The sequence below is a fragment of the Pestalotiopsis fici genome (assembly GCF_000516985.1).
Source record: "Pestalotiopsis fici W106-1 unplaced genomic scaffold PFICI_Scf_2, whole genome shotgun sequence".
Lineage (NCBI taxonomy): Eukaryota > Fungi > Ascomycota > Sordariomycetes > Amphisphaeriales > Sporocadaceae > Pestalotiopsis > Pestalotiopsis fici.
This window is the reverse complement of record NW_006917092.1, coordinates 5153059-5289512: the sequence shown is the minus strand read 5'-3', so window position 1 is coordinate 5289512 and position 136454 is coordinate 5153059. Positions and strand designations below refer to the sequence as shown.

The 136454-nt window shown below is 50.1% G+C and overlaps 39 protein-coding genes across 39 annotated transcripts in view; 20 read left to right on the top strand and 19 right to left on the bottom strand.

Moving 5' to 3' along the window:
* Nucleotides 1-559, top strand: part of PFICI_03790 (uncharacterized protein) — a gene marked incomplete at both ends in the record, with an annotated part of 1651 nt that extends 1092 nt beyond the window's left edge. The window contains one exon of the mRNA XM_007832371.1: nt 1-559. This exon is cut by the window's left edge and continues 44 nt beyond it. Within this exon, the coding sequence (XP_007830562.1) occupies nt 1-559 (559 nt within the window).
* A 1889-nt stretch (nt 560-2448) lies between these two features.
* Nucleotides 2449-3681, top strand: PFICI_03789 (uncharacterized protein; the record flags this gene model as incomplete). The annotated part of the gene is made up of 1 exon (XM_007832370.1): nt 2449-3681. One exon carries the CDS (start codon nt 2449-2451, stop codon nt 3679-3681), a length of 1233 nt encoding a protein of 410 aa, XP_007830561.1.
* An 821-nt stretch (nt 3682-4502) lies between these two features.
* On the bottom strand, nt 4503-6503 carry PFICI_03788 (uncharacterized protein; the record flags this gene model as incomplete). The annotated part of the gene is made up of 1 exon (XM_007832369.1): nt 4503-6503. One exon carries the CDS (start codon nt 6501-6503, stop codon nt 4503-4505), a length of 2001 nt encoding a protein of 666 aa, XP_007830560.1.
* Nucleotides 6504-9932: 3429 nt separating this feature from the next.
* On the bottom strand, nt 9933-14186 carry PFICI_03787 (uncharacterized protein; the record flags this gene model as incomplete). The annotated part of the gene is made up of 1 exon (XM_007832368.1): nt 9933-14186. One exon carries the CDS (start codon nt 14184-14186, stop codon nt 9933-9935), a length of 4254 nt encoding a protein of 1417 aa, XP_007830559.1.
* A 1292-nt stretch (nt 14187-15478) lies between these two features.
* On the top strand, nt 15479-16460 carry PFICI_03786 (uncharacterized protein; the record flags this gene model as incomplete). Its single annotated transcript, XM_007832367.1, has 2 exons — nt 15479-15622; nt 15762-16460. The coding sequence occupies 2 exons, from the start codon at nt 15479-15481 to the stop codon at nt 16458-16460; spliced, it is 843 nt and encodes a 280-aa protein (XP_007830558.1).
* Nucleotides 16461-16599: 139 nt separating this feature from the next.
* Nucleotides 16600-20593, bottom strand: PFICI_03785 (Pre-mRNA-splicing factor rse-1; the record flags this gene model as incomplete). The annotated part of the gene is made up of 3 exons (XM_007832366.1): nt 16600-17911; nt 18100-20179; nt 20350-20593. The coding sequence occupies 3 exons, from the start codon at nt 20591-20593 to the stop codon at nt 16600-16602; spliced, it is 3636 nt and encodes a 1211-aa protein (XP_007830557.1).
* A 401-nt stretch (nt 20594-20994) lies between these two features.
* On the top strand, nt 20995-22575 carry PFICI_03784 (uncharacterized protein; the record flags this gene model as incomplete). The annotated part of the gene is made up of 2 exons (XM_007832365.1): nt 20995-22481; nt 22545-22575. The coding sequence occupies 2 exons, from the start codon at nt 20995-20997 to the stop codon at nt 22573-22575; spliced, it is 1518 nt and encodes a 505-aa protein (XP_007830556.1).
* A 706-nt stretch (nt 22576-23281) lies between these two features.
* On the top strand, nt 23282-26660 carry PFICI_03783 (uncharacterized protein; the record flags this gene model as incomplete). Its single annotated transcript, XM_007832364.1, has 3 exons — nt 23282-23792; nt 23914-24730; nt 25958-26660. The coding sequence occupies 3 exons, from the start codon at nt 23282-23284 to the stop codon at nt 26658-26660; spliced, it is 2031 nt and encodes a 676-aa protein (XP_007830555.1).
* A 1882-nt stretch (nt 26661-28542) lies between these two features.
* PFICI_03782 (uncharacterized protein) lies at nt 28543-30338 on the bottom strand (the record flags this gene model as incomplete). The annotated part of the gene is made up of 2 exons (XM_007832363.1): nt 28543-29737; nt 29788-30338. 2 exons carry the CDS (start codon nt 30336-30338, stop codon nt 28543-28545), a joined length of 1746 nt encoding a protein of 581 aa, XP_007830554.1.
* A 9936-nt stretch (nt 30339-40274) lies between these two features.
* Nucleotides 40275-41661, bottom strand: PFICI_03781 (Ribosome-interacting GTPase 1; the record flags this gene model as incomplete). Its single annotated transcript, XM_007832362.1, has 4 exons — nt 40275-40442; nt 40528-40636; nt 40743-41271; nt 41376-41661. The coding sequence occupies 4 exons, from the start codon at nt 41659-41661 to the stop codon at nt 40275-40277; spliced, it is 1092 nt and encodes a 363-aa protein (XP_007830553.1).
* A 5080-nt stretch (nt 41662-46741) lies between these two features.
* On the bottom strand, nt 46742-51374 carry PFICI_03780 (uncharacterized protein; the record flags this gene model as incomplete). Its single annotated transcript, XM_007832361.1, has 3 exons — nt 46742-47290; nt 47348-47571; nt 47624-51374. 3 exons carry the CDS (start codon nt 51372-51374, stop codon nt 46742-46744), a joined length of 4524 nt encoding a protein of 1507 aa, XP_007830552.1.
* A 2811-nt stretch (nt 51375-54185) lies between these two features.
* On the top strand, nt 54186-55012 carry PFICI_03779 (uncharacterized protein; the record flags this gene model as incomplete). Its single annotated transcript, XM_007832360.1, has 2 exons — nt 54186-54335; nt 54389-55012. 2 exons carry the CDS (start codon nt 54186-54188, stop codon nt 55010-55012), a joined length of 774 nt encoding a protein of 257 aa, XP_007830551.1.
* A 28-nt stretch (nt 55013-55040) lies between these two features.
* Nucleotides 55041-56056, bottom strand: PFICI_03778 (uncharacterized protein; the record flags this gene model as incomplete). The annotated part of the gene is made up of 2 exons (XM_007832359.1): nt 55041-55432; nt 55486-56056. The coding sequence occupies 2 exons, from the start codon at nt 56054-56056 to the stop codon at nt 55041-55043; spliced, it is 963 nt and encodes a 320-aa protein (XP_007830550.1).
* Nucleotides 56057-58217: 2161 nt separating this feature from the next.
* Nucleotides 58218-58679, bottom strand: PFICI_03777 (uncharacterized protein; the record flags this gene model as incomplete). Its single annotated transcript, XM_007832358.1, has 3 exons — nt 58218-58304; nt 58371-58584; nt 58648-58679. 3 exons carry the CDS (start codon nt 58677-58679, stop codon nt 58218-58220), a joined length of 333 nt encoding a protein of 110 aa, XP_007830549.1.
* Nucleotides 58680-60447: 1768 nt separating this feature from the next.
* Nucleotides 60448-61305, top strand: PFICI_03776 (uncharacterized protein; the record flags this gene model as incomplete). The annotated part of the gene is made up of 1 exon (XM_007832357.1): nt 60448-61305. The coding sequence occupies one exon, from the start codon at nt 60448-60450 to the stop codon at nt 61303-61305; it is 858 nt and encodes a 285-aa protein (XP_007830548.1).
* Nucleotides 61306-63375: 2070 nt separating this feature from the next.
* Nucleotides 63376-65553, top strand: PFICI_03775 (uncharacterized protein; the record flags this gene model as incomplete). Its single annotated transcript, XM_007832356.1, has 2 exons — nt 63376-63910; nt 63980-65553. The coding sequence occupies 2 exons, from the start codon at nt 63376-63378 to the stop codon at nt 65551-65553; spliced, it is 2109 nt and encodes a 702-aa protein (XP_007830547.1).
* A 547-nt stretch (nt 65554-66100) lies between these two features.
* PFICI_03774 (uncharacterized protein) lies at nt 66101-71197 on the bottom strand (the record flags this gene model as incomplete). Its single annotated transcript, XM_007832355.1, has 9 exons — nt 66101-66856; nt 66921-67678; nt 67733-68235; nt 68292-68596; nt 68646-68880; nt 68934-69164; nt 69222-70152; nt 70198-71033; nt 71085-71197. The coding sequence occupies 9 exons, from the start codon at nt 71195-71197 to the stop codon at nt 66101-66103; spliced, it is 4668 nt and encodes a 1555-aa protein (XP_007830546.1).
* Nucleotides 71198-71997: 800 nt separating this feature from the next.
* On the top strand, nt 71998-72774 carry PFICI_03773 (uncharacterized protein; the record flags this gene model as incomplete). Its single annotated transcript, XM_007832354.1, has 2 exons — nt 71998-72660; nt 72721-72774. The coding sequence occupies 2 exons, from the start codon at nt 71998-72000 to the stop codon at nt 72772-72774; spliced, it is 717 nt and encodes a 238-aa protein (XP_007830545.1).
* An 825-nt stretch (nt 72775-73599) lies between these two features.
* On the top strand, nt 73600-74772 carry PFICI_03772 (uncharacterized protein; the record flags this gene model as incomplete). Its single annotated transcript, XM_007832353.1, has 3 exons — nt 73600-74001; nt 74065-74433; nt 74590-74772. 3 exons carry the CDS (start codon nt 73600-73602, stop codon nt 74770-74772), a joined length of 954 nt encoding a protein of 317 aa, XP_007830544.1.
* A 543-nt stretch (nt 74773-75315) lies between these two features.
* On the top strand, nt 75316-77543 carry PFICI_03771 (uncharacterized protein; the record flags this gene model as incomplete). The annotated part of the gene is made up of 3 exons (XM_007832352.1): nt 75316-75441; nt 75621-76751; nt 77037-77543. 3 exons carry the CDS (start codon nt 75316-75318, stop codon nt 77541-77543), a joined length of 1764 nt encoding a protein of 587 aa, XP_007830543.1.
* Nucleotides 77544-78854: 1311 nt separating this feature from the next.
* On the bottom strand, nt 78855-81227 carry PFICI_03770 (uncharacterized protein; the record flags this gene model as incomplete). The annotated part of the gene is made up of 1 exon (XM_007832351.1): nt 78855-81227. The coding sequence occupies one exon, from the start codon at nt 81225-81227 to the stop codon at nt 78855-78857; it is 2373 nt and encodes a 790-aa protein (XP_007830542.1).
* Nucleotides 81228-83276: 2049 nt separating this feature from the next.
* On the top strand, nt 83277-83504 carry PFICI_03769 (uncharacterized protein; the record flags this gene model as incomplete). The annotated part of the gene is made up of 1 exon (XM_007832350.1): nt 83277-83504. The coding sequence occupies one exon, from the start codon at nt 83277-83279 to the stop codon at nt 83502-83504; it is 228 nt and encodes a 75-aa protein (XP_007830541.1).
* A 1002-nt stretch (nt 83505-84506) lies between these two features.
* On the top strand, nt 84507-85943 carry PFICI_03768 (uncharacterized protein; the record flags this gene model as incomplete). Its single annotated transcript, XM_007832349.1, has 3 exons — nt 84507-84662; nt 84740-85239; nt 85310-85943. The coding sequence occupies 3 exons, from the start codon at nt 84507-84509 to the stop codon at nt 85941-85943; spliced, it is 1290 nt and encodes a 429-aa protein (XP_007830540.1).
* A 942-nt stretch (nt 85944-86885) lies between these two features.
* On the top strand, nt 86886-88022 carry PFICI_03767 (uncharacterized protein; the record flags this gene model as incomplete). Its single annotated transcript, XM_007832348.1, has 2 exons — nt 86886-87310; nt 87377-88022. 2 exons carry the CDS (start codon nt 86886-86888, stop codon nt 88020-88022), a joined length of 1071 nt encoding a protein of 356 aa, XP_007830539.1.
* Nucleotides 88023-88645: 623 nt separating this feature from the next.
* On the bottom strand, nt 88646-90682 carry PFICI_03766 (Transcriptional repressor rco-1; the record flags this gene model as incomplete). Its single annotated transcript, XM_007832347.1, has 4 exons — nt 88646-88870; nt 88937-90308; nt 90378-90459; nt 90559-90682. The coding sequence occupies 4 exons, from the start codon at nt 90680-90682 to the stop codon at nt 88646-88648; spliced, it is 1803 nt and encodes a 600-aa protein (XP_007830538.1).
* Nucleotides 90683-97544: 6862 nt separating this feature from the next.
* Nucleotides 97545-98012, bottom strand: PFICI_03765 (uncharacterized protein; the record flags this gene model as incomplete). Its single annotated transcript, XM_007832346.1, has 1 exon — nt 97545-98012. One exon carries the CDS (start codon nt 98010-98012, stop codon nt 97545-97547), a length of 468 nt encoding a protein of 155 aa, XP_007830537.1.
* A 2130-nt stretch (nt 98013-100142) lies between these two features.
* PFICI_03764 (uncharacterized protein) lies at nt 100143-101065 on the top strand (the record flags this gene model as incomplete). The annotated part of the gene is made up of 3 exons (XM_007832345.1): nt 100143-100398; nt 100459-100581; nt 100638-101065. The coding sequence occupies 3 exons, from the start codon at nt 100143-100145 to the stop codon at nt 101063-101065; spliced, it is 807 nt and encodes a 268-aa protein (XP_007830536.1).
* An 890-nt stretch (nt 101066-101955) lies between these two features.
* On the top strand, nt 101956-103348 carry PFICI_03763 (uncharacterized protein; the record flags this gene model as incomplete). The annotated part of the gene is made up of 3 exons (XM_007832344.1): nt 101956-102898; nt 102948-103106; nt 103167-103348. 3 exons carry the CDS (start codon nt 101956-101958, stop codon nt 103346-103348), a joined length of 1284 nt encoding a protein of 427 aa, XP_007830535.1.
* A 247-nt stretch (nt 103349-103595) lies between these two features.
* PFICI_03762 (uncharacterized protein) lies at nt 103596-107683 on the bottom strand (the record flags this gene model as incomplete). The annotated part of the gene is made up of 6 exons (XM_007832343.1): nt 103596-103944; nt 104039-105376; nt 105449-106139; nt 106172-106288; nt 106348-107449; nt 107510-107683. 6 exons carry the CDS (start codon nt 107681-107683, stop codon nt 103596-103598), a joined length of 3771 nt encoding a protein of 1256 aa, XP_007830534.1.
* Nucleotides 107684-108161: 478 nt separating this feature from the next.
* Nucleotides 108162-110467, bottom strand: PFICI_03761 (uncharacterized protein; the record flags this gene model as incomplete). The annotated part of the gene is made up of 6 exons (XM_007832342.1): nt 108162-108308; nt 108368-108668; nt 108728-108846; nt 108955-109324; nt 109407-109503; nt 109573-110467. 6 exons carry the CDS (start codon nt 110465-110467, stop codon nt 108162-108164), a joined length of 1929 nt encoding a protein of 642 aa, XP_007830533.1.
* A 3103-nt stretch (nt 110468-113570) lies between these two features.
* Nucleotides 113571-114672, top strand: PFICI_03760 (C-5 sterol desaturase; the record flags this gene model as incomplete). Its single annotated transcript, XM_007832341.1, has 2 exons — nt 113571-113824; nt 113886-114672. 2 exons carry the CDS (start codon nt 113571-113573, stop codon nt 114670-114672), a joined length of 1041 nt encoding a protein of 346 aa, XP_007830532.1.
* Nucleotides 114673-115709: 1037 nt separating this feature from the next.
* PFICI_03759 (uncharacterized protein) lies at nt 115710-116096 on the bottom strand (the record flags this gene model as incomplete). The annotated part of the gene is made up of 1 exon (XM_007832340.1): nt 115710-116096. The coding sequence occupies one exon, from the start codon at nt 116094-116096 to the stop codon at nt 115710-115712; it is 387 nt and encodes a 128-aa protein (XP_007830531.1).
* A 799-nt stretch (nt 116097-116895) lies between these two features.
* On the top strand, nt 116896-117717 carry PFICI_03758 (uncharacterized protein; the record flags this gene model as incomplete). The annotated part of the gene is made up of 5 exons (XM_007832339.1): nt 116896-116941; nt 117098-117192; nt 117255-117278; nt 117339-117463; nt 117537-117717. The coding sequence occupies 5 exons, from the start codon at nt 116896-116898 to the stop codon at nt 117715-117717; spliced, it is 471 nt and encodes a 156-aa protein (XP_007830530.1).
* A 1727-nt stretch (nt 117718-119444) lies between these two features.
* On the top strand, nt 119445-120820 carry PFICI_03757 (Malate dehydrogenase; the record flags this gene model as incomplete). The annotated part of the gene is made up of 7 exons (XM_007832338.1): nt 119445-119457; nt 119538-119569; nt 119630-119740; nt 119803-119890; nt 119953-120415; nt 120473-120617; nt 120680-120820. 7 exons carry the CDS (start codon nt 119445-119447, stop codon nt 120818-120820), a joined length of 993 nt encoding a protein of 330 aa, XP_007830529.1.
* Nucleotides 120821-121472: 652 nt separating this feature from the next.
* PFICI_03756 (uncharacterized protein) lies at nt 121473-122434 on the bottom strand (the record flags this gene model as incomplete). Its single annotated transcript, XM_007832337.1, has 3 exons — nt 121473-121604; nt 121699-121906; nt 122058-122434. The coding sequence occupies 3 exons, from the start codon at nt 122432-122434 to the stop codon at nt 121473-121475; spliced, it is 717 nt and encodes a 238-aa protein (XP_007830528.1).
* A 1437-nt stretch (nt 122435-123871) lies between these two features.
* Nucleotides 123872-125621, bottom strand: PFICI_03755 (uncharacterized protein; the record flags this gene model as incomplete). Its single annotated transcript, XM_007832336.1, has 3 exons — nt 123872-124639; nt 124781-125091; nt 125255-125621. The coding sequence occupies 3 exons, from the start codon at nt 125619-125621 to the stop codon at nt 123872-123874; spliced, it is 1446 nt and encodes a 481-aa protein (XP_007830527.1).
* A 360-nt stretch (nt 125622-125981) lies between these two features.
* On the bottom strand, nt 125982-126203 carry PFICI_03754 (uncharacterized protein; the record flags this gene model as incomplete). The annotated part of the gene is made up of 1 exon (XM_007832335.1): nt 125982-126203. The coding sequence occupies one exon, from the start codon at nt 126201-126203 to the stop codon at nt 125982-125984; it is 222 nt and encodes a 73-aa protein (XP_007830526.1).
* A 960-nt stretch (nt 126204-127163) lies between these two features.
* Nucleotides 127164-127581, top strand: PFICI_03753 (uncharacterized protein; the record flags this gene model as incomplete). Its single annotated transcript, XM_007832334.1, has 2 exons — nt 127164-127374; nt 127454-127581. The coding sequence occupies 2 exons, from the start codon at nt 127164-127166 to the stop codon at nt 127579-127581; spliced, it is 339 nt and encodes a 112-aa protein (XP_007830525.1).
* A 234-nt stretch (nt 127582-127815) lies between these two features.
* PFICI_03752 (uncharacterized protein) lies at nt 127816-130748 on the bottom strand (the record flags this gene model as incomplete). The annotated part of the gene is made up of 2 exons (XM_007832333.1): nt 127816-128438; nt 128498-130748. 2 exons carry the CDS (start codon nt 130746-130748, stop codon nt 127816-127818), a joined length of 2874 nt encoding a protein of 957 aa, XP_007830524.1.
* Between the last annotated feature and the right edge of the window lie 5706 nt (nt 130749-136454).

Here is a 136454-nt window from a genome sequence, read left to right as displayed (position 1 = left end):
CTTCATCGTCGGCGGCGGATCGGCCGGAGGAAACATTGCCGCGGTCCTGGCCCATCTAGCCCGGGACGAGGGCCTCTCGCCCCCGCTGACGGGCCAGTACCTCTGCGTGCCCGCCATCACCTGCTTTCTCCCGCCCGGGGACCTGCCCGAGGCCTATCGGGCCGAGTACCTCTCGCACCCGTCCGTGACGCCGTCGGCCGACCCGATCCTCCGCCACGTCGACGTCGACGCCATGTTTCGGACTCTGCGGGCGGATCCCCAGTCGGAGCTCATGGCGCCGTTTCACTATGGCCGGCGTAGTGACGGGCGAGGCCACGCGGATTTGCCGCCGGCGTATTTTCAAGTCTGTGGACTTGATCCCCTTCGGGACGAGGCCTTGATTTACGAGAGGATCCTCAGGGAGGAGGTGGGTATCCCGACCAAGCTTGACTTGTACAAGGGGTTTGGACATTACTTTTGGACAAACTTTCCTCTACTGGAGCAGAGTCGGGTGTTTGTCGAGGATACCGTCAAGGGAGCCAAGTGGCTCTTGGAACAAGCGGCAAGCAAGCGAGGATAAGTCACTACGAGAAACCTGAAAAGAGCCAACACGTATGTTTAGAGGCCCATGGTGTAGTAAAAACTGATTATTCAGAACCTCACGAACCTTGATGTGGAACCGCATTGACTATGTCGAGGGCGTATATGATTGATCTGTATCCGTTGTCATCTCATCACACTCTGGTCAAACATTGACTTGCTGACAACCAAAAAGTCAGAAGATGCCTGTAGAAATTACAGCAAGATTGCCCAGAACGAAATGTTATATCTTAGTCACTTATTATTGATAGACGCCAGTAAATTGTTGGGGGTCATACTAAAAGAGAGACAAAGAGCAGATATGTTCGTTTACATTCAAGTAAATATCAACTACCAAGTATTCGAAACTCGCTATCCCCTCTGTAATTTCAGATCAAGTATTAGTACATGTTACAAGATATACAGCCGGCTCTGATGACCAGTCAACTTCTGAATATCGACCACACGCGGATCGATCAAGGCTCTCCAGCTTATGATTCAAGCACCAACTACATCTCTGATGATTCGCAAACAGAAATCGTCTCTCCATTAGACACAACAGAACACCATTATTCCTCTACTTTTTAGTGCCAACTCCGTTGATCATATCAGACTACAAGCAAGTATGATGCAACGAAGGGACGGCGCCAGAGGTTGCCTGCAAGAGATCTGGGGACCAGTCAAGTGACTCAAGTTTATCCCTTGCACAGCCGCCATGGTTTCGCTCAATTGCGAGTCCACAGATCCCAATCCCGTTTGCATGCTGCTGGAACCACGCCGATTGTGACAAACAGAATGCAGGGGATGATGGCCAAAACGCCAAGGCAATGCAAACGAAATGGGAGGACCAGATATGAAAGACATGAAATTTTCGTTCGTAGCTAAACCTCATCAAGCTTTGAATAGTTGCACCTCAAGGTGTAAAATGGAGGGAAGATGTTGCCTCCCCTACTCAGTGCAGTGCACATGCAACGGATGTCAACCGCCATGCAGTCTAAATCTTCGGCTGTAGCTGCTTTGGATATACTTCACCCTGCTCTGCCGTCTGCCGGAATTCATAATCGCTTCGCAACATCGTGTGCATGTCACAGCCATCGAGGAGAATATCAGGCAATGCTGCTTTTGAGCTATTGAGCTATACCTACGTCTAGCTCTAGGTTGAACTATACTACTGCGCAAATTTAATTATTCTTGCTTTCCCCTATTCTGGCCTTAATTTTACTCTGCTGTAGCGGATTGTGAAACTTTCTCCTCAGGCTAGGTATAGATTCACCTTTCACCTATTACTGACCTCGCCAATCATTGATGAGACTAGGCAAAGCGTAGTTGGCGGAAACACTATCGTGCTCTAGGCCATTCCTCGTAAAGAGCTGAACTTTGATTGAACAAAGAGCATTTTGCATTTTATACGCTGCACATCCACGGACCATCTTCGCCGTGAAGCATGTGTCTTTGCTTCAACCCTCGCTAAATATGCACAAGTCGAGATGTATTCTCAACTAAGTAACTATAAAAGCCCTCAGCCTCTATATGTTCAGGACGGCGCATTCCAAGAAACTTCAAGCTGAACACGAAGCGGCGGCTAAGCATCTTTGTAGCTTGACCTGCCTCAAGTCTTCCCCCCAAAGACTGAAACTCGAATTGAAATAGGTTTTATCGGGCTTTTCATATTAGTCAGAAATGACATTGGTTAGTCCGCATATGTTGCTTGGAAGGTAACGGACTGCCCTGCCATGGGAAGTCAATGCTATCACGAGCACCTATCGTGTCGGGATATGCCGTCTGCAAACGTATATATAAGAATGACCCAATACGCCCACTCAGTTACTCCTGCACAATCAAATTGCACCGTTGAGCATTCCAATTACCATTATCACCCATTCATTGAATATGTGTCCCATCACACCAGAACAACATTTGCAGGCTATTGCAGACAATGATAGCCTACCTGAGCAGTTCAAAAGCAATGCTACCTTACATCTTCAGCGCCGGGTTGTTCTTGCGCCCTCGAGTGAGGCTATCAGCGATGTCGTTGTCGAGCCACCAAGCACCAACAACGTAGACTTCACCTGGAGCATCTACACCATGGACAATAAGCTTGGCAGTGAGAAGACACTGCCAGGCAACCTCGTCGCCAGCTCCAAGAGCACCACAAAGTCGGTGGACGACGTTGCTTACGACAAATGCCACAAAAGCTTCGCTTGGACCTGGAAATTGTTCAAGGAGAAGTTTTCCCGCAACTCTCTCGACAACAATGGCCTAGAGCTTCGTGCATCTATCCATTATGGCAAGGATAAGGGCGACGCAGCTTGGAACGGAGACCTCAAGCAAATCCTCATCGGTGACGGCGGGCGGTACGCCACTGACGATGGACGAACGACGAGCCCACTTTCCAGCTGTGGTATCGACGTCATCGGCCACGAGCTCACTCATGGTGTCATTTCAGCGACAGTCCCTGGCCTTGACCCAGCACAGCAGGGCCAGTTCAGCAAACCTTGGGTGAATGACAGTGATGTTGATCCTGCCTTCAAAAGACGAATGGAAAACTTGATGTCCAAGGATGAAAAGACCATGGAGCAGATGGGTCCCGGGGGGATGTGGTACACTTGGAACCAAGGACGCAATATGGAGGCACAGACCTTGAACGAACACATTGCTGATTGTTTTGGTATCATGGTCAAGCACTTCTCTCAGGACCAGACCGTCAAGACTGGCAACTGGCAGATTGCTCCTGGTTGGTGGAGTGACGATACTGTGGCCAAGAATAATTATACGACCAACTGTTTGCGCTCTTTCGACTTACCCAAGTCTGCAACGGACGCTGATCAGTTTCCCAAAAAGTGGGATAAGAACACGATGTGCTTCGAATTTCAGTGGAATAGCCACTTCTTCGCAGGAATTGGGAACCATGCGTTCTTTCAAGCGGCTCACAAATTCGGTGGGAAGACGTGGGAGAATGTTGGTCAAATCTGGTATCAATCCTTAACTGACCCGATGTTCAACAACCGCGATAATCAGAACTACGCATCTTGGCGGGACATCACAATCAAACATGCTGGTAAACTGTTTGGTGCGGATGGAAGTAAGAAAATGACAGAGTCTTGGCAGATTGTTGGCCTTTAATAGCCTTGGTATTGTTTGATCGCCACTGCAACATCTGTTGATTAGTTATATATGTCGTGAACTCAATTTACAAAAGCTACTATCTATGCTGTCAAAAGTTTGATGGTGTAATGCACCTTTGCATCCATACCTAAGTCCAGTTTCGCTGCTTGAACTCGGTCCACATGTGATGCATCTAGAGAGCATTTAAAACGCATGGTACTTTTTCTTTGAAAAGTGCTGCGTTATTGGTAATTCAGGCAGTACTACTTCAACCGAAAGAGCAAGCGAGATACCTTTCGTTTTTCCGCATACATTGAGCTCATTCACATACCTCCGCGCCACCTGTGATACTCGGGAAGCAGTGAGTATTGACCCATAGAAAAGGTCTACATGGTGTGTGAATCCTCTTTATCTGCGAAGATTGACAAAGTGAGCGGGAGCATCAGAGTGCTCAGGAGTTTCGTGTCGAGTATATAGACAATGCTGATCCAAGCTGGGTGGAGTTCCGAGAGTGGTTTGCAAAGAGTACATCGATGGCGCGTGAACAAGATTCCAGTACCATGCGCTACTTGCTAGGCTTGTGGCTGACTTTACTGCGAAACTTCTTCCGAAAATTGACTAAGTTTCCTCAAGAGGCAAACCAAGCACTGTATATCAATACCCAGTACTTATATCGCAAGCCGTCTTATAATCGAAAGGACAATGACAAAAAAGAATATTAAACGGCATGACTCGACTCAATGCAGTACACGCTGATATATCAACGGCTTTTGGCTCCTTTAATAGATAGAAAATAGCGCTTTTATGCCATGTGGTGACGATCAAGCCACGACGCAGAATCAGCCAGAAGCATTCATCAGTGGAAAACTGGTACAATCAGTAACCCTGATATCTGTCTTTTCCGGCCAAAGTTCCCTCCAGATTTGTTTCAACTCTGACCCATGTGAAAAGTCGTCCCATTCGTCGCTGGTGATATCGATTTGTTCATATCTATGACTCCGCTGGATCTCGTCCACAGTAATCTCTCCAGTCTGGTCAAGACGTGGATATCTCTGACAAAGCCAGCTACGACCCACCCAAGACAAGAGGTTGTAAATTGCGCTATCACCAAATATATCAGCGTAGTCGCACCAAAGGACACTTGATCTCATGACACGCAGTGGAGATGGCGCAGAGGGATCGGCCGTGCAAATGAAGTTGAAAATGGAACGGGCCAGCGCGGCATCCACGGTGGCATTGATGAAAATGTCGCGGATAAGCTCGCGCGATGGCGGGATGGAATGCAGATTCATCCATTGCTGGTAACAACAATCCAGCAAAATGGTGAGATGCGTCAGAGACTTGAATTTCCCCAGAGCCTGATATAACGCCACCTCGCGCTCGTCACCCTTGGAGCGCGGCAGCATGAGCTCGAGTTGGCGGAGATTGGGGCAGTATCGCTGAAGCTGGTTGACCAGATGGCTCGAGTCCACCACTGCCAACGTGGAAACGCCCGCCGTCGTGCTTTGGTCCGGTACGAGCTTCAACTTTTGCAGGGACGCGCCCTGGTGCCGAGTAATGGCAGACAAGGACATTGGCCCATGAGGTCCGGTGATGCTGAGCTCCTCCAACGGCGGCAGATGCTCTAGCAAGACGGCCAAATTTGCTTCCATGTAAGGATACACATGCTGGCTGGCGTTGAGCTGCAGGGACAGTTTCCGGAGCTGCCCGAGTTGGCCGTTGGAAGCCATGAGCACCAACATGTTCAAATCATCTGTTGTGGATTCGTGCGTTGCGTGTTCGAGCGAACGCAGCTTGCGAAAGTCAGTAATACGTGCCCATGCCGCAACACCAAGGTTGACCGAGCTGCCTTGGCCGATGATGGAGATGCTCTCGAGCTGTCCTTTGGCATACGTCGTGCCATTATTGTTCATGAAGAAGCCGCGCCACTCTGGGCGGGGTGCTCTCGCGGCTCTCAACAACGCTGGTGAGTTGCCAGCTTGAATGGTGTTTGTGCGAACATGCCTCAGCCCTGGGGATACTCCTGAAGCCATGGCAAATAGCGCCTCGTGGTTGTAGTTGACATGACCAGTCGTAATATACCCTCGCGAAGTGTATAGCAAAACGCTATACAGACATGGGGATGTGATGAGCGCGTATTCGTCCAAGTCAATGTCACGTATCTCATCATGCTTCTGAAGAAGGCTGCGAAGAGCAAATGTGTGCACATGGAGTCGGCTTTGGGGATGATGCTGATGCAACGCTGCGAGGAGACATGGCGGGACTTGGTCGGCACACGAGTACACAAGGTCCCTGAGCGCTGGGAGTCTGGATATAAAGTCGGCAAAAGGCTGCCACGCTTCATTGTGTTGTTTCTTGGCTTCTTGAGTGTCCAAATGCGACTCTGCGACGTCGACCATGACAGGCTCTACGGGCGGATCAAAGAACCCATCATGATCAGAGCCTTCGCCTGCCCGCTCCTCACGGTCGTATCTCGCGGATCTCTCGACGGCGACCTTGAGCGATACAACCCAGTCTTCCTCAGTTTCCAGGCTGTCGGGTGGCATGAAGCCAATGACCTTGACCTTGCGGACATGGCGAAATTGCTGTGATGTCTCGAGCAGGCTGGTCCATCTTTCAATATCCTCACGCAGTTCTGAGCTGCCCCGCACTTTGCATTGAATCCGCTCAAATCGCTGCCTGTCAGCAACGGCACAGCAGCGTTTATTGACCAGCGAGAAAGCAAACAGACTCCGCCGTCTCGAGTCACAATCCGCCAATATCTCGCATATGAAATCCAAGACTACAGTTGGCAGAGTCTCGAGACGGCCGGGCGTTGACGGTGTCTCCAAGGTAGCCATCGAAGTGGATGATGATTGCGCTCAAGAGCGTGAAACTTTATGTGATAAAATTGAGTATGAATCTCATGTAAAATGATGCAGGATGAGAATTATTCTCGGCCAGTTAATGGCGGGTTTATAATACAAGCAGCATTGATGTTGATCATATCATGGAGTATGCACCAGTTGTGTTGGTAGAGGTAGCTGGTGAGACCCACTCTATCGTTGTATAACTTCACGTTGTATGTAATGGTATCTTCGCCTCGACCTTTTGGGGAAAACCCTGGCCAGTGTACGCAATCGAGATTGAGCATGTCTCTTGACTAGGTTCATATTTGGCACCTCCAATATTTTCGATCTCAGGTTTCGAAAAAGTGCTGGTAAGTCATTGACATGGCAATGTGGTACACAAGAGAGAAATCCTAATAAATGCAGAAATGATTTACGATCAATTTATTGCTAAATACTTAACAGACCACAAATCGTAACATCTTCGTTATGATCTTCAATCATCTTCCATACCCAACTCAATTCGTTTTTGTAAACCATTGTCCGCGAATGTATAGCAAATTCATGTTTCTAGCTCCGGTAAGCTGATTCGTCCCGATATATGATCAATATTTCACGCAATATTGTCTTTAATTTGTCGATGAGCAGCCCCAAAGTCGACTTTTTGGACATGCCCTCGAATAAATATAGTGGAATAATTGATTTAGATGAACCTGGCAACGACAAACAAAAGCACAGGAAGCAGGGGCTACATTACGCGTAATCGACTTCACTGCGATTTCAACACCCGCAGAGGGTGCCTGTCAGTGCTCTATAAACCACGAATAAATACCTTGGGAACGTGAATGTTTTCTTTGGGATCCACGCAGAGCCGCAACAAGTACTCAAGTACCCAAATAGGTACGTATCGCACACTTCACTGCAATTTTAATCCTCACCAAGGGGATAATGAACCCCTCGCATGTATGACTGTGGAGTTGAAGATTCCCAATCAAGCCCAAATACACAAGCTTGGCAGAAGTCTCTGGGATCGTTGCCGCCAACCTCCGTCCCCGCAAAGTTGCACTGCAATTTTAGTCCTCTCAAAGGGTATCCCATGAGGCGCGGAAATCAGGTCATTTTGGTAAATACTGTAAATTATACAAGATCAAGCAAGGTCTATATACCATATTTGCTTTTAATACTCAGCAGTATCAGCAAAGCATAGAATCGCATTTCTTGTCTAAACAAAGCAAATTTAATATATACATAACCTCAGCTGTATACAGATTGACATTGCTTAGCGAACAAGTTTATCTTCTCACTGTTTTAGAATATGGAATTTCTAGTACATACTCAATAACCTAATTTTCCGCTCCGTCTTCACTTATCTATGCAGATTCGTTACGTCCTCTGGCAAAAGTCTCCCTTCCCAACCATAACCTGGGCACAATCCGTCTTAGATACATGCGTGTCTATCCGGATGCACACATTGTCGCCGTCACAAAAAGTTCGCAGCCCGCTCCTTCTCTCCCTCACTCAGCCAGATGATTCCAATCAAGCTTTGGCTGCAGATTTATAGTAACGTGTACCTTGAGAATGTGAATTAAATTTTATTATCCTAAGGATCCACAGCAGAGCCGCAACAAGTACTCAAGTACCCAACATGTACGTACCGCACCCGCGCGCCCGGGCAACGATTGATCACCCGGGTTGTTTCACTGCAATTTTAACCCTCACAAAGAGGATAACAAACCCCTGGCATGTATGTCCGTCGAGTGGGTTTTCACTGCAATTTGAATTCTCACAAAGGACATGACAAACATCCCCATACTTCCCCCGCCCAGGCAACAACCTTTAGTCCAACTTCTATACCAATATCGGGTGAAGCTGAATCTTCCCTGCTTGAGCGTCTCGAGCGGCAAACGTCACATTGATTCACTGCAACTTAACACTGACAAAGGGTCACTCATTTCGGCTCTGAAATTGCACTGAAAATATGGTTGTGCAGGTACGTATATGTGCGTAGAGGGATAAGGCTTCGGATGATGTGAGGGTTGATGCGATGGTGCCAATTATGTCCGGCAATGGCCTTTACTGCAGCCTCACGATCCCTTCCCATGTTTTTCGTTTAGGTGAGTCTCCCATTAAGCTTCCACCGCAGTTTTGCGTCAAGACACCGATGTACGTAGCTTAAGTACTTAGTTACTTTTGCAGCTGGCTATTCACCAAATTTTCATACCTCACAAAAGGGCAGACGAACCCTCTCCCTTGCTCATCCAGGCAGCAACCTCTTGTCCAGCTCGCACCACCCCATCCGTGATATTCATCCAGACCTCACCTGTCGTACTCCCTGTAAGGCCATGGTAGTGGATCATGGCCATGATTAGCGGTTGACGGAGTGGAATCAGGGACCAATTCACCGGGCACTTCATTGTCCTGGCTGCAGGAGTCTAGAACGCTACATAGTGAATCGATTTTTGCCACGTTTTTGCGCTTCACTGCAATTTTTACCCTCACATAGGGCATGACAACTCCCCCATCCTCCCCCCGCCCAGGGGCCATCGTTCAATCTCTCTCCTAACGCATCGGCTTCACTGAAACTTTACCCCCACAAAGAGGATAACAAACCTCTGGCATATGTGTCCGTCGAGAGGGCACGAGGATACTTATTGTGGATCTGCTGTGGGTTCACTTTGACTTTCACTGTGATTTCAACTCCCGCAAAGTGTACCTGTCACTGCTCTATAGACCACAGATGTACATCTTGGAAAGATAGATAATTTCTTGAGGGTCCAGTTGACAGCAGAGCCGCAAGAAGTCCTCATGTAGCTTCCTTCACTGCAATTTTAATCCTCACAAAGGGTATAATCACCCCTCTTTCCGCATCTGCTAAGGATGTCATCTTGTATTGTACCCAACTTTCTTTCACTGCAATTTTAGTTCCAACAGAGCACTTGCCCTGAACCGGCAATCGCCCCGGCGCAAAAAAGCATTAAGCGCAAAAGCCAAATAGTATTTGTGGTTGAAACGCTAAGACAAGGCAACTCCCCTTCCCTTCACGGCAATTTTGACCCTCACAAAGGGTATACTGTCCGCACGCAAACAGCAAAAGTAAAAGAAGCATGGCCGATACGGTCTTATCCTTATAATCAGGTCTCAACTAAGTTATACTTGAGACTTGCGAGCTACATCTTCCTGTTCTACAAAGTGATTTATTATACATCCGAGACAATTCGAATAAACTTTGGCGCAATCGTGCCGATCATATAAAGAACGACTATTTTCTAGTGTATAAGTATAACGACCAATCCTGGACGGCACAAGCGAAGGCCAGGAGATGACGAAAATTGATTTACCAAGCCGCAAAGGACAGACATCTTCTCGACCATTCATTTCTCTGATTCAAAAACACTATCATTATAAACAGCTATCCATCTATCGGCTGGGGCGGTTATCCTTCTAAGCCAGGCTAAGACGTTCCCTATCCCTCATCAAATCATCCTTATCCTGTTTGCAGCTGCCGCAGTAATCTGTATACCAACTCATCAATGTCTCCTTTTTGCGCTCATCCTTTTCTTGAAGAATCTTTTGCTGCAGCTCACTATCCACTGCCACCACGGAGCCTCCCTTGCCCGCCGTCTTATCGTCGGAAGCCGTCGTGTTCCACAGCCTCAAGACACCCGCCACCTGTTCACACCGGTAGTTCTCGTCAATCAGCCAGTTCTCCCACTCGCCCTGGATCATTTCCCGCTCGACGCTATTGACCATGCGCATGGCGACAAGCAGATCGTGGCGGTAAGTACCGAGACGCTGTCTCGAGCGTCTCAGTCTCCTTGCCGTCGCACGGCTGGAGGCGGACGACAATGTAGCCCCCGCACCTTCGTATGGAGCATCGATATCGGTACTGTTTGCAATTGACTGGAATGTGGCGTAGCAAGAGCTGTCCTCGGCGGGCCACGAATTATCCAGCGAAGAGAAACGGGCCGCCTCATCCAAGTCCCTCAGGTAAATGGCCTTGCTCATCATGACGTTTGGTCCTACTCCCAGTCGTTGCATGAAGCCTGCTGCCTTGCGCTCGCTCCACCATGTCGAAGCACCTTGAGACGAAAACACAATGTTGACTATGAAGCTGAATGCCAGGACAGCGAGGAGAATACGCTGCGCAGTCACCACGTCCCAGAGTTTCTTCAGTCCAGCAAATGCAAACATGATAATTGAGGTGAGTGCAGATTCCGCAAAGGATCTGACAGTATCGAAAAGCATGGAAGTAAGGCTGTGGGGCCGGATGTGTGTCTTCCTTGTCTTTTCAGTGTCCGCTGGTGAAAAGAGCACTACTTGTGTCTGCTGGCCGATATTGCCATAGATTTGAATCGCTCGCTTCGTGCGACTGTGCGGTCCAATCTTGCGGACCTGGTCAGTGGCCACCTCTGCCAACTCCTCGGCGTCCATGTCGGCATCATCAAGCGCCTGACGCTCGACAATGTTCTTGGACAGGACAGCCTTTGACCATGCCACCTTGGTGAAGATGGCGAGCTTGCACTTTGATTTTGCAATGTGTGTAATGACAATCTTGGTCACCAGCTTGAAGGCTCCCGCGTGCGGAAGATGCCAGGGTGTCTTGACATGAGTGACAACGTACGTAACGTGGTCGCTGAATACTTCAACAGTCTGCTGATCCGTGATGTCTTCCTCGCGAGCTTGACCGAACATTGTGCCGTACTTGACTTTGAAGTTGAACAATCGCTGCAGACGCCCTGCGTCACCCACTGTCCAAGGGCCTTGAGCAATTTGCTTTGCTCTTCGCTCAAAATAGAGTTTGGGAAAGACAAAACTCTTGTCTCCAAACAAGACGTGGAAACAGGCCTTGGCGCTGATCTCAAAGGTGCGCTCAGCCACTTTTCTCTGCATATCTTCAGGCTCGTAGTGCACGGGATGCGCTGGCAACTGAAGCTTGGGTGCAGGTTTGCGCATGGCACCACGAGCACGAGATTTTGCGTACAAATCTGCTCTGGGACTTACAGCCCGCCCGGCCAAGGTGTTATTGTCAACAGGCGTGTTGGCCGAGACCTCTTCCCAGCTTCCGGCGCTCGGGCTTCTCCTATCATACTCTTCGTTCTCAAAGTTGATCAAGGCCTTGATGAGATCCATGACCTCCATGGGCTCTTCTGCCTGCAAGTCGTCGACTAGCAAATTCAGACGGGCGTGAAGGAGGTCCATATCCTCCAAAAACGTCTTGATGGATATCCTGCTGTACTGAACATCAGGTGCATCTTGGTTCAGATGCAGAAAGATGAAATCGCAGTCCCTTCCTGGTGCAGCCGTCACTTCTGTAATGGTGTCCAGAGGGATAGCATAGGCTACCACAAGTCCCATCTGATGTCCGTAGAAGTACATGTTATCAGGTGTAACGTAGATACGCCCATTGCCAGCCATTCCAGGCGAATCTCGGCTTCGCTCAGAAGTGCTCGTGGTCCAGGACGCTCTGAAAACCAGGACTAGTTTCTCATCCAATGGAACATTTGGGAAAACAAGCCTGAATTGTGCAGTATTCGTCTTGAGTTCTAGAGGATAGCCAGGAGGGAATTGCTCCTGCGTGGACTTTTCCTTGATGTTTGCAGGATGCAAAATCTTGGCGTCCATGCTAATGGCCTTCTTGTGAGTCGGAGTAGAGGCTTTGAGCTCGCCAAGCTCGTTGGTCATGGTCATTTTGATCGACGGCGAGTTGGGTCCAAAGGGATCATCGGGGTTGAATTCCGTCTTGACTGGCTTCGGGGCGTATTCTTGAGCCCATGCATTGCTTCCCCAGTAGTTGGCCATGATGGCAGTGGGAAGACCCGGGCCCGTATCATTGGTCAGAGTGCGGTCACTGCTATATACAACCGCAGTCTTACTAAGACTCGTGGGTGCTGGCGGACTTGCCAGAGTGGCGGGCGCGAGACTGCCTGCCTGTGGCTCTGGACCTGATAATGTGGGTGTTTGCTGTTGCTGTTGCTGCTGCGGCCTCGACGCCATTTGGCCTATAATGGGTGAGGGATACCCAGGCAAGAGACCATGACTGGCAGAAATGAGACTCGCAATACCACCAGACGGACCGGGTGATGGCATACCCGCACTGACGTCTGTGGTCGAGGAGAAGTTGGCTTTGCGATGCAAGTCAAGCTTTTGCATTATCCTGGCAGCATGATCGCGCCCACTCTCTCCTTCTTCACGGCCTAGCGCCGTTGCCGAACGCCTTGGACCGCTTGAGATGACATCAAAGCTAGCCCGAGGGATGCCGCTGTTCTCTTGGCCAGGGATTGGCAGCGTGTTGGTCTTCTCAAAGGCTGGTCCAGGTTCTTCTAGCCCGAGCTGCGCGTCCATTGTTTTGGCGGAAAATTCGGGCATCGAGGGAGGAGTAATGGCAAAGGCAGGATCAACACCACCAGGCAAGGAGGATGTATCCCGTCCAACGCTTGCCTCGAATGCCTTCTTCTTGGCCACTTCAAATACCTCTAGCCACCCCATGAGCTCTGATTGAGTTTCAGCTTGCAGCATAAGAGTTTGATTCTTGGTCTTGACCTCGAAGCAGAAACGGCGCTCTTCGCTGATGGCAGGCTTTGCGTTGCAAAGCAGGACACCAATCTCATCTCCAGTCAAGACACCTTGTGGTCCGCTCACTAGCCAGCCAAAGATGCCATCGCGGCAATAATACCACCTGCGAATCCAAGTAGTGCGCACTGGCTTGCCCGTCATAGTCCTGAGGTAGAGCCAGCCTTGCTTTTCAGAGTAGACGCCAGCCTTCTCGTCGGTGTTGACACTTAAAGGGCCCTTGGAACCCAGGAATGGTACTGTGCTGGCGCTGTATGCATCAAGTTCTCGTGATGGCTTGAAAGCTACAACCGAGCTCTCGCCAACCTCGCGCCTTGCTGCTTGGAGTTCACGCTTGAAGGTTGACTCTGTCAACTCCATTTCTTTCGACCAGCCCCTGACGCGATCCATCTGCTGGCCCCATTTGCCAAAGCTCCCTGCCGTATCCTTGGACCTCTTCATCTCGCGCCAAATGTCGGTCGAGACTCGAACCAGTAATTTGTCGAGCGTAAACCTCAATTGCGGCGCCATCTGACAAAAGTCCATGGATGCCTTAAGGTAGGCCTTTCTAGTCTCATATACGCTGAATGCTTCCTCCCTGATTGCGCTCGGCTCCTTTGCTTTGCTCAACCCCAGGTACCGGGCGAGGGTAGAATCAAAGGTTTTTTGGGTCTGGTCGAGGTTTCGTCTCGTCTCCTTGAAGGTCCGTAGATCATTCTGTAGAAAGTTTCGTATCGGCTCGGCGCTCATCGTGTCCATCTTCTTGGCGAGGCCCAAAATATGTGTCCACCATTCCCGACTACCTTCGGATATCCTCTTCAGGGCCAGGGCGGTATAGTCATGATCGAGGGAGACGACATTCTGTGGTGGGATGACCTTGGCGAGGTAATCATTGACGACGGCCTCGAGGCCCAGCATGTCGTGTGACAACCTGGCGGCGGTGCGCGAGTAGCCCTCGAGCCAGCGCTCAATGGCGTCGACCTGCTCGGCGAAGTGTAGGGCATTGCTGCGAAAGGTCGGGGAGTCTAGACCAGCTTCGTTGAGGAGGACAGAGATCAGGGGATTCCCGTGTCGCGAGGCCTGAGTAGGAATGTTGGGCGCTGAGGGCGTTGGCGGCGCCCTTTCTGCGGTGGTTGGATCTGACATGGCGAAGCTCTTTGCTACGATGGTGGGTTGTTTGGACGAAGTCGCATGTGGCTTGTTGCTCTCTAACCTAGTCAATCATTGCCTATGCCGGTCGCATATCGGTACTGAGTGGCCTGCCCCCTGATTTCGGGGTTGAGATTGATCCCCTAGAGGTATGTCGTAGAATAAAGAAGGAAGGAAACTCAGCCGGGGACAGTCGTCTATTCTGGGGGGGATGGTTTGGAGAGTTTGGGGTTTAGGCGGTAGGTAGGTGAATGACGTTCCAAGACAAAGGAAGCTACCTACTGCTACTGCACCCTATTATTGTATGGTGTCTCGGGTCAGTCGTGTAGGTAGTGTTATGTAGGGACAGGGGTCTTAAACGATTAACGATTGGGACACTGGGGCTAAGGTAAGATGGGACATCATGGGGATGGACCTCTAAACAATCTCTTAAGGGGATACGGGGTACATCCCAGCAGATCTTGTTGAAAATCAGATTTGATTTCTGCCCAAATTCAATGGGAAATAACAAAAAAAATGAACAAGGCAATGCCAATAATGATTAGCGGTCAAGATGCAAATGGAGCTGACCTACAGGCATGACCTATTACAAGAACACAAAATTCCTTCGGTGATCCTACAGAACAAATATGGGGGATCCAGTGACGGGACGAGAAAATAGGAGCGAGCACATGAAAAGATGACACTCTCAACTCCTCATGTGGCTGACGGGCGCTTAAGCACTGCAGGTCTCAATTGAACATGAACCACAGTCGAATTCCAAGATCGGATTTAACCTAAAGGGACGGTACGCTACGATTTCAATATTCTCCACATACATCATCTCTTGTTGACCCCTCAAAGCTACTTCGTACTTTATCTACGGCACATCCGGACATGAGACCCTCTGCAAACGGGCTGATTTCAAATGCGCCACGTGAAAATGTAGGTTGATAGCCTAGTCAGCCGTTGTTGATCAATGTCTGATGCACATGTGCTGCTGATGCCAGCTACATGATGCAATGTAGGTATATCATAGACACGTTGAACCTAGGTGCTCGTTTAGCGCCACCTCAGGTCCCTGGGTAGTATCAATGATAAAGCGTCATTGATAGCAAACGCCACATCGTTTCGTACTCTCGACTTGCACATATCATTCGGCAACTTTGTTTTCAACGACGACAAGTGTTGCTCACTGTACAATAACTTCCTTGATTCTATTGCTATTTCGATTCATATTATCTATATTTGATATAATCTCTAGTCCCCTGATATCCGCGCATGTGCGCCATCTGATCATCCCCATCACGATGAGGCGGGAGACTATGCAGGCATGCTGCACTTGTGCAACGCTTCTTACCCAGGTGCCCCGCTACGCCGACAACGAGAAACCATTACCAAATGACAGAGCCCTCGAGTGCTGTCCGCGTGTGATATGTGGCAACTGTATACATGTATGTCTTGTCTGTCGATAAGATTTCTATACTTGAGTATAGAAGGCAGAGGGAAGAGAAGTAAATGACGAAGACAAGTGGCAAAAGAGAGGGGGAGAGCACTATGGACAAGACAGCAACAACTAACTAGTATGCATAGAACAACTATCGCTTCCAAACATACTGCCCCTATTGCCAAATCTCGACCACGCCCTCAAGACTACCCCAGGGTCTTAAGGAGCCGCCTTCATACAACTCAGCGGCCGAGAGCTCCAAAGACAGCCGCCGCCACGGTCCGCCGCCGCCCTATTCGGCATCGGTTACGACCAATACGACGGCTGGAGGAAAGCGTCATGTCGACCCGCTCGATGAAAAGTCTGTCCCGCTGGATAATGACGAAGAGGTGGCCGAAGACGTACTGCACTTTTTGAATCACGAACACGACACCGTGACCTCGCTGTCGCTGCGCTACGGCGTCCCGGCCAACGTGCTGCGCCGGGCCAATAACATCACCTCTGACCACCTCATCCTAGGTCGAAAGACCGTCATCATCCCTGGTGAATACTACAAGGGAGGCGTCAGTCTCTCGCCGACGCCCATAGACGGGGAAGAGGAGGAGCTGAGAAAGGGCAAGATACGCCGATTTATGGTCGCCTGCAAAGTATCAGAGTACGATGTAGCCGTACTATACCTCCAGCAATCAGATTATGACCTGGAGGCTGCCACAATAGCATACATTGCAGATGAAGAATGGGAAGCCAGCCATCCAGTCGAGGGAGCTCTAGGAAAGAAGACTGCAAGAGCTGGGGGCGCTGGATTGGGGAGGAGTAGGGGTTTTCAGAGGGGCCGAGGCCGTTGATGTTTTGTATAAGTGCAAAGTGATTATGTATCATTATATCGTATTATCATTGGTATTTACTGCCGAACGCCGGCTTGCTCATCAATCCCTTGTATAAATACAACTGCCATTTCATCATGCAACATTGGACACACGGCGCTTAGAAAGCAGAGCGCGTACGTATATCTGAAATCTTTCTTTCGATCTCTCTGACAGACCGGTCCAATTCTCCCGCAATCATTTGCTTCTTGTCGTTGGGTAGTAGAGCGAATCTCTCGCACAAGTCACCATCAATGACACCCTTGACTGGCACATAATAGCCCCTGTAAATAAGATGATCGCGACCAGCCAGAGGGGGATCTTCACTCCGAAGGTGAGATTCGAGACTCTGGAAAAAGTCTACATCCTCTCTACTCACTAGCGGAATAAAAACACCGACTGTACCCTGGATACCGCTCCATAGCAAGACCTCCTGCCCACCGACGACAAGGTTGGTCTTGCTGATACTGGTGGGGACATCTTGAGTGTAGAAATGTGCCATGAGACTGACACGGTGGTTGGTGCCATGCAAATACTCCCTGGCATGTTGCAAATGTGCGCCAGACCCATCTTCATCTGCTTCGATACTAGCCTTTTCAGGACATCGAACGATCCAGACGTTGCCAAATTTATCACCACCCGCAACAGACTCATAGTCTACCATTGTTGTGCAGTTGGTCCATCGGTTGATGGAGTCATCTGCAAATGGAATGAGTTTGTTGCTCTCATACTTATAAACGACAAAAGTAACACTCTGCTGCACGTCACCAACAATGATGCGGCTGCCTTGAGTTTGGAGGGAGACTATCAGTTGCGGTGCAACCTCGGCTTGCGCTTTGCGGAGTAGCTGCCTCAAACCCAGGTCATAGGCACGGATAGTCTTTCCAATGCCGGCAAGGAGTCGGCCCTGGAATTGGATAAGTGCCATTGGTGGCTCTTCGACCTTTGTCTTGTGAATAAATTCAATCGCCTTGCCATCCTCGCTGATGCTGTAGACGTGGATGAATCCAGCACTAAATTGACGAGGACTTAGTACCATGTCCTTTCCAGTCCCGACAACGAGGAAGGTCTTGTTGTCTTGACTGGCAAATGAAACTGTAGCAACACTAACAGCGGCTTCATTCTCTCCCAGATCCAGAGTCTGAAGCACTGCCTTTTCTGTCAAAGGGTCAACAACGCTAATGCAAGATGCCCATCTCCCACGCCCGCGAGGATAGCCAAATTCTTGAGGCGGCAGGACTTGTGCGTCACCATTGACATTTGATGGATCTGCCAACAACTGTGCCCTTAATTCCGGGGGAAGAGTGTTGTTTTCAGATTCAATGGTGTAGAAGTAGGGATGCTCAGGGTGCTTGACAAGGTGTTTGGGCGTATAAGTCAGAGGGATCGACTCTTGAAGCAATGTATCACCCAATTTGTCAATGGAAAAGATCCTGATGCAGTCAGTCAGTATAAATATGACACCTGATTATGCAAGAAAGTTGGAAATGTGGAAGTGAGTCAGTAGGAACAATTGGTACAAATAATTAAAAGTGATCCTCACAGCTCTTGGCTTAGGATCCCAATTTCTCATCATCCTCGTAGGGTTGGGTGTTTGAATTTCAAAACAAAATGGACTTACTTGAGATTTTGCCCTTGGATTCCAACCATACCCTCTTCGCATTGTTCGCTGCTAAAGTTCCAGCCCCACTCCAAGTCGTCATAGTCGAGAGGCGTCATCATGAAACCTTTTGTAATCGGGTCTGAATACCCCAACCAAGTTCTTGAACTCAGAGCAAAAACGCATGTTTGCCCTTGAACGGAAACCTGGAACAGCTTAACAGCCTTTGGACCAAGAAACTTCTGACGTGTATCAGTCAACTCTCCGGTGATCTCGTCCAACACTGTTCTCAGGTATACTCCCGAGTACAAACCGATGTGAAGGTAGAGTGTACTTCCGCCGGAAGCAGAGTCTTGCATCGACATGATGGACAGGGCAGTGGGTGCTGCAGTGAGAGCTTGCACGGACTTGCTCTCCAGAGTTGACTCCGGGTCCAAGCTTAGCACACGGACAGTACAGTCGTCACAGCCCACTGCCAAGAAAGAACTCCTCAAACGGCCTTCGGGCACATCGCCCAGGCTGAGGCAGGTAACTGTACCAAACATCTCTTTCTTCTCGTCATACTCCGCCAGAGAGCCATCAGAATCCATCTCGAAATAGACAATCTCACCAGAACTGAGAGCAACAGCCACTTGCCGTGAGTTTGTGGATGCAGCAACGATTGAACGATGTTGCGGAGCAGACCACTCATTCACTCGTCCATTGCGAATGTGACGAATGCCCTTCGGATGGACCTGTATCAGGCCGTCGTCTCCCAGCTGCTGGACAGCTAATGTGGGGACATTTGACAAGAAGCCAGTGTCAGTGACTTCCTCCACCGTCTCTCCGATACTGAGCACGAGTGTGCCATTACTGAAGGACAAAATGATGTAAGCATCATACTGATCTTCTTGGCTCAACTTGGTGGTCCATACAGCTGACGGTACGCCAGGAAGCTCGGACGCGACAATTTCGTTGACCTCCAACCCGTGTTTCAGGGTCCTGAAAGTGCTACGCGCGCCATTGCCACAGATGGAATAGATCTGAGGTGCATCATCCGCTGTCAAGTTGGCAACCTTACAGTCAATGAGCGGGTTCATAGAGTTGATGCTCTCAACCAGACTCAGGTTGTCAGCGGGCCTGGGGTAGAAGTAGGCCGGTGTATATGACGTCTTTGGGTCGGTGGGGTAGTCGTCACTGGCAAACTCCAACTCCTCATCATCGTCGCCAAGCTTCTCAAACTGGTAGAAGTGATGGTTGCCAAACTCGCTAGCCACGAACAAGAAGCCGCTCTTCAAAATACAGAGACTCGTTGAGACGGGAACTGTATCGAAGTATTTGATTTTCAGCCGACGAACTTCACCAGTAGGCTTTCCCGAATCGTCTTCGGCCATGTCAATGGTAACCTTGAACAGATCGCCATCCTCACTCTGAAGGAGAAAGAAGAAGGCACCGGCGCTGCCCTTGAGCTTGTGCATAACGCCGGACACGATCGTTCTTTTCCTCTGTGGATCTTCAGTGGCACCTTTCCGTCTCGGGACTGGCACACGGAATGCCTCCTGGTTTGAGTGACGATAAGTGATGTTTTCTTCACCACAAACCAGAACTCCACTAGGGCCATCATTGCCACCTGGTACCTGGAAAAGTATAGACGCAGTGGGATCCACGGGCTCGCTCCATTTGCGTACCACATGGTTGAGACCGAGGTCCAGTTCATAGTACACCAGCTGTGTCTCAATCTCCGCAACAGCCTCACCAGTAGGATCTTGATCGGCTTCAGTGTACTCCACTTCGAGGGCAGCGAACACCGGATTGGCATAGCCGACATCCAAGGCTACCATAGATAGTACAACAGTTCCAGGTTTGTGGGCTTCCAGTGGAGAAGATATCGTCAACTCTGCCTGAGAGTTTCGGTTCAGGACGTAGACCAGTTTGTTCTTCTCCACAGCTGCAATCAGACAGGCTCTGCCCTTGGGGTCACAAGCCAGGTACTGTCCAGGTACCACTCGTCTGACGCCTGACTTTCCAAAAGTTTCAAGCTTGTCACGAACAAATCTGTTCTGTTGGGGCATGTATTCGACGATTGTGATCCTTCCGGAATCTGTCGCTAGAATAACATAGTCTATATCGAGATACGTTAGCAAGTGTCCGAGAAGGAGTTGCATCGTATTTCGGACCTTGGCAGTGTGCTTTTGAAACGTGCTCCAAGGCAGATCTCAATCCGCTTCTATCAAGCCAGCTTCAACAATCACTAAATGAAGCTTAAAAATGTACGGGGACGAGTAAACTTACCCTTGCTGCTACCAGCGAGGCGGAAGGCGGCAATTGACCTGATGATGCCAAAGACATCTTGGGAGAGGAGGGTGGTGACTCTTCCCTGGGAGGGATCAGGACGCGACAAGGTGAGACGCGACCCCGAAGCTGTCAAGATCTGCTGTTCCTTGGTGCCACTGAACTGTCCCACGATGGCCTGCGTGATGGTGGTCGGCGGCTGAATGGTCAAGGAATACAGAAACATGTTCGAGGTCGCCGCCATCTTGAAAGAATGTGCGCCAGAGTAGCGCAGCTTCTCGTTGCGTTGCACAGGCTGTGTTTTGCAATTTTGGGATTGAGCAGAATTCAAGTCATTGTGGTTGAAGAGGAAGCTTCAAAATTTCAGCAGAGCTCGCAGGCACCAAAGCCCACTTTGTACCTGGAGCTCCTCGTCAGCGACCCCCAATTGGAGGACGCGCCAGCCGGTCAAGTCCCAGTGCTAGGCGGAAAATCATTGATCCCCCACAAATTTCGGGGCGCGCCATAACTTATGTACCTAGCGGGAGCTGTACCTAGCTATGTACCTTTTTGCGGCTCGAGATTGACGGAGGTGACGGAGCTTCAGATCGTACGAGCATCTGGTTCTTTCGGAAAAAGTCAGCATCGTCGACATCAATTGCTTCGATGGAGCCAACCATGAGGTCGGCAGCTGCCTTTGTGTGCCGGAGGTGCTCTCAAGCTTCGCGACTCAGAGCACCGACATCAGCCAGAGCATTTTCCCACGTCGCATCGCAACGTCCAGTGCAAGGGACCACAGAAGCGAGCTCTGGCAAGAACACTCGAGCCTTCTCGCTGTTTGGGCAGAAGGAGAAGAAGGGACAGGAGGAAGGAATTTCTTTTGGCTCTTCCACACCTGCGGCACCGAGAGAAGGGCAGAGCCCGCCGGTCCTCCGTCCAGATGATCTATTCCATTCCTACACGAAATCTCCCATTCCGGAAATACGGCGCCGAGCTGCATTCATGAGGCAACATGCGCACTGTCCTCACCCAGACCACCGACCAACACGGATTCCAGCCACTGCCGATGATGTGGACAAGGCAGCCAACTCTGGCAATCAGTCACCGGCTCATGTAGACTTCGAGTGCCCAGACTGTGGAGTCCCCGTATACTGCAGCGAACAGCACTGGGCAGAGGACTACGAGGCACATCTGCAAGTCTGCGATACTCTGCGACAGATCAATGAGGACGATCATGATTTGAGATCTGGGCGATTCTTTCCCGAGTTCGAATACGCAGGGCCACAAATGGAGGAAGCAGTTGTAAACATGACGAACTGGGATACATTCTTGTACACGAGACAATTCGAAGCCATCAATGACGACCGCAACATGAGGCAGGTGACTAGGCTGCTGACCTACCCTCTGACTGTCGGTAGCATTCTCCACGAGCTCAGTCCTTACAACATTAGACAAGGAGGCAGACTTACAACCGAAGGTCTCAAGAGTTTCAGCGCGCTGCGATATACATTGCACCCTCCCAAGACAGGAGGTGGAGACGATATCCGTGGACTGCGACCAGAGGCACCTCCGGTCAGAATCTTTATCCTGGGAGCTCGCGCCGAATCCTCCCTTCCTCGTAATGTCTGGGTGCAGCTGGCCCATTTGTTCCCTAGAGGAAAGTTCCATCTCATTTTTGTTGGACCAGAGAGTATGGCGAACCGTGATGATGAGTTCCCGTTGCCGCCACGAACAGCTTCAAACCCATTTGGCGCAATTGTAGAGGATCGCGTTTGGCCGTCGATGAAGATCAGCACGATTGTGGACTACTACCACACTATCCACAAGACGGGCTACTACCAGCCGTACGATCCGTACTTTGACTGCTTCGTCCTTTTCCACCCTGGCTTGGGTCATCCCGCCAGTTCTCACGAATGGGCAGAAACAATCCCTTTGCTGCTTGAGACAAAAGCGCCCATTATCGCCACCGGATACACCCAGTTTGACATGGAAAGAGACATTGAATGGGTGAACAAGACATGCAAGGGCGAGTTCGACATCTTGATGGAGCCTGGAGAGAACATCTTCCGCAGTTTGCGGTGGGATCTGAACGACATGGACCCTCAGGACGTCACTTGCGGTAACTGGGGTACATGGGCCTTCCGAGGAAAGAGGTACGTGATGCAGAGAGCCAGCCCCCACTTTGGAAGCAAGCCAACTGATAATTTTTGCAATAGATACGAAGCTACTCGCAAGGAATCCGAGTAGATGATTTAGCCCACGACTGCCATCACTAATCGTTGCTGGGGCAAGAGCAACGTGCCAAGCCGACGGTTTGAAGAGCACTTCCGTTAGAACTGAACTCACTCATCTCAAAATTGGTCTCATGCGACCATGTCTATATCTAGATTCTTGTCGGCCAACCCGTGCCTTGTATGATACGAAACCATGACATAGACGTATAGATGGGGTGGTATTCACATTCAGTACAATACTGTGTATAACTTGTAGCATAGAAAAATAATTATATGCGAAGCTATAGAAAACCACACTCAATCCAAGGATACCGCTTTAGTGAGGAAGTTGGCCATATGAATTTTTGTTTATCAAGCCAAATTATTGACATTGTTATTTTAAGAAACGCACGTGCCTTTCTGCAAGCACGGCAACGGCAGCGGCAGCGATCTTACTTATCTGCAGCTTCGCAGGCATGCACGGGTTAGGTAGTTTACGCGCTAAATGCGCAACTGCATGACATGACATCAAACCAAACAAGGTCGCAGCTTGTGAGGCCCAAAAGTTCAACTACATCCCTTGACCGCATACGAAGCCCTCAACTTTTTTGTTGCGCACAACACGAGCAAGAGGAGCTCCTGGCCATTTGCACGAAGCGGTAAACGCCCTGCTTCGCGGCAGCAGGACTCTGCTACCTACAATGGTCTCCCAATAGCATCACAAATAACAAGATCCGGCCATGGCGACAGCGGCTGCGATCCCACCCCCAGGGCCCCCAAGCCCGACACTGAAAACGTCTGCGACTTGGAGCGCAGCGGCCAAACCACCTTCGGCGAACAAGCCCCCGCCGCCATCTCGATCACATACTTCGCAGACCATAGCGCGGCGCGGCGTGAGGTCGGCAGATTATCTCTCGGACAAGGCCACCGCCGCCTTCATTCGCCGTACACTTTGCGCGAAACATCTGGCAGAGAGGGGGAGGTTTTCGCCAGCACCAATCGAAGAGCTCCTTCCTCCTCTAACTAGTCGCAACGATGTGGACCTGCAGCTCTACGCCCTCATCTCCGTCATACTCAAGGAGTTCGTACAAAAGTGGTACTCCAATATCACGCCGGATGAGACTTTTGTCGCCGAGATCGTACAAATCATAGCCCATTTCACCAGGGCTCTGGAAGAGCGCTTACGGAATGTTGACTTGGAGAGTCTCTTATTTGACCAGTTACCCGAGTTGCTGGACGCACATGTGAGAGGTAAGTCTGCTATCAACGTCGGCGATGTCCAAAGGGTTCCTATTCCTATCACCAACCACCCTGACCACTCCTTCACACATCTGCAATCCCCGAGTTTGCGAAAACTGATAGATCAATGCAGCGTACCGTACTGCTTCTAATTCGGCGGCCAAGCCTCCTCTTGAGGCCAATTTCCGCGAGATTTACCACTCGCTATGGCCACTACCTGCATTGTCTCCCCTGCCGAAGCCCGGCGATGCTAGAAGCGTCCAGGCACAGGCTGATAATGAGGCTGCGTATCGTCAACTACTCGTCCAAGGAGTACTTGCTCTGCTGCTGCCTACGGAGGATCTTGAAAACGAGTGCTTGACGTCGCTAGTTGGCCAGATATTCTCCGAGCTAATTATTGGCAATCTCGTGGCCAAGAAACTATCCGAACCATGGCTTTTATTGGAAATCTTTATCATGCTGACGAGGCTAGCGAAGGGAGGTCCTCAGCCACCTGAATCCCCTGACCAGCTTGCGCCAACGACTTTTGAGGATGAACCTATTGAGGACGGAACGCTCCCAATGAAAAGTGCCTCCCGCTCATCTCCAAGCGAGTGGTTCTGGTCTTTGGTCCAACTAGGTTTCCTCGTGGTCAACATAATTCGCCTCCTTGCTAGTACATGGGTTCTGTCAAGATCGCTCCCTCCGCGAACAGAGACACTATTCGTCCAAAAACCAGTCTCAACTGACCAACAGAAAAGCGAGAAATCGTACAACCCCATTTCAAGCCATCCTTTGCAAGCGGGACCAACCCGAGTGCCCATCGCCGAGTTCAAGCTATGGCCGTGTGTCGCCAATCTGCTCGAAATGGACGCGCGCATGCCGTGGCTGGGAGGAGCTTTTTCCATGATGCAATGGAGCGCCACGAAGGGACCAGGACAGTTCGCAGGGTATAATGGTGTTCTTGACAGGTAGGCTACAATTCCCTAATTCATCTACCCGCATATAGCTCAGGTCACTGGATCTCGCATGGTCCAGTCGGGTTCTGAAGAAGCCTCTCCTCGCGAGTGTAGAGGACAGGCATTCCAATTTCCTACAACGCCAGCCCGCTTATTCATGAGACGGGCGTTTTCTTTTAGCCGTGTGCCCAATGGCACAAAGCGTTATTCCCACGGCCATCGAGCCCACCATTACAAGAGCCTAGTCCACACAAAGTTGTGCAACCCTCCGACCCAGAATCTTGCACGATCATGCCCGTGGATAGTTCCATCGCATGAGGCATCATTGGGGTGTTTCGCTATTGCCGGAGATACTACAGCACTAGGCTGGCCTTTTTCACTCTCGCAAAGCCGACCAATGGCCTGAGAGAACTGGCGATTCTTTATCTGATTGCACCTTGACCGGCGTGGGGCTAAGGCGGCCTGACCATCCGGAAGCCTCACATACGCGCCCAATCTGGTACTACCAACAAGGATTCCGCCCCATCTTACCAGACTCTTGACACACACTGTTTGATTTGATTCCGAACCCCGGTGCGACCGTACAAAAATTTTCCCATCACGCATGTTGATCTTCCACGCGAGAGGACTCTAAGCGATGATTTGGAGATCAACACCAGATTTCCACCCAGAGGCAGTAGTCTCCATGTATTATCGCCAATGTTTGTGGACAGGGTTCCATCAGTACGTCCCCATGAGGACAATGTCAAAGCATCTGGTGGCTTTCTCGGAAGAATCATGCACTGTATACACACCAGGGACTCATCAAGTGACCGTCTTTGACTACAGTAGTCTGCAGTACGGAGGCTGTTCTTGCTGGTACACCCAAGAGACCTTGCCATCCAGTTCGGGCACCTTGCTGTCGAACAGGGGACTATACCATTGCGTGCCACCTTCTATAACGCCCGTATCGCAACCTCAGATTGTCATTGCTATAACGCGCAACTCGTCATCGCCATGGCTAGAATGTCAAGTCTTGACATTGTTTCGTCATCTCCCCCATCACAGTGTGACGCGTGCCCTATAGACCTACGGCCCTTGCGCGTTTATGTCGTCACTTCATGCTGAAACGTTCAAATACGCCATGCATCGAAATCTGACCGTTTTCTCCCCGGCACAACATATTTTATATCCACGGTCGTTGTGCTCATTGAAACTTGCACATGACTTAATTCAAACTAATATTCGATATCTCTGTAGGCTCTTTTCACACTGCATCCAGACTAGTGTTCTTGATTCAGATCGGCTACCTCCACTATTGCGATCCATTCGCGCAGCTCTCTTTCCAAATAATGCTCCAGGCGTCTCTACGCTCTTTCCGCCTTCCTCTGAGGAAGAGTTGGTGGCTCTGCGGCGGAGATGCGCTAGTGCAATCTGGGGGGTTATACCGAAGAGTATGGGCAGAGTATACTTTGGCTCGGTTTCTCTCTGGACTGGCAGTCAGAGATGGAGCCCTACTTACTCACAGGATACGAAGAGTCTAGCCCATGACCCTGAAGTACGTCCAAGCCAACGCGGTAAATCCGCTTCCGGAAACCATGGCGCTGTCGACGACGGCTCCATAGCGGATGAGCACAAGGATGCCCAAGCGAGCGGCGTTGGACGGGGTTCTGAAAGCCACAAGAAGCCCGGCAACCAAACTCCAATAACACCTCTGCAGAGGCGGGGCTCGGAGAATAAGCATAGAGAAACCAACGACGACCTATCATTGTCACAAGCCTTGCCTGACCCTGAAGAAGAGAGAATTTTATCCGAGATCGAATCTGGTATTCTCGACGTTTTCTCGGATGCATATTGCAACAAGCATCTCATTTATGGGATGCTAGAATTAATCTTGGTGCGATTGATGCCTGAATTAACTGAGAAGGGCATCATTGAATTATGGGAGGAACGGCTAAGCTAGAGATGCTACAGATGAAATGCTCACAAATTCAACGTGGCGCTTGACCCTGCCGTTGTAGCATTCGGAATTTGCAAGGTAATTCTGACAGATCGAGAGGGGTGAGGGGTCTAGAACTCTCTCCACTTTCCCATGAATACCTACCTGAAAGTATTTTCTTTAGAAGTTGATACCCTTGACAAGAAAAGGTGAATTATCTTCTTGCCCGCTATACTATGTTTGACTCAAAAGCCAAGTATGGGTGTGTGCCTTACTCCATGAACTAAAAGCGGCCCCCGTTGGTTGGGCAGTCGTCGGTTAAGAATCATGTTTTACGTACGAAGTACGTATTTTGTTTTTATTTTTATTTTTCCCTAGTGTACCTGGCTGGCGCAGGGCTGAACTATTCTTTGGCAACAAAGAATCTAGACCGTCTAGAGGATTCGGGAAGTAAAATCTTTGACAGATGATCTATCACTTTTCTTGGTTTTCTGTTTTGGGTTTTACATTTTGGTGCCTTGCGACAAAGGGTGCGCGAATAGGGAATACGGATTATGCGAAATACGATCATGACTTCATTGATGCCCGCTCAAAGGTGTCTTGTTTGCTGTTGGGAAACACTTTTTTCTTTTCTTTCCAACCAACCGGGGAACGTTCGGATCACCCCCAAGCTGCATTTCGGTTAATGATAATGGTTGCTATCTGGCCTCTTTCGTATGGCCCAAATCTCATCCGATTCTTCCCAAGCAAGAGAGGGAGAGAAGGAGGGGGGTTCCCCAAATAGATGAGACTTTTTGATGCGAGCGTGTAGTTCGTCGCCTATTGGTTTCTAGCCGTGAGTGATCCCCATCTTGACACATGAAGTACGTCAACCCTCTTCTGTGCTATATCGGTAGAAACGAGTATGTTTTGGGAAAAAAGAAGAAAAAGAAAAACCAAGGCTCCTTTGTAGGTTAGGAAAATTTGAGGTGTACCACGATTTCCTGGTTCATCCTCAATTCTCCCCCGCATGATCATTGTCGGGGGAGTGAAAAATCAGTGTACACGTGCCTGGCAGCAAAATAAGAACATAGATTATACAACATCAAGAGGCAGTACCTCTGTTAATTCTCTTGTTAGACTTTTCATTCGTTTACGAGCCTGTGAATGCTGAGCTGAAAACATCAGAAACATCCGATTTGAGAGCTGGGCACGAAGCCGGGCCTCTCACGCATCAGTTCACAAGCGTTTTTCCCTCTTGGACATGCCATCTCCAATATAACCCCCAAATCATCTCAAGACAAGCCAAAAGAGATCCACAATGATTGACAAACATATCGACTCAAAACCCACATGCCTACCAAGGGAAGTTCAAAAAATCAACAAAACAAACATTGGTGTCCCAGTAGTGCCGTGAAGCAGCCATCATCTTCTGAAATGCCTGTTGTTCCCCAGAGAGACTATCTTACCTGTCCAGTATCCTGAAATTCAAAAAGAGAAAAGAAAAAGAGGCAAGCAGATAGATAGCCAGGTTACAAATCGAGTGATCGATGTAATTTGTATATACTGATATTAGAAATTGAGAGAGAAATGATTTGAAAATGTCCAAACAGACGCGTGAGCGTGGACAGGTCTTGGAAAGTCAAAGACGATGATATAGAAAGAAAACGACGGCGATGGCTGTTTCAGACCGTCGACTTTTTCCGGCTGTTCCAATTCCGCGTGGGCGGTTGTTTTTATTGTCGTCGTGGGACGAATTTCGGTTCTGTAATCGGTCGGTTTTGCATGGCATGTTTGGCTCTGAATACAGGTCTTTGATGATATGTGCAATTTGTGCGTAGGTAGAGGCTCTTTTCCAAGGGACGAGCCGAGTCCGGCTTGGAATCCAGTCAATGATGACTGACTAATGTCGCTTTTCGGCATGACCTTAGCCGGTCATCATTGCTTCATCCTTCACCATGTGTGCCGCATTATTCGACATCTCTGCGTCGCCCTCGGGTATCCTGGTTAGTCCCCCCATCATTCCGGCTGGCAACAAGGGCTTGAAGGTTTGGTGTTGTTGCTGGTGTATTCTTAACTTCTCCGTCAACCGCATGATTGTCGCAAACTCATCGCTGTTCGTTAACCCGTGCCCTTGCATGAAGTTGAGGAGAGTATCTGCGGCTCGTCGCGCATCTTCTTGTGTGGGAGAACTTGGTGATGACACCGCCGCGCTTGGTAGAATAGGAGTATGTATTGATCTCCCACCTAGGCTACTACTACTCCGGCTGTGGTGTAGTATAGGAGAAATAGTTGAGTCAACTCCAAATGGTTGCGTGGGAATCTCGTGGGCTGGCGAATCCAGAGCAGATGAAGGAGCAGTCGCGGAGGCGCTGTACTTTGGGGTAGGAGGCTCGGACGACTGCTGTTGGACAAATTCGATGTCTAAAGTCGGAAAGGTCTGGCTTCTCGGTCGGTGAAAGGCATCAGCCTCCAATGGCAAACGCTGTGGGTCGAATAGTCCACTGTTTGGATCCGGAGAGAACGTGAACTGGGAGTTCGGACTGAAAGCCCCGGCGGAGAACGAACCGGAGGCAGGATCAGCAATGGCACTATCAAGAGTTGCAGCGTTTTGTGAATGCTTATACTGAGTGCTCTCGAATCCAGAGAACCCCGTGGCTGGCTCCAATCCCTCGTTGCTCGGCGTGGCTGACACAACTGGTGGTGTTCCTGACTCGATGGGTGACACTGGTGAAATACCTCCTGGTGTCTGCGAGGCTGAAATGATCGGTGACTCTGTAGAGAGTTTGGCATCGTCCGGTATCGCAGTTTCTGATGCCCTGCGAATCTGCTTCCCGCGTCCCAGGCCGTTCTTTTGCTTGAATTTCTCGAGCCAATTCTTGTTGATCATCTTGGCTGGATCATCGGAACTACCTGTTACTGCAAAGAATGCCTTGGCCTGCTTCTCGAGCTCCTCGTCGCTGACCAGAATCCCCTTTCTCAGTTGATTCCTTGCCCAGTTCAAGAGCGTTCGCTCTAGCTCACCAGCATTTTTCCCCTTGTTTGGCTTTTTCACTGGAGAGCCGGCTCGGTCATCCTGGTTGAGATATTGGTCCTTCTTCCGTAGGACCTTTGATACTGTACTGTAGCAAAGACATTAGCAATCGACCTGACAGATGAACAAGCCACCCACCTTCTCTCTACACCAAATTTGAGTCCGATCTCCGTTTGCTTGACATTGGGGTGGTCCTCGGCATACTGGCACATTCGTCGGCGATCTTCATTGGTCAGAGTTTTCCGCGGAGTTGACGTGGTGAGAGACGGCAGCTTGGGCTGCTGTTTGAGGGGAGGCGTTGCTCGTGGTGGAATCCGTATCGGTGCATTCCCGTAACTCTGACTCGGGTTTGTGCGCAGACTTGGCCAACTCACTTGCGACGTGGTGTTTTGGGGATGAATCAACAACTGATGAGGCAATTGGTTGGTGTAGTGTCCCCCCTGGTGGTGTTGTTGTTGATGGTGCGATGGTTGTAGTTGGTGCGGAATGGGCGGCGGTGCCATATGACTAGAGTTGATCGACTCGGACGGCAGTCCATGATAGTTTGACGGCATGTAGTATTCCCCTCCGGAAGGCGAGATAGAGATCTGACTATACGGATTCATACTGTTCCAATGGTCATTGGAATATGAGCTGTCCATAGCAAGATGGCTATCCTGGTCCATACCGGACGAGCTGGAGCTGATCATGTTGTGCATGTCGCCTCCACAGCGCAACCTCTTATGATGAAAGAGGTTCAGACGGTATCAGTCCGCGCGCTGGCTGCATGGAGGAGAGATCGCGACGTAGTCTCTGAGATCTGCCGTAGGCCCAGTGTATCTATGTATGTATGCACTCGCGTCCATTCACACCTTGTGAGAAATTGGGGCTCGTAGTCGGTGGAGATCTGCCGGATCTGAATTTTGTGGTATGGCCTCTACGGACGGGAAACCACATGCATACCCAACCAGCCAATTGGGGCTCCCAGGGGGCAATGAGGTGGACTGTGTGTGTAGGTCAGATCCCTCGCATAACGGTTGGAAGCTGCAGCGGCGCTGGAGGATTGGTTGGGCAAGGCTCCTAAAGGAGGATGGCGGAGAAGCGCAGAGGGTCGCCTCCAGTAGATAGTCGAGTATATATGTACTCAGGCACGGGAAAAACAGCCGAGAACGAGGTTGAAACCCGGTACCAACAGACACTTATAGTCAGTCAGTGGGTGTTGTAGCGAAAGACCTCCAACTATAAGATGCCTGCTCTGGCTGTTGGGATGGTGTGAGCGACTGAATCGGGACTGGTCTGTATTGGCGCTTGTATGCACCTGGCCTCGGAGTGGAAGGATGGGCAGTGAGGTATGGTACAGCTCGTTGCTCTCTTTTTCCTCTTTCTGTCCTGGCGCTGGCACAAGAGGTAACGACCGACAGACAGACAGACCGAGGGGAGGACCAGACGGTGTAGTAGCAGCAAACAAGCTGCAGGGAAGTGAAGAAGGAAAAAGCAGTCTTCACCAACGAGAGAGTCGATCTGCTGCAAGAGGTTGACGCCGCAATGCAGTCTGACGGTCGGGTCTTGTTCAGACAGTAGAGTAGTACTCGACGCACGACAGAAGCAGGCCCAAATGCAGAAGTGAAAGAGGGCTGTAGATTGATACATATGTGAGCTCCTATGCGTTTGTATGCACCGACCAGGTTCTTGGTCGAGTGGATTCTGGGCCCAGGCCCAGAATATGGGTGAGATGGAGGGGGGGCGTGTGTGTGTGAACGGGGACCAAGAGCAGGTGAGGTAGTGAGTAGCAGTAGTAGGGCATGGTATGACAGGACCAGAAACAACCTTGCGAGGGCCTATAGAAGAGGAGAACGGATGAAATAAGGTACAACCAAGAGACGGAGCTCAATGTGTGTGTGTGTGTGGACAACGGGCGGAGCGTTCCCTGGGGCTGGCTGGGCAGACCAGACGAGGGGTCACTCGAGACGGGGGTATCGAAGGGGAAGAAAAACGAGTTCTCGTTGTTATGGAATACTACCACCATGAACTAGCTCTTTTGAGCAAGAGCATAGTGTGCGCGTGGATGCGGCAGAGACAGGGAAGAAAAAGATGTGTGCGTGCTTCCAATGGGGGGGGAAAATTGATGAGAGAGAAGAACGCACAGTAGGAGTATCAGAGAAGAGTGTGTAGAGCGAAGTAACGCACCCATACATAGACACCCCGGAAAGTAGTGAAAATAATAATGCTGCTACTGCTACTGCTGCTACTACTTATTCCGTCTGCCGCAAAGTATAAGCGACCATACCTATTTAAAATCCGACTGGGATTGCGCTACAAAAGATGCGATACCATGTAAACGATTGGGCATCTAGAGGCCTTGGGACCCGGTGACAAGAGCAACAAAAAGCGAGGCCGTTGAACGGCTTGATAGCATGATATGAGGATTTCGCATCTAGGGTATGCAATCTGACTGAAGGATAGGGAGGGTAGTAGGGAAAAGAGGTACATACGTACTTGATCAGGTCTCGAGCACAAGAACTATTTCCGTCATGACTAATGCGTTGCAGAAAGGTCTAGCAACACACCTCGTGACACAGTGCTGACAACGATACTGACTTACAAGCGTTGTGTGCGGCACAGATATGCTGCTCCTCTCTACTGTGTACCTAGCCAGATTCGTCCTCTTGAAGCCGTCGTTGAAGATCGTCACGATGGCTGAATGGGCAGACGCTCTAGCGGAGCCGATCATGTCCCTTGTTGGACTTCAGCAATGTGATGAGAGCGACTAACAAGCGGCGGATGAAGGCAGCTCCCGAGGTCTAGTTATTAGTTGACTGCTGCTAAATACTAATGGCAACTAACCTAGTGCGGTTCAGAGCAGGGCCCGGAAAACCAAAGAAGGCAAGTTCAAGAGCCGGTAGCGGTAAGGTTCCAAAATGTTCTTATTATACCTTGGCAGACCATAATGGTAATAATAATGAAAGAAAGCGTGACTGAAAGCTTTATTTTAGAGCATGTGAGGTTTCGCTGCTAAGTAGGTATGTAGGTGAGTCCATAGCTCTCTCTCTGCATACCCGATAGATGGGACTGACTGGATTGGAGGGAGCTCGGGAGTGCCCACAATGACCTACATTACCCACCTGCGTTATACCCGACTGCCTGCATACCTGACAGTCTTCAATGTCTTATTACATAGCTACTTGACCTGTCCATGAACTCGACAACGCAAGGCACCATCCTACGACAAGGGAGCCACGGAAAATATGCCAGTAACCCAGCAGTAATTGTGTGTATTGGGGCCCGAGGTTAGGTTGGCGTGGACCAAGGATGTAGGCATGAAAAAAAAATAGAAAAAAAATAGTCAGTAGTAAGTATGTCCAATGCAGGTTTATGCAGGTTGACAAGGTACATAAGGAGGTAGTTACATGGTAAATAAGTAAGGCAGGCAGGCAGGGAGGGAAGTAGTTGAGGCTAGGTAAGGTAGGTACGTACGAGGGATGCCGACGACTTCCTCGAGACCCCAACTTGAGGGAAAGGAAAGGAGCAACCCCGACAATTGACAAAAAAGCAACAATGATTGAAACGACTCCCAAGGCCCAAGGCCAAGCCCCATTAAATTCAATTTCGCAACGAATACAGTGGCCGGGGGTCTGACAAATTAAGAAGACTTTACATACCTAAACTACCTACAACTTAACCGTAATGTCGCATCCTCAAGTCCGCTGGTTCATGTCTCGCCCGTCCCTCCATTATTGATACGACATGAGCATTAATTGTCCGATGATGGACAAGCAATGATAGTCGCAGGCAGGCACTGTAGGTACGGAATACATTGGGTGCGGAATACCATATCGAGTGCCTTCCTGACCTTGCCTTTTGGTCAGACCCGCTCACTAACTGTTTACCTTTACCCCACCGGCGCACAAGCGAGCGAAACGCAGTGCAGTTTGCTGATGCCTCACGATGAATGGTCGCCCACCGACTGCTGACGAGCCTGTAAATTCATCAGCTGGACTCGACTCGATAGATTCGGCGGATCGACCGCCGGTAGATCAGCCGTCCAAGCGTCCACAATGCTATCGCATCGTCCCCCAATGTTGGGTGCGCTCTCCCTCAACCACTCCCCCCTCATCGTCTGGCACTGTGGTATTATTCGATGCCAGTATTAGACACAGACGTGCGGAACCAACCAACGCCCATTGCTGTTGATACAGTTGATCTCAATGCTGATGAGGTATTTCTATAGACCCCAAATGAGCTTGGTTTGGGCAATACTACTTACTGATCCTGACTGCCAACCTGCCCGGCCTGCCGCCTGGCCTTCTATGACATCTCCACTGGCCAAGAGGTGGGCCAGTAGTCTGACAAGGGCAATCCTGGGCCTTGTCCCTGTCGACTTATCCCGTGGAGATTTTCATAGGGCCGCCAGATTCACTACTCGGCCCCATTTTCGTCCCTCGCGACCGTCAATATCAAGGCCCTGCATTTCTATTCGATCATCTTTGACAAGCCAAATGCCCGAAGGCTCCAACTCATCAGAAATGGCTCAGCATCAGACCCAGTTGGTCATCAGATCGTCTTCATGAGCGGGTGATACTGACATCGCTACAAATCTTCACCATGCCGCACCCGCTACTCCCTCCTACCAAGCCGTGTTGGTCATCGACCAAGCTTGTGGAAGCATCAATAACATCGTCTGGTTTTAGCGCCCAGTAATCCACTACCTGTCTACTTACGACCATAGGTCTCAGGCTCAAACCACATATCCTCGTCCAAGACCACTCAAATTCCGGGACGGTTGTGGTGAATGGCCGTTGGTACAGTCTAGAGCGAACTAACACTCGGGAATCATCCTTCTAATCCTCAGCCATTCAATCTTATCCCACGTGCCTTGATAACGGCAGCCAGCTACTCTACATTCAAACAGTGGCGCCTCACGTAAACCCACGGCGGCCGACCAGGTTGCCAGGATACGAGGAAAGCGAGTCAGGCTTTGCAAGTCTTCACCCATTCTGCCTCGATCTGCAATTGAACAATCTCCACAATAGTCGCCAATTCTACACTACCTGGGTAATGAAATTTCCCTAGGCTAAGATGGCTCCAACAGCACGGCTTGCAAGTATTTCAGCTCGGGCTATGTGTTTTTTGCAAGTCAATACTTATGAGCCGTCAATTGCCTATACCTCTTCAAGTAAAGGAATGCAGTGAGCTCCGCACTGCCGGAACTCGTTCCTGGTGGCGAGTTTACGGCACTCGTGATAGTCAATCCCACGCAACAGGGTCCTCGGGGCGGCGGCGCTCGTGCCTTTCGTTGAGCAAGGCTTTGCTCCGAAAATAACAATGCTGCTCTCACAACGGCTAAAGATGCTGAATTGTATTACTTACATTACTGCCAATATCTTTGACAGCATCCCAAAGTTTCCTTGACGATGTTACCATTCGATGACATATATTATATCCCCACAGGCAACATACTAAGTATGGTGGGCCACTCGCCTGCAGACTTTCAAAGATATCAGTCACCATAATTCTGTCTGCAACTCTGCAAACAACCAATTATTCGACTAGGAGGTAGAAGCAAGCTTGATACAGATGCTGGTTGACACCGTTCAACATGATGCTTTTTGCCCCTCAACCTTCTTGTCATATCCTCATGCATCTATGTATTGATGATCTGCTTGGCAATAGTATTGATCAAGCACCAGATCTTCGCCCATCCACGCGTGGCAGAAAACTCTTCGAATCAATACAACTACCAACCAAAGTTACAACTCTTTGGATCCCTGCTGCTTTACATGCCTCACACCAACATGACGAACTTGCATTCGACATTTTCTGCTTAATGCCAAGGGAAGGGCTGGTCCATGGCCAACCTGTTGGCTGAACCACCAACACAGAGGACCCAAGGTCTCATGGTTGTATTTTCGTTTTACTTATTTCTTCAACAGCGCCACCGAACCAACGGCGTGACGTTCAGAGAATTGTGCCAACTACGTCTTCGTAGTAGTAACGCTTAGGTAGGCTATCTCGTCAAGCCCACGTCAGATCCAACCAACAACACACGGAGAGAGTATCAATGGGCAGGCCATTTGGCCGGACGGACTGCAGGCTCAATTCAAGAACTTGATCACTGATCATTGGAGCACAAGGTAGCAGAGGCCCATATGGACCGCCGGACTGCAATCCTGTTGGTCGGCTTTCAACGATCCCTGATAGTTCACGTCAGGTCATTCGACAGCCCGAGCGAGGCTTACCCATGCCCCAGAGTTATCGAGACAGTTTGAGTTTAGCATGCAGTAACACCAACAATTCTCAACCAAGGGCCACCCAAAGGCAACGAGGCTTGCGCATTGCAGGCTCTCCCTCCCGCATTATGCGAGCCCTTTTCTTTTTGAGCTTGTGAGAACATACAGTACCTATCATGCAGAGTCTTTGCCCATCTCTAGGAACGGCTCGGAGCTCTTGAATAAAGCTATAGTCTGCCACAATATGCGGATTCGTGCGCTTTGCAGATGCATGTTTCCGATATTTGGTACTCGAGCCGGGATATATCATACCATCCCAACTTCCGCAGATAGTAAGCCGTGCCCTTACCGAAGTCCCAATCCTGTTGGGCATCACCAGGTTCAGAGTCGCATCCTTAGCGGCCTTTGATACTGGCCTCGCAAGGCCATACCAGGGGCGCACAGAATGAACGGAAAACCAGTAAAATTTGCAATGACTTCTGCCAATTCGATCAGCCGAAGCGGGGGTTGTTAAGGAGAAGGAGGAAGAAGAAGAAAATTTGGTTTACATCGAACATGTAGCTCGATATTTTTCCCCTTCTCTCCCTGGTCCTAGACCTCGTCCTGACGGGCCATATCATGGCCAAAGCTTCGAGGGAATACCCGTTCCCCATCTCGTCCTCAGCAAATCCCTTCGGCGACCGACTCCGGATCAGGGGGGTGGTTATGGTCAAGGGTAGAACAGACTAGCTAAGGTCTGAATTCTAAGCCTTTCGTACACTGCTGTGTACAGAGTAGTACACACACACACACACGCACACAGTAGCGACTCGCGCGGAACAGGCAAACATGTACCAGGGTCCTTACCAACGGCAAATTGATCCTGTACTGTGTAGAGATGGCAGCTCAGAGGTCATGCTACATACAGTACATACATGCCATTGCCATGTTATGTCTGTGCCCCATCTGCAGACAAACCCCGGGTTTCTTTCGGCGGTGGACACAAAATTCTTTATTCATTTCCATGCCAGACACAATCAATTACCAATGCAAGGGCTGGACCTGCAAGCACGCACGGCTAGAAGGGGACGCTTGGCGATTCCTTCTGCATCGGACGGACAGCGATCCTCTGTCATGTCGCCGCTGTCCGGGGTGACAGCAGGTCATACGTGGTAGCCATTCGGTCCTCGAACAAGAGACACAGTATGCGTAGCGCAGCGCAGCGCACCCATCCATCCATCCATTGATCGAAGTGTTGACGTCCGTGGGCCACCCGCACCCTGCCAATGCTCGCACGCTATGGATGTACGCACGCTAAGCTACCCGTGGCATATCGCACTATCGTCAATCTTCCCGCGCTCTAAGCAGGGTTCATCCTAGCTGAACTTTTCTTATGGGTACTTGCGACGATTGTTAGGTAGGAGTCGATACGAATCAGCGCAATGGCATGGGCGCCGATCTTTGCACGAGGCACATGCATACACAAGTTATTACTACTGCGGTGCTGGTTCAGTGCCAGTCGAACAGACGACAGACGGTAACGGACCAAGAAGAAGCGCAAGACAAAATAAGAAGAGAAAAAGCAACGACTAGCAGACGTCAGCCGTGTGGTCGCCGTGCTGTTTCTATCCATCCTAACACGCAAGATCGCGAGGCACAGTTGAGAGCCGAGAGGTGAGAAGAGCTCACATGCATACTGTGGGCCGTCATCGGCGTATCGGCGGCAAGCGACGTCCTCTGAAAGGTCGGACATGCACCCCGATTTTTTTCTTCTTCTCTCCCCTCCCCTTTGGTTACAAGTAGCATTGCTTAATTTGCAAACATACAAAGCAATCTACAGAGTACCCATGGCCAAATTTACAGACACATTTGCCGAACATGTCGACATCTCGAGGAAGCAGAGAAACCAAACCTGCGAACGAGAAAAAGAAGTGCACCATAATGCACGCTCCAAAGTGAAGACGGAAACGAGCTTGACTCACAACTATGGCATACTCGCCGGGAATGCGATGGGTCTGATTACAGAGTACAGTCAATACCCCGATCATGGAAAAGATGGGCACGACCAACACTATTTGGTTTGGGCAATAAGCGCCATAACATTCAACAAACATGCTGCCGGAAACCAAAAGCATAACCAAACAACCATACGGATTATAGAGGTTGGTGCCTTACCTGTGGACTCGCATTACACTGACCCAATGACAAGACATGCGCAGGAAAGGTAACGAATGGGGGGAAGTACTAACTACCTTGGTGAAAGTGTATATGTAAGTGCGCTCTCCCTCTTTCTCAACGGCATTACCTGTCAAAAAAAAGTGGGCGAGTCTAGATTGCATTTATTTATTTTCCGATGCTTTTGATACTTGATTCATCAATGCTTTTTATTATTATACCTGGCCTTGTTTGGTCTTGTCTTGCAGTCTCGCACCTGACTGTTGAGCCGATTCGCAATGACGCTGCTTTTCATTTGACCAAGCAATATAGGTAGGTACTTTATCAGTAAGTAGTAGCTCTCTATGTATGATGTATGCGTGCGTGCGTGCTCCCCAGGATTCTCCTCCATCCCACGCCCGAGTGTCGGATTCGACGGCCGCATGACGAGAGGCCCCCCCTCTCGGTTATGCAAATGCACATGATTGCAGTAGGGTTGCGTGGATGATATGCGCATTTTACCCAAGAGGGTGTTGGGGGGGTTGTTTGAAATTGGGGTTGGTTTCCTTTTTTATTCCCTCCTTCTTTCTCTTCTCGGCTTTCTTTCTACTCACAAGACTTATTGGAAATCTAAATATCTAATACTTGGTATGTTGTAATGTGTTGCTCAATCTTTGTCGTCTTGTCCATGCAAAGACTGTACGTCGTATGTTTTCCCTGGCTTGCTTATTCTTCCTCTTTTCCCCCACACCACACCCGCAGCAGCGCAACCCTCACAAGTGCGGGTGCTCATTTAGTTCGATTCCTTTTTGTCATTCGATATCACTTTCTTCATGGTATCCTACCATGGTGTAGTCGCAATTGATCATTCATAGAGCTAAAGAAAAAAAAATGACTCCAACCGGGAGAAACGGCAAGAAAAAAAAAAGTTGGAAACATGGAAAGAAAATGGTCCTGTTTCAGTTCATCACCGGGGTTAAGCAGGCAAGGCTTGTGAAAGAGAGGGGGGAAAGAGGTGCAAAAAGAAACAAGTATTCATCCAAAAAAAAAAATCAAGTCCATGATGCATTAAGCGGGTAATGTATCGTATCTATGTATGTATATGCAGGGTGAGTGTAGATGTAAATGCAAGTCCTTTTCGATTTCGTACTTTTTGTCCTGAATGTTCGAGAAATGATACTTCTTGCAGAGGAATTATCAATTGACCAAAGAAGAAAATTGATTTAAAAAAAAAAAAAAAAAAAACTCATGAATCATGCAACAGTCATTATAATATAGGTGCAGGGAATAAAAAGGTCCCTTGGCTCTAATTGTGGACAATTAAGTTTACGATTCCTTTGGGTCTTGTTTGGGAATTTTTGACTTTGGTTCAAGGATATAGGGTCTGCATTGATTATGGGGTGGGTATATAGTAAGAAGGGAGAAAGAGGGAAAAGAGAAAAGCAAGATCGAACGAGGGGTTCTCAAGCAGCACGTTACAGGTTACGGTAGATGTTCACGAATCTCGGAGTTGGTATCTTTTGTACATCTTTTTTCATGCATACCCAATTGATTTCTCGGTTTCCCTATTGCCATTTGCGCCTTGACCCTTTTCTTTCCCATCCATCCCAGATGGGGCGTTGCCGGTACGGTAGACCAGGAAAAGCAAAAAAAAAAAAGAAAAATGCACTATTCTCGCTTTTAGTCCCAACGTCTCTCGAGTCCATCCGCGCGCTATTCCCCTCCCACTCTCAAAAACTCCGAGTCGGCTGCGGCATTGGTGTTCAAACTCGAACCGTCATCGTTGTCGCTGGGGGGGGGGGGCTTGGAGGTGGGTTCCGTCCCATGCGGAAAGCAACAGAAACCGGTACTATCCATCCCCCTGATAATGCAGTCCCCCGACAGCCTTGTCCATATGAAGGAAGGCAAATGAAAAAAAAAAATTGCCATCTTCATCCGCACCATGGACCTTCTTGTCTCTCCCGCCGCGAGGATCATTCATTTCTTTTTCTCTTCTTTTCTCCCGACATTTTTGACTGCTCTTGGTTTTCCCTGGCACTTTCTCTTACTACTCTCGGATGTGGCCTGCAACCTCGAAGACATATTCGTACCACCTAAACAGGGACAAAGCAAAGGCTCGCCTGATGGTTCCCATGGCTTTTTCCGCAGGAAAGAAAAAAAAAAGTTGCACAAGTATTGCATTCCCTGCAATACTTTGAATTTATAGGACGATCATTTCTTGACAATTGTGACTATCGAACAGTAAAATATTAGTTTGAATGTGACCAAACATGAGTAGCCGAGTTTTCAAGTATCGAACCGGGGCATTGGGGGGATAACACAAAGGTACGCACCAATATCTTCATCAGCCAACTCGTGGTTCAGACCAACTCGTTGCGGCTGGTGCTTTACAGACTTGCCATAAACAATGGCCGTCTTGAATTGTTCGACAATGGTTCGGTGGATTGCGTTACACTGTGGGAAAAGGCGCAAAGCGGTCAGTAAAGTTGAACGGGTACCATGATTGCTTCTTCAGGTATTCGAGCACAGGCCCACTCACAAAATCTTCGACGGTACACCTGTTGGAACGTAGCACGACAGGTGCCGAATAGTCCGGCATCTTTCCCTTAGGCTTGGTGTACACGCGAACCAATTTGAGCTTATCCCACCTGTGACAAGCAAACAGGTTAGCAAAAACACGTGTATCACAAGATCTCCCAGAGAGCCGTTACTCGTGGGTAAATGGCCCAACCGTGGAACTAGTTGGCAACGTACATGGCTTCCATCAACTCATCAATGTTCCAGCCGTGCTCGGAGCTGATGGGAACAGCGTTGGGGATTCTGTAAAGCAGGTCGAGTTCCTCAATGCTGATTGCGTCAATCTTGTTGAGGACATAGATGACGGGAATGTAGCTGCGACTCCGGGCTTCCAATACATCAATCAGATCATCGACGGTGGCGTCGCACCGAATGGCGATATCGGCAGAGTTGATACGGTACTCGTTCATGACGGCTCTGATCTCGTCATTGTCAATGTGTGTGAGGGGCACGGTGCTGGAAATGTTGAGACCGCCCTTGTCCTTCTTCTTGAAGGTTATGTTTGGGGGCCCCTTATTGATCCGAATACCAAAACCTTCCAACTCGGTCTCAATTACTCGCTTGTCCGACAGTGGCTTGTTGACATCGAGGACGATGAAGATGAGATGGCATGTCTTGGCTACAGCAATGACTTGCCGACCTCGACCTCGACCATCCTTGGCACCCTCAATGATACCCGGAAGATCAATCATCTGCAGCGGGGCACCTATACTAGCTGTTAGGCATGGCTCTCTATTGGCAGTAACCTACAGGCTGCAGCCGGAGAGGGCTGACAGGCTCATGTTGGGTTCAAAGCAGTTTCAACCATACCATTGTATGTGACTTGACCAGGCACCGACGTCAGGGTTGTGAATTCATAGGCGGCGGCCTCGGAATGTTGGCCAGTCAACCTGCTCATGAGGGTACTCTTTCCCACTGATGGGAAACCAATGAAACCAATACTAGCAACACCCGTTCTGGCAACGTCGAAACCAGCGCCGCCGCCACCACCACCACCCGAAGGCCCAGTGAGCAGTTCTCGCTTCAACTTTGCGAGCTTGGCTTTGAGTTGACCCAAATGAAAGGACGTAGCCTTGTTCTTTTGAGTTTTGGCCATCTGTTCGAGGTTTAGTACTGCATCCCGAACCACGTCACCAGCTCGGTCCCCGTCCTAGAGCCAAAGCCAAGGCCGCGGGATCAAAGGAAACTCACTTCGGCCTCAATATCCTTGATCTATTGTAACGTGTTAGCATTCGACAGCCCAGCTCCGAGCAGACATTTGGCAGGGGTGTTGTGTCTGTCTGTCTGCCTCATTCGGGCACCTACCTTGTCCACTGTCGTCGCCATCTTGACGGTGTTGCTGCTACAGCAGGCAGTGATGAAAGTCTTGTTCGTATATGTTGATGACTTGCTGTATCCTTTCTTTTGGATTAAAAGTCAACCCAAACGCCGACTCTGATTGCTACGATATGGTGAAAGGGCGGGTTAGTTGTCGCGCGACTGCCCATTGGCGGGGCAAAATGTTCAAAAATTCCTGAGGAATGATGTCAAGCCCCGCGGTTTGGCAGGTGCCAGCCGAGGTTTTGCCGGTCGGCCGCCCCGACTCACCTTATGTTAGCATTGAGTCGCCAGACTGTCGAGGTTCAACTCTGAATAAAATCGTCTCTCTGGTTATTTTTACGATCATATTGTTCTATATCATGCTTATCCAATTCTAGACTTCTGTTGTATTTACCACCATCCTTTCAAGCTAGCTTCTTTGACTCGTAGTAATTTCAACCGTCAGCCGTCCAGAGACGCCACCGCTGGCGACAAGAAAAGCACCACGACCTGGCTCTCAGAAAATCCAAGGGCAGGCGTCATGATAAGCTGGACAAGGAAGAAATTATTTGCAATAGATGAGATCTGGTCAATGGCGAGGAATATCCCTTCACTGGAGTTCCCCCGACTACGAACACTCTCGCTTGAATTATCGTGTCAATGAGATGCTTCAGCAGCATGCCAAGAGGCATACATGGCCAATAAACAACACGCGCGAACTGCAACGACCATGTCGACCCATCGTATCTGAGAGAATTGCGATCAATAGCCGTGTCTACCGCTTGGCGCTGTATCTCTACGAAATCTCACTCCACTCATATCATGATCAGTCAATACCTGCATGATGGCATCCGCTAGCCATGCTCCTTTCAGCCTTCGACATGGTTTGTATCCACCTGTCGGTTTTCATCTTGCGTATTCGTACATATGTACTGAACAAACAAAAAGGGGACGGCGGCCTGACCAGACGCTAACGCGCCGGCTCTGCACATGTCGATCCGCGGAGGATGCTGATGAGGTTCCGGAGCAAGCGCTAAGCAACTGCCGTATGCAATCGGGCCTCCTGTTTTCCACCTACTGCTCAACCGGGGGGAAAGCATATCAGGTCAAACAAAGCAAACAATCGACCTTTCACGATGTTCCATTCGCAGCCAAGAGGAAGATACGTCAATGTACACACACAAGAGCATCTCCCTTGCAACTGTGTCTTTTTCTTCTTGCACGACGTTTATGTAAAAAGTACGAAAACTTGTCATATTTTCAAAGGTGAAGAAAATGGGCAGTACGGCAAGACAAGACGAAAGGAAAAAGTAAGTTTATGCTTTCGCTTTTTGAATCCCATTCACCGCAGCTGAAGCCACGTCGGGTAATTCTTTCCAATGAAGGCCCCCACGTTTTCTTCCCCTCTTGCATTACGGCTAGATTTTACACATTAGTACTTGTCGGAGACTTTTCCCTTTATTGCTTTCTTTCTTTCTCTTCCTTCGGGGAATAAAAAAAAAACAAAACCAAAACCAAAACTCCAGAGGGGAAAGCAAAGATCCTTTGCATGGCTCAAAACAAGACATCACCGGGGAAAGGGAAACCCCCAGAAAGATCTCTGCCGCCCAGAAAAAAAAGACCGGCCGCGACCGTAAAATAAAAGATATATGCGTGTGGAGAGACTCCCCCATCTACTATAATATTCGCGGCCCGCAAGGATTCCGCGTCCGAGCCGGGCCCCAGTCCAAGACTCCCCCTGTTGTGAGACTTGATCGCGTGGCAGGCCAGGTCGGAAGCAACAGGGAAAGCGGCCTTGCGTGGGCACTGTGGAGGAGCAGATGGGCGGGCACACGGCAAAAGAATTGGGTTAACAGGGCATTATGAGATATGATAGCGCTTACCTGAGACAGATGCCAGTAAACTTTAGCTTGTTTTTTCTCCCCCTCCCGCCGACGAAGCAGAAGACGGAAACGCGGGGCGATGCGACCCTCTGCCGCTGGGTTGCCCCCTCCCTTCACACGCCGGGACATCCCATCGTAGACAACGGGCGGGCGGGACGGCAGAAGCGGCGGCGGCGGCTGGTGTCCCGGACTAAGCTCAGACAGCCACGCGGTCTCCCTTCTGAGACACGGCTTGGAGGGCTGGCCTGCTTGTTTCCCTTAAGCAACTCGAGGGAATGGACACCCGAAAGATGTGCTGACGACTTTCAAGTTTCGTGCTCATGCTTTCGTGTTGTTGCTCCTGTTGGGTTACCGAAGCCAATAGAAACACACATGTTTATATACCAACAAGGACGATGAACACCAAGATCCTGCTATCCTCTAGGGATCGATGGAGGAAGTGGCTATTGGAGGATACCTTCATCCCATGTGGCCGAGCTACTGCACGGTTCAGACTGTATTCAGCCTTGCAAATCATGGTTCTAAACCTTCTCCAAATTGTTGCTAACCCCCAAGGCTTACTAAGAATGTATACATGTATATAAATATAAAGCTTACGCTAACGGGCCGTCCTCGATCTAGAACGTTCCTATGGAATCAGATATATGAAGTTGACTTGCAAAGAGGACACCGACACTCTATACTGAGCCGGCAGAGCTCTGATGACGTATATCATTAGTCTCTCGAATGTCGGATTAAAGAATGTGGACATCTCATACTCATACTGAGACCAATTACAAATACAAAGACAATCAAAATGACCAAAGACACACGGGAAAGGTATTTTTCGAAATAGTATGTACCCCACGGTCCCTGGGGTTTGAGCATCACTTACTCGAAACAAGTCCAACAGCATTTACTTTAAACACTCCCCCTTCAGTGGTGGCGTGCGTCTCTCGAAAGCAGTTACCGAGAAGCAGCATCCATGCCTACCTAGACGAAGATCACCACGTGGTCTCTGGAACTCTGGGGCCTTCTGAGATTGATGATTCAGAGACACGGATTGGCATCAAACGCGGTCCTCTTCTTGTCCCTGGTCTCAAAATCGCTTACCATCGGCCACGGCGAAATCACCACGTCCCAAGGTCCACCGACGTGTTCAAGGTGTTTGCACCGTGAGAATCCGGTATTGCCAATCCCTCTCCTCATCTCTTCCATGAGAACCTTTCCTTCTCTTTCTGCCGTCTCTGTCGGGCGATTTAATAATCGAGGTGGGTCAAAACGGCAAAGCTGGCCTCCAGACACGGCCGCATACTGCGCCCCTCCCCTCCCGGATTTATATCAGAAACGTGGCTACCAAGCTCTCCACGTGGGAAATATGGCATGACTGGGAGAATGAGAAGAACCAGAGGGGGTTGCGGTTGTTTCCAAAACAACGTTCTTGTCGATCATTTCTTTCTGGGCGGGAAGATTTGGGGTCTAGGCTTTCCCTTTTGTGAAATGACGTCTGTTGCCTGTCCTGGAATGGAAGATCCCGAGGTTCGAGTGAAAACTCTGCTTGCATATTTCCAGAGATGAGTAGACATTTTCGAGAGAATGAGATGAGATTGCCTTGTTATGAGTCTTGCCACATGATAATGGTCATGATAGACTTGGTCCAGTGATTAATTGGCCGAGAGCTGTGGCCAAAACCATTCCCTCCTTGTTTTATATGTGGCAAATTCAACGGTCTATTCACTTGACAAACTCTCATGCTGTGTAGTAATTAGCTGCCCCTTGCCATGGAATTAGTTTTATGAGCCATGAGCATGGAAGGTTTTTGATAGATTCTACAGTGACTATGCAGATATTTCTGTATCCTCTCACACCATCTTTTGTTTATGCATGTAGGAGAGAGGTGGGGCATGGCATCATAAGCAGAAAGGCAAGAGTAAGGGAATTGAACTGAACATAATATCGCGAATATTGCACCAGTCAAGGGAATACAATATATTATAGAGTGTAGACCTGAGCGTGACGAGGAATCATGATTCACCTCCATCAATACATTGAGACCAACACTCGACACCTATGGACGTGGACATGGACTTCATGTACTCAACTTCAGGTAGCACCTCTTTATTTCATTTCGTCGAATGACATGGTCAGACCTTTATTTGGCCGTCGCGAGTAAGACTTGGGTTTACCGTGAGACTGTCGAGTACGAGTATTGGAAGGAAAAGAAACTTGATAATAATGCTGTTTGAAATACGCGCCATATTCGTGGCGGTTTGGCTTCTGTCTATTGTTATATCATTTCGGAGAGCATCCAATTGACTGGTTGAAACTACGACCATGTGACATCTACTATCAGATATAATATCCCATATGCTCAAGGGACTGACTGCCTGAACTAGGCCCAAGTATCGTGATGTAAGAATTGCACAGCTTTCCACAATGTCAATTCATCCTACGCAATCATTTAGCGTAACAGCAAGCAAGCATGGTTCCATCTTCAACTGGTGTCTAGTAGGCAAACACCTAGTGATTCATTGAATTCACAGAGAAAAGTCATATGAGAAACAAGTTGATCCACAATGTCAATTGATGGTATTCAGTGGTATCTTTGACCCGTTGCCTCTCGACATGCCCCAATCCTCTTGAACTGTGACAGAGTAGCTACAACACGCGACACCAAACACCAGGTCCAGCGCGCGCCAAAACCGCGCTGGATATGCGTCTAAACCGATTCCAAATAATCACATCGTCTTCAGCGAAGGTTCTCCATAGAGCATCACTCCCGTCTCCTGTGAGAGGGTATATCCGTGCGCGCTAAGAGACGTATATGCGGTAATGAATACTATGTACTGTCATGTCGTGGCCCATATCATAAGAATTAAAAGAAAAGCCGTTTTCATGTGGTATCCGCGTGCTTGGTGGTGACCGAAAATGGAGCTTGAAGCGTATCATACAAGGAGCAGCAGCAAAGTGCGTGCTGGTGGGTGACTGGGGGATGGGATATTCAAAACAGCAGGCCTAATGAGCTATGCCATTAGTTCCATTTACAAGAGGTGCTTCTGGCGATCCTCTTTCATAGTTGCCATTGACTCGGGTTGTCGGAGATGCAGCTGATGGAGACATGTTGTCTCCATTGGGGCCGTCTGCAGTATCGTTGGATGTCATGCTTCTCGGCGTCAAGTGTGCTGCATTCATGGCCATGAGCTTCTGGTGCTCTGAGAGCAAATGTCCCAGCCCCTGCTCCAAGCATAATTGTGGGTAGTCTGGCTCTTCAGGACCAACCGCGATCAGTCCACCTCTGCGAGGCACTCGCTGATCGGGAAATGGTGAGGTGCTTGGGTTGTAATGCCCCGGCCGATCTTCGCCGTCCAGTCGTCCATTGATGTAATACTTCTGGCGGGGCGCAAATCCCTCCCTGGTGTTTGCGTCTGGATCAGACTTCCACTTGGCGGGTGCAGTCCAGAAGTTGAGCTGGTTCTCGTGCTCTGGAAGTTCACGGTAGCAAATAGAGAGCTTGACGTTGCGCAGATGGGGAATGCTGGGCAAGATAAAGAGCAGGTCGGACTCCTATTGTCATGTCAGAAATTGCAGGTCACTTGCGTATCGTTTGGAAAAATTACACACCTTGACGAAGAACATGTCCATGTCAAAGAAAAGCTTTGACGCATCACGCCGCAGCTTCTCAAGACGTTGGTAGCCCACTTTGCTCGGATCGCCGCCGTAATAGCCTGGCAGTTGTTCACCCAGATGATACAGCTTGCTCTCGGTGAGGGCATATCGATCCTGTTCCAGCCGCCAGATGACACGCTTCGCAATATTGGACACGGGAATTCGTTCCCAGCCGGTATCTACAAAATTATGTTAGCCACACATTTCTGACAGGATTTGAGAACAACCCACATCGTTGGAGACTCAGATCCTTCTCTCCAAGGAGAAGTGCGACCTGGGTGTTCAGCAGCCATTGTTCCCGACCTTGAGCACCAGTGGCGAGAGGGTTGATAGTGTCGTAGCGCACACCCTGCATAATTGTAAAGAGCTGGGCATATTCCCGTTGCTTCGGGTCGGCGCATCCGTCCAGCCACCGGAGGAGGGGTGGCAGCTTGGAAAGACGAAGCTTCTCTTGCTCCCGCTCCTGCTCCTGCCGTTGACGCAAAAGTTCAGCGTCGCGTGCTGCCCTTTTGCGCTCACGCTCGCGCCGTTCTTCCTCTTCACGAAGTCGGCGTGCCTCCTCAGCAGCTTCCTTCTCGAGACGAACCCGCTCCTCCTCTTGGCGGCGCCGCTGGTCCTCCTTCTCTTTTTGCAGGCGCTCCTCTTCTTCCCGAGCCTTCTTTGCCTCCTCTTCACGCTTCTGCCGCTCTGCTTCGAGCTTGGCCTGTGCCTCCTCTTTTCGTTTCCTTTCTGCCTCTTCAAGGCGACGTTTCTCCTCCTCTTCAGCTCGTTTCTTTTCAGCCTCCTCCTGGAGACGTTTCTCATCGGCCTCGCGTTTCTGTTTCTCCTCGGCCTCCCGTTGCTTGATGGCTTCAGCCTTCTTGCGTGCCTCTTCTTCAGCGGCTTCCAGTTCTGCTTGGCGCTTCCTCGACTCTGCCCGTTCCTTGTCCAAGGCCGCCTCACGGTCTTCTGCAGAGGGAACTTCTGGGGCATCTCGCATTTCCACATCCTCGGAAGCAGTTGTGCTCTCGGGCTTTTCCGACGAAGCTTTCTCCGACTCTTTTCGTTCCCGGTTGAGCTTCTTTGCCTTGAGCACGTCTTTGCGGTCACCATCTGCAAGCTTCTGGCGCTTGATGGGCTCTCCAGACGAATCGCGTTTCCGGGGCCGGTCGTCAGCTGGAGGATTCTTCAGACCACGATTCTCTTTACCATCGGCATCCAGTTTTCTTCGCTTAACTGGTGCCTCGTTCTCATCCTTGTCATCGGCGCCGTGGCGTGGTGGCGTCATACTGGCGCGAAGCCTCTTCGCAGAGGGATCATTGGGAGAAAGCCTGTCTCTTGAGTCATCACGCTTCAATGCCTTGGTCCTGTCGTGGTACTTTTCTGAGATACGCTCGGCTCGAGGCTTCTCAGTTGAGTCGTCTATTTTAGAATCATGCCTTTCGGTCGCGTCCTTTGCCGAATGGTTGGAAACCATGCTGGAGCGGCGTTGCTTGTCTCTTTGGCCCTTCAGGTCTTTGCCAGAGATCAATTTCCGCCTGGGCTTGGCAGTCTCTCCCTCTGACGAACCCGCCATGTCCGATTCGCTTCGCTTGGGTTTTACAGGATGCGTTTTGGCTGACAGTGCCGGCGACGCCTCGCGATCAGAGATGGCTATGGTGGGTACTTTGTCTTCTTTCTTTGGGCGACCGCGCTTGGGAGAAACCTGTTCATCGTTTTGGCTGAAAGATTGCGAACGCTTCTTTTCCTTGGGACTGCTGGCAGTCTTTCCAGAATTGACCTTTTTCTTGGCATCGCCCTCCCGTGGCGGACTCGAAGGTCGCCGCTTGTGCTGAGGGCGAGGTTTTTCGGCATTATTCTCGGCACGAGAGACACGCTTGGCTTCTTGACCTGCAAGGTCTCTTTCACGCCTTGAGGGAGATACTTTGTTCTTTGAATGTCCTTTGTGAGTCTTTTTGTACTCGTCATAAGCATTTTTGAGCATATGCTCCTCTTCCTTCCACATGGGCCCTTCGCGGCGTCTTGCGATTTCGTAGTACGTCTCGCCTCTGAATCGACGTGTCGGATCAAAGCCATTTTGCTCCAACAATAGCTGGACGACCTTGATATTCTCCTGGCCAATAGCAGCCAGCATCGGCGTACTGTGCTCTCCAGGTAAGGATGCCACAGGAGACGGATCAGGATTGGCACCACCTAGGGCAAGCAGCAACTCCATGACAAAGTTATGGCCTCCACGGGCAGCTGCCACCAAAGCCTCGGCATCGTCGCAGCTTTCCTTGACTTGTAAAATGCGCGTAACAGTCTCGTGATCGCCGCGAGCTGCAGCTTGACGCAGGGTTTTCTCGTCCAAACTCATGTAAAGCAAGTGATTACTGGTTTTCGTGGACCGCACGGTACCTCCTCGTCTCGAGGATGCAGCCAAAACTGCCCCGAGTGAAGGTTCCGGCGATCGTCGAGGGCTATTGGCTCCATGAGATGAAGTGTCCTGATTGTCCTGTGGTGCATGATCCTCCGAAGTCCGGCGTAATTCGCCCACCTTCTGTTTGGCCTCAATCAGAGCTTGTCGTATCTCCTCTGCATTGTCCAGGTCATCAGGAACTTTTTCGAGGGGTTCTTGGCCTTCTGCATTAGCTTTGCGAGGGTTGACTCCTGCGGCCAGTAAAAGCTTAACCACTCCCAAATGACCATTCTCAACAGCATCGAGGAGTGGGGTATCTTTCACATCATTTCTGCACTCCAGATTGCACCCAGCACCTATGAGCAACTCCACAACATCCTCATGACCATTGAGAGAAGCAACCTGGAGCGGAGTGTTTCCGGCGTGGTCTGCAAAGTTCAAGTCCTCTGGTCGTTCAGCAAGTCGCGTTTTTGCAACATCGTATTCACCTTTTGCACACGCTTTTGCGAAGAGAGTCTGACCGTGTGCATCCAGGTGCTTCTTGTGGGGTGCGAGTTTGGCAGGCGACATGGTCGAATCACCTGTACCAGGCGTCACAATGCTCTTGAGCCGCGAGCTACGAGGGTGAGGGCTACCACTGGCGGAAGAATCGTCCGAATGGTAATCGGTCGACTGCAGAGGGGCAGGTATTCGTCGCTTCTTGGAACCAAGTCCTGATGCATACGACTTATCTGGCAACTGTGTCGAGAGACTTCTGCGGTGTGCCCGAACATGGGGGGAGATGGACCGGGGGCGTGAAGCTGAGTGCCTCTCAAGGTGCGGCTTACTTGACATAGACTTGGAATCCTTGGATCTACTTTCTAGACCAGTTTCCGAAACCCGTGGCCGGCGGATCTTGCGCGCATCGGCATCGTCATCAGATTCCGTCTTGTGGGCTTTACGTTTATGGGACAGATGACGCTCAATGGGGGTGCCCTTCTCCTTGGACAGCTTCGGGGATCTTGGTTTTGGAGTCTCCGAGTCGGAGCCAGAATCATGGTTGCCATGGTTGCGACGTCGGTGTGATGAGCTCTGTTCTCGTTGCAGATGGATAGGAGGAGAGGTGGGTGCCGAGCTCAGTCCAGCAGATCCATCTCTGACACGCTGTTTTTCTAGCGGACGCTTCTTCTGCCGCACTGAAGACGCAGCGTCATCACCGGCAGCGGATCGTTCGCCATGGTTGGAGAGATCTTTGGCTTCCCTAGACAACTTCTTTGGGGCCGGGAGGACATGGTCATCAATCTCACCGTCACTCTTGTCTTCATGCTTGATGACCTTGCGTGGCTTGGAGGGCGAGATGCCATCCTTCCCTGGCAGAACAATGGTCTCGGCATCCGAATCACGTTCGTGGGCAGCGTCCTCGTCCGTTGCATTAGAAGAGGTATTTGGCGGAGGCTTGAGATCTTTTGTTACTGTTGTGGTGGTCGTCGTTGTCGTCGAGGAGGCGGCTGTCTTGTTGGCTACGGGTGACCTGTTCCTTGGGTGAGTCGACTCATTGTCGGATCCCCTCCGTGGAGAAGCAGGCTGCTTCGCGCTCGTGGACTCGACAGCATTCTGCGCATCCATATCATTCAATATCGGCAATAGTGCACCATGATGGCCACTCCCAGGGTGACTATTGACGGAACTCGAGACAGGGCGGCGCCAGCAACAGCAAGGGGCGGCAGTACTGTGCGAGTAGTGGTGGAAGTGGGAGTGGTGGTGTTGGTGGTGGTGGTGAATGTTGTTGCTCTCCAGGGCGAATCGAGGGTGAGGAGAGATCGTTGGCTCTGGTCGAATACGAGTCTCAGAAACGGGATTCGCGTGGGTCCTCCAAAGGTCAAACGCACCAAGAGCTGGACCAGGGAGCGAGTCTTGGGTAGTGCGCGTGTGCGTTGCGTGCAGCGGAAAGACGGGCTGGGTTGGATTGGAGAACGGGGCGAGGACAATTTTGGAGTTGTTTCTCGTCTTTCTGAGTCGAGGGCCGGGCAAAGGAGTCGAACAGTCGCCGCAAAATGATAGATCAAGATAAAAAAGGAAAAAAGAGTTTTACGAAAATAGTACAACAGAGAGAGGACTTGCTTGGGCTTAGATTCTGGAATCTATCGGCGCGGCGAAGGGGGCCAAAGATGTGGATTGGTTCAATCAAGTCGGTACCAACTGCAAGTAGGTAGGTAGGTAAGGTAGGCAGAGGTACGTGTGTAATGTACTTCCTGTACGAGTTACAGGTGGTAATGGTACAGAGTTAAGGCAGTAGGCAAGGTAATTTGACCACGGTAGAGAGGTAATGCCAACCGACCAGTAGTGAGGTAGTACGTAGCAGTGGATGGTGGTAGGCAGTTTCGGTCAGTCTAATTCATTTTACACCCAAGGCTATGTTCTCTCTCCTTCTTTCCTTCCTTCAAATGGGCAACGAACGCATGGACGGCAGTAGAGCGAAAAAGGACGGACGGCAAGATCACGAGAAGAGAGCAGAAGCAGCTTGAGCGCAAAGCAAAGACCCGCGCCAAACCAGATCAAGACGAATCATAGGAAGATGAAGGCAGACTCAAGCTTGCAGCAGAGCGAACCAACCATGCTACCTAGCCGCTAGTCTGGCTCAGGCAAGGACCGACTGACCGACCAAGTGTTTTTTTTTTCTTTCCATGTTCTTCCCCCGGTGGCCCGCCCTGTATGTAGAGGTCCCAGTGCTAGGGTGGTCTCGGAGGCAAAAAAAACACATTTAAAAAAAAATTGGTCGCCTTTTCTCGTCTCATTGCGCGAGGAGACAGACAAGGAAGAAGTGAGCGAGCCGACCGACTTGCGAGGTGTCCTGTCCTTTCTGTCTGCTTCCCCCCAAGCCCCCCATCTGCCTGCTTGGCCGACCCTCATTTTTGCAGTCTATTGTCTTGCCTTAACCGTTCAGCCGTTCTCACTCCTTTGGTGCCGCAGCGAGCAAGTCTCCATCCCATCCCATTGAAACCTGCAAGTCTTGGGGGGACTCGGGCGACCGCTAGCACAGCTGGCTCGAATCCACTTTGATTGGCAGTAGGCGGCCCAGTGGGTGGCACTTCGCATCGCTACGGCGGTCTGCAAAGACCAAATACGCAGAAAAGTGAACAGGCAGACAGACGAGGGCAGGAAAAACGGGGCAGGGCTCTGCGTTCTTTCGCTGCCGCTTATGCTGCACTTCGCTGGGGCCGGACAGGGGTCAAAAGGGCAAAGAAGGGCCAGCCCGGCGCTGAGTGGGCAGATTGAGGACCAGTGGAGGCCCAAATCGATTCAAGACCCAGTCAAAGTCCAGTCTCTTGCATCCCCTCCTCATTTCGTTTCATCAGTCCACTAGCAGCAGCCCATGCCAGGTTCAGGTTCGGGTTGGATTCATCACTTCTCTTTCTTGTTCGGCTCTCTCTCTCTCTCTCTCTCTCTCTTTCGGTCGATATGATGAAATGAGTCTTCCTTCTTCCCATTATTGTTGTTTTTATCATTGTTGATCACCTTGTTTGCCCAGTCACGCCGCCGTTCCCCAACCCCTGCGCATTGATCTCTTCGCATTTACTAGTATCTACACAAGTATTCGTACCTTGAACCAAACGAGCCACGCAACCACGTCCAAAGATCCAAGAAATACAGTGCGACTTTCCCCCCTGCTTGCTCGTCTTCCCTCCACACGTATCGCGGGATTGCCTCCCCCCCTCCTTTACGCCAACTCACCACACTGTCCAACTGCCGGGTCATGCCTTGATAAGGCTCGCTCAGGTCCACCTGCGCCGGCTGGACGGCCTCTCTTGTCTGCTTGTCTTCAATGACCCCCTCCCCAACGCCCAACTACTTCTCATATCTAGTCGAGTCTTTTTAGGAGGCACGAAAAGGGTGGAGGGACGGACACCTTACGACGACGACATCATCACCAAACCTTGTTGTCGATTTTTAGACTCGCTATCTCAATGCTAATATAGCCCCAAGGCTGTGAAGGAGAAGGAAGAGACTTGAGTGAACCAGCCCAAGTCCCGGGCCTCCGAAGAGAAGCAAATATCCCCGCGCAAAGTCTGAAGTCTGAGCCGGAGCCTGAGCCTGCCTGAGCCTGTGTCTTTTCTCGAGCGCTTTTGTTCACCGACCTATTCGCCGGAACTCGAACAGTATTGGGCGAACACTAGCTGCTGCCTCTGCAGCTGTTGCACATTCCGTGATCTGATTTCCTTTCATTGACCCCATCCTACTCGTCCGCTACCTCTACATACATTTTCGCACGCTACAGGCTGCCAATGCTGTTATCCCTGGGACTCGAATCTGCCTGCACAATCCAGGCATCATCCAGCAAAGAAAACAGCAAAAACTTAATAACCTGGCTCGTCATACATCAAATATTCCATTAGCGCCGCTCACTTGCATTCAGCCTTTTGCATTTCGCATCAAAAGATGGGTGACAACACTGGCTCAGCCTCCGCCGTCCCACCTGTTGTCCTACCAACTTCGTTGAGCGACGCCCGCATCGACTCTCTTCCATCTAGCGCCTACTACATTCCCGATTTCATATCCGAGGACGAAGAGCGAATCATTCTAGATAAAGTACGATGGTTTCGGTAGGCTGCCATTGCTCGTGCTCTAACCGTGGACAATAGATTGCATCCGCCCCCAAGCCTCGCTGGACGCAGCTCACCCACCGTCGCCTTCAAACCTGGCCCTCAGACCTAGTCAACAACAAGCTCGTTGAGGCTCCGCTCCCAGCATGGCTCAACGAACCCGTCATCTCGCGCCTCAAGGCCATTCCTCGAACGCAAGAATCCGACGCGCCTGACTTGTTCTCAGATAGCCCACATCAGCAGCCCAACCACGTTCTCATCAATGAATACCCCCCAGGTGTTGGCATTATGCCTCACAAGGACGGAAATGCATACCATCCCGTAGTCGCCACTGTGAGCCTGGGAGCGAGCCTATGTCTCAATATTCACAAGAGTAAGGAAGATGGTGCACTTGACCCTGTTCCTGCATGGAGAATCCTTCAAGAACCACGGAGCCTTCTCATAACCACCGAAGAACTGTATACCGATTACCTGCACGGCATTTCTGATATCACAGCGGATGTCGATCTGTCAGCAGAAACCGTAGCGAACTGGAGCCTTCTAAGGTCCACTGACTATGTGGATGGTCGTAATAGCCGAGCCACGCGCACCAGCCTGACCTATCGAGATGTCTTGAAGGTCGCAAAGCTTGGAAACAAATTCGCAATGTTTCAAAAGAAGTAGTAGGCGTGATTTGGAGAGGATCTTGTGCTCAGAATATGAGCGGGATCATGCTCCACTTGTCCTTGATCTCCTCGCTGCCAAACTTTTCGGAATACCATTGCCTGGTGCCACTGGCGGTAGTACCAAGGTTGACTGCGACAAAGATTACGCCGCATAATAGTGTCCTGTTGCACCAGTCGCCTTCCGGTGCAGCAACAATGGCAAGCGAGAGATACAATAGGCATTCACATGTATAATGTGGGCAAATCAGATACCGAAAGAGTCCTTGCTGAGGAAGAGTGTACTTCTTCAAGCCCGCGAGGTGCTCATGACACCGGTATTGCACGAACCACGCAATGAGGAAGAGCGCTACGCCCCCGACTTGGCGGACAGAGGGCCGGTGCAAGCTGAGTGATGACGGGTCCGACTGCAGAATAGCATCTAGGAGATCATATGAATATAGACCAGAGGCAATAGAAGAGTTGGGAACTCACGGGAACCTTCGATCCAGATTGCGATACCAATGCCCAGGTAATATGCACATCCGAGCAACCAGTGGATGCACCACATCTTGGAGGAGGACGAGGTCCGAAGCACGTAGAAGCATTCATACAGTCGGCGGGTGCCTTGCATGGCCATAAGCAGCCAGGCCAGTTGAACTTGTTCCATACTCATTGTAGGCCCGGGGCTCCGTGCTGCTTGATATCTGCAGATCGTCGTCAAGATGACGCCTCCACAGAGATATTGGGCGGCCCAAAATACTGAACTCGAGACGGACAGGACGTAAAAGTGGATGAACCATGAGTGCGGAACCTGCCCCAATGAGGTGACCCAGCCCATGAATTCGAGAAAGCGATTCTGGGGCTTCTTGGCCCTTTCTTGGCTTCCCTCTACTGGTGAGGCATTGCTGCGAGCACCATATTGCGTGAGAAGAGTACGCGCCGATTGCGGTGCAGCTGCAATGGCGAGCACGCTGCTCGCGGCCAAGATGAAGCAGGTCTGGCATAACAAGGCCGGCTCGAGAAATGGCTCCAGGGATTGAGGAAAAGGTCCGAGTCTATCCATGGCCCTTGATGGACGATCCGGTGGTATTTTTTTTATTTTTGTTTTCTCCTTTCTGGAGTCTTTTATCGTGAGGAGGAGTGAGTGTTGCTAGGTGGTTTGAGTTGGACGGTTCACGTCCGAGGACAAGTCAATCTTTACTCAAAGAGCGCGAACATGTCCGAGGTGCCCCTTTGATTGGCTGGAGCTAAGGAGCTGTCAGGGGTGGCTTGCCTAGATTTTATCTTGCATTGAGCGCTGCCGTCTTGATGCAGTCAATGTACTTTTCAAACTGATTGCGCACACGAAATACCAGTGACTTGAATATCTCATAAATTTGCGTGAATATTCATACTCAGTGGTTTATAGAATAGACCATGTGCCTTATTGTCAAGAGCGGGACATTGATGTGCCTCCATATCAGTATGATTTGGTAAACTTGCTCATCACGCTCATCGAGACATTTGAGGTGCAAATAACATGGCCATACTTGACATCATGCCCAAAATGAAGTGAAGCCTCTTGCTTTGAAGCCGTGGGGGAAACCAAAGCATACTCCTCCAAAGGGATAGCCCAGATGTTAATGACCTGTCTGAGACTTGGTTTGCGGCGGGGAAGCATTTGCCTTTTTGGATATCGAAAGCTTTCGTGTCGTGTCTCCAAATGAGAAAAGAAGTATCATAAATCAAGATACCAGACAGTGATTAGTCTTTCAAGATGCATCAGTACTCATGTTATTTCAAAAGGCAGAATCAAAGCTAGAAAGAAACATCGCAGTATAGTGCATGTCCCGGTACCGGCTTGCTCCTTCCTTGGAAATAGTAGACGTAAAAAGAAAAAAAAAAATTCCCACGTTGAGTGGCGTGCCTTCCTTATTAAATGCGGCCTTTCACCACCACCGCTCGGCATCGTGAAAATACTCCTCCTTGACTGATACACAATGCCACGACATTCGGGATGCGAAAAACACATCAACAAGGCCATTAAAATGCAAAAAAGAATCGACAACGACAGGATTCGAACCTGTGCGACCGAAGCCATAAGATTTCGAGTCTTACCCATTAACCACTCTGGCACGTTGCCTTAGCTGTTGTTGTTGATTAGTCACAAGTTAACATCGTATAAGTCGAGGGGGAGACCAGTAGCTGGTGCGGCAACGAGTTTTGCAGTCTTGACTCTTAGCCCAGAAATGAGGAGGATATGAGAGTTCGGCATTGTGTCGGGTTTTTATTCAAGAGCGACACTTGACCGTTACACGCCACAAGACAATTCAAAATCTGCAGCAAAATTATTCATCTTCACCCTTTTGTCTCGGAACGGATAATGCCTCGCACATCCCGAATATCTGTCAAGCCTGTCTTGTCTCTCCCTTGCGGCAATACCCGCCCTTGTGTCGCAGCCACCCAAAAAGTATCACAAGATTGCTGGCCTGTTTGTTTCTTTCGAGCCTTGTTCTCTGCTGTCAAGTATTCAGACTCTTGGCAGTTGAAATATAGCATATATATATGGGACCTCTACTGGCTTGTATAATCAAAATACCTATACCTACCTAGGTAGCCACCTATTTATTTTAAGCAATACTGATAGCATAAATTTTTATACTTGCTTTTCTCTTTTTGACTCTTCTCTCTCCTTTTTACTCTTTTCTCTCTCTTTCGTTTCTCTCTCTCTCGCTACGTTTACACTTTTTCTGTCACTTTTTGCCCTCTTTCATTCTTGTAAATTAAACTAAACTCAATCAATATATGTTTCAAGCTTTTCATCTATTAATCGTTAAGGGCTCAAAATATCGCATGATCTTTTTGCCTCTAGGTGCCGTATTGAAAATCATGCTTCATCTAATCCAGCTTGAGAAGAATGCTTCTAAAGCATTAGACAGTTTTTTTTTTTTTTGTGTGGCTTGCTGTATGGAGAGTGTGAAACCTATGCCGAGTGTACAAGGAAGAAAAGTCATATTTCTGGAAAGATTTCGTAGAATCTAGCAGAGATGACATGTATTGATTTCTGAATGGGAGACTTTGAGGACATCGAGGCGTATTCAGTCTCCCAAGCTCCACAGAATTCTGTTTCTACCTTTTGAACTATTCATTATCAAGCTTCTGCCCAGAAACTCGTGGTCGAGGAATGTGAAGAAGAGAACAGAGGAATCGGTCGAGTCCCTGGATTTGCTGTCGCTTGCAATACTTTATGGCAGCGTAGGTCCATCATACCATTTCCCTTCGTAGATTCTCTCTTTTGCCCTGCCATTTGGAAGCTGATAGTAGACACGAATCTAGCCGCAGGTATTGTTAGTAGACACGTTGAGTAGCCACCCAAAGGCGACTTGATCAATACTTACGCGGTCACCGTCGTTTACGGCCGTGACAATTGTACCAATCCTGGCCAGAGCACCTATGAAACTGGGGCCCTTCCACCCATTGCCGTCAAATTGCCACTCTCTGATGGCGCCGTTTGGATCGACAGCATATACGCGAATGTGCTGCAAGTTGTCCCAACTGACGGAAGCATACGGAACACTCCAAAACTGAGCTATCGCAGTACTTGCTTGTAGCCTTGTGGCTTCGTAAGCATGTATCCTATTTTTCCATGGTTTGAAGGCAGTGCGAGCCACTTACAATGTAACAGTAATGATGGAAGATGCCTTCATGATGAGTGGATAGAGGTATGGTGGCGTGTGTCTCACGTTCTTGATCGTGTTGTGTTGTTTGATTCGTCATGCTGTAGGGTATATTACGAGAGCCTTTATACATCTTGCAGCCGCGCCCTGAATTCACATCATGGACTCCATGCCTGCGTTTAATATTGCGTGTATGTTGATTGCCTTGACAATGAGCCAGGCCTCGGCACAGACCTGCGACCGTTCTCGTTCTGTTGACGCCTTCTCACCATGTCTCACGGCAGCCCTTCCGCTCGGCTAACTGACCCTCTCGTATGCTTCGTAATTACAGCCAATAAGCGCTTTGCTGACAGGAACATGTGGTTCTTATGTTAGAGCAAGCTTCGACTGAGTGCAAAAGAATCGATGGCCCTCGAATCCAATTGGTCTAGATGAATGTTCAACTCGTGTCAAGGACGGTCAGCTCATGTTACAGAGATATCTGTGTTTCATGAGCCAGCCCATTCGGAATGACTCAATCGACCTCTAGCATGGTAGTCCGGGAATTTGCTGCAAAATAACTCAACGAGGGCGTTGAACTTGTCGTTGGAAACGCAAATGTTGATTAAGGTATTGACTTAATTCTTTTCTGTAATTACAAAAAGGAATCAAAATGAGTGTCATAATTTGGTTTCGAACGATAGAAAGAGTTCATCCACATCATCTCATAATTTACCGCCATATCACAAATCAGACTTAGAAGCTTACCCAGCTGAGCTCGCGATTCACCGCCATGACACAAGGCACATTCGGGAAAGAAAGACAAATGGTCAGCTCGGCTCATGATTCAGCGCCACAATATAGAACATACTCGGCTCATGGATCCGTTACACGACTTACCATATCAGCTTACTATCTCAGCTTGAACCTTACCGCTATATCGTACAGTTTTGAGTATAACTGAGATGTACAATGATACGCAGTAAACGAGCCACTCCTTTTGTCTTTGAATAAAGTATAGTAGCAATAGAGTGGCGGGAGCAGGTGGGGAAATACCAATATTCTTGTGATTTTCTTAGTGCTGCCACAAATGACACAGTCGTCGCTCATCTCATTGGCTTGCTCTCAACAAGAACCACGACTTGGCCTTGGCTGCTCGAGACAGAATTTGCTGCTGGAGAGCCGTTCTTTTATGAAATCTGGTATTTATCCATGGTCTGGAATCTTGAATAACCCATTTCTAGAACCCGTAATATGCACCACAGGCCAGTATTGCACTTTGGTGCTTGTGTCTGAGGTAGAAGCATTTGTATCCAGATGTCCAATCTTCCAGAGGCAAAGTTCAGTAAACCCGAGCTGCGAATAAAGAAAGCCAGTGTCGTTGATGCTATTTTATACAGCATGCTCAACTGCAGTGTCTATTAGTAAGAGACAGGTTATTGATACAATTGCGCAGGTACTAGTAACAAAGAACGAAAGTTGTTCAAAGAGCGAGGCCCAGCTCTTTCCTTGTTATGAGGGAGAGGATATAGGCCCTTTATGAATCATACCCAGAGAACAAAAAAACGAATCATGCATCATATTTAATCCGACTTGAGAAAGACCAGATCAAAGCTGGACAGTCTCACACGTGGCGATGGCGAATCTAGAACATCTTTGTCGCTACAATGGCAAATTGAAGAGCGACTATATTCTTTCGAAATCAACAAAAGCTTGGCCCTGCCGCTCAAGTGCGTCCGAGTAAACCCCCAGTTCACCTGGATCTCATGCTGCTCAGGACCAAGATCATCTAGAGAAAAGATAGCAACATTCAATCAAAATGGCGATGGATATGAAGTACGTCACAACCGCGCCCCCTTCCCCAACGCAGGCGGGGATCGTACCAAACTGCATAAGGTGGATGAAGGCCTATGATGTGGACAAGGACGACACTTGCGCTGCCTTTGCATCCCGCGCCCAGGACAGTCGGACATACTTTTATAGCCTGAACCCCTTCCTCGGCAAGAATGGCGAGAACTGCAGCGCCCTGTTTTGGGCAAATTATTGGTACTGCATTACGGCCAAGGAACCGGCGGAGACCGTGGTCACCATCACGCCCACGCCGACACCACCACCTGCTACTGCTAAAACCACTTTACAGTCCGTCGTCCAATCATTTTCCGCCACTTCTACTCCCACTATATCCGAGCCACAGTCCATCTATGAGCCAAAAGACCACACATATGTCGGCTGTGCTTCCGAACTGCCCAACTGGCACGCCTTGGTCGGTGCCACTTTTGGATATAGCAAGATGACGGTCGACTACTGTACAGCCTATTGCGACAGACGAAAATATACTCTTTCGGGTCTGAAGAATGGACGCGAGTGCTGGTGTGACAATACCCTGGCTGCAGACTCAAAGGTTGACACTGGTATCGGGAAGTGTACAACCCCGTGCGGCGGTAATAGTAGCCAGTTTTGCGGTGGCGGCACCGGATTTCTCTCGGTATACAGGCGCAGCGATGCCAAGGTAAAGACTAGAGGAGCTCCGACGGCAGACAAGAAAGAGAGGACTGCTCCTACTGATCTGGGACCACATGCCACGAGCATTGGCGTGGATGGCCAGCCTACTGTCATCAAGACGGTTAAAATGGTCCGGCGCGGTCGATTTGCAAGGAGGAATGGCTTTCCTGGATGACCCAGCTCATGTTCATGTTTCTAAGTTCTAACTTGGGCACTGTCAGATTTTCGTCCTATACCTGTATACATTTCAGAAAAATTAATGATTAGAACCCCATTTTGCGTGCCGTATCTCGACTTCTATAACACTGCGGCAAAAAGTGCGCGAGCCGAGCCGCTCGACATAACAATGCCACGAACAAATCGAACAGTAGATTGGGTCGATGTTGATGAATCTAAAATTACTGTAATAAACTAAGAGACAACGATTTTTCTTCCTTAGTACTGGCATTAGCAGAGCCTCCTTGTCAATAAAGCACGAAGCGTTATCACTACGGTTCAAGGATACCCGATTGTCGGCACAGTGGCCTCAGATCCTGCGATTCCAGAACACATCGCAGCCATGGAAGCAATGGAGATATTATGCTATTCTTATTTACAAAATGTTTGTACCATTCTCCACGATAACAGAGATATGATCGAGCTATACGGTAATGGGGATCTAAACGAAAGAAAATAAAGAGAGAAAAAAGCGAAAAAGACAAGAAAGACAGAAAAAACATCGAGTTTAGATGCTATTCGTCTTTCGGGTTATCATTTTATTTGCAGACTATACTACTCAGGGACACTTATGACCAGATGCGGCACGGCAAGAGTCCAAGAAAGGCTCGAGGTCAGAGAAAGCTTTCTGTCAAGCCTGAGCTAAAAACAAGCGGTTGCTTGACTATATCGAACAAAACTAGCCCCGAATCCTATGGCGCCGGATAATCCGGCCAGGAACGAAATGGTCGGCAGAGACAAGGCTTGATTACTGGCTACAACAATTGAAAACTGATGAGATCATCGTAGAGATCATCATAGGTCTCGGCCTTGATCGATGCTGTCGGAAGAGAACTTCATTCATGTCATGTGCCTAGCACAGACTGCACCTCGGCTCGGGACGTGAAATAACTAAAGGGCGAAATCAAAAAAGCTGGAATGTAGGAAGCGAACCTTGATTTGACTAAATGTTACACAGGGCTTCAAGGTTGTTTAAAAGTAACAGCCAAGACAGCACAATCTATCCCAGCCTGGGAAACATGATGGAACCGAGCTGTATTATACTCTAGGGTATGTTAGCCCCTTGCAGCAGAACTCGATAGACTATACCAGTTAAATATCATACAGCGTGTAAAAAATAATCAATATGAAGATTGAATTGAACAAGAGCCGGGACTTCTTCTCCGCATTGACCGGGATAGTTCATTCAAATTGACGTCGTTGGGTACCAGGTGTTATTCGCTTAGGATTATGCGAAAATGACGTCAAATTGTCGCAAACAAGGGACCAAAAGACAAAACCCGCCAGTAAAGGCGCCAGGCCCAAGAAGGCCCCCGCGGCCCCGAAATGCCCCTCCAAACTCCACCTAAACTGTGCTATGCTAACCAAAACCGAGCCGTCCGTTCGAGTCTCGAGCTCAGGAGGATCAGCAGTAGTACGCGCCAAACCCAGGCAACGCCTAAGGTATTCGTAAGTACTAAAGGCTGAATGGGAGCCGAACCCGAATAACGCGAACGAAGAATGAAAACGAAGAATAACCCGGTCCGTGAAACAGGTCTTGAAAGAAAGGAGAGATGCCAACATTGTTATTTTCTCTGACTCTCCCTGCTGTCCAGTTCCGCCTTTCCGATCTAGACGATTCCATGATCGTTCGCTGCCGTTGCCATTACCAATAACCAGGTTTTATCACCTGCACACCTCTACATCTGCGAAACCCAATCTAACTTACTACATTACACAATACTACATCACCTCACTTACCTACCTACTACTTACCTGACCTAATAGCCCATCGTCCCGTCTTGTGATACCCTTTCTTTGTCCTCAAAATTACCAATCCAGCTGCAACGTTTTAGTGACCCTTGGTATGCTTTGTGAAACTACAGCATATCTATCGATTTCATCCTAGATTTATGCTTTGGAAGACTGCCTAGGTACTTGACCCCACTGAGCTCAAGTACACCTCACGCGACAGCACCCTGCATACAAAGGCATTAACCACGACGCACTGAACGAGGCAAAGGTGTGGCGGGGTCTAATCTGCTCAACCATGACGAACCATCACGATGTCTTCAAGGCCCTCGCGCCCATTGAATGGGAGAGCATCAATCAGGACGATCTCAAGACCTTTTTGACCGACATCTTTGTCGAGGCGCAATGTTTAATCGACTCCATTCCCGTATCTACAAGCCTTCCTTCGGCGACATTGTCGTCCAAGTCGACAGGAGGACGCCCGCGCTCTAGCACCGACCCGGCCGGCCCCAAGTTACCCGCGAGGGCGCCGATGACCTCGGAGCGGGCCGAGCACCTGCGCAAGGAATGGAAAGAGGTCCAAGTCAACCCGCGCGAGAACCCACTCGGCGTCGACGTGTATAAGCTGTCGGCCAAGGACAAGAAGGGTGCCTGGTTTGCTCGCCGCAGCTTACACGAAGGTCTACCTTTTGACCAGTGGAAGCTGGGAATGCAGGCCGAGTTTGCTGAGAGCTTAAAGGTGCAAGGAGGACCTGGCGAGGGCAAGATTCGTGGCATTGGCGCCGATAAGAAGGTTGTCGATATCACGGTAGACGGGTGTGGGAAAATGGAAGGTACGTGATTCTCATGATTTCGTGGACTTTCAATCACAATCGCTCGATGCTGACTGTGGCCCGACCTAGTTTATCAACTCTCAGCCCAATTCCCCGGACCAACAACGCCTAGAGATTTCGTAACTCTGCTTCTGAGCTCCGACTCTGCCATCGAACCCCCTGTACAGCAAGGTCTAGCCAAACCCCGTTACTACATGTTGGTGTCCAAGCCTTGCATACACCCCGAATGTGCGCCCAGAAGTGGGTATATACGCGGTCAATACGAATCGGTGGAATTTATTCGAGAAATCAAGGTCGAAAAGCCATTGAGAAAGGTGCGGTCGTCCATTGATCTGAGCCACGAGGAACAGTCGGAAGCGAGGAAAGAAGCTATAGAAAAGTCAAACAAGGAGGCCCTCGCGCGCTCAGCTCGCAATGCCGCCATGGCCAGCTCGGTTTCCGATACCGAGAACACAGAAGGACGTAAGCGAGGCAAGACTATTGCTTTTGCCGGGACCGAGGCAGAGGATGATGATGAGGAGAATGTGGAAACATTGGTGGAGTGGCTCATGGTCACGAGAAGCGACCCTGGTGGCAGTGTGCCGAGATTCATGGTTGAGAAAGGCACGCCTGCCGGTATAGCGGGCGACGCGGAGAAGTTTATGAAATGGGTTCAGACACGAAAGTCTGAAGGCTCCAAGAAGGCTGTTTTGGGAGAAGACGCCACTGAAGAAGACACACCGACATCCGAACCGCAACAAAAAGCAACGCCTGGTGTGACTTCCAACCTTGTTTCCAAAGCCTCAAATGACCCGACCGCAAAGCCAGGACTGGTGAAACCGGACGAAATTGACGAGGATGAGGAGGAGGGTCCCAGGCCGGGTGGCTTTTACGGTATGATCGCCGAGGCACTTGGGGCTGTCGCTGCTCGCCTGCCCAATCCTTTGGGGTCTGCAAAAGGCGGTGACACCGAGTCCGACCTGTCTGATGCGGACACAATAGAGGACGACACATCCTCAATACAGAGCTTCCACAGCGTCGAGTCGGATGTGGAGGCAGATAGCAAGCTTGCCAAGACCGACAGCAACGATGCCCTTTCACCAGTTGTCTCGATTGGCCGAGACGGCGAGGCTCAATCAACTCATTCCTCCGAATCAGTGACTGGAAAGTCTAATGGGCCATCACATCACGAGAAGGAGCTCAGGAAGCTTGAAGAAAAGAAGCGCAAGGCCGACGAAAAGATTACTCGAGCTAGAGAACGGGCACTTTCCAAGAAGGACAATGACGCACAGCGTGACGAGGCGGCAATCGCCAAACTTAAGGAGAAGCACGATCGCGAGATCCAGAAGCAAGAAGAGAGGTACAAGCGCGAACTCAAGAGATTAGAGGAAAAGCGCGCCAATGAACAGCGCAAGGCCGAAGAGAGACGCAAGAAACAAATCGAAAAGGAGACTCGGCAGAACCTAGCCATGGAACTCGAAAAGGTCAAGGCTGAGAGGGACGTGGCACTGAAGCAGATTGAAGTGCTCACGGAACAAATCGGCGAGCTCCAGGGACAAAACACGCTCTTGGTAGCAAAGTTAGGAAAGAAGAGTTCCCCAGAGCTGCTCGATACTCTCAGGAGAACGGATAGTTTCAAGACCGTGAAAAAGACGGACGACTAGAGGTCGGGAGCCGACTTGGTTGCACAGAGAAGTGGAAGCCTTGGTGACTTTCGCAGTCACACAGCTTCTTCCCGACACATAAGAGGAGGAAGTGGGGAAAGTCTCAGAGGTCTTTTGAAGAAGGGATTCGTCGCATTGCTTGAAGATGACAAGGATCATGGTCGCGAGAGGGGAGGAAGCGTTGCATGAGGTGTATTATAAGAGCATGCTTACTCAGTCTGAACGATGTTGCCTAGTACGAGACCATTACGGTTTTTCCTATACCCACCTTGGCTAACATTTGCTATACCTACTACCCGCATCCATGAGCCTGTGATCTTGGAAGGGTAGGAGATTATGAAATCAATGAGTTATTGATACACAAACTGTGATTGCCTGTTCCGACGTGGACTTGGTGCTACTTTCATGTAAACAAGATCGAGGAGGCTCTAGATTAAAGCCATGGGAAAATCATGCAAATCAGATGACTTTTTATTCAATTCTTTGCTTCTATATAAGGCACCCTCCTTCTCTCTTTCCGTGACTACCAGAACAAAAATAGCTGACCTTAAATACCGCACATCTGCAACAGCAGACCATGAACCCTCGTCTTCTGGCCCAGGCCCACAAACGCACGCAGCTCGTCCCGCACAGCCTCGTGACTATCGGAAAGCGCGGCGCCGGCAACGGCGATGCGCGCGCAAATGGCAAACACCTCGGGCTTGGAAGTCCAGCCCAGGACACCGTCGTCGCCCCTTTCGGCCGCGATCCGTGAGAGTGTGCCGAGACTGGCCGTGGTCCAGTCGGCCAGGGCCTGTCGGGAGCCCCCAGAGGGAGAGGAAGAGGAGGACGAAGATGAAGAATGGAAAAGGGCGTCTCGCCAGCGCATTGCCTCGCGTACTTCGTCAATGTATAGATTCTGCTCCTCGACGACGAAAAGGGAGTCGTCAAAGCGCAGGGCCTGCGCGAGCTGGATCTCGGCGGGCGTCCATTCTTGCCCTGCGCCTAGCTGCTGCTGCTGCTCCCCAACCAGGCGGCTTGCGGCGTGGTGGCGGAATTCCTCGTCGTCCCTGTACAGGTCGGCCAAGAGGGTGAGGAGTCGCTCGCCGGCCTCGATGGAGACGAGGGGTTTGCCGAGGACGGGTGCGGCGGCCGTGGCGGCGGCGTCGCGGATCTCTTCGTCGTCGTCGTTGAGGTAGTCGTAGAGCGCCAGGAGCCAGGGGAGATTGGCTGACGAGGCCAACGACAGAGTGTTATTGTCGTTGCTGCTGGTGGCTGTAAAGGAGCGGATGGCTTGGATGCCCGACATTCGCGTGTCAAAGCCCTGTGTGAACATGATTAGCATGGGATAAAGCACAGTGAAAGAACTACAAGAAATTGGTCCTTACGTTATCGACAGAACCGGCACTTCTCATCATGGTGCCCCAGGACTTGAGCCATTGCTCATTATTCTCGGCGGATGCCTCGGCAGAGCCCCGCATGATAATAAATCTGACCAGCGGTCCACTGACCCGAATAATGGCGTCTGCCAGACCCGGATTGAGAGCTCCGCTGTGCAACGCCTGCCACAGGGAAGTGAGCTCAGTGGTGGCCGGAAGCGCGGCCATGGCATCTTTATGTACCAAGCCGTCGAGCTCGGCAGCAAGGATATTCAGGGCCAGGGCCCGGGGCTTTGGTACATGTGTCTCGTATACTGCTGTAATGCAAATTTTGATGATCCGGGACGCTGCCAGGGGAACAAACAGAGACCCTATCCCAACCTCGACATACGACAGCATGGTCTCCAAGGCATCACAGGCGGCGTTCACGTCGCTCTTGAGTAGTGCCCCTATGTCAAAGTTGGCAAGTTGATCCGGGGAGCGCATGATCCGCTCCATCTCGGAAGCTGTGGAAGCCTGTGCCTCTTTTGCTTCCTCGAGGGCCGAGCGAATCTTGAAGGAGTTTGCCGAGGATTGTGATGATGCGTCGTTGAGTTCTAGCAAGACGGGATCGGTGAGCTGTGCGCCAATGTGCGAATTGCTGGCCAGTCCGTTCAGGAAGCTGATGATCTCAAAGTATACAGCGCGTACTTCGGCACAAGTCGTAAAGCTACCAGGCATGCTTGGTATACTCTGAACAAGGTCGGACAGATCCTCTGGATAGTGCTCTTATAAATGGAGTCAGTTTATGGTCACAAATAGTCATTCAAAGTCAGACTCACTCAGTAGCTGATCTTGCATGGTGTCAAGAAGTCGCTCAAGAAGAAATTTAAATGTCAATAGTGCTCCATGCAACTTGTTGGCAGATGATTGAGATTCTGCAAGCAGGGTCTTGACATGGCCAAACCAATCCGCATGAAGCAAAAAGGAACAGAGTGTACGGGCAGCAATCTCTCTGACATGCCAAATGTGGCTGCCGAGGTACCATGCTACGATACCGTACAACTCGTCCTTGAACTCTTCGGGTGGCCCTGCTCTGCGGATAATGTCCAGTGCGGGAAATACTGATTCTGCTGTTGCAATCTCCTTGGAAACACTCGTCGTGGCCTGGCCTGATTTCAAGAGACTGACAAGTAGCATCGGCAGAGACTTGTACTTGTGCCAGGCTACTCTGGTGGATCGGCCATCCCAACCTGCCTCCATCAACACTTTGCTTTCGCTTGTGCCAAAGAGACAGTCTATCAGACTTCTCAGCAGAATGAGACCGCAATTACGAATAGCCCAACTGAAGATGATGTGTTAGTCTAAATACTAGTTGAATATATGTTTCTGGCAACTCACACTTCAGACCTGAGACTATTGGCAGCCAGTTGAAGACAGTCTGTCAAGTATGGCTCAGCACGTCTGCTCAACATGGAGCTCTTGAATATGTCCTTGATGCAGTTGGTTGCGTGAACCTGGGGCAAGTTGGATCCGTCTGTCTCGGACACGTGCGCAGGCCTTTGTGCGATATCTCGCAACTCATGCATGACAGTGTCAAATGAAGGCTCGTCGGAATTGGATGCTAATATGCCGACAATGAGAGCAGGGATACCAGCCGATCTCCTCGTTGTCGATGCTTGAGTGTGAATGCAGTCAAGGGCGCCCTAAGATATTATCAGTTGGAGGCATTTCGGAATGGTTGATAAATCATACCTGATACCACACTTTCAACAGAGATTTGTCCTGTTCGGACGAAGAAGAAGAGTACTTGACAAGCTGACAACAACTTGCAAAGGTTTGTGTCACAGTGGTGAAAGCACCGCGGTGTCTCAGGTTGGATAACTGCTCAAAAGTCAAGTTTCCGATGGCTTCAAACTCCTGGCTTGAAGGCCGAATATAGCCAGACTTTTTAATCCGGATATTGCTAGAGATGACCCGTAACAGGTGGCTGTTTTCAGATGATTAACTTAATGTACATCACTTTGTGGTGTAATTTCTCACCTTGACTCATGAATCGCCCGAAAGCTGTAGCTCAGTAGGTCTTTCGTGTCGAGCTGGTCGACTTCTTCCAATTCTTCTGGCAAATGACCTTCTGGGGAGTCGTCACACAGTACAAGTCGTACTGCCTGCCATATCCTCTGACAGCTGCTAATGGCACGTGCCTGGAGGGTTTCCAATAGGATGACCTCGTCCGATGAGTAGTCGGTGCTTGACAATGATTGCCATACATATCTGCCGAATTAGTTAGTGGTAAAGCCAAGCTGATTAGTTGCAGTCGCTATATCATACCGAAGTGCAGCAAATCCACCGTGAATAGGCGCATCTAGGACAGCAGAAGCCAAGTCTGATTCAGCGGCGCTCAGTCTTAGCTCAATGTCTGCCAGAATTCGGGCGGCAATCGCCACTTTTCCGTCCTTGGACCTTGTCCATTGGCAAAGAACCTCGTACGACCTTGCGACTCCATCTGAGTGGTCAGCACGAGAGGTCTTGCTAGCGAGTTCACTGGCGCGCGTGCAAAACTCCTCCAACTCTTGCAGCATTGGCCTTGTGATTGTCGTGGAGTTTTCCGAATATCTCGTCGAGAGTAAAACTAGCAGATTCGTCGCAGTCTCTCTCACGTCATCAAAAGGATCCATGATGAGATCCAGTACAGACCTCAGCCATGCACTGTCAACTAGCTGTGACCCTAGCCATGCTTCCTTTGATCCATTCTGTTTGCCGCGAGACTCTGATTTGAGGACAAACTCCATAGCTCTCAGAGATGTGATGTGCCTTTGATATGAAGCTGTGGGAACCAGCTCATTCTTCAGGAAGTTGAAATACCAGCCAAGGAAGTCGTCGTGAAGTTGTAGGAGGTGCTTGAGCTTGTCAGGATCTTCGGCATTGGTGCCTCCAGTATTGTTCTTTTTCGCCTTCTTTGCGAGACGTTCCAATTCCTTGGCCAAGCCACTGATCGCACCTTGGACTCTGGATATCATGTTTCTAGAGTATCCCAAGACATCGTACCGGAATTTGGCATCGCCGTCCGAGTAGAATGCCGGAAGATGCTTCCGAAGCAATTCGAGGGATGCAATCGAGTAAGGTTTAGTACTCGATGGCGAAGCAATTAGAATTGATACGGCCGATGACCGAGCTTCCTGTGAACTGTGCGACAGGATGTCCTCCAGCACATCCTTTTGCAAGTGTGCAATGCCCTGTGTTTTTGACGTTTCTTCGCGATCTATAGAGTCAGTTTCGATGCCGCAAGAGACGTCGAGTAACCTACCACTGAGAGGCTCGCCCACGATTCCGACCTTTTTCCCTGCCTCTAGTGATGCCAACCAGAGCATCGAGGTGACGTCCAGGTCAGACTGATCCTTGGTCAAGGTCTGCAAAGAGAACAAAAGTTCAAGATACTTCAACATCTGGACCTTGTCCGACGTATACAGAGGCATCATGATGTATATCTGGATAGGCTCGAGGAGCTCTATATCTTTGGCCAGCCCTGCGGACAAGAACTTGTGCCATGAATCGGGTAAGAATCTAGCATCCTGCTGCTCGGACCAAGTAGTAGAGAAGATAGTAGCCAAGAGCTTTCCCGCGACGGGAGATAGATGTTTCATTATCATCCAGTCAAAAATTCTGGCTACAAAAGTATTCCAGCTCTCGCGCTGATCTTCTGAGACGCCATGGATTTTTTGATATGTCTGAATCACACCGGGAAGATAGAATATCCTCTTTTGTATGAAGTAATCTAATGCCATGAAGGCGGACTTGACCGAGGGCTTGATGGACTTTAGGGTGATGAAAGATACAATGTCATTCAAGAGCCTGGTTTTGATAACCTCACCATTTTCAGGGCGTTGGTTCCTGGTTATGGAAGATTTGAGAAAGTCTAAAACCAGTCTCATGGAACGATGCTGATCCTGCTCGTTCCACTCGACATAGTAGTTGAAGAGATCATTGGCAGTCTTTTCAGAAAAGGCATAGTCCTGGACATCAGGAGATTTCGATCTGGAACATTGCTCAATGAATCCGCAGAGCTTGACACAGGCTTGACCAGAGGACTGCCTTGGCCTCGCAGCACTCTGGAGCAGTTCCTCGAAAATGTCATTGGCATACCTTTTTCTCATAAGCAGCCGATCCATCAAGCCTGTGACAAAAGAAACCTACGAGACTTGACTGGCCGCTGGTTTCTCTTCGATCCAGGTGACAGCATTTCTTGGGTTGAAGGTGGCCTCCTGTAGGCCAGGATAGGCATCACGGGCGGCGGCAGAGACGTCCATTTTTTTTTTCTATCACTTGTTCCACTTGAGAGTGGTCAAGAAAGGCTCAGATATTGCGCAACTCAGTCGGGTTGTACCAGGAATCACTTGGTCTTGTGAATGAATCGGAGCGGTGACCTTGACGAAGAGCGTATGATCTGGAAAGCTCTAGATTTCAAGAATTGAGCAGTACCACGCACAAGCCTTGGTTCATATGGTCGACATGCCCGAGATGTAGACTGGACCGTAGCGACCAAATCCCAACCAGGTTGAAGAGAATTGCGTGGGCAGAATGATTCTGCAAATGGTCGTCAAAAGAATGGATGATATTGGTGCCAGAAAGACAGTGACCAATAATAAAAATAAAAAATATTACTGGATTTGATGGTGATCTCAAGTCTCAAAAAATTCGGATACCCAATTCGGTGCATCAAATATGCTTGGCGTTTTTTGGCCATTCTGACGGGCGCCCAGAGACTGCCAAAAAGAAAAATCTCCACTCAGAGCCACTGGTAGTGTAGCGTTACGCTAATGGCAAGAACGACGAGTCACACCCCTGCATGGGCACGGGCCATCTGAGCTAATCGTGGACCAGATTTTTTTTATCGTGTCGAACGGCGACGGGGAGCTTCCACCCATTCTTTGCAGGTCGGCAAGCCGCACGGCGACATCATACAAACACCACCCACCGGCATCACGACCAAGAGACAGACCCCTCCTCGCTGTCTGTTTGACCCTCAATCCATTGCGCGATTATCGGATCTCGTCATCCCTGTATTATATTCAACTCGGATCCTTCTTTGCATCTCCCCCAAGTCGCCATGTCTATCTGGGACACCCTCACCGGACGCAAGCCGTCGTCTTCCTCGGCGTCGCAGCAGTCGTCGACACCCAGCGATCAAGCTGCACCCACACAAACACCCACCACATCGTACTCGCCTACGCCCTTTGACCCGTCTGAAGCGCAAGGTGTAGACCAGTTTCTCAAGGGCTCTGCCTTTTCCGACCCTTCGCAATTACATCCTCTGGCCGGCCTCAACAAGGATAGCCTCGAGTACCTCACCCTCGAAGATGCCGCCCTGTCAGAACTTCCCGGCTCGCAGTCTGTCATCCCCTCGCGTGGCTTTAGCGACGATCTCTGCTACGGAACGGGCATCACATATTTGACTGCCCTCACGATAGGAGGTGCCTGGGGTCTGCAAGAGGGATTAAGGAGATCAGCAGGCCAGCCGCCCAAGTTGCGCCTCAACTCAGTACTAAACGCCGTCACCCGACGCGGTCCGTTCCTGGGCAACTCGGCCGGTGTCGTTGCCATTACATACAACTTGTTAAACTCGGGTATTGGTTACGTCAGAGGCAAGCACGATGCCTTCAACACGATCCTTGCTGGTGGATTGAGTGGTATGGTCTTCAAGAGCACACGGGGCCTGCGGCCAATGCTGGTCTCTGGAGGTGTTGTCGCGTCAATCGCAGGAGCATGGGCAGTAAGTTGATGATCTCGTCTTGCTCTACAAAAGGCCAACTCGTTAACCACATATCTCTAGGTCACCAAGCGTGTCGTTTTTGCCGACCTGGAGCAGCACGAACAAAAGCTGTAAAGAAAAAGAAAGAAAGAAAAAAATTATGACGACCTCTCCCCTAATGCGGACTGCACAATATGGGTGCCGCTATTTTCCGACTGCTTGATGTCAATGCTCACCATTATGATCATCCATCAGGCATACTGTACCATATTGGGACTTCGTTTTCGATGTTCCACTAGACGATGTAATTACCTTTTATACTTTTTTTTTTGGTCTAAAGAAAGGTGCCCTCCGTTGGGGTTGGTCGCATAGCGAATGGATCAGATCATCTCTCCTCAGACTGGACGTATGTAAAAATAGATGGCAAAGCGCATTAGAAAGCATTCTCAGGCTGTGGATGCGGAAAGGAATAGGCGTTCTAGTCAGCACTGGGGTGGCAATTGACTTTTTTTATGACCTTGAGCCGAACTTGTTACATGTAATATTTGCACTGGCCAAGCTGGAGTAAAAATAATCGAGTTCTCCAAGTTCGGCGTTTGGCGTGAGTGTCTACACATTTGCCCCTCCACCACGTCATGATTGTCCCTGCCCACACGGATTGCAATATAGGAAGGCGCCTAGTTGCTGTGAGACTGCAGACATCAATTGCCATCTCCAAGCTCCAGCTGTCAGTCATCTCTGACAATCAACCATCCGATGTTGTTGGCGCCCACCCTTCCAAGAAACGACGCGCTGTTTCGGCGGGCGCGCTCTCCAGATAATATCTGATATTGTTTGGCCACTTGACTGTTGCCTTCGTGTTGTTTGCTTTCGACATTTTCAGGCTCTTTGCCGAAAGCATTCTATCCACCAGTAATCCTGACACTGTCTGGCTTCACCAAAGCCGCATACCTCATCGTCATGGCCCTCACAGCAGAGCAACTCAAGAACCATTTGGTTTCTTACTATCTCTTGAGTTGGCGATCAACTGGTGTTCCTGCTGACTTGAACGACATCCTCAGCCAAAAGTTCGTCTGGGGACTTGACGAGCAAACTGGCGAAAGCAAGGCGCAACAGACCGACCCCGATTATGCCTATATATCCTCGGAGGACCCGACAACACTTTTGCGCATAAACTGCGATGATTCAGCACCCACTGATCCTAAACTCCGCGCCTACTACTCGGACCTGGAAGGATTCATGGTCCGTCACCCTGACATTGTCGCCGAGATGCGGGCTTCTCTGGATGAAGACATTGAGCTCCAGCGCCTCATCCTTTTGTGGGACACTAAGCCACTGGAGATGATGGATACAAAGGAAAAGGTCATTTACCATTATCACTCTCAATGCCAAGTCCTTTGCGATTAGTTGCTCACTGCTTCATAGATACAAATGCTCGCTCGTGATCAACTGTTGTCCAAAGAGGAGCTGATTCCTCCCTCGACCCTGATGAAGCTTCCAATCTATCTGATGAGAGTTGACGACAAGAACCAGGCGTCCTTCCAGTACCACCAAGCTATAACTACTGGAATCCAGGGTTCTCAGGAGCAATTCCTCAACTGGCTCAATACCATTGACCACGAGAACAACGAAACCCTTCTCGGCCAAGGCACTAATGCTTTTATTGACGAAATCTTTAACTGGGACAAGTACGACAATGATACGGAGCAAACTTGTGCCTTGAGTGGTATCGCCAACGGAGTGAGCCTCGACGATTGGTCATACAAGAGCCTAGAGGACTCCCCATTCAAGTTGGTTGGCGAGTGGCGGAGCCTGAAGACCTAGGAAGACTTCCAACGCCTACTCAACGCGTTCCGCATTACCTCCAGCATATTCCCGGTATTCATCAGGGTATGTTGTCTGTGCATGACGATAAATAGCTTCAAAAGTGATTACTGACTAGGACTACAGTCCCATATTCTTGAGCAACGAGGTGAATCCTTCGAGATCAGACAGAACAATCCTACCGAGGCAGAAATCCTGCCGTCGGAGGACAATGGGGATGTAACTGAACCTGTTCAAGGTTGGTCAATGGTCATGCTTCCCATCCCTGAGAACTACAGACCTGGTGTCAAACCTTGGTACTTGGATTGAATATTCTCCAGGTTATTTGAAGTAAGGGAAGATGACAGATTCCACCACTTTGGAAAGGATATGCGACCCTGGATCACACGAAAACTTGAAGAGTCTCTAACTCACAACATACTTGTGGTATGCCTTCATCGGCTGAGCCAGGTTGCAATATGGCCCCAGATTTTGAATGTACCTGGGGAGAAAAAGATGAAGGCTGTGTTCATGTAAAAAGGAGGAAAGGTAAAGATCAGGATCAAGTTGATTTGGATCACACGGTTGTTGGATGCCGATTCATCAGGCAGATAGATAGTGTTAATCAAAAAGACGTTCACACAAAGATTCACTCGCCAGCTGCAACTGCCACTTGCCATCAGTCATTAGTTCATTTTTGAACACTCGTGAATATGCAAGCATCCAAGATCCATTATTAGTAGCACAGAGCAGACACCTTTTTTTTTTTCTTCTCCACCATTAATTATCACGACCGGAAGTCTTTATCGGTCCCCGCATCACGAACAACCAACGACTCTACACAAACGCGACGACGACTCTGAAATGGTCAAAATGTGTTCATGCTGGCCCATCAAGGACATAATCCTCGAGGAAGATGATCCTCCCACGAGACCTCGTCAGCAAATGTTCCAGTACGTATGGGATGGACAGCGATGGGTGCCTCGCGTAGGAAGTCCGGTAGGTTTTGTCTGTCCCTTTTTTCCACACTCATCCTGAACGCCTGATCCATATCCGCATGGTGAATGCTTGTGCGCCCGTCTGATGGAACGAAATCTTTACCGTCTGATCTCTGCTGTCTCGAGAGTTTAATCATGAAAGCTCCATGTCTTCCCGCCGCCGGCGGATATATCAAATAGCCAGATATCTATATCACCGCCGACGGATATATCAAACATCCAGACGCCTATGTCGCCGCCGCCGACGCCGACGATCTCAACAGGCCTGTCCCCGTGGGTCTCGTCAGATGGCCGGCCCTTCCCAGTCACTTTGTTGGTCTTTCCCGTATCTTGAAGCAAAATTTTCCTCTACTTAAGGCTGTTTGGAAGTTTCCCAGACCTGAAACCATCATTCATTACACAACTCAACCATCACAGCTGGGGCTCCAACAGTACTACCACTCCTCCAAGCACCCAGCTGCAATTCTCAGAACCTTTTCTCTCTTCTTCTTTTCTACTTCTCTGTTGAATCCATTCGACTCAACTACGGAGCGGGTTACCACGATGCCAGCAAAGAAGGGCAAAAAGGTCACGATCGAAGACGAGGTCCCCGTCCGCCCCATCCTTCGATCTCGACGAGATTCCTCTGATGACGACGAGTTTTCCAGTGCCAACCCCGCTGCTGGTACTGCCTCCGATCCCAACTTCAAGGGTGCTGGTGTTCAACAGTTTTACACGGTTGGAGCTCATACTCGAGGTGTCGTCAACGGCCCCAATCCTGCCTTCGGACAGCAGCCCTTCATTCATTGGACTGGAGGCCAGCCTCAGCAGGCATCTCAGGTTCGTCCCGGCATTGGCCTTGCCTATCATCCAGCTACTGGTCTTGTGCCCCACCCCGGAGCTGCTACTACAAGCTTCTTCAACCAAGCTCAGTCCTCTTTCCTGGTCAGTCACACCCACGATTTCCAACCTCGCAAACAGGAGACCCAACTCCTCGCTGCAAAATCCAATCCATTCAATTCCCATCACCATTTCCAAGTTGCACAAACACTTCAGAATCATTTCCCCCATCACCGTCGCCATCAGAACATCCTGAAAATGGCCGACTACGGAAATGGAGTTCCCCCCAACACGGGCCAGAACTTCCAGCCGCCCGTGCCCGACACCACCTATGGTCCGATCCAGCATATTTTCCGTCCTCGTTCCGACCGTGGCTTCCAGCAGCAGGCAGCCGCCGGTGTTCAATTGGGTGCTACTTACCAGTCTACCCCCTGCACCTACGCCGTTCCCATGGCTCCTGGACAGGCCCCCGTTGGTGTCGCCATGCCGCAGGTTTGTTTTGTCCACAACCAGCAGCAGAATCAGCAGGCTGTTCAGCAGACGGGATTTTTCATTCCACTTCAGCCGGGCATCACTTGCTCGTGCCCCTACCATGCAAGTCTCTCGTCTGATCTTGGCTCTCTGGGACTATGATGGAACACGCGCTCTATCTTGTGATCTTGGGTGGAAGTGCCAAACGCGACTGAACAACAACCGGCGCATTATGCAATCTCAACATTCCCCATATCAATCACATCAATCTCCAAGAAGCTCAGCTAACAGTTTTATTCCTTGTAGGTTCAGAATGGTGTTGCTACTGCTCCCATGGCTATGCCTATGATGCCCAACCAGACCCAGCCCTTCGTTCTTCAAAACGGTCAGCCCATTCAGTATGTCGCCACTGGAATGCCCGGCCAGGGTTATCCCGCCGTCATGCCCACTCCTGGCATGCCTCAGCCCATGGGAAACGTCGTCGTCGGCGCCGGAGGACAGCCTCAGCCCCAGGTGCTGATGACAGGTAATTGCGGCCCCGGTGGCAACCCCAACCCCAACCCCCCTGATATCATGGGCGTCGGCCGTACCCAGGGTGAGCACAATGCTCAGTTGCTCAACGACATGCACGCCAGTAGTCTCTTGGAGCCCCAGGAGATGAAGCCAGCCGACGATGACCCTTCACGCATGTACCTCCTTCGTGAGCTAGATGGTAACTGGACTAAGCGCAACCGGTTTACCCTCGATAGACTGCCTGTCCGCTGGTACGTCACTCCCTGGGGCGGCTTCTACGCTGTCCGCCTGGAGGACTAAAGGATAACCTCACGGTGAGTACCCGGCAGCTTATTGAGATCAAAGCTTCGTCCGCTCATAATGTTCAATAGACACGTCTACACAGTAGGAAGGCAACATCTTAATATTGAGATGGTTTGCGAACCTGTAAGTTCCCTCAGCTCCTGGATACGCTCGACTGAGATTGACTAACGGATATCATAATAGAGACTGTACATCTCTGCATTGCGTTTGTTCTTGCTTTTCGTTTTCGCCGGCACAGTGTACCATAAAGACTTGTTTACATCCGAATCCCAAAGATGGACCTATAAAGTACACTCCCCTATAATAACTTTCCTCAAACCTTTGTGAGCACCAAATAATTGATCAAGTCACAGGTATCTTTTACAATCCTCTCTTGTCAAATCATCATCGAGTGGAACATCGATCCAAAGAGATAAAGGTACTGGAAGGACGGACTGGGGAGGAAACAAGCTAACGAGGCATCATGCTTCTGACGCCTGATTTACAGCTTTGATGATATGGTTTCACGCGGCTCTTGTTTTGCTTTTGTGTTCTTCAGATACCCGGATTCAGTCACCACTGTTTCCCCTTTGCCTTTACGATACCTCCAGAAGATCGAACTCATTGGTCTTGCACCTCTGAATTTTCGTCTCTTCTCTTTGTTTAATGGTTCGGCCATCAAGGTGTCGCGACTTCTTGGTCGTGGCGTAAACCTTTTCATGGTTTGGTATGCACTTGCGTTTCTTTCTGTTTCTCTTCCTGTGCACAGCACAGCTATGAGTAGGCGGCGACTCTTCAAGTCGCTTGGCTTAAATTTATACAACGCAATGCAGAGATCCCAAATCTTGACTGACTCTTTTGACGACTCGTGGCTGTAGTCTGGCTAATTCGCTGATGCCGGAAGACAGCTAAGCTCCGGATCATGTCATTCTTGAAGCCAGAATTTTACTACATCAAGTTTTACTTTAATTCAAGAAACTCAACCCTATCCCTAGTGCTCATCACACATTATGACAAATATATTGCTAAATACATCATTTGGAGGTATACTATTAATTCTCACTTATCCGCTAAGATCTTTCCTCGTGAAAGGTTTGAGCCTCGCTGTTGTCGAGTTGGTACATTGATACCATAAGATGTTTGAACATGGAGAAGTACCAGAAAACTATCCCTAAAGACTCCGACTTTGCGATTACAGGAGAGTACGCAACATTCAGGCCCGTCAACGACCGAGCCTACATTGCTCGGAATCCATGGCATTCCGACTTCTATACAAGCTTTGCAATAGATTTCCAACTACAACCTTACGCTGACCACGTGTCTAGTCGCCTACCGTATGTCCACCTGATTCTCGCCCTTCTTATTTTCCACGTGGTCGTTGATGCAGACTCCAATGATCTTGTACTTATCCACAGGATGATTCCTGTAAATGAGTAGGTTCCCGGCGCCACCAGTCCTCACGTATCCGTAGCCACCCATCATGCCATGGCTAAAGTCCTCCCGAACAAGAGCCCGGCCCTGGGGCGGAGGCAGCTTTGGCGGCACCGTCTCGTATTTCTTGGTTCTTCGGCAGCTCTTGGCGTAGGACGGGTGAAAGTCGACGCTGCCCCCAAAGGCAACCAGGTCAAAGGAACTTCCTACATCGCCGGCCTGCACAAGCCCCAAGCCGTCGTTTAGTATGATCCTATGGTCGTGATCTTGGACGCCAATGATGTTGCCAAACGAGCTCCCCTCCACCACCGTCAGGGCCTCGAAGATGAGCGAGAAGGGCGCGACAATGGTACACCCGCAATTGACGCGCACCTCGCACATGATTTTCTTTGTGCTCCCCTTGTGCAGACGAGAGTTGCAATCCAAGCTCTCATCCATGACGTAGTTTACAGAATGATTATGAGACCTGAGGGACCAGGGGTCAGGATTCTGCCACTGGGTCCCGCTCACGTTTCTGTCAATCCACCCGGGGAGCTTGGCGTAGGGGTCGCTGACGGTCCACACGGGCCGGAGGCTCTGGAGGAGGCGCCGCCGGTACTGGACGACGTGGCATCCGGGGTCCATGACCATGGCCAGCAGCGTGGCGCACTGCACCAGGGTCCGGCCCGTGTCGTCCCGGGCGACGCGCACGGCTTGCTCGTTGACGGGTATGGTCTCCTTGCCGAACCACTTTCCCGTCTTGACCGTCTTGCCGGCGTTGCAGCCCCGAAAGACGAACCGGAACTGGCCGTCGCCCTGGACGAGGGAGATCTTCATGTACTCCCGCGGGTTCCCCACTACTCCCGTGATGGCCGGGGTCTTGACCGAGCCCTTTGACTTTAGGCGCCCCAGATTGACGATGCCAGAGAAGCAGTCAGTGGTTAGAGTGTTTTCTTGATTGTCCTCGTCGCCTGTTCCTTCAGAGTTTGTTGTGATTGGAATCCAATTATACGAGGTTCGTTCCCCGCTGCTGATTGCCAGTCTGGTCCACGCGTATTCGGTCTTGATGGAAAGGTTCTTGAAAAAGTGAAAAGCCATTTGGTCGAGCGTCTTGTCCTTGAAGTCCGCTTGAATCTCCTCATAGGTGAAGAGTCCCTTGAAGATGCCCAGCAGTCCCTTGAATATGTCTTCCATGTCCCGACACCGGCGCGGCCTCAGGGAAACGGCCGAGAAGACATTACTCACGCCGTCGTGGTTGTGGCGCCACCAGCCGGGCCCGCCGTTTACAATGTCGGTTCTGGCTGCCACGATGCCTTGGGCTTGCACCGTTAGCCATTCGAGCCGCTCAATGTCGGCTTCGATCTGGGCGAGAACGGCGTCGCAAGATGCCGTCTTCCACTCCCGGGCCGTCTCTATCCAGGCGTACAGCTTGGTAGCCTTGTCCTTGGCGTCCGTGGCCAGGTCCATCCAGTTGTCGAGCTTTCCAATCGGTGCCACCTCAGTCTTGTTCAGACCCCACATGTGTATGTTCTTGCCGAGGAGCATTTCCTGAAACGTCCAAACCCGGGAAAAGTAGCGGTTGCTGAACAGAGACGTGACCCGGCTGACGCAGGTCGAGTAGCAGTTCAAGAGGCCCGGCTCAATGGCGGCGGACCGGACAATGGATCGGTCCACGGGGAAATCCCAGGTGCTGTCTGCCCAAGCACTGAGACTCGTCTTCAAATTGTCCGTCAACCTGGCCTCTGACGCCAGTGCGCTGCCGTGCATGTGGTAGAGCAAGTGATCGACAAACTTGAGGTCGTTGACAATCTCCTGAGGATTCCACGGCTTGTGCTCCATCTTGAGCAATATGTGACATGTGCGAGCGCTCTTGTAGTACTCAAACATCTTGAGCACTTCGCCAGCGCTCTCGCTACGATCCCGCTGGTTGATACACACGCAGTCTACCCACAGGTATTCTATGCTGGCGTTGCGCATGAGGCTTTTGATGTCATTCAGCTTTTCCTCTTCCACATTGAACCACCAGGTGACGCCTTCTATTCCGTGTGCATAAGGTTGCCCGCCTCTGGGGTGGTTGATGCCATGCTTTGCAGCTTCATCCTTTCTTGCTTCTTCTTCCAATCTTTGTTGTTTTTGTTCCGGAGTCTCCTTCTTGACTGGTTGCGGCTTGTCGTGGTCCTCCCATGTGTAGGAGAGAATATCAAAGCTGTTGACCTGGTTCGGGCGAGGATCGAAGACGGAAAACTTTCCGTTGGCATAGCGTAGGAGTCTAATGGGAAGTTCGAATTCCATGGTGTCTCGACGGTCGGCTCTGAAACCCGTACTTGTTTTGAATGGTACCAAGTAGGCATCCGAGATGATTGTTGGAGTTTATCTCAAAGATGTGACATACAAGACCGATAAAGCATGAACAGCACCTATTTTCAGATTGTCTTGGATCATTTATGTCCCATGGGGCCCCCTTGCCAACGTGTTCGCGGCACCAAGTCATGACCCTAGTGATAATACCCGTGGTGTTTTTTCAGCTCGTCTTGGCGTCAACGGCTTTTTGCACCCTATACTCTGTACAGGCGCCAAAAAGTGGAATAACCCTACAGCAGCGACTGGGATTGCGTAGGTTAAGCGCCCGGGACGCGTTCAGCTTTGGACGCGATATCGAGACATTGATTCTTGGCGCAGCTACTTTTGTGTCCAAGGGACACGGATAAAAAGCATGAGTGGCTCGAATGGCTCCCTCCAAGGTCCCTTGCCATTTGATATTAGCTTTCCATGGTTTAGGCCAAAATAAACTTTGGGATTCAGGTTCCTGATGCGATGTGTCAATGTCATGAAATACACACCAGGGGATTGCAGCGAGCTGAAAAAAAAAAAATAAAAAGGATTGGGATTAGACCAGGTGGTTTGTACATTTCGTGGCCATTCACTGCATGTGCCAAAAATATACACACTTGCATAACCTTTAATCACACAACATGACCACGGAGGTAAAAGAAAGAGAGAAACATGCCAGTAAAGAATTGAGTGTATTCTTGCCTTGAATTTGGTCCATGATGCAAGAGTCGACTGGATATCAGCTGCTTTTGCTGGCATACGGCTATTGTGTATAGAAACCGGGGTTTCAAGCCTCGAAGCACCTAAAAGGATGACTGGAGCTTGGGTTTCTTGGCGTTATAGCCGCCGTAAACTTTTTCCCTTTTCAAATTCTCAGTTCGGGAGGTATAGAGTCACGTAATCGAGGCAATTTCATTGTGAATGCCTATAGAGAGTGTCTATTAGAATAGTAGCCAAGTAGTCTAATACCTTATTCATTTGCTTGCAGGCCTACTTGTCCTATAGGAATGCTCAAAGCGCTATCCTAGTCTTTCAATACTACCTTTTATTTCCAGAAGTGTAATATGCAAGCCGAAAGAAATCGCCAAGAATCCAGTAGTAGTTTCAACGTATATACTGCTAATACGCCACCTGTGGCTAGGTCAAGGTGGCTATTAGTATACAGCCCTATAGGCTACAACTTCTATGGGAGTGCTTTGAATTCTCGTAAGCGTGAACGTGAGTTTTGATTCAGTGGAGCTATCTTGCTCGTGTATCCTTTACCTTGTTCAATACAATTGTATTGCCGGCGATATAAGTAAGTCATAAAGCACCCACATGATAACCAAGGGAAACGCTAAACCTTAAGGTTTTTACTTTACGAATGGACACAGTCGGTCATATCCAAGTGATTCTTCCGTCATGGTTATCGTCGACAATACGAACCACTGGAATCTGTACAGATTGCAGTTGAGCCGTGTTGAATGTCGAGTTCATTGTCATGTATAATCACAAAACCCCACCTCTGCAGACACTAGACACTGCAGCATGGGGAGATAGCTATGGTAGCCCACTAAAAAATCCCTGCCAAATGGACACTGCCAGTGGTTTAACCCCCCCAAACTCACATGTCGGACTTGTCAACCAATCTTGTACAACAACGAGGTTGGCCGCTTCCATGAATGGAAGGTCGGGCCACCTATTTGACAAAGATCTTCCAGAAACGCAGATCTATTCTGAGCGCAGAGTTGCCATCAATGTTACCAGTCGTCGTGGACACCCTCGTCATTGTCAGCACTTACTCACAGACATCCGTCTTATCTTGCTTTTGGAGCTGTTTTCCTTTACTTAGCTGCTGGAGCAAACTCCAACGACGTGCATGGCAGCTGCTGCGCGAAAACATTGACATCAACATTCTTGCTTTGCATCATGGTCATTCTCCAAAGGAGGGGAAAACATTTATCATCATGAATGCGCTCAGGCAATTTCACATGAGCCTTGTGTGTGTGTTGTAGGAGAATCCACGCAACAATGGCGGCTTTACTTGCTCTATTGCGTACCGAGTTCCCTAGCTTCCGAGAGACTTTCGGCGCCTCAGTAACGAAATCCGCGGCATTACAGACAGATACCGTTTCTGCTGCTGCACTACGTAGAGTGGGAGATGAGACTGATGACGTCCACAGCCTCAATGACTCCGAGCAACTTGTGGAGCATGCTTCCGCTGTAGACTACGCAACATCTGAGCGTTTCATGCAATGAGCGGCGACTCCCACCTCTTCAGCGTCGTTCTGCGAATCTGGAGATAATCGATCGAGGCCACCACCATAGCACCACTCAGCGTAGCATGACGATCGCCCCGCGGGGATAAGGGAGGGGCGTCGTGGGCTCTTCTTGGCTCGTCCGGCACTGGGTTTCCCCATTGGTAACCCTGGTCCGGCAGAGGACCACACCCCCTTCGTTGAATGCGGCTCCCTCATCTGGCATCTACGACGACGGCGCTGGCTGCAAAGGCACTCCGCGCCCGCAGTGCCCTCGGCGATACAGCGGTCAGGTCGAGGTCACGCCTCTGATTTTCCTTGGTCGGCAATGTTTGAACCCTTGTTTTTTCCCCAGCACTTATCTTTCTTTCTCCGCCGTCACTAGCAGTTTGCTGCCTCGATGCCAGGATTGCTGAACGTGCACTTTTCATATGTTTTGGAGAAACCCAGCATTGTTTGAATGCAAAGGAAGAGGGGAAGTAATCGTATTTCGTCCGAAAGGCGGCGAGGCAGCACTATCACTATCTCCACCGTTTGCCGCCTCGGAGTGGCATGTTCGGCTTGCGTGGAGTGGTGTGCCTCAACGGGACAATGACCTCCCCCATCTGGACTCCAGCCATGTCCAGAATGCAGACGACCTCTTCTGAGGGGCTCCATCCAAGCCCGTACGTAGACCATGCTCGACAAGACGAGAACGTGGGCGAACACTGATATCTGTGGCATCTTCCGAGACATATGCCTCGCTTGTCTCCCCCCACCCGCCTCGCTAGATCTGCAAACCGACGCACGGCCTATATACTTGACCTTGACCCGCGAACTCCCACGTGTGTATATTGGCGTCACTGTTCAATCTCGCTCGCCTCTGACATGCCCTCCAACCGGAGCGGTTTATCGGTACTGGACGTAGACGACCACTTTAAAGTATTGGTGACCGCTCTGCCATTCAATCAATCAAACTGTGCCGAACGCCGAGACTACAACAATTGGTATAACACCTTTCAACATGGACTCCCTAAGCGATGACCGTGGTCCCGAGATATTCTACGTGACGCTGTCACTATTGATCGTATCAACAATAACGGTGGCTATGAGATGCTATGTCAGAATTCGGATACTCAAGTCCTTCCGGATAGAAGACTGGATGTCATTAGCAACAATGGTATGCTTTCTCACGGTTCTTTCATATATATCTGGCGGTCGGCTTTCACAGGGCAATAGCTGACATCGCATCTATAGTTGTCTTTTGGATTCTTTTGCGGCTGCGTCTTTCTCACTGTCCAGAAGGGGGCTGGTAAACATTTACTTGCAGTCCCATTCACTGACCTGTCTGGCGCACTGCTCTCGCGGTATTTGGGCGAGATTGCCTACATCCTGACATCGGTCTTTCTCAAGTTCACTGTCGGCATCTTCCTACTGCGCATCTGCTCGCGCCAGTGGCAGAACACCGTCATTTGGGGCGTGCTGGCCATTGTTCTCATCTTCAACATTGTCTACATGTTCATCGCCGTTGCCCAGTGCCAACCGATTGACTACTTTTGGAATCGGCTTGTCGATTTCACCGAAAAGGGTACATGTGTGTCCAAGGAGCTCGCCTCGGGCTCTACCTATGCAGCCACGGCGGTCAATGCCTTTGCTGATTGGACATTGGGTCTATTGCCCATTGCCTTGGTGTGGAATGTGGAGCTGAACAGAAAAGCCAAGATTTCTGTCGCCGGAATTCTGGCATTGGGTGTTCTGTAAGTCTTTCTGAATAGAGTGGTTGTTCTCAATCCCAATTGGAAGCTCGACACTAATGAGGGAAAACAGTGCTTCGACTGCAACCTTGGTCCGCATCCCATACATATGGCAGCTCACACATACCGTGGACTTTACCTACAACTTTACCGACTTCACTATCTGGAGCACGGTAGAAAACGGTGTGGGAATCATTGCATCCTCCATCGCCACACTGCGGCCATTGTTCCGCAAGGCCAGGGACCTTACCCGCGGAACCTCGACAGCTCCCAGCAACAATCTCCCGCGTTACTCGGCCACGGTCCGACGGGACTCGGTTCGAGACACTGCATTCCATTGCCGTGGTCTGAGTGGACAGCAGCAATACGACGTGGAGAAAGCCATCCTATCGAGGCAGCCGACAAAGAAAAAGGTCGTGCTGAGTGGTGAAGTGATTGATATGGAGAGACCGAACCAGACATACGGCAGCGACAGGAGTAGGCAAGAGAGTAGCTTGAAAAAGGAGACGAGTCCGCTGAGGGCCACCTATGACTACCAGAGCAGCCACAGCGGGTGGTCGTGGAAGTCAAAAGACGGCACCCGGGACTCGAGAAACCCCGAAGGCGTCGACGAGTGGGTGGAGGACTGGGGCAACTCGGCCAGGTCATCAAGAAGCAGGCTCTGGTCCAACAGAACTGACTGGGCGGACCGAAGGACGACTTGGTGATCAACTGGATTGACATGGGCCAAAAGGACTATCCATTTCAATGGAGGCAGGTTTGATTTGCATTTTCATGACGAGGTTCGCAAGGAGTTTTAGGATGGCAATGATTGATTTTACGCGGAAACGAAATGAAAACGACCTACAGCAACTCCAAGCATCCTGAATTTGTATATAAGCTTGATGAGTTTGCACGGAATGGCAGGGTGGTAGTGAGTTGGCAACTACACTCTTTTAGATGACATGGGGCTTGGGGGGCTTTGGTGCACATTGGTATACCCTCATATGAAGCTATTCCTGTAGGAGGCTTCTCGTCATTCGCTTTAGAGGATAGAGTGGGACTGGAATGTATATAAAAGCCGACGTACGCTCTTTTATTATGAGTTGGCAGCTAGATTTATGTAGATATGGGAAATGAGATATGATGAACAAGATATTTACAGACATGGTCCTTTTTGTTCCGTGTGCGCGACCATATTAATCTCATCTCGAAGAATCGTGAGGGACATTGTGTGAGCAAAACGCTTCAGTATGCAGTTCTCTATGCGATGTAGTTAATTTTTCAATAAAGGAAAATGGGTTTGGCCGTGCAATATTGGGAAAATCTGGAAACTGTAATTTCATAAAAATGCAATCAGTTGGATTGAGTTATGGTATGCTTCAAGACTTCCGGACACTAATTGTACATTGCTCGTACTTGCTTGGGTAGACCCGCTTCTAGATCCATCGTGTCCGAAAAGGTGGCTGCCCAAATTTCTGACATGAAACTCTAGTGAGGCTCAATAGCAGCATCTTTTTGCAACCACGACTTCACTTTTATACACCCACTCACTCCCTTGATGCTAAGATCCTTCTCCCAACCTGTGAAAAGGTGGGAAGTCATTTAAAGATGTAATGGCAACCCCTCGGCCGCTCCAGAGCAGCAAAAGCAGCAGCAGCAGCAGCACCATGGCAGCAACAAAAAACACAGTCACCACTACGTTAGCAGCCGCCGCCGCAGCAGCAGCAGAGACGGAAGAAAATGTCTACCAAACCTGCCTGGGCAAACTCCAGCCCCTGGTGCCCGTGCTGGCGGGCTTCAACCACCGCAACCGGAGCCAGCACCGGCACGCGCGGTGGTGGGCGGCGTTTGGATCCCTGCGCCGCAATTTGGGCCGATTGGTGGCGGATCTGGAAAAGGCCTACGCCTTGTCAAAAAAGAGCAGCAGAAGCGGCAGCAGCAGCAGTGGCAAGAAGAAGCGCAAGCGCGAGGGCAAGGGAGATGACGGGGATGGGTCAGCAACAGCAGTCGGAGAAGGACATCGTGTCAAAAAGGGCCCCGTCGAGGTTCGGGCGGTTTGGATGAGGGATCATGAAGTTCCCGGGTGTTATGTGTGAGTATCTTCTTGCCCCTTTGCATTTCATGAAAGAGATCTCTAGAGACTTATAACCATTTGCAGCGCATTCTCTCAACTCGCAGCAGACAACCAATTCGCCGTCCTCGGCCTCGCGCTCCTGGGCATCCTGGCCACGGTCCACGACGTCTGCGTGCGCCTAGTCGGCGAGGCTCCCGCGGTGTCCAAGCCCGCCGTCTCTCCGTCGTCATTGTCAGTACCAGTGGGTCGCAATCTGACATCACCCGGAGACGCAGCAGCCGCAAAGACTGGTGAAACCAAAAAGTCCATCGGCGGCGGCGGCGGCGGCGGCGGCGGCGGGGTCATGACTCCAGCCGCCATGGATCTGGGACAAGTCGTGTCGCGCAAAGACGTGGCCGCGGCTCTAGCCTCGTCTTCGTCTTCTCTGCTTTCCAAATCCAAACCACCCAAGGCATGTGCCCAAGAGGACATTGCCTCGGCTTCTACGGCGTTCCCTCGAAGGGTACAAGACGGGGAAGCTCCACCGCCGCCGCCGCAGCAGCCCGTCAAGCGCAAGAAAAAGGACCCCAGCACATCCAAGACGGCATTATTCACGGACTCGACGCCGTCCACGATCAAGGCCGCCGAAAAACAGTCGGACGGTAAAGTTGCAAAGGGGGACAAGATCAAGAAGAAAAAGAAAAAGACCAAGGGCGACGAGTTTGACGCTCTGTTTAGCTCACTAGTCTAGGTTCAATAAATTGCTACAAATCATCCGAGCACAACACACACACAAAGTTCATCGTTCACTGGCGATATGTACGGTGTGGGTTTGAAATGCCTTGTTGGCGCAAGGCACATACAATTCACGCCAAGTGCTCGACGCTACGACACAAAATAGTAAATATTCTTGTAAACAAATTGAATTGAACAGTCATAAATTCGCTTAGCCAAGGATCTTTTGCTACCTAGCTCATCTTATCTTGTCCTAAATAGCGCCAATCCTGTGCCTAGTCGTGTACCATTTATGCCTACTCATAACTTGGAATAGTCATGAATGCATCGCATACATTAAATATACACACTGCACCCGGTTCTGTCCAAGCTCAAAATCGTGCAGAAAAGCAACAGAAACAAAAACAATAGTCACCGCTTCAATCTCATCTCGACACCGAGCCAAGGCCCCAGGGTCCGCCACGTCTTCGAGGCCGCGTACCACTTTAGTACTGCCGGCGCACTTGATTAAAAGTCCAGGCCTCTGACGGACACGCCAGACCTCCATGTTTGTTCTTGAGCCAAGACTTTTGACATGCTTTGCTCATGTCGAGGAACCCCCTTCTTACAACGCGGCACACTCGTGAGCGGTCCAGTCTACTATACGTTGCGGTACGACCAGATACGGGCGCGCATGTCGCCAGATCCGGTAGCAAAGTAACTACCAGCAGGGCTGGGGGCAACAGAGATGACGGAATTCTTATGTCCCTGCAACATGAGTTGTGTGTGGCCCGTTCGTGGATCCCAGAACTGTACGCCCCTGTCCTTTGAGCCAGACATGACCCAGTTGGCATCCGGAGTCAAGGCGACAGACAGTACAAAGTCCTGCAAGAGAAACATTAGTACAAGAAAACCACGATATCTTCTCTAGTCCGGATACAAGGAACTTACTCTGTGACCTTCGAACGTCTTGACGCATCGTCCGCCCTTGGGGGGCGGGTTGTTCATTCCTCGGGGGGATGACAGTTCCCACATCTTGATAGTCTTGTCCAAACTGCCACTGACCAAGTCACGGCCGTTGGGCGAGAATGCAACACTGTATACACTATCCTTGTGGCCATCTGGTCCCTCCAATCTCTCCACCAAGTAGCCCTGAGAAATATCCCAGACACGGACACTCTTATCAAGCGAACCGGCAGCAACATATTTCGTGTCAGGAGAAATGGCAACGGTGGTAACTCCATCCTCTATGGTGAGCGTCAGCATGGCATTGCCGGTTTCAATGTCCCAGAGTCGGACGGTTCTGTCTCCACTGCCGGACGCTATCGTGCGGCCATCACGGGCGAAATCCAGCGAGTAGATATCCTGTTCGTGACCAGAAAAGGTATTGCGAATGGTCCTTTGGGCGATATCCCAGACACGGATGAGCTTGTCCTCAGCACCCGTTGCCAGGTACTTGCCATCGGGACTGAAGCAAACGCTTCTGATGTAAAGGTCGCCAGTGATATCAACGTTTTCGTCAGTTAGGACACAGACCTTTTCACCAGTCTGAACGTCGTAAATTTGAGCGGACCTGTTGCAACCAGTCGCAACATACTTGCCGTCGTGGCTAAAGCGCACACAGCAAACAACGCTCTCGTGGGACAGAGTGTGTACGAGCTCAACGTCTAGCATGCGAGGAACCGCCTGGTTGAAAATCACGAACCAGTCGTCTCTGGTCTTCTTGGTATGAGCCGGGAGGCGGTCGGGATCCAAGTCCCCCAGAGCATTGTTGACAAGAGGGCCGGGGGCACCAGGGTGGGGAGGCATCGGGCCTCTGTGGTCAGGAGTGGGCTGGTGGTGAACCTGAGGAGATGCGCCAGGGCCCGGTGGGTAAGGCATGGGGTTGTTGATCTGGGGCGTCGCAGGGCCGGTTGGAGGTCTGCCGATACGCTTGCTGCCAGGTCCGGGGCTAGCGGTGCTCTGGGGTGGCTGTCCGGGGAAGCCGTTGGGACCAGGGCCTTGCTGGTATGGAGGCTGGAACGGAGGTTGTTGCGATGGCGGAGGCTGAGGCGGGGGAGGACCTTGAAGCCCCGGCGGCGGTTGAGGCATCTGATGCTGAGGACCGGGACCCTGCTCCTGAGGTGGGGGCTGCGGCGGCAGACCAGCTTGGCCACCCTGTCCGGTCATGATTCCTTGGAACAGGTTGTTGCCCATACCAATGGAGGGCGGCGGGACGTTGGAAGGTCCTCCATGTTGGGGAGGGCCAGGCATACCCTGCTGAGGCGCGCCTGATCTGGCGGCCTCGAGCTGACGGCGGAGCAAAATAACCTCTTCCTCATACCTGGAACACATGCTGTATTAGTCTGCTGCGCCTCTTGCAGCAAGTGGGCTTGGGACTGATCAAGCTTACTTGGCCTTGAGTGTCATGTGGGTTTGTTCCAGCTGGTACACCTTCTCACGGACGATCTGTGCCTCCTGCACTTGTTGCTGAACTGAGTATATGTTAGCCATGAAATCATGGTGGGAGGATCTGCTCGCGAGGGGGAGAGTAGAGCCGAGTTGACTTTCTGCGAGAGCGCTTCAACACTTACTCTGTTGCTCATAGCCTTCATTCAGTCTCACGTGGTTGTCAAACTCGGCGCGAATTTGATCGAGGAGTTCATTGAGACGGCTTGCATTCTGGGGCAGACCCCGATGCTGCGGATACATCGACATCTTGGTCAGGCTGTTGGACACGAATTTCCGAGCGAATTGTACGGTCAAATCACAACAATGAAGTTGCAAGACACCACGTCAAGTGTCGTCAAGAGCAGCTGAGTTTCCTGGTGACGTGGGCGATTGATGTTTGCGACGCAAGTATTGATTGCGACACGACGTTTCGCCAAGCACCAAAGCCGCGCAGAAAAATGTTGTCGCGTCTCAAGACAAGCACTCGATACACCGAGAGCAGATTCGCGTGTTCGGATGGAAATCGATCGCGTGGCGGGAGGAAAGGACTGGGTAGGAGCAGAGGGGCTGCACAGCTACGGACACACAACGCGGGTAAGGCTGTCTGTCTCGGTGATGTCAAGCCCCTTCAGACGGCAAAGAGCATGCCGAGGGGGGTTTATATGGCGGTGGAAGATGTTGCGCAGTTGAAATATCGAAAGTAGAATTGATTACCGACAGACCGACGATTCCAACAATGCCTCTGATGATGGTCGAGTTGGAATGGCGGCGGGTAGAAATATTATGAGAGTTCGCGACGATCCGGCTGCCGATGGGAAAAAGGTGGAATCGTGGGAAAAACAAGCAGTTGGGGAGCACTGGTAAGAAGAGGAGTTTTACCCTTGCTCGGCCAGCCAAGACAGCTTCAAAGTCGCTCCTGCTAGTGTGGGCTGGGGGAGCTGGCCTTTGAGTCCAAGGTACTCAGCAAGGTACATAAGGTATCTGCCTGCATACATGCGTGCCCGCCCACACAGCACCGGTCGCCGCCCAGCAGCAGCAGCAGAAGCAGCGCCCCTGTCCGCTATTGTAGTGTACGTACCATGTGTGAGGTAGCAGCTAACGTAGAGCACGGCCCCCTGTATTCCGCAGATACGTAGCTACCTGACTTCTCGTGAGTACCTCTAGTGTGAAAGGCTGGCCGCTGGCCTCAACTCGCTATGCATCCCGTGCGTGCAGGGAGCCTCAGCAGCGCTACAGAGATATCTCCCTAAAGTACCGTGTAGCCTGGAGTGGCAGGGGCCTAGAAGGGACAGACAAATCTGCTATTACCGTGACATAGGACATCTCCAGTAGGTGTCTTGCTGTTGCCCCGTGCATTGTGAGGGCGGGCCAGGCTGGGTACCTGTAGCGGAGTGGTCCATGCATCCCAGTTCGTTTACACGCGCCGGACGGATTGAGAGGCTTGTCGGCAGGGTTAGCTACCTATCGGTAGGTGCCTGGCAAGCCCGGCGAGAATCAGAGGATGCCATGCTCCAGTAAACGCTAGAGTGAAGCCCCAGTTAGAGCATGCAGTAGCTTGCGTTAGTGAGGGCCCAAAGTCTCCACCCGGTAGGAAGAAAAGAAAAGAAAAGGAAAGAGAGGGAAAAAGACGAATGGATGCTAGTATGTAGCCCCTACCTAACCGAACTAGACCAGCCCACATCCGTACCCTCCCCCTTACGCATCCGTACACTCCCCCTTCTACAAGTACACACGCACATAACCAGATTACCATATACCAGATAGCGAAGGGCTCACACCGCCCCTTGAACTCCCGGCTAACCCTAAAAACCCTAATACTAGTAACTAAATCCTAATAACTAGTCCTAATGTATCTGCGCATTTTTCCTATTTTTCTTGGTTGAGAAATCTTGGATTGATGGTGTTTTGAGGACATGTATCTTTTTGCGTGGCTTTCGCTCTAGTACAGTGTGGCGGGGCTGCGGCTGGTGCAGTGCACGGCCGTTTTTTGTATGTAAAAACCGACCAGGGAGTGTACGGATGCGTAAGGGGGAGGGTACGGATGTGGGCTGAACTAGACGGCCTGCGGATCATCAGGGTATTGTGTACTGCAGCGAAAAAGGTGAGCATCTGTGTATCAACTTATGCGCAAGCCCCCTTCTTGGGGCGGAACGCCCGCGTGGGTTAGGGTGGCAAACCTTTGTACCGTCCGATGAATATGAAAGTCCATGTACCGGAAGGCTCCAGCATTTTACGGTCTCTTGTTGAGAGAGAGTCTGGTCACCTCGACTACTACCTGCACGTACCGTACTGCCAACATACGTAGTATTATGGCAATCCACTCAAAGAAGGACTTGCTGGGATTCGAGGTTCATAGCACCTCTGGTCCATGTCTCCCGTTAGGAGTGGTCGTGCTCATATCTACCGTGCGCGCGTAAAATTGAGAACGGCAACCACTCTTGACAATAAGGTGTACATACACATACTAGTCGTGAGGAAACACGTGAGAATATCTCTAGGCACGTAAATGGGCTGCATTAAATCAAATGCTACTAGGAAAGGGGACAATCGGGCGGATCTGTTTGGTAGATTTGGAATTCGGGACCAGGCTTTCTACGGCTCATACCACCGATTCGCGTATACTCGATGCTGCTTCCATGGCTGAGGAGAAATGCACACATTACTACAATTGCAACAGTCTCCATGAGATCGTATGCAGACACCAGATAGCGAAATACTACCCTGAGATTCCCACTGAACTGCGGCGGTGAAAAGTCATGACGTTATTTCTTCTATGTTGTACACGTACGGAATTATTCGCCTGCAGAGGTCCAACTGCAGTAACGGCGGCGCGGCATACAAAGTATGTGCATTTTGTTCATTGAAGGTGCCGGCGACTATGCAGGCAGCTCACATTGGTATTGGTAGGAATCGGCCCACTCGCATATGGAAGCTCGAGTCTGCACGATCAAACGTACTGGAGTTGAGAGACTGGGGTAGGCAAGGTAATGTTGCGCGGACGTCGCAGCAGACGCCTTCATTTTCCTTCTTTTTGGACCTGCCTACATATAATTGCCACACCCACAACAGCCGGCGCCTTGGGGGTGTCTGCATAGGTGAATATAGTCTGAATCGGGCATCTCTTCGGTGCGCACTGAGCCATAGACTACATGCGTCGCGTGCGCAGTGGATGCTACGCCTGCTACGCCAAATATTATCGACACCATCAATGATAATTGATCTGGACGCAAGCGAATGCAACCCCTTTGCAATAGCCGCAGATGCTTAAATATAAACACTTACATACGTTGAGCGCAGGGTAAGGTGTCACCTGTGTGGTGGGCAATATAATGACACAATCGAGACGGCGGTTGTGTTTGGCAGGGGTCCAATAAATCACTTTTAAACACGAACCTTGGCTATTGTCCAGGTGTGGACAATGGTCATTCAGGTTCGCGGTTGCTTTTCTTCTGTGTACGTACGTCTTCCCGCGGGCGCGCAGACGTACCGTAGAGATTATGCATGTCATTAGGAGGGGCGGAGGAGACGGTACGGGAACTTGGAACCTCGAGCCGTGGAGAAATGGACGTGATCCCTTATCGATGCCCTCAACATGTCAGACGGGAACGAGTTTCGGTCAAGCCTTGTATACATATGTATGGTCTGTCTCTGAAGCAGGCTGCAGAGCTGAAGGACGCGGGATAAAACGAGCAGACCCGATCAAGCTGATGGCAAATGGATGGCAAATGGCCAGCCACCGTTGACTTTCCGAGACCCTCCTCCCACTTTTCAGAACAAAGAAACGAAGCAAGGGGATTTTGGGGGCACGAGCGGCTGGGCGACCTTGGCAGCCGGAGTTGAAGGGAAAAAAAAAATTGGACTGGTCATTTCTTTGGGTTGAGAGTCAAAGGAGTTTATCGGGGCCTCGGAGATAGCAAGCTCCTAGGACACGGCCTGGGGTCAGCTTAGATCCAATGAGCTGAAGCAACTGGTGGGCAGTGCCACGCTGATTCATTCCCTTGAGACCTTGTGGGGGTTGAACCAGTCGGCGTTTATCCTGTGTAATACTTTTACCCTCCAATGACTCGTACCACTCTGCTACGATGAGAAATGCCAGCCCTGGTTTTTTTTTGTCCCGGAATCCCTAGACAGTACAGTGCATACTCCTATTCGTCCAAGCTTCACCCTGACACGCCATGATTGACTTTACACAGAAATCACCTAACCCACACTTGCCACTTGGCCAATGTTGGCAAAAAAAGACGATAGAACAAAATACATCCTTAGAAACAAAGTGTCTCTATAGAATTTTCAAACTCAATCAATCCTGCGGATATCTTATACGAGGCTGCTCTTATCTACACGGTCATATACACCAGCCTAACCATGGCGTGATAGTTATGAACCTATACGGGTATAAATCCCGACACTCAATTGGCAAATGCCTGTGTCATGCCACGCCAATAATGAAGGGATTCTTGTACATACACGACGTCTCATCCTTTTCGGAACTTTCTATTTATTTTCAGCACAGCCATGGCTTGCGTACACAGCCACCATTTCCACACGGGAGAACGTCGTGTAACCCATCATCAGCTTTGTTTTCCGTATCCCCTATACATTCCACCGGCTTGCGGCAGTATTGCCGACCAGAAGAGAGTACTTATCACAAAGTACCTCGTGTGCAGCAAGCAAAAGATTTTTTGTATTGCGACCCCCGCAAGCAGCAAGTATACAGACCTATCGAAAAGAGAAAAAAAAAAAAGACCAACAGAGTACATGTCTGCAAGGCAGCACGTAAAGAGGGGCTTTGCATATGCATACCTTGACTTGCTTCAATACCTGCCTACCTAGACATGGAATCCCCATCAACGTGCAGCTTGAACATGCTACCGCCTAGAAGCAGGCGACAAACACGGGCCTTGTCTCGGGATCGGGAGCTCTTGTCTCCTCTCTCTTCTTCTTCTTTTGTCTACTCCCCTTCGTTCGTGGGGGGTTTCCTTGCGAATGCATCGTCCTTTCTGTACACTTTGAGGGGTAAGCTGACTGACGTCTGCTACGGCATACAGGCCCTCTTGTGTTCCAGTTATAATTTGTACTTCCCTTCAAGGGCCACAAGAATCAGTTTTGTGGCAAGCCTTATGTACTCGTACGACTTCGACTCTCTGACCCAGGCGATCACGATTTAAAAACTGAGAGCGGACCGCAGTGTTCAGCAAAGGCTCGAGATACCCGTGATGTATACACACTAAGATACCGGACTATCAAAGAATTCTGCTGCCGCAAAGGCCAAAAGTATCCGTGACGACGGAAACATGCCTGGGGAATTTGCAGGAGTTTAGAAAGCGTCTCTACAGAAGATACTGCAACCCTATTAGCGCACCTAATATATCTACATGCTGATTGCCCATTGTCCAAGTACACACCAAGATATATCATTGATTCCTCTGCAAAATATGGCAGCGAATGATGAAAAGATCATCTTGGCATTGCAGTCTCCACAACGTCTAGATCTTGAGCTTCACCTGTCGGATGACTGCTATTTGAACTGATAATAAACTGAATTGGCACCTTCCTGAGTAGTTCCATACTGCCGAGAAGAACTGGAGGAACGGGAAGTGGACAGAGAATTCTAAGAAAGAGGTGGTGTAGGTTTATTGATGATGAGAGCAAGGAAGATTTCCCTATGGTGCCCTGATAGCTCTAATTTGTACCCCTCTCTGGCTGCTAGAATCGCACCTTTCAACACGCCGATCTCTCAAAAGCCACGTGCCAAACGGGCGTCGGATTCAGGCCTTGCCTCCTCATACTGCAGGGGAAAAGATGGACTCCCATTGAGTATCTTGCAAGGAGGGTCTAGGTTGTTTTGAAGAAAAAATTCTTTGGATCTAGAGGACAAGCCAAACCATCTTGGAACGGCAAAAACTCGGAAATAATAAACAAACGGCTGAGTTGGTGACATCGATCTGTGCGACGGATCAGGTGAAAATAACGATCAAGGTTGTCCATTCATGTTATAGGCCATGATTATCTCAATTGTTATTCATTGTTATATTATTACACACACTACTGTGTCATTGCCTTGGCGGAGTACAAACACTACACAGCAGGAGAAATCCTGTTGCCGATAATGATAATGAGCAATACCTATAATGTTCAGCTTATAACGTACGTTGACCGGTCGACAGTTAATAAAGAATGAAAGTTGGCGGTGGAATACATCAAGACACGTGCCACAACGGTGAGTATTGTTGAAATATAAGCCCAGCTTCCTTCATTTCGGGCTTCATGCTCCACTATAGACTACATGCATATACCTTCCACTACTCCCGTAGATACGTACAGATACCCAACCAACTAATCAATCACTTGACTTACCCATAACCTCGTTCATCTCAGCAGGTATGGTCATTGTGAAAGTGTTGTCCGTAAAGTATTTACTTCTGTGACCATAATTTTCAGCTCCACTCCACACAACTATGACTTTTGATAAAGAGGGGTAGATTGTTGGGTTGTTGTTGAGAATGAGCTTACACTTTCGGATTAGAGTATACTGAAACTCAAATATTCGGCGCAAAGGTTTATTTGCGACTCTTGGACACGCGACCACGTGGGGTAGATCTCGTACGCTTATGCACAATGATATGATCTACCCAGAGAGTATGATCTCCTCTTGGCTAGGTTCATCTTATGGCAATCACAAACGTCATCATCTTGTCTGAACAAATACCAGTAAACTCAATACATTAATCAAAAGCGCTCTTTCTAATCCTCTCTACAAATCAAGATGAAAGGGTTATATATATGATAAGCTGTCGTAGCGTAGCTTGAACCAAGATATATCGCCTCTCGTATTATGTGCATACAATATCTGATCTCTTTCCCCCAATGGACTCTTGTTTCACAGTCATAAAAGTCTGCTGCTTGTACGCTCTGGTCAAGCGCGGCCGAACGACCGAGAGAGAGGTTTTCGACAGATATCCGGAGTTGCACCTTGGATCGATTGATAGTCACAATCTATCCGAGAAATTTGAAATTGAGGCTATTTAGTTGCCCTGCTTGCCGCGACCCCTGATGACATGTTAGTAAGCATTCTTATATCATAACCCATGACACGAGAAGGAGGAGTATAATGAGAATTCTAAATAACTTACTTGTGGTGACGAGCGGCAATCTCACGACGGGCGCCAGCCTTCTTGCCGCGGCCCTTGTGGTGAGGGGCACGAGCCTCAATCTCGGCGCCAGCCTCCTCCTCATCGTCAACCTCGTCGTCGACCTCATCCTCGACGTCGACGTCGTCCTCCACGACATCGTCGGCGGTCTCGTCTTCAGCTCGCTTGGCACCGGCCTTCTTTCCGCGACCCTTGTGGTGGGGCTCACGGGTCTCGAGCTCAGCAGCTTCGTCCCGCTTGGCTCCGGCCTTCTTGCCGCGGCCCTTGTGGTGAGGCTCGCGAGCTTCGATGGACTCAGCAGAGGCCAGAGCCGGGAGGGCGTAGGCGACGAGGGCGCCGGCAAGAGGGCGGGCCAGGTCGCGGGGACCAGTGACCTGGAATCCGCTGGCAGCCGAGGCAGCGAGGAGGCCGGTGACGGCGAGCTGGATGATTGAAGGAGCGTGCATTTTGAATAGAGTGGGGTTTATATATGAGCAAAAAAAAAATGTTTGTAAGGAATGGTACTGGCCGGCAGCTAGAATGAATGACTATACGAGAAGCGAATGGTATCAAACCGTGAGACTAATGCAGGTGAATACTGAATGAGAGAGTTTTTTTTCTTCGGTGAGAGAGAGAGAAAGTTTGAGAGGTTTATATCAAGGACTTGGCGGCAGGCCAGACGCCTACAAAACCCGAGCCTGTAAGTCCATAGTCCCTCTCTTTCTGGCATCCTACTTACCCCTTGCGTCTTTGTCATCTTCCAAGGTGATTGCTTCACAAGATGGATTTTGGTGCATTGCCGTCTTGACCAGACACGGACTAGAGAAGAGGCTCAAACTTGGTTCGAAGCCGGGGCTTGTCTCGTCTTCTCGAACGTCTCAAGGCATGTATCCATCCAAGGCAGCTACCTGAATGCGGACGTTTGCGGTATTACTAAACACCAGATGAGTTAAAAACGCCTAGGCCAGCCAAGTCGCATAAGTATATCTATACTAGCTAATTCCCTGATCGGCAACAGGCATCCTGGGCATCATTGCAGCGGCCATTTACCGGCATCGTGAGTGTGGAAACATGGGGGATGCCAGGGATGGCCCGCCATGGCAAGGGACGAGTTTTGCATGCGACAGTTTCGACTATGGCAACTATTTCACGCAAATAAAACTGTTGAATGGTACAAAAGGCAACCGGAGCAGAAGAGGCCCGAGCTGTTTATAGGACTGCCTACGCTTGTAAGTGATTCAGCTGAGATCAGAGAAAACCTCTTGTGTGAGAATACCGCGAGGTTGTATTCCTTTAGGGAAAGCCGAGCCATGGCCAAGAAAGGGCGATCGCAGAGCCTCAACATTGGCGGCGTTGATCTCTACCCGTCATGATAGGCCGTCAAGACTTGGCTTTCGACACCAAGGTCTTGGGATATCGGATAAAAATCCGAGCAATTAGGGAGATCGTTGGTGGTCGATTGGCTTTGTGATCTCTCTGGTACCGCCCAAAGATCGATTTATCCCCCGTGGCTGGGCGCAAGGGCGATATGGTCCCTGGGTTGTTGTCTCGGACCCCCTGTCTGAAACTACTGACCGCCAAGAAGAGACAGACGATCACGGTGCCGCGGGCCAGAAGCGATGCGACACTGGGATCAAAAGCACACAATCCTACATCAGAGCGCTTGCCTGCAACATGAGATGACTAAGGTCTCAAGTACGGGGAAACCTGAATTGTGACGTTGTAGTCGAGCTGAAGTCGGGTGGAGGATCCAACAAAGAAAGAAAAACGAAGCCATTGCCAATAATGCGTATGCCGTCTGTACTGTTCGGGTTTGATGTCAGGTTTTGGGTCCTGTTTCGATGCCAAGCTTCAGCATTTAGCCGGGAAAGATGGTGATAGTTGGCAGGCAAATATCTTGAACAGCCCGAGTTTCGACCATTTACTTTATTTCCGGAGACCAGATGAGTTTGTTGAATGCATCACTGCTTTTTGACCAGTTTGCACTTGTCGTCTGTCGCTGTGGAGGTTGAGATCCAGGGGACCGGGGTTGAGCGGCTGAACTGGAACCGAACATTAGGAAGAGCCCCAAGCGCCCCTCCCACCAATAACCGTTATGTTATGTTGGCAGTAGCCTCCAATTGCCCAATGACCCCCCTGGAGGCTCTTATTCTTTAGCGCTGCATCCACCCCAAGGAGGAGGGTTTGAGACGTCTCGATAGCGTTTGACGCTAGACTGTTTTCTCTCGTCGCCTCCCGTATAGTCGGTGGCTTTCCCTCGAAAACCCCGGCCGCTTTCATGACAGTTGCAGTGGCATCAGGGCGGCATCTCTACCTATTCGACAATCAGAGTGACAGACCATGCCGCCAGATCCTTTTCTTGGTATGAATTTGCAGAAACTCCTGCCGAAGAGCATCTGAGGGAGGATTTTCCAAAGATGCGGAAATCTTCGTCTCAACTTTCTCTTCTTGTGTAATCTTTCTCTCTTTTGACTTTCCACAAGCGGCACACCTTCTAATTGACATTTCAATTCTCCTTGACACCTGGTGTGTCTTTTTTTTTCTATTGTGATTGTTTACTTGTTCATTCTTCTTGTTTCATCATCTTGAACATCATCATGTCGAAAACATACCGGCTTGGTCCTATTGAAGAGGAGGAAGAGCCTCTCACAGGTGTTGGCAGCGACGTCGACGAGAAGTTGATGTGGAGGACGCAAAAGAAGACGATACTAGACAGGCTCAACGACATAAGTCCGCACTGGGCGTGGTTCGCACACGCTGTACTATTGTCCTTGTCTTTGACGTTTTTTGCTCTATCCTTTTGCGTCAAGTCAGCAAAACATCCGGGTTTAGACCGATTACCAGAGACATATTGTAGGTGTTTGCAGCAACCCGAATCCATGGATTCATGCAATACTAATACGAGAAATCTAGCACCGGCACTTGGGGCAATTAAATACGAAATACAGCACTTTGATCTACCGCCAGTCCCGGAAGGACCATTTGTTGGAAAAGGAGATGATGTAGACGCCATGTGGGAGTACATAACAGACGGCAGTGAGTCTTCCAATACATTAAAACACCCTGAATGTGTGACTTATGAAGCCAAATAGTTCCCGACACCATGATCAGCCGAGAGGAAATGATCAAGATTGGACTCGACCCCGAGGGAGCGCTCGAGATTACCGATCCCAGGACGGGCAAGCATGGCTACCGTGTAGCCATCGAGGTCTTTCACCAACTGCACTGCCTGAACCTGATGCGACAGAACAACTACAAGGCGCACTATGCGGCGCAAGGTGGTGACACCTCAGCCGAGCCTCACGACCTGTCTGGCCACATGGACCACTGCATCGACGCGTTGCGCCAGTTCGTCATGTGCCAAGCCGATGTCAATGTCTTTGCTTTCAGATACCCCTTTGGTGACAATGACCCCTGGCCGGACTACACCACCCCCCACGTGTGCCGCAACTATGAGAGTGTCAGAAATTGGGCCATCGAGCATGGAGTTCCACACACGCCTGGAGAACCTGATCACTGAGCATACCGGGATTGGCTTCAGAAATGATTCAATTAAAGGCAACAATGCCAGTGGTCATGATGCGAGAATTAGACATTAGGGCTGGATATGGACCAGTCCATATGCGTTCAACCTGAGCGCGGACTCGGCCTAGTCAGTGCAAGTGTTGCAAAAAAAAAATAACCTTGGTCAAGATCCATCTACCGAACCGGTGCCAAGTCAGAATTGCCGGACAACGCAGGCACAAGACGCTTCGGACCGAATCTTGCATTTACCTTATAAGGCACCCATCAACGGCCAAAAGTCAAATACTAATGTAAGGCTTCACGGACCATTGCATAGATTTCACAAGCTACGTACCCTAGTAGTTGGATGGCGGAGCAGGCGATTGTATTATTGCACGCATCATATAATATGAATATCATACAAGGTCAGCTTTGGACGAATCAAATAAAACCTGGGTTACTGAGACTTGGCAAGATGCAAATCGCATGATCATAAGATCTACGATAATCACGTCACTCATCGATTTAATAGACTGTCATATTTGCACGCATGATTACGAGGATCATCAAGCAGGGACTGATCTGCCTAGGATCGGAGCGGCTATGCGCTACGAAACCTTACCTATTCTTCTTAACAGTCACCTCGGTCACACCTAATGTGAAAGTTTCGCCCATATATTGGGGTCGATTAGCATTCGAGAAAATATGCACCAAAGTTCACCAGTTCACGTCACGATTCGCAAAGTCGCTTCTTTTGTGCAAGCGTAGGCATACACAGATCTGGTGACGTAGGCTGCAAAATTGAATATAGGTTCAATATATTGACGTACGTGGACAACATCTGCCAGCACAATAGACCCTTCATCACCGAACTTCTTACTTCTTAAGCTCTAGTCTTCAGTAATTATGGACCATGATATGGAAACCATAAATGCTGGGCTCAAAAACCTCCCAGCCAACCTTGAAACACAACTTGAGGTACCTTTTGGACCCTATGATGGTACTCCTGCAAGCCAATTAGGTATTCCTCGATATCTGTTCCGCGTGTTCTCGGACAAAAGCACAGGACAAAATGACAGACAATGGATGAAGTCCCTAGGTGCAACGAAAGGCAATCTGACGGATACATTCGACAGAGATGGCGACGACATTGCCATTGCGCTGAACGACCACGTACGGGGACATCACTCGCTATTACCTCCCAGTCCGTTTATCTCGTGGACGACTTCTTTGGCTGTCGCTCTACAATACGCCATATATAAGCACAAATTCATGGGAGAACCGATGAACAAGATTCAATTCTGTGTAATCGATACAACAGATTTTCCCAATGGAACTTTTCTACAAGATTTGGTGCTAATGAGGGAATTCCAAGGAAGAATCAAAGATGATACTGTGATTATAATATCTCAAGGCAGTGAACCTTGGAGCTCCGGCGGGCTCCCTAACATGCTTTTTTTGCGCGGCTTGAAGTCCAAGGATTATGCAGGAACTTATTACTTTGGCGAGTATCTTGCTCAAGGACAGCTTTGCATCGAGAACCGCTCATTTGTTGAGTCGTGCGACAAGATCATCACAAAAGATCTCTTAAATATGATCCCGGCTCTCAAAGCCAACATGACATACCAGACTTCGTTATGGGCCAAAGCTGTCCTGCAACTTCGCGAACCTTTTTATTCCCCGGGTAAGGCTCGACCTATTAGCGAGAAAGACATCACTCCCATACGGAAGATAGTGGACGTATTCGACGGAAAGTGGAAGGTTGTGATGTTCGCCAGTCTGCTTGGTCTTTATCCTCGACGGATGGAAGACCTGGAATTCGCAAATGTACCTCTGGGCTTGGTTCCCGGTATGAACCCATATACGCCCACTAGTTTACTCTGTCTGATAAATTATAGATGAGATCCTTGATAAGTGTCTCTCGCAGAAGACTGCTATCGATACCTCGGTTCATATGCCCGAGGTCACCCAGTTTGGCCAATTGATAGAGAAGGTATCTGAAGAATACTGCTTGCGATGCGTCAATAAGTTGCGCCGATATATACGGCGGGAAGCCGGTATGTTATCCTCTGGCTTTATGATACGAGACTTCATCTTATGTACGCGTGTGCTTGTAGATGTTCTGGCGCGGATTCAGGAGGACCTGGATTCATTGAAAGAGGCTCACGAGAATGCGCAACGCATCATGCTAGCTGTTGAGCGAATGGAGCGGCCGGTAAAGATTGATCAATTTTGCACGGGAGAAATATGGAGAAAAGTTGAGATGTTACAGGTTGCCTTGGAGCACTTGGAACTTTGATTCACTTCCGTGAGTGCCCGGAAGTCATGTATATTTGGTTCATCTATTCGATTTATTGTCCATCATAAATATACAAGCTCGACGATAAACTCACCTGATCTCAAATCGTGTTCAACCCCGTGACTCTTGTTCTCACTGCATGACATTCGACATATTGCTTTTTGCTACTCCCTACTTCAGACCACTATCTGACCTGTATGCAAAAGCACAAATAGCCGGCTTTTTAAATGAGTGAAGCCAGCTAAAATCACCGCAAATCTTGCAACTCCAGGAGCGCCGCATACCTCCCCTTCTTCCTAACCAAGTCCTCATGCGAGCCCGACTCGACAATTCTGCCGCGATCCAGGACGCAAATCAGGTCGGCGTTCCGGATGGTGCTGAGCCGGTGCGCCACGGCAACAGTGGTCCGGTGTCTCGACGCCAGCTCGAGCGCCTCCTGCACCGCGGCCTCGGACTCGGCGTCGAGGGCCGACGTGGCCTCGTCCAGGAGCAGGATTCGCGGGTCGCGCAGCAGGGCCCGCGCAATCTCGACCCGTTGTTTCTGACCACCGCTCAGCATGCACCCCCCGGGCCCGACGAGGGTGGAGAGACCGTCACTATGGCTTTTGTTACTAGGAGGCTTCATGGTCGATTTGACCCGTGACGCCGCAAAACAAGGGAAAGCTAGATCGAATAGTGGGTGGTACTTACGGGAGTGACTTGATAAATGTTTCAATATTAGCCTGTCGGCAAGCATTCCAAATATCTTGATCCGAAACTTCCTCTCCCGGCAACCCCATGGCGACATTCTCTCTAATGGAGGTGGAAAACATGGCCGCTTCCTGGCTGACGAGCGAGATGGATCTCCGGTGCTCGTCAATATCACACAAGGCGAGATCTCGACCCTCGATCAAGACCGTGCCGGCGTCTGGCCGGTAGAAGCGCTCAACAAGTGACAAGGCCGTGCTCTTGCCGCACCCGCTTGGGCCGACCAAGGCGACAAATTGCCCTGAACCAATCTTGAGGCTAAAGTTATCCAGGGCAAGACGCGTCTTGCGTGTCGGATAGGAGAAGCTGACATTTTGGAACTCAATGTGGGTATACTTGGCGACATGTTTGGGCGATTTTTCAGCACTCTTGTCCCTCTCCTCGTCAGTCTCTTCTCGCGAGATGGAGTTATTTCCTATTTTCAGAATACTGTCAATTTCCCAGCTGGCGTGTATGGCCTTGCTCGCATCGGGCGCAAACGAAAAGACGGACCCGGCAATCTGCGCGCCAGATATCAGCGTGGTATAGCAAACATAGATTTGAAATAATGAGTATTCTCCCTCGAGCAGCAGCGTCCCGCCGTACCAAAAGGCCAGCGCACTGGCAAGGTACACGACCGACTGGGACGCGGCGTACAGGCTCGACGCCAACAAGATGGACCGGAACGACTTTTCCGACTGCTTGGCGAGGAACCCGTCGTAGCGGCCCAGGACAAACTCCTCCAGGCCGAGACTCGCCACGGTGCTGACCGACTTGACAATCTCGGCCGCGTAGGATGCGGCGTCGATGCCGTTTTGCCGCGTGTGTGCGTCAAATATGGCCAGCATCTGTAGGCGCACCCAGCCACACGCAACGACTAGTGGTAACGTCGCGGTGCAAGCCAGAGCCAGCTTCCAGCCCAAAGCCACGGCGATGACTATACCACCGAGTATGGTGCAGATAAATGTCAAGCTACCTCCCATGACGGGGCTGCTCAGGCCGATGAGGGCGTCTATGCTGGTGGAGAGGGTGGACAAGAGGGATCCGGTTGAGTGTGCTTTTTGGTCAAAGTACTCGACGTCTTGCGACATGATTGATCGGAAACAGCCATTTCGAACACTTTGCGCCAGTCTGTCTGCGGTGTAGGCGCACGCGTGACCAACGCCGACCCAGAGGAGAAATGTGACAAAGGCCACAACTAAGTAGATACCGGCAAGGAGATTCACCTGACTACGAAGTGTTCCATAGTCCGAAGCGGTAAGTGACAAGACATCGAGAGCCTTTGCAAAGACTACTGATTGACTGTCATCTGGGTAAGATATACTGGACTCGTCTGAAAGAAGATCAAAGGATGGATGGGCTGAGAATACTCACCCAGGCAATGCTAAGCCGGCGAATATGGAGCAAACCAGTCCAAGCAACAACATCCAGCGCTCGGCCTTGTTCCATTGAATTATGAGGGCCAAGGTCTTGCCCAGGCCCCAACCATTTGGCTTAATCTCTTCAGTGATAGTAACAATCGGAATATGTTGATCCCCGCGAGATTCTGTTTTCGAGGTGGGGAGCACTTCGTCTTCCAAAATAGGGCCAACCACGGACTCTGTGGCAATCTCATCTTCAAGATCGTCATCCTGGACCCCAAGCTCGCCCTCAACCTGTTGAGCATGGACGAGACGCGCATAGTGGCCGTCGCGAGCGATGAGATTAGCATGCGTCCCTTGTTCTACAACACAACCCTCGGACATGACGACAATATTGTCTGCATGGCGGATAGTGCTCAGGCGATGGGCAATGACGATTGTGGTTCGGTCATGTGCCGCTTTGCTCAGCGCCAATTGCACCGCCGCCTCGGACCCCGTGTCCAGAGCCGAGGTGGCCTCATCCAGCAAAAGGATCTTTGGATCTCGCATCAAGGCCCGCGCGATGGCGATGCGCTGCTTTTGACCCCCAGACAGTTGTGTCGCATTTTCTCCCACCCGTGTCTGATACCCGTCCGGCAAGGCGGATATAAAGTCATGGGCATTCGCCATCTTTGCGACAGCAATGACTTGTTGATTAAGCAATTCTTCGAAGCTTGTCCGGGTGAGTTCACTCTACCATATGTGATGTTTTCGAATATCGTCGTGTCGAATAAAACTGGTTGTTGTTTTACCAGCCCCATCTGACTACGTAACCAGCGAATGTTCAATGATTGAATATCGGCACCATCAACCACTGTATCCTCCAAACGTCAGTATTTACAACATTGATATAGTATCTTGCAGAAGACTGACATATCTGCCCACCAGTTGGCTCATAGAAGCGCTGTAGCAGATTGATAATACTGCTCTTGCCACTACCTGAAGCCCCTACTATTGCCGTCGTCTTGAGGGCGGGACAGCGAAAGGACACATCCTTCATCACCCTAGCATCGGGCCTCTTGGGATATACGAGATTGACTCCGCAAAGCTCGACGCTTCCTCGAAAGTCATCCACGGTCCCACCAGAAGCGTCAAACGGGTCCTGGGGCGAGCGGCGGGCCATTTCGCCCAGGATCACACTGGCGCTGGAGACGGTGTTGGCCAACGCCTGGGCGGCCGGTGATATCCGCACAATGGCAAAGACGCCTATCACGACAACGAGAGCAATGGTGGTAATCTGTCCCACCGTCATGTTCCCTTGCACGAGAAACTGCGAACCAGCCCAGAACGTCAGCGCGTGCACCAGAGGAGGGACTGCCTGCGACCAGGCAATTACCACGGACATGATATACAGCGCCTTGCGATTATGTTTTCCCGCGTTGTCCAAGAAGGACTGGTATCTTTCGGCGAGATGGCGCTGGATCCCAAGAGCGTAGACGTGCCGCACCGAGGCAATGGCTTCCTGGGCTAGGCTAGACGCCTTTTCATTCGCGAGTTTGGCCTCCTTGTGGTACTTGACGATGCGCGCACCAGCGAGGGACCCGACGAGCGTCATGATGACAAACGCCGGGCTCAGCACCAGCGCCGTCTTCCAGTGGACAATGAGGGCAATCACAAACGAGGACGAGAAGCAGGCCATGGCGGTCACGGCAATGGACAGCTTGCTCGTGATGCCCTCCTGCACGTGCGTCATGTCGGACATGATGCGCGTCGAGACTTGCCCGGGCTCGTGGGTGTCGAAAAAGGCCATGTTTTGCCGGATGATGGACTTGAGATAGGCATTGCGCAGAGCTCGTGCTGTGCGCTCCCCGACGTAGTAGAAGCCGACCGTGGCTGTATAGATGAGGACAAAAATCGCCACCGACAGATAGACCCAGTAGAGTGAATAGGTGACGATTTGGCGTCGCGCGTCGGCATGGGAGAGAGAAGAGCCTGAATAGCTGCCAAAGATTCCCACGGTTTGGCCGTAAATGACCTAATTCACGATCAGTGCTGTCTCGGTACGTCTTGTAACCCCCTCAGAGTATTATAATACCGCTATCAGGGGATTCAATATGCCGCCGAGTATAGCACAGGTGAAGCTAATGAGAAGAATGACCTTGTCGAGCGTTGTTGAATAGCTCAAGAGGCTTCCTTTTCCCGGTCGCTGGGCCGCAAGGCCATTAATCTGTCTCTCCAAGATGATCTTTTCCTGATTGTTGAGTGCCATTGCTACAACGCTCATCACGATGTTTACACAGATAGATGCTATTCGAGCGACTTGTACTTTGAAAAAAGAAAGAGACAGTCGATATTAACCGAGGGCGCAAAGCTCAGCAGCATTGGTGCTGAATATGTGACACTAGCAAAGTGATCGGCATAACTGCTCTTAACGGGATGCATATGCACAAGACTTACCGGTTGACTCATGTTGAATCATATCATTTTGCATCTTATTGGTGCATATTATGCTTCAACAATTATTCGGAGACTCCAAAGAAGGCAAGACCGATAAAGCACGGGTTACCTAATTGAAAATTGCTGCCAAGATGTAAGGGCAAGGTATGCGCAACGGTAGGCCTTTTGGTATTGCAAAGCTATTCTTGTAGGGAACCATGAATTAGAGAAACCCTCCACCAAAATATATCTTGCACTGGCTTTCAGCAGCATTAACCAGGCTCTAGATCAATGAACCTAACCTAGACAGCCTAAGGAGATTGTTCAATGATCTGCTGGATCACTTGAGCATGATCCTCCACCGTAATTTGGCCACTGCCATCAAGCGCAGTCGCCTTGGAAGTGACCCCAATCTGGAAATCTGTAACATGTCGCGGGTCAACAAGATTCCCGGCTCCCTGTTTTGAGTTGATTCAGTTAGCTCATGTTCCCTCATGATTGAGAGGGATGCACAAACATTGACTACCCTCCAGCGAAGGTTATCAAGTAAAAACGGCCGAACGCGGTCTGGCGACAGGTCTGTGAGATGACCAGTGATCTTGTAGTCCAACAGGATCGGGTTGATTGGAACGGTGCCGCTCTCCAGCTGCGCAGCGTCGCGGTGTTGTCCGCAGTTGTCGCAGGCCTCGACGGGTGCCGCAAAGATGTGCATGTCGCCTGCGAGGGTGGGACACAGGCAATAATGCGCCGGCGCGACATCATTGCCTGGGACACCTCCAATGAAGAAATAGATTGTAAAGGTACCATTGAGAGCGAGTCTAAGCGATTGAGCAAGAAGTCAGCGGTGGAAGATCGCTAGATCCCAAAATTGACGTACCTCTGAACGACGCTGTCTATGTACCATTGACGATCGACCTTGGACTCGTCTATATTAGGGGCAGTTCCCATGGGCATATCGTGGTCCGCCTGGATGAGCGTCCTCTGCTGGGCGATCTGCTTCTTTTCAGAGGATGGTTGGATCAGTGGCTTCTGAGAAGACTTGTCTTGAACTTGAATGACTTTAGTCTTTGCGAATGGTGGAAAGACTTCCGACGTTGTCAAAACATCCGGAATCAATGTCAAAGTCTTGGAGATGGAAGCTGGAAGTGTATGATACTGGAATTGGAATACTTGTGCTGCATCAACCTTTTCGTTAAGCGGTGCCATGTCTGACGGGGGCTTCCCGGAAGCATTTGCGCCCCGCAGGGACCAGCCGTAGCGGTTCTTGAATTGCTGCTGCACATCCTTCGCCGCGCCTTGGGCATCGCTGTAAACGTAACCGAATCTCTCGGTAGTCCTGGCGGTTTGAGAAGTCCAGTACTTTGATGAGCCGTTGGTCGCAGGGGCACGGAACGGCAGAAGATCAACATTCTCATTTTGCATCCATGAGTCGGGATATATAGACTGCCACACGGCGAACAGTCTGTCGACATTACTTTTGAAAAGGCAGGAGTTAATTTTCAGATATAGAAGCAATTGTTCTTGGCTCGCAACTTCATATCGGAATGGTTACATACCAATGATGGAACCAGAAGATGGGATCAAATGCAGCGAGCAGGACTTCTGACATGTGTCCCTGGGTCCCACCAGAACAAACATGGTAGCTACCGTGGACTAGGTAGCTGGTCAACATGTACTGGAAAACAGAATATGAATCACAACAAAATGGAAACTGCTACTCACTACACTCAAGGGATCCTGAAGGTTGGATATCTTCATATCTTTTCCGAGTATCTGTGGGGGGTTTGGTCCACCCAAAAGCAGCAAACGTGTCGTAACCGGGACCAGTGATCATGTCAACAATATTCTGGACTTTAGACTCTCGCGCCATGTTGAGAGTCAGATTCAGAGCTTGTACAGCTAGGCTCTCGTTTGAGAAGACGGGATAGCGCTTGGTCCGATCACGGGCAAGGTCCTTGCGGATGTCAAAATCAGTGCCACTCATGCCGCCCCTTGGAAACTCAAAGTAGGCAAAAGGGTTGTTGATCTGGACAAGCTGATTGTCCGACTGTTGCTTGACCATGATATAACGCTCTGTGAAGACTCTGGGCACCTTGAAGTCGTAGGGCGACATGGTCGTGTTGTCCTCTTGAGTGACACCGGGAAATGACGCTTCGAGTCCACGGGGACGGTGCCAATCCCAGTAGGGGAAACGAAAGGCCTCAGCCGCCTTGACGTAGGTATCCCGGACCGAGGCAGGAAACTGCTCGGCGATGTCAAGCATCTTCAGGTAGACAGTCTGCTCAAGCATTGCAATATAAGGACGGTGCCAAGTGGGGAATTTCTCATCCCCGTGGGGACAATAACCTTGGCCATTTGAGGCCTGTCCCTTCTTATCGACCCCAGTCTCATTGTCCCAGACCTGGGTTGGAAGTCCATGGATGCCGGCAATCTGATAGTAGCCCATCCAGTCTGATGGAGGTGCTGACTTGAGTTCAACCATGGCGAGACAAAACAGATTGAAGGTGTCGGGCTGATTGACAATCATTTGGTCAATATCAATCCGAGGCAGGAAACCTCCGGCCTTTGAAAGACCTATGACAATCCCAGCCTTTTGTGCTGCTCGAATCTCTTCCATGGTTAGCAGGGACAAGATGATTTGTCTGGGTTGAAGTTATTTGAGTTGGGAGATGGAACGGTTGGGGCGCTGGTATGATGAACAAAGGTAGAGTAAAAGTAGTCTGATGGATGAAAGAGGATACTCTTAGAGATTTATACACGAATCTCTTGGTATCAGAGACTAGAGCATCAAGGCGTCCTCGTTCAGTGGTTTTGTGTTTATGTGCCACAGACTTTCCAAAAGCTCTGTCGCGGTCACTCAATGGCAAAAGAATCTTGAAAAAGGTTAAATGTTATGATACTTACCCATCTCAACCGATATTGACATTTTCTTGTTGCCACTCCCATTTCAACTTGGTATACTGGAGAGCACACTAGACCATGGAGCATACTTGACCATCTTATTTCCCACAGTGGCATGTAATATGTGTGTTCTTTCTTGTCTTGGATGTCGGGCCATTTTACATCATTGCTCAACACATGTACAAATGCCGAGCAACACAACCGGCTCTTTGTTATGCGTGGTATCACGTTTCAAATAGACGTCGGTAGTTGAACCAATTTACCGGACAAGCTGCTAAGTTGGCGATTTTACATCTCAGATCTGAGACCTCCCTTCAACTGAGATTGTTAGATTCAAGTCATTTCAGTCACGCCAGAAAACAAAAAGTTGGGGGCAAAGTATACATACTCGGGATGTAGTTGGGAAATGAATAGAGTACCCCTTCCGGCCTGTGCCACGTTACTCATAGCCATCCACGGTAGCTTCTCGGTGTCGGGTCATTCAACCACTGTGCCTTTGTACCAAGCACCATCACCCGTGAGGTATGACGTGTTTGCCGCACTGATTCGTGAGCGTTCCACCTAAGTCAGATCTTGGTCTACTCGAGCGAATCGTCTCGTTCTGCGGAACAATGGCAACGACGAAATGTTACAGAGTACGCCTAAACATACCTAAGTGCACTTGATCGGAAACTTTCACACTCTAGATTGAGGGGTCGGCGATACTATGTTCGCCAGTGCAACAAGTTAATCCATTGACTGTAGCCGTCACTAAATGAATGGAGCCACATTCCTCGAGATACAAGCCCTGGGCTTATATGGCTGAACACAGGTTGATTTTCATGGCCAAGGCTTTCCGAACCATATTTACGGGCTGGTTGCCTCCTTCAAAAGATTTGTGAAGGTTCAATTTCGTCAATATCTTCGACGACTCGGCCCTTTACATAAAACAAAACAAACTGTTCTCTTTCAACAGTCTAATGTATGAAGCCACATGTCACAGTGGTTTAGTGGTTACGCTCTGCTCCTAGGAATTTTGTATTATTAACTCTCTTTCTCTCTCTCTCTCTTTCCCTCTATCTTCTCTTTTTGATTGGGTTCGCCCTTCTCTAGTATTTTCATTCAGTTCCCTGTAACTCTTCTTTTTCTGTTTCCATGCCCGGCGGTCGCCTGGGTGTTGTTTGTTTGTAAAACCTTGCAGACTGCTTTATTAAATATGTGATTCCATGCCTGAAACTACTAAGATTTTGATTTGTTCTATCCTCGTTTCCCTCGTTTTCAGGGACAATAGGCCGCGATGAATGTTTTTTGATGTTTCTGACTATTCTCGCACAAGACGACGACGACAGACTACATATAAATACCCAATTCCGCTTCTGTAGTGCCGCCTGGTATGAATAGAGGGAACATGCCTAGCCGATTGAGCTCCACCTCATTTTCATCTATGAAATCATCCTGGATGGGTAGTGTGTGACCAACATTTCACGAGCTGTGGTCCAAGTGAGCTGTGACAGTCGTTATCCGCTGGGCTGACGTTCAGTGACTCAATTGGATAAAGGACCCTGAAGTTTCGCTTCCCCACAAATTCTGCACGAGAGAAACATTCTAGCATCCAAGGCATCGGATCCTCAAGTTTCCAGTGAGCTGATGGTCTGGGGACAACGAATCGGATAGCTCGTTGCTACCGCTGCACATCATCCCAGTCTAATGTAAGGTGGAATCTGTCGGTGAGCCAAGTGGCATGTTGGATGATTGCGACCATTTATTGGATTGTCCAATCAGCTTCAACCATGCTGCAGACTTGTGTCTCATTCAAACTCTACTGGCTCTTATACTGCTTGCTACGCTGAAAGTTATAGTTTGCGAAACGGGTTTGGCACCATCTGCATTCTTATTCGTTCTGCAGGTCTCACAATTTTCGAGACATTTTCGCCAAAGTAGCGGAATGTCAATAGGTACTGGCAAAGGCAACCCGATTGCTCATATGTTCGCAAGGATAATTTACTTTTACTGCCTAGAAGTAGTGGATATCCAAAATGTTGCTCCACGAGAGAGCTAACCCAACCAATTGGACATGGGTGTCTTCCAATTACCAAGGCGCGAGCTGGGCTGAGCTGATGTCAGTCGTTGAAACTGGGGAATGGGGACATGAACATTCGATATATCCGTGATCTTGCGCTTGAGGACGTGATGGCAATTTCCTTTGGAGAATCAACCAAAAGACCAACAAGACGTCGAGTTGCTGCTACTTTGGCTTGACCATTTGTTTGTCTTGCGCATTATTTCCATCTGTTTCAACAAGAGTCATTGTTGTATGCTACAAGACTCAACGTCGGAACACAGCCTAATATATACTCGCTGCTACCTAAGAGTTCAGTTTGATTCACCTCTACACTTTTTATACCCAGCGCCTCGGGACGTTTCTTCTGCCCGTCTGCCCGCTAATCATTGACCCCCTTCGATTCAAACAAACTTCCGTCTTTAGCGCCAGCACATGCATAGTACCTAGCACGAACGGTACGACCCTGCGCACCACCCGGCTGCTGGTTCGCGTAATAATTTACATTGCTGCGAATTTCCCGCGAATCTCGAAACTCCGACCGCCTCTGCATTCATTACTTGTCGTTCTGACGGCTGCGGCTGGCTACCACATTCTCTTTCCTTGTTGCTTCTGTTTTCCTCCTCGTTTCCTACAGTCCTTCCTTCCGCCACTTTGGTCGGCGACCGCGACTTTAATAACAGACACAGACCTTGGATTTTGCAACACGACCCACCAGAAAACTGCCTAGGAAAATATCACAGACCCCCCGGCAACCAGTTTTCCTGCTGTTTTGCCCGCCATGGATATCGTGAATGAAATCTTCGATACCTTTATGGGCGATTATGCCTATGCTAAACTCATGCCATTGAAGCCGGCTCTTTATGACTTCCCTAATCCAACCAATGCGACGGGCGAGGCTCGGGCCTTTTCGTCATGGCAGTATGAGCCTGCCACCAAGTACTTCTCACTCGAGCCGAGCCAGTATGCCTACATGAGCTCGTGGGCCAGAGACAATATTTACAGGCAGTCGCTCAACCTTTTTCTAATCACTTGGTAAATCGCCGTATCCGACTGCTTCCAAAATACCGATCCCGGGACTAACACGAGGCCCTAGGATTTTTGGACTGCTCGTTTACTTCTTGTTCGCAAGTCTGTCGTACATTTTCGTCTTTGACAAGGGCACTTTCCAGCACCCAAAGTATCTCAAGAACCAAATCCGCCTAGAAATTCGTCAGACCATGATCTCCATGCCCATCATGTCGGTTCTGACGCTGCCCTTTTTCCTCGCCGAGGTGCGCGGCCACACCAAATGCTACGACGGCCTCGACGCGGCGCCGTTTGCGGGTTACAACTGGCTGCAGTTTCCGCTCTTTCTCGTCTTTACCGATTTTTGCATCTACTGGATTCATCGCGGCCTGCATCATCCAGCCGTATACAAGACATTGCACAAGCCTCACCACAAGTGGATCATGCCCACACCGTATGCCTCGCACGCCTTTCACCCCGTCGACGGCTGGGCGCAGGCGCTGCCGTACCATATCTTCCCTCTGCTGTTCCCTCTGCAAAAGCTGGCGTATGTCGGATTATTCGTCTTTGTCAACTTCTGGACCATTCTCATCCACGACGGCGAGTACGTGGCCAACAGCCCCGTCATCAACGGCGCGGCTTGTCACACCATGCACCATCTCTATTTCAACTACAACTATGGCCAGTACACGACGGTTTGGGATCGCCTCGGCGGTAGCTACCGCAAGCCCAATGACGAGTTGTTTGCCCGCGAGACCAAGTTTAGCCAAAAGGAGTGGAGTCGACAGACCAAGGAGATGGAGAAGATGGTCCGCGAGGTTGAGGGCGAGGATGACAGGCAATACGATCCCGTTGAGAGCAAGAAGAGCCAGTGAGAGGTGTCTCAACCTTCTTTTGCCACTCTGCAGAGCTGTCGGTCCATCATCACAGAAAGAGAGAACCTCGACCGAGGACATCACTTTCTCCCGGCGAATTACATGTCCTCTTCTGAACGGTGGCACTCGTGCCTTTGATGTTAAAGGTCGTCATGTCACGCCTTTAAAGAGTCGGAAGTCGATGCCAAAATTCTCGCTTTGACTCGAAAAGAGAGGGCATGAACTGTACATACAAAGTCATGGTTTGGGGGCGACCATCGACTTATGGCTTATGCCAATGCCTAAGATGGGCAATTTTTTCTACTATTAGAATCGACCTTGTTCTACAAAGGAACTCATGAAAGGGTCTGGCCTGGTCGCCTTCTGGAAAGAAATGCGACGGGCAGTTTGCTTATAGACTTTTAATACCGAGACCAAGATAAGATTAATGATATAATACATAACTTGTCCTATAATTGAGAGCAGCCTGGGGAACCTTGTTCGATTTAGCACGATTCGGCCTGGCGAAAACAAATAAACTTGAATTGACCCCGTTGTAGGATTGATCTTGTTGTTTTACACTTTCAGTTTTCAAATGTAGTGCTGAAATTATGGTACAAAGTATATAGATCACATTGCTCCGTCACAACGGACTCTTGTGATTTTCATGTTTTCTTATTTCAAGCGGGAAAAGCACGAGAAGAATTACTATGAAAATCAAGGCCTGACGAGGCCAACCAGACGCTATCGCATCGAATCTAGGAATGTCGCTAGCATTCCCATCTGAAATCGCCCCCAAAACGCCATGACGCTGAAAACACAAAAAGAGGTAAAAAAGAGAAAGAAAAGAATACTGCCGTATGGCGGCTTGTTGAGTAAGAATTAGAATTCCATCATGGAACTCCATGGCCCTCTTGCGACGAATCAAGAACGGTAGTCAATACAGTGATCCCGTCCACTGTTGGGTATAATCGAGTTCGTATATCGCATTCAGGTAAATGGAGATCTTGGTGAATTCAAGTGTTCGCGGGATCGGCCAAGCTTTCTCCCCCCCTTCTCTACGAGAAGCTGACAAACTTGGGATCTCTGGGGCGACCATCAGGCCCAATGCCATTGGCGCTGAACCGCTGCTCCATGTAGACCTTGCGGGCCTGGTCAAACTTCATGCGGCGCTTCTTCATGATGGAAAGGATCTCGCGCTTGGCGGCGTCGTCTAGCCCTGCGCGGGCGTCGCCGTCGGCAATGTTGCCCGCCAGGTCAAACGTGTCGCTGCTCAGGCCCGCCTCGACGTCGCCCGCAAACGTCGACGGCAGCCGCGCGTACAGGTACGAGCCCGGGTGCGCCACGGACTCGGGCACCAGGTGCAGCCACGAGTTGCGCGTCACGTAGAGGACCGTGCCGGTGACGAGCACCAGCAGGACGAGTGATGGGAGGAGGTACGGCATCGTCGCGTGGTTCGTTTCTTGTCGGTAGTGTTTTATATATTCTTTCGGTTTCGTTTTCCCAAGCCGTTGGAAGGTTTTTGTTTCGGAAGAAATTTAATCAAAGCGAAGAAAAAGGAGAGACTAGATGGTGGGTGATGTATTCGGATGTCGTGGTCGGCGATGAATGGCTGTGTAATCCCACTACTAGGGGAGTATCGGGTGCTGATGGCGGAAGCCCGGAGAGGGGGCGGAAGACAGACACAAAAGGAACGTAGAGACGAGATGAAAAGGAAAAGAAAAAGGCTGGCTTGGCAGATTTGTAGATCGCACCAGACAGTCGCCGTCAGGCCATGAAAGGCCAAAATAATTCAATGGGGTTGAAGTTGGGGAGTTTTGAGACTGCGCTGGAGGAAGAAAAGATGACAGGCCTCGCGATGCGCCAACAGCTCTGATATTATCAAATTCAAAGGGTGACGACGCCGACAGCATAATCAGTGTGGGTCCATGTGCATCTTGGCGAGCTTGGATCATTTATGCGTGATTGCACCCGCGTTAAGTGGATGGGTTGGGCCAATGTGGCGTTTTGACAGCTGAAGTGGAGATGAAGGAAAGAGAAGGGGAAAGCACAGCCACATTACCTCTTCCGCCCGCTCACGCAAAAGCCCAGCGAAAAGTGGCGCTAATTCGCATCAGGAAACCTAAGCGAATCCCACAATCAGAGCGACCGACCCGAGTTGTGTGCGAGAAATCGGTTTTGGTAGACGAAATTTCGAGATCAAGAGATTCAGCAATTTCGAAGCCTCCAAACCACACATTCACAATGCCTGCCAGCAACGTTTCGTCGGACCTGATCTGGGAGATCGTCCGTAAGTCTCACCCAGGACCTTTTAATTTTATTTTCTCTCCCGGCTCGACTCGAACGAATTGAAGAAGATGGGAAATTTGGGCGAGCGAGCATGGGAGAAAGACTGCATGATTATTGGTGGGAGACATGAGGGCTGATGGAATGATATCTTGAACAGGCTCCAACAACGCCTTCCTTGTCAAGCGCAAGGAGTCCGGCGGTGTTCAGTTCTCTCGCGACCCCTTCAACCTGACCAACAAGCACTCCCGCAAGGTAAGCTTCCTTTTGGACAATTTCGAGTTTGTGGGAGTATCATTCGGCTAACACCTTTATAGCACGCTGGTTTCGTCAACGAGAAGGTACGCGACACGGACACATGAAGGATTCAACCGGACACAATTAACACGCATGACTTCTAGGCTATCAGCGTTGGCCACAACGAGAAGGGTGGTGTCCAGGTCCTGACCAAGAAGACCGGCTCTGCCCAGAAGCCCGCTTCCGGCACCCACACCACCACCTACCACGGTGGCAAGTCTGCCCGCAGGTATGTCACGAGCTTTCCCCTAGAACCGCTGCAGTATAAGGATTTGATATGCTGACTTGTCTCGTCCCTAAAGCTCCTACAAGGCTGTTGCCAACCAGGCTGCCAAGAACGGCTACCGTGCCGACCTCCGTGAGGCCGCTGTCCAGCGTGTCTCTGCCGTCCGCCGCTCCCAGCGCGAGCCCAAGCCTACCCCCGAGAGCAAGCCCCGTGGTGCCAAGGCCAAGAAGGCCGCTGCCGCCGAGGAGTCGTCGTAAATGTCTTTCCAGTTGTGTGATATAATATGATGGATGACATGGTCTAAGGGAGGCTAGGTTGGCGAAAATGGCGTATCTCTGCAGCTAGAAAAGGATCCGAAGAAGATCCACGGCAGCTTGTGAATACAATTGATTCAACCTCAAAATATTATTGCAATACGTGCGTGAAGTGAAAGCCCCGGGGCGCAACCGTGTGTGACCCGCCGCTACTTGTCCACGGAAAGCAAAGTCGTCGGATTGATACTTGGCCAATGCATACCTGCGCAAACATCTGGCATGTGACTTGTGATTGATACTTGGATTGGCGGGGCCCCGTTGATCGAGTATTCCGTACCGTTTCCGTGATGCTGTGTACTCCGGTAGGCTTCGGGTGCCTATGGCATCGTCATGGACCAGATGACGTGACCTTGAGAACTAGAAAACACTTGGCTGAAATGAGCATGCCATCTTGGCTGTCTCATTCGGCATCCGAGGAGCCTGGGTGATACAACGGAATCCCCCGGCCAGGTATAGATCTGCGGAATCAATAAGCATGGGAAATACGAAAATGTATAGGGCAGTCAAAAGACGACTATTCCTAGCATCGAGGGAGGTTGATCGAGAATGGAGCTACGCAGAGTCCGGTCTTGCCCGACCGGGAAGACAGCGACAGCTGAAAGCCTCGGAAGCTCACGATAGTCGGGCTGCTAATTCGGCAATCTATAGTAGAGCTCACGTCGTGCTCGCTTATCCCAAGCCGACCAGGCCGACAGGGCGAATAATTTGCGTCATGTGTTCAGCAGCGGAAAAGAATCAAGTATCCATAGTTGAGACGCATGTGTGACTTGTTGTCCGGTAATAAGAAGAAACAAAAGATAGACAATGCACAACTTAGAACGTTTGGATGTGCCGCCAACCACGACACCCAGACGCTTGGCGGGCCGTCAGAGGTTGGGTGATGTTCATGCCGTGGTGCCTTATGTCATCAAGTTAGATACCTACCTACTATTATCTCCGGGCTTTGTTACCCAAAGAAGCCGTCATGGAAATTTAGACCAATAGTCAGAAGGGGAAATAAGAGACGGTCGTTTTTTAACGCCTGTTCAATGTTCCTTCTAACCGTAGCACCTCCCTAACCTCAGGAACACCACAGTAAAATAAGGTCAAGGTACCCAGGTTACGACGGGATGGCGGGGTAACTGGCCCAGACCCCAGCCCACTAAGCTCAAACAGTCCCTGAGCTTGTGAGGATCCCGCCCGAGCTGCGCGCCGTTTCCAATGGCCGCTCACCACCAGAAACCGCTCTGCCCCGCCATCCCCAGCAGGGTTCTACATAATCGCGTTTCTCTCTCCCACCCCCCTCGCAAACAATCAAAGGAGCTCAAGTGAACACTATCGGCGCAAATAAAAGGGTGAGTCTCGCTCTCAACTTCCATTCCGGTCTATCCCATCACTGAATCCACGTCCCTTGATATATTCTTTTTCTGTTCTTGCTGCTCTCCAAGGTATAAGATCATCGTCTCCTTCTCATTTGGCGGGGTAATATTGCTCTGTCTGCAGCTCACACTCTCCTTCCCAACAACACCTTGTCACACACCACCTTTCCCATATAAAAGCTTCCCGACCGCTGACTTACAACCCCGCGTTTAGATCTCAGCAACTCCTCGACTTTTTTGTCACTCACTCCTCTTCTTCAATCACAACAAGACATCCAAGCAAGACCAATCCAACAAAGTAGATCCTTCACAATGGTCAAGGCAGGTGAGTAACGTAGAAACCATACCGTTTGCGGATACCCATCTCTCTCTCGCGAGCATTACTAACAAGTTGGCTACCCACAGTCGTTGCTGGAGCCTCTGGTGGCATTGGCCAGGTCTGTCAAACCTCAACAAGAACTCATCAGCCTACCTGAGCGTCGACTAACACTGTCCAGCCTCTGTCGCTCCTCCTCAAGCTCTCTCCCCTCGTCGACGAGCTCGCCCTCTACGATGTTGTCAACACTCCTGGTGTCGCCACTGATCTGTCCCACATCTCCTCGACTGCTGTGAGTAGTTTGTGTATTACTCCGAGCACCGACAACATCATACTAACAAGAGTGCTTAACAGAAAGTCACTGGCTACCTCCCCAAGGAGGATGGCGGCAAGGCTGCCTTCAAGGATGCCGACATTATTGTCATTCCCGCTGGTATTCCCCGTATGTACTATTTCTCTCATAACATACTCCATCTTCTTCACCGACTAATCATCGTCTTACAGGCAAGCCTGGCATGACCCGTGATGACTTGTTCAACATCAACGCTGGCATTGTCAAGGGCCTGATTGAGATTGCCGCCGAGGTTGCCCCCAAGGCTTACATCCTGGTCATTTCCAACCCCGTCAACTCGACCGTTCCCATCGCCGCCGAGGTCCTCAAGGCCAAGGGCGTCTTCAACCCCCAGAGACTCTTTGGTGTCACCACTCTGGATATCGTCCGTGCCGAGACCTTTGTTGCCGAGATTACTGGCAAGAAGACTGGCTCTGAGCTCACAGTTCCCGTCATTGGAGGACACTCTGGCGAGACCATTGTCCCCATCTTCAGTGCTGTCCAGCCCAACGTCACTATTCCCAGTGACAAGTATAAGGACCTCGTCAACCGCGTTCAGTTTGGTGGTGATGAGGTCGTCAAGGCCAAGGACGGTGCTGGCTCAGCTACTCTGTCCATGGCTTTCGCCGGTTTCAGGTAGGCATCAAGATTGAACATTGTTTAGTCAAATTTGCCCGACTGACCATTGTATAGATTTGCCGAGAAGGTTCTCAAGGCCATCAAGGGCGAGAAGGGTCTTGTCGAGCCCAGCTACGTCTACCTTCCCGGTGTTCCCGGTGGTAAGGAGATTGCTGAGAAGACTGGTGTCGACTTCTTCTCCGTCCCCATTGAGCTGGGCGTAAGTTACAAACAAAATATTCTCCTCTTTCTGTCTATGAATCGAAACTAATCAAACAATAGCCCAACGGTGCCGAGAAGGCTGTCAACCCTCTGACCAACCTCACCAGCGATGAGAACGCATACCTGCAGAAGGCCATTGAGGGACTCAAGGGCAACATTGAGAAGGGCATCAGCTTTGCCCACAACCCTCCCCAAAAGTAAATCCAACCCAACCCCCCTGAAGCTTGCTGTTTGGAGCACGCAAAGAATGCGTCAATGTTTGCGCCTGTTCATTTCTTCGATGGAAGGATGGGTTACACGAAGGATTTGCCCTATAAACGGCGTCGTGTGTAGACAAACTAAAAAAGCGATCTAGCGATCAATGAGACCATGTGACTGATGAAAGGTTTCTTCCCAGGCTGTAATGTGATTTTCTTATCTAGGAAGTAATGAATCCACGATGAATGGACAACCCAAACCCCCCTCGTTCCTCTTCCCACCACGATCTCGACGAGCACCTCCCTCCTTATTAAGAATCGGATGCGACATAAGCGATGAGGCTTCCATGGATGGGATTCCTGACCGAGCGAGCGAGCAAGCGGATTGGAGCATGGAATGATGGCAGGACGTGAATATTGAGAACAGCAGTACATAAGAAGACTGGATATTATTAATAGATGCGAAAAAACGCCACAAACGCCGTGCTCCTGTATATGCATCTAATATGAGAATCTCGTGAATTCTTTTGCACTAGTAAATCTTTTCTTCTGTTCATTTTCATTCTGGCCTCCCCAGATTGTTTTCCCAGCATGATTTGACATGCTATAATTACTTCATTCTCATATCATGGTAAGTAGTAAGAGGTCTAGTATCATCATGATTTGGCGGTTATGGTCTTGATCTGAAATACGGCGCCGGGCAATTCGCTCGACTCGGCCTGCACTGTGGCATTAACGCCCAATGCTGCCAGAGCTCCTCTTACTATGCCACATGGAAACCAAAGAAACTAGAGATGAAATATGCTGATTAGTAAATTCGTCCCATGGAATCAGACGGGAGTGGGAAAGACGAAACAGGAATAGAGAAAAGAAAAAACTCACAGGCTGAGCTCTTACGACAGCCTGGCCACCAGCATCGGTACTCATGCGCGAAAGAGGGCGGAACATGTTATCGGTCAAGACGTAGACACCGCGGTGGTTGGTCTTGAGATTGTCGATTTGCTTCTTGAAGACGAGAGTCCATAGATCCTTGCAGAGAAACTTGATCACATCGAGGGTATCGTTGAAGCGGGGGCGATCGCGTGAGAATCTGCGTTGTAGCAAGAAAACGGGTTAGAAAAAAATAAAAAAGAAGGGAAAAAATCGCAGAACAAAATGCAGGGCCTTCTAGACATTTCTGAGGCGGGTTTCGCGCCAAAAAGTCCTCGGCCAAAGGAGAGGGAGGAGAGGTTATGACTTACCGCTCCACCAAGCCCAGTCCAACTCGATATCCCAGAGTCTCGAGGCGATAAAATACAGCATCTCTCTCCTCCTCGTCATCGAGTTTCCTCGTCCCCGTCGCTGCCGTGCCCGTTGCCGATGCCGTCGCGACGCTGCCAGTACCGTCCTGGCTATTGCTGGTATTTTGATTGTTCGCCGTGCTGCTGCCGCCGCCGCCGCCGCCGCCGCCCGCACTTCGGTCTGCCGTTGCCGCGTCGGCAGCTTCTAGCTCATTGACGAGTCGGTACGCCATGGGCACAATCTCTATCAGCAGGAGATCGAGACATGATGAGTTGAGAAATGTGGCCGACGGGTCCGAGGCGTTGAAGGGTGGGAGGGGTTGATCAAAGTTGGACATGTTGGGCGACCTTTTGTGTGTTTTCCCCCCTCTGTGTAATAGTGTCGTCTGTCTATATTCCTCTCCGTCTTTGTATTTCCCCGGACTCTTGTAAGGGGTAGTCTATTCTCGCTCCTTGTCTTCCAAGAACACAGTCTCTCCCGAGGTCGTCGCCGTCGTCTCGGACTGTCTGTAGTTTGTTTCCTGCTTATGTCGTATATCTCGTACTGGAAAGACAGAACCGGCGCATGTGCCGTTCAAGGGAGGCCGAGATTTTGCGCCCGTCTACTTCAGGTCCCCCTTGGAGGTGTTGCGCCGAGCGAATCGAGGGGTTCTGTTTGCGCGCGCAGGCGAGATTGCGCCGTCGCTTCTGAAAAGAAGCAGAAGAGAGTCTTCAATTCTTTGCTTTAGAATTTCCTTTCCCCTTCCTTGCTGCTCCTCCGTCTGTGAGATTACGCGCTCTTCCTTGGCGCTCTACCCTTTCGGTAAAGGTTGACCTGTTCCAAAGCGCTCGAAAATGACACCCCAAAGTATGAGAATGCGCTCGGGTATGGGCCGTCTTCTTTGAGTAATGTTCACTTCCTGTGCATCTGTGACAAGGGTAGCTGCTTCCCAAGGAGAAATGGTTGTGTGGTAGTTCGTCGTGTTGTTCGGCAATCTTCAGCACGAGAAGGGTTGCGGTAAGTCGATGAACGTAGGACCAGACAGACGACAGCCTGTACGTACTGGACTAGCTCAAGCTCAACCCCTGCTGGAGCACTTGAAAGTTGTGAGGGGCCAATTGGCTTTTAGTGTGGGGGTGGCAGTAAATGTAGTGGTACGTCCATACACTATGTACCTTGCCTAGGTAATTTACGCGGGGGGACCTGGAAGACTTGATAATCATGAATACATTATTACCTTTGTGCTCAACCACCTCGGGCAAAAAGCACTGTAGTTTTTACAAATTTAACAAATAAAAGCACCATGGATCATTATCGTGACTTCGTTTGCATTATGAATGGGTCTACAGGCTGCTCGAACCTCGGGTCCCCCCTCTAGAGCAGAACCATGCCTGATGTCTATAGCAAATCGATTTCTCAGCGCTCCTTACATGCTCATCATCACATATTGCAAGCGCCCCGATTCCTGTTTCCAGAGATGTTCACGCGCAACCGACGGGTTCCGTCTCCTCACTTCAATCCACAAACGAAACTGTTGTTTGGTAATGTAGACATACCAATGGCCACATATGCAATAGCCGCACTCGTTCGCTAGTTCGCTCGTTCGTTCGCTCGCTCGCTCGATCAAGCCTATCATTATACACAAGAACGCTTCTTTCTCATGCTTAATATCTCTTCTTCAGAAGAGCCCTTGTGGTGGTATATCCGGTTTTACCAAAAGCCCTCAAATCAAAATCTTCCGCCAACGCCGTGCCCATGCATGATTTACACATTTTCCATATGGCCATCGTGATACTCAAGTGTGAAAAGGGGGATAGGCCCAGTCTGGTACCGCCGTAGACATGCCGCCTGTGTTCTGATTCTGGCGCTTCGGTTGCGGTCTAATCGGCTCGTCGTCGTCACTGCTCAGAGTCAGGTCAATAACCTCGGCCGTTCTCTTCCGAGAGCCACTAGGTGTTGATGTCGATCCATTGGCGTGTGCATTGTTTGAGGGGGTGCCGTTCATGGACTGAGAAGGTGTCTTTATGCGTTGGTTGGCCGGTGGGCTGTAGTCGTCTAGTGCCACTACATCATCATCGTCATCTACCTTAATGCTGGCGATTGTGTGTGCACCCGAGTGTCTTGCTCGCTTTGGCTCAGGCTCTGACCGACCCTCTGTTCGCCACTCTCCGTTGGGCTCAATGGTTACCTGCTCAGTGTCCTCGTGAGTTCTGTCTAGAATGTCCTTGACGTACTCATCAATGGCAAGATTCTCAAACGCTGCGGGCTTGTTGCAGATGGGACATAACCACTGAGGACCCTGTTCTTGCAGGTAGAGATATGACGTGACATCAAAACACTGGATGTGGCTGCAGGTAGTCGAACGACAAGGGTCCTTCAGTCTTCCGTACGTTAGGGGGCACTTGAGTGACAGAACTTCTGATGTTGCGACTACGTCAGGATCGTTGGCAGCCTTGGCGCGCTCCTTAAGGACCGAGGCCTTGGGGATCTTCTTGGTCTTGATCTTTGTGACCAGGTCTTCGACGGGTGAAAGCTTGCACAAGAAAAGTGCGAGGTAGAATTTCTATGCAAACAGTTAGCAGGTACAACACTCAATGGTATTTAAATCAAGAAGTCAGGTTTTATGAGCATAATCACTGCTTGGAGAAGGATCCAGGAAGATATATATGCTCACTAATGGCTCTTGATTGTGGTGTTTCTTCACCTTATTCGTCAAGGCATATGTAAACTCGATGTTGTTCACATATGAGGTCTTATCAAGACGCAAGGCATCTGTGATGTCCACGGGCCTAGTAGACCCTGCCTTGCCCTTCAGACCTCGGAGATTGGCCTTGATCTCGCCGCCATTGACCTTGAGCTCCGACTGATGCGGAAAGGCAATATCTTGCAGACCTCGGTCATCGGCAGCGCAAAAGACCATGACACGCATAGTCTTTTCGGCCACACAATTGTGTAGCGCGGGATGTTCACTCGTCTTGAGCGTGATTGTGTTAGAGTTACGATGCTGAGTCATGACTGTCAACGTATTAGCAACTAATCTTGAACGGAAAAACGCGGGTCTGTTTGCGCATTTGCCAAACTCAATAAAGTCAGTGGGATGCGCGTTAAGTTGAGGCCAAGTCGCGAACTTTGCGATGGCATTTAACCGTACCGTCTGAGAGGATGGGATCCAACGTACTTTCGAGAGTTCTCACGCTCCCGATCAACTGATCCACGCGGTAGAAAGGACTCGGCTTGAACTGGAGGGCTGGTCGACTAATTAGCCCTTGTCGGTTGTAGCCAAAAGACTCCTGGAAGGGCATCATACCAGGCCTTTGGGGCACAGAAGCAGGCGATGCGCCCCATCGCGTCTGAGAGTGAGAGTTGGCATAGCCTGAGTTAAGATTATGCTGAGAATACACTCCGAGGGCGGGGTTGGGGGCGGGGTTGTGGTTGTTGGTACTGGCATTACTGCCATTGACGTTGTACGCTTCAGATCCTCGTGCATAGCCCGTGGCTGAGGAGGAACCCTGAGGGTATTGGCCCCGGCGACTTGCGCCCGCCATGATGCTGTTGATTGTTTCCTTGATAAGTGCGTATTGTGCTGGGTCGGTCAGAGAACTTTCGTTCAGAGCTGGTTGCGCAGAGAAACGAAGAGTGTTAGCAGGTGTTTGCATTAATAAGAAAGAAAGAAAACTCCTGATTGGGGACGAGAGAAGTAATCAGATGGGATGGAGTGGGAAAGAAAAAAAAGAAGAGGAAGGCCTGAGGGATCGAGTTGGAAAGTGGTTCCCTTGGCAGCGCGTTTCAACTAATCGGTCCACCAGCGACGTGTTGAGATAAATGGAAGGAACGCGAAAACAGAAACCACCGATAAATCGTTGCCTGTTTGTTCTTGCTTCCATTCGATCCCGCAAGGCCACCAATCAACCCAAACTTCCATCTCTTCGTGTTCCAATGCCTTGCGCGCAAAGCAATAAGAGGGCGCCCTTACCGTACATGATACGCCTTTGCAGTTCGGCCTTGATACCGCTTGTCCTCAGACCAGCAATCGAGCATACGTTCTGCAGCTGCTTAACAAGCAAGAGGCTGACTTTCTGCCGGAACTGTTCGATCTCGGCACGATGCGGGTTGCTGGAGGAAGACATGGCTAGTCGTCAAAGTTTCCCCAGGAAATGCGCGGAAGATCCTTGACCTTCTTGTTGGAGATCTCGAGGCCTGCGGCTGCTACCGACTGGCAAGGCAATCAGGTTGCAATGTTGGGAACCGCATGAGGAAGGCTCGATAATCGGGAGGACTTTAGAGTTATGCGCAGGGTCAACACCTGAACGGCACGAGGAGTTTTGAAGATGGCCGTCCGTCGGCTGTGCAAGCTTAGCAGATTGTCGTCTCTAATAAGCGGATCAGCTGAGCAAATAATTGCTCGCGATCACAAAGGTAAGAGGATTCGCTTCTGGTATCCCAAGTATGCAGTGCTAAGATGGGCGATGACGGAGGTAATCCAGACAGTATCAAGATACTTGTGATACTTTCGGTAATAGTCGGCGACGGGTCGATGTGATAAAAAGGTAATGAATACAAAATAATGAAGCCAAGTCGATGATGGAAAGAAGACTAAATAAATCTTATGCTGCTCGAGCCTGATTGAAACGAAACAACGACCTTGCCGTCGTCCCTGTCCAGGTAGGTAGGAGGACCGGGCAGGCTGTCTACCATGTCGGGCGGCGGACAATATTCACCGCCTGCCAGTCTTAGTGAACACTTTAAAGGGATCCGTCGCCCTTGTCCCTCACTTGTTTAGCGCTGGGTCCCTCAATTCCATTGAAGGGGGCATGGCTGGGCATGGGTAACGGAAGTGCATGTCTGGGACTCTGGGCAAAGACAAGGGGACCTAGGATAGCTTATCCGATAACGACTTGCCTTAATTTTTTTTTTTTTTACATTTTCCACTGTATCAGAGCAGCACCCAGAATCACGGCCGCTAATGGGAGACGCCCCACCAAAAAGTTGCACGTCTTTTGTCTTTCTGCCCGTACACATCCAGGTGCGATTTCAAACTACACCCAAACCCCCCTCAAAAACAACATTATAAACAAATAGACGTCGCAATGGCCAAGAGTTCGCGTGCCAGCACTGTCAAGACCAACAACCAGCGCCTCAAGGCCAAGGTCTTTGGCCCGGTGGAACAGGCTCGCATGGAGCGTCTGTCGGCGAAACTTTTGGAAGTCGCTGCTGCGCCCAAGCCCGAGAAGCCCGAGGCCGAGAACGAGATGAAGATTGTGGACGACGAAGCAGAGGCCAAGGCTGATCAGGACGATGGTAAGAAAAATCTCGACAGTTAAACCAAGCAATGCACAAGTGATCGTACTTGGATATGTAGCTAATTCTCCTTGCGCAGCCACTATGGATGTCGACAAGCCTTCATCCAACACTCGCAACTCCAAGAACCGCATTGCCAAGCGGAAGAAGCCTTCCAAGATTGTCTTCCCCAAGTACAGCGACCGAAAGAAGACCAAGAAGAGGTAGATGGCAGAAGTTGAAAGCGGTTCATAACATATTCGAGTATTTATAGGGCATTCCCAGGAGTTTCTGGCGTCAAAAGAGAAGATCTGGTACCATTTGTATTTGTTGCGTCGTTCTGCTTGACGACTTGGCCCTCATTCCGGGCTGTCTACTTTCATACAATGAGACGTTCCTCATAATCATGACTACATATTAATGTACACTGCGCAGCTGTGTGAAGGTCTACGCTCAATTCTGCTAGGCGACAGGTGCAGCATTAGCAGGCACCGTCGCGACTGCGCCATGTGAAGCTGGAGGAGATGCGTTTGGAGCAGTCGGTGCTGCCACAGAAGGGGGGATCTCTGCCGGTTTTGTTTCTGTTGATGGCGGAGCTGCTATTGGGGTTGGTGCAGCGGTTTGATTTGTAGGCGCATTGGTGATCGGTGGCGCATGAGATGCGGGTTGAGCTCTTTGAACAGTATTATTAATAGGCGTGGCTGGCAATGCCCCGTTATTTACTGGAGTCAGTGCTGCCGATGATGGTGCTGCCGTCGTCGGTGTTGGTTCTACCGTTGGTGCTGGTGTCGAGGCAGGTTGGTCCTGAATTGCTACACCAGGCTCTTGCTTGACGACTGGTGGCGGTGGTGATGGTTTCGGCGGTGCTGGAGCATCGGGATCAAGAAACCGAGCCGGAACTCCTTGGGCGGCAAATGACGCAGTACCAACCCAAGCACCCACCAAGCGACTCCATTTGTAGTCGCCGCTTTGCAGCTTCTGGATTTCCTTGTAGGCTCTCGAATCATAATATGGCAGACCTGTCTTGGGATCCTTGTACCGCGCCGTTTTGTTTGTAACTATGCACTTTGGCGGCGGTGCTGGCTCTGTGATATGGTTAGCTAAATCTGCAAATCGTCTTTACGTATAACACCGGATCACATACTTGCGAGTTTGGCCATTTCTTTGCCAAACAGGATGTGCTGCTGTACGCCTTTCTGCTCAATGGCATCTTCGTCAAAGTTTTGCAGGATGATAGAGTTACAAGTTGCCTTCATATTTGGCGGAGGTGGTGGCCGAGGAGTTGGTGGTAGATCGGGCACACCCGCCGGTTCTTTTGCTTTCTTGGAAGCATTGTTGTGAGATGCCTTCTGACTTCCCGGGGGCTTAGTTGATGAATGTGCTGATGTTTGTCCTTTGGAACTGGGACCTCCTCCTGCCTTGGACTGTGGGCGCTGTTGCGGTTGGGGTTGCGGTTGCGCCTGTAGTGGTGCCGGGTGTGGAGGTCGTGCTACTCGGGGTGGCGTCGGCGCCGGCGCGGATACGGGCGCCGGTGGAGGTGGGCGAGCGTTCGTCTGCGGCATAGACAGCGGCGACGCCCTTTGACCCGCATTTGGTGCTGCCAGCACATTTGAAGACTGGCTAGCTGGGGGCGAATAACCGACCATGGGCATGGAGAGGCCGCTCTTTGTAACACCCGGTGGAGGCGCCAGAAAGCTGTTGGATAGTGGTTTCATCTCGGGAGGCTTCATGACTGGGCCTGGTGATTGCATTGGAGGTGCAAAAATACTCGTGGTGTAAGGCGCTGGATTGGGAGCCTGGAGATTTGGTGGCGCCAATTCAGGAGGTCTCGATGGTGGTGGTGGTGGTGGTGGTGGTGCTTGTGATGCCTGTGGCGCTTGTGGTGGTAGAGATGCTTCAGGCGGTTGAAATGCTTGGGGAGGCTGAGATGCTTGAGGAGGTTGAGAGGGTTGTGTTGTCTGTGGTGCTTGTGGTGCCTGCAAAGGTTTGCTTTCATCAGTATCAGCAATGGTAGACTCCGGGGCTTTTGGCTCAGGAGCTACTGGCTGCGATATTAGGGTTTCTGTTGGCTCAGGTTCCAAATTTGTCGATCCGGAGACTTCTGGGCCAGGTTTTGGATGATTAGAGTCATGAGGGTGAGTCTCTGTTCTCTGGGGAGCAATTGGTTCTGTTGGGGCATTCTCTTGTTTCGCTGAAGGTGGATCGACCGTCGCATTTGGAGTTTCCGCTGCTAGCGAGTCCTTGCGAGTTGAAGCTCCCGTATCTTTTATTGCGTCGTCTGATTTCTCCTTGTCGCCTTGAGCAGATGATCCTGTGGCAGGCGGTTGCTCTGTCGATGCGCTCTGATCCTTGGATTGCTCGCTCTTGTTGGAGTCCTGCTTTTTACTCTCTTCCCCTTTCCCAGACTCATCTGAGGCCTTTGTCCCAGCTGTAGAGGGACGTTTTTTGACAGGCTTCTCCTTTTCCTCAATTGTGACTGTCTTTCCAAGGTATTTGAGCTTGCCATCAACCCATTCGCCCATGCCACTCCAGAAAGTCACCACTGGACCACTGAGTTGCCTATTGTTGAGCGCTGCCAGTTTTGCCTTGCGCTCTTCTTCGCGCTGCTTTTCGGCCTCTTCCCAGCGGTTCAGACTCTTCGAGTTTCGTTGCTCGACAATGGCCGCCTCTGCCAGCCGCTCGGCTTGCGTCATGGGTGGTTTCTTCATTGCTTCCATTCTCTTGGCCTTGCGCTCCATAGCCTCCATAAGCTTCAGGCGCTTTGCCTCCCTTTCGACCATTTGCTGATGCAGCGCCTCCTTGCTCAACATGGTGGTCTCTCGCTTCGAAGCTCTTGTAGGCATGTCCGCAGGTGTTGGTAGCCAGCTCGCCCTCTCCGACTTCTTCTTTGGCCTTGGCGCGGGCGTGGCTGTGGAGGAAGAGCCCGGCGTGGCTGTTGGGTCGACTCTGACCTTCTTTCTGAATTTTACTGGAATCGCTTCCTGGGCCTTGCGCTTGCGCGCTGCCAGCTTTCGTTCGCGAGCCTGTTTCTCCAGTTCCTTTTCGCCCTCATCCTCGTCGCCTTGTGCCTGTGCATCTTCATCGTCGGACGACGAGTCCATCTGCGCATCCGAATCAGCCTCGTCGACATCCTCGAAACCGGCATCGTCTGCATCTTCGGCAAAGAGTAGTTCGAGTTCGTCGTCAGGCTCCTCCGCAGCCAGCATGGACTTCATGCGGTTTCCGGCCGTCGAACGCTTGGATCGGCTCGTCGCAAGCCATTCGACCTGTGGTGCTTCTTCCGTGTCCTCATTGTCGGAAGCGTCCGAGCTGCTGCTGCTGCTACTGGTTGGTGGCTCGTTCTTTTCTTCCTGCTGGTCCAGCTCCATGCGCTGTTCGTCCCCTTCGGCCGCCATCGCAAAGCCTGTCGATGCTTCACAGGTATCTAAAAGCTCGTCATGGGTAGCGAAGGTATTTTGTCTCGTCAATAAGATCAGTAAAACGATCGCGTGCCGTGTAAAATCACTTTGGTAATGTGTCGATGAGCTGCTTGCGGCTGCGGGTCGCGCACTAGCTGTGAGTCGCGTTGGGGAACTTTTTTTAATTGACCCTTGTACGGGAACTCGCTTGCTAGCACCGCGCCAGCGATGATGTAGCTAATGCTAGAGCACAGCCACATCTATATTACAGCCTTGGACGTTGCGCCCCAAACTATAGTGGCTTCCTAAGCTTGCCAAGATAGCTTGTGATCATATATCATATATTTTTATATGCATCGTCATGGTTCTCCGTAGATTTATTCTCAGTTTCTAATTTTGTCTTCTGTCATCCCTTAATCAGTCCATTTTACTATTCCCAATGCTTTCTTGAGCTTGAGTATGTAATCGACTAGCATTGTGATTGTTCAATAATTCAATTTTGGTCAATGCCCTCGCTCAACTTGGGGAGTATGACAAAAGGGGTGCAAATATACTTCACATTCATTAAATAAATATATTCAAGCAGCATTCAAAAATGACATCATCTAAGTTATTGGAATTGTAATGATAAAAGAAAATATTCCCATGTTCCTAGGCCGAGTGACTCCCAAATTCCGAGCTTGAGAAAATGGAGCATTTTTTAAAACTCCATTTTCATGCCGATCACTTTCTCGCTGAAGTCCGAATAAACCTTGAACCTGCTCAGATCGAGAAAGTTTTGCCAGGGATACCGATCGCCATTGGATCATTAAAGTCTCCGTAAGAGAACAACAATACTGAAGCGACAAATATTTCTTCGATTGCCGGTATCGGCGCCTTTCCAAGGCGTGTCAAAACTATTGAATTGGTACCTCCACGAGCGGTGACTATGGATACCTATACCCACGATTTTAGCGATCGCCGCGCAACTTTTTGAGTCATTGTTGACCAACCTTGATCCTAGATCTTCTAGAAACACAAATCCAATGTAGGGACTTGCTAACGGCAAGTACAGATACATGTGTGTACTGGTAGATACTTGCTGCCTGATATAGAAGCTGTTGTTACCAAGGCTCGTTACTTCCTAAACAAGATGAGTCTTTAAATTATTCATTTCTGCTGTCATCATACCTGCAATCTCAATCTACCCCAAATGTAATGTGGTCTTTGCCTACAAATTCCTACGTCACGGATATGACTGTCTGCTTCGATGTTTCTGCCAGATCAGAAAGGGTGGACTTTCGCACAAGACCCAGAATCTGCCCATGTGGTTTGTACCCACGGATGATCCAGTACCATTGTACTTCAATATCTGTCGTGTATTGATGAAGCTGGCCAAGAGCGCCTGCCGAGTAATTTGGGTGCCGTTCATCCGTATGTATTGGGTCCAGGATCAAGAGATGTCTTGACATCACAGCGTTCATGTGTTCCATGTCTGTATGTCCATTGTTCTAAAGATTGTTTGTAACTGAATCTTCCCGAAAATCGAAAAGCTCGCCATCGAAAGCAATGCTATAATTGCGAATGCTGCCTTGGGATTGGGCCGCAAGGGAATGTTATATGTTCCATGGATAGTAAAAGCACTAGCTATCGAGTAGCTATGTTGCCAAGCTTAGAATTCTCTGCTATCCATTCCCTATATTCATACTTTCCGGCAGAGTGAGATTGCCGAGTGGAATCCAAAGTTCGCTAGATCGATGTGGATTTCTTGCTCACACGCAAGAACTTTTCCCTCGGGGGCAAGACGGTCAGCATCCAACAAAGCAAGTCTCCATCCTCCGGGGTTCGCCCCCCAATGCAGGCCCCCTGAATCCTCGAGAAGATTCTAAACCAGATGGCCGTTACTGACTGTTGCGTTGTATATTCGAATACGAGGTGATACAAGACCAGTCACCGTACCAAATTATTCACACCGCCAATTATCCAAGTCAACCGCGCCAGCACCGTCATGTATCTCTTTCTCGTTCCTATATCTACGCGACGGTCCGAAGATTCCGATCTCCAAGTTCCCAGCGATGAAATGAATCATGAATATCGGTGATAGTCAACCTTTGTCTGCAATTGTGGCATTGACGAAAATGCCCTGTTTGGCGACTTCGAATGATTGAAATTTATGAGCCATGATCACAATTTATGAAAGTCAAGAGTGCTGTATACTCCCGAAAGGGTATAGTTTCCTGCAAAGCAGTCGACTTCGATGGCATTATCTGACCAAGATGTCCCGCTTTTCATTGTCATCAATATCCCAAATTGATTTCACTTCATCGTATGACTTGTACAATTTACCGCCTCTTAAAATGAAAACATTATCGCGACGTATTTTGTTGGATTCTGAACCACAACTTGGCAGTCTATATGCCTGATGAGCTGCAGGGTCTGTGGCCACGGACAAAATGAAGATTATATAGCCAAGAGCCGTGAGTCGCCAATCAATGCGGTGATTCCACAGCCAGTGGATAAAACCTGATATCACTTGCGAATCGCTATGGAGCAGCACAATATCGTGCAGCTATTATAGCAAGGCGAACCAGATCTATTACACTTACCCGATGCACAAGGCTGCAATAAAATCAATACCAGCTTTTGGAACAACAGTATATATAGAAGGCAATGAGTTATAGCAATTCAAAATAACCATTTTGGAATAGGCTGCCCTACATATGGATACAAAGTGGCCACTATAATAAAACGTATTGCCAGCACCAAGTTATAGGTGAGAATATCCCATTTCCAGCCTGCCCAATGTACCTATATTATAACACTTGCAAATTAGATCTTTGTCCAGAGATTCGACTGCGGGGTTTTCCGAGAACTGTGCAGTTAAACGAGCTGTAGGCACTTCCAGCAGGGTTTGTAGTTGAGCACGGTCTATAGTGTTTAAAAGCTCATCTGTCTCCAGTGTTCGAATGACGAAGCTTGCGCATTACCATGTCTGCGGGTGAGCGGACTGTCCTTGATAGCGCGGCGCGAAACACGAAACAGACTTGAGTTGACAATTACTTTTGAAGCAATATGGCTGATTTGAATATAGAATATAACTCCAAAGATGGAAGTCAGCATAAAGCCGTTGAAGTCTCCAGAATTGTGAACGTAAGGCTGGCTCAAGGACGAGGTTGCAAGCTTTATTTGAGCCACCCACATGCCGCAGAACTATCTGGCGACCCTGCCATTGACTTTTGCTGCGGCAATGCGAAGACACAGATTCAAATGGAATAAATTACCATTAGCAGCCCGCCCAGCGGTGACGACCATGAGATCTTATCGGCCAAGCGTTCTCGGCCATGATGCTATTGTACAAGCATATTATGACATTTTGCCTACCAGGAGGTCGAGCTGTGAGCAATATTTGACACACAACTCTTGGTGGACTGATTCCCAAGACTGCTTACTTCTATACCGGGTTATTGGTCTCCGTCATAGCACCTACGAGTCTTACACAAGTTCAGAGCATGTGCCATGTATCGACGTGTACATGTGTGCGTGGAAATACCGAGCGGAAAATATCAACAGGTCGTCGAAATTCCAACACTATACCATAGCTCAGGCAACGCTTTGACGTGTTTGACATCTCTCTCAACTGGGTGTAGAGTATGGTAGGACAGATATGATGGATCTACACTCTTGCAAGCTTGTAAGTGAGGACATAGTCTCACTGGCGATGGCATTGCTTGCAGGCAACCAGCATGTAGAATCCCGAGTAGAAGTTTGAAATGATGATGAAATAATTCTCAAGTAATGAGGTCGATTACGTCTTCTCATGTCCAAAGCCAAGCATCGTAGCCATAGACATGAAGGAATCGGTGGCCGAGCTTCAAGCACGACATTGCCAAGACCAAGCCATCACGCAATCACACGTGCTTTTGCAGCAATATCGAGCATGCGTTTCCTCAAATGCCATCACTTTCAAGTATCGCAAACTCCAAAACCGCAAACGCGGCTAGAAGTCAACGCGAGATCCGGTGTGCCGGGCATAATGTGTGTGTGTGTGTGTGAGCTGCAAGCCACAACTTTCCGTCAGCTCTCACAACGGCGGGGAAAGTGAGCAATCGCACGTCTATATGACGGCATCTCTGACTTTCTGTACGACACATAGTCAAAGTCCTACTGATGGACCTCAACTCTACGAGAGAGTCCTTAACCTCTTCCAACAAGCTTTCTGCAAAGGTAGCATCTATTACCCAATTGATTGTCCACGAGGGTTTCCCTCAGGGTGCTCCGTCCCACGATCGTGTAGTCGCAGAGCCATAGTCACTAGGTTATGCAGTCAATCTACGGGTGCATGCTTCTAGTCTATATTCGGACGAGTCAAAGAGTACAGACCGAGACCCTTAGGACCCTTGATATTGGATAGCACGCAACGGCTTCAAGGGGAAAAGGGCCTCGAAATAAGTCACGTCAAGACCATCACGCTCACCGCCCTATATCTGACGTCTTTGTTGGCTTGTGTGTCAAGATCCTGTACCTATATTCAAGCTACAACTTACGTGAAGAGGATCCCGCGAATATGGCTTAGGGTGAGTATTGAGCACTTATTCGTCAACCGGCCAGCCGATGAGGTCATTGTCAAACCTGGGGTAAATACAACACACGGCAGAGTTCTTTGTGAGCGAGCATGGGGATTTCGTCATTTTCCCGGGGTGTGGGATAAGGAACGGATCGCACAGGGAACACAAACCCCAGATCTATCGTCATACTACAGAAACTATCGTGAGATGCAAGCATTACCAGAAGGGGGAGAGAGCATACAGTCCGACATTCTCCCTATCAGCAAGCTGTCCCGCGGGATATTCGGCTCGGCCGGATAAAGGACCCCCCCCAGGAGGGCCTGCCTTCTGGACCATCCTCGGGATTCTCGGACGGGGGGGTCTAGTTCGGGTGGCGGACCTCCCACGGCGCGGGGTTGATGATTCCCTCTGCCCTCTCCTTTACGAAGTACTTTACCCCCATCTTGGCCCATGGCTTGGCCCCCCCGTCAAGAAGACGAGGGGGGGACGCTCCAGTTCTTCCAAGAAGTTGACCCTTGGCAGTCATTCCCCTTGCGTCGCACGACGGGCTTCCAATGGTGTACGTACCTTTCTGGATCCCCGGTTTACCGCTTAAGGTATGTACATAGGATCGTAGAGGGGTTGTTTTCGAGGGGGGTCCCGCCCCAAGAAGCCGTTTGCCCGTATCCAGAGTCGTCTATTCACAGCCCCCCCGCAGAAAGAGGAGACCGCCTGTCGGGAATACTAATGGTAAATGGTGTACGTGGATAGCGTCTAGGCTACCGCTACTTACACCGTGAGTTGGTTTTTATTTTTATTTTTCCTTTGTCTCCGCTGCCGATCTTGACTTGAGAGGCGCAAAGAGCGGGATCGCATAGATCTACAACACTATCACTTGAAAATTATGAGACAAGGAGGTAACGTAGTTGGAGACAGCACGGGGAGCTGGGACAAGGAAAATCAAGATGCCGTCGGACGACGCAGGTAAACCAGAGCGCAGAAGCGTAACATGATAAGAGGCGGGCAAATCCATGGTCATCTGTTTTGATTTAGGCTTGTAGACTAGCAATAGGCACGGAATTAGTATTGTTTTTCTGTCGCCCAAGATAATCACTACCAGATGTGCCCCTAGAACCATGCGGCTGGACTGCGTAGAAGCAGGTTTGTTGCTTGGGGATAT